The following is a 144,179-nucleotide window of genomic DNA, read 5'->3' on the forward strand; positions in this document are numbered from 1 at the left end:
AAAAATGTTCAAGAATGAGTGGATTCATGAACTTTCTGATTAAAGCCTCTCAAATCTAATAAGGAGATAAAAGCAGTACTAAGGCCATTATAATCAACGTCAACATGAATATCGAAATCACCTACATATAGTTGCCTTATCTGTTATTAGTACTAGACTTGATAAGTGTCTTTGCATGTACTTGATGTGTACATCCCATGACAAATTAGATGATATCTGAACTTGGAGGAACTGAAGGGCGAGACCCTCTCATGTTTCGTCAGGAAATGGTTGGAGACTGGTGCATCCCGGTGGCACACCTGGTAGAGCGCAAACCACAGAGGCTCAGTCCTTGTAAGCAGGCAGTCCAGGTTTGAATCCAGCTCAGAACCCTTTCCTTCATGTCTTCAACTCTGTCTACTCCTTTCATATATAGACTATCAATATAATATATATATTTTTTAAAGAGAAATGGTTGGAGACAAAGGACCTGATTACCATCTCCATGTTCCTAGCGAACCCGGGCCACCCGCTCACGAGGACTATGCCTCTGTGGTATGTGCTCTAGCAGGTGTTACCGGGACGTCGTGATGGTTATCTTGTTAATAAACAATTGTAGGTCATTCTTCCCACTGTAGTCTTTACATTTAGAACATAAGCAGATTGAACACTATGGGCAATAAGTGTAACAGCAACCTCACTAATGGTTTAACAATAATCCAGCAAAAAAATGACAATGGCCAAACCACCATGTTCTCACCAGAGGCATGGCAGTGATGCCAGTGGTGGCTGTCTATAATAGTGCTGTTTAAGCCTTGTTTTGATCCACTCAAGAAAATATAGCCTACAGACTATGTCCCCAGGATAGTGGCCATGGCTTTTACAATCATATATAAATGGAAACTGTTCAGTCCATCTCTTCTTATATTTGCAAGTGTATTAAGGTTTTTTAGGCAGAACGTTGTCCTGCCCTGCTTTTCTATTAGCTTTTAACAGCTAAACCACCAGCAATGTTAAGCTAGCTGGCCTACCTGCCTTTAATCAAGCTGTGGGTTGCCATGATGTGATGACAGATGGGTTGTATGAAGTGTGTAGATTGTGTTTCAATGATAATCTGGCAAATTGAGTGACATCAGACAAACACAAAATGTGTGGATCCATGTGTGACAGTTGTTCATAATAATGTATGAAGGCCATGCGAATTAGGGGATTTTCCTAAGAGAAACAAGAAAACAGGAGGATGCTGGGAGATGGTCTTGAAATAAAGTTGAAACCGGGGAAAAACGAGTGTTGGAAAGCTCAGTTTCTGCTATCTGTATAGCAATTATTTTCTTACTTGTTAGCAATATAAGTGATATTTTAACTTGTTGCAAAAGTCTGCCCCCAAGTGACAAAAAATACTTGATTCAACTTGTCTTAGCTTTCCAAATGTTGTTAATGTTGTTAACAAGTATTTACTTTCAGATATGAATACATTCTACTGTACTATGTGCTATGTTTACAGTATAAAGCTGTATGCCTCAGAGCACACCGTCTCTTCTCATCTGTGTGCTTTGTCTAATCATCCATTTCTGCCTCTTGTTCTCCTCTCTGGTGAGACTCCTTACCCTGGGGCTATTTTTCTCCCATCCTCTCTCTAAGAGAATAAGGAATTCCAGTGGCAAAAGCAATCAGTGGCCTCCACTTCTAACCAGCCCCCAGCTGAATTTGCTGTCAAATTAAAAGTGATTTGTTCTCTTTCTGCATCTTTCCCTTTACCCACATCCCCTTCCCTGATCTCCAGATTCCCACCTCATACTTGCTTTGCTCTGTTCAACTTGACAATAGCTCTTTCTCTACTTTTCTCTCTTGATTTTCCTCTCTTTTCTATTGTGAAGCCTGTTCTCTCTTTTTGCCTGTTTTATGTTGCTCTGAGACCCATTTCCTCAGGGCCAGCCTGCCACTGTTCATTTTGGAAAACATGCCATCTAACTTAAGCAAAACTGCTCAGCATGCTTTTTGTGTGTATCCCTTTCCACCTGGGTTTCAAACAGGAGTGTTTTTCTCTTATTTTACTCCCATATGTAGAATGACAAATCAAGGATAAAACTACTGAAAGCAATACATTATCTTTGCAGAGCAACAGGGTACAGTGTATGCAGAGGAAAGACAGGCCTTCAAAGCATAACAAATGATGCTCCTCTATTATTGAAGTACAGTATATGCACTGCAGTTATTGTGGAGCAATCTAAAGAGACCTCACTCTGACACAACAGAAATAGGATTTTGTAATTTAATTTAAATTGAATTCAAATTTTATTTGACACAAAATCAATTATGGTGTTATTTCAATGTCAAAGGAAGCTAAGTTAAAGGTACATTTTAACTTGACACAGTGAAATCTGACATGCAGTAGTGTTCAATATAATAGCAGTCCAATGTGACTAACCAGAGTATTCCAGGTTTTTAGTATTTTTTTTTTAAAGATATTTTTTGGGCATTTGTAGCTTTTTATTGACAGTACAGAGAGTGAAAGGGGGAGACAGAGGGGAAGACATGCGGGAAAGGGCTCCGAGCCGGATTCGAACACGGGCCGCCCGCTCACGAGGACTGGGCCTCTGTGGTATGCGCTCTACCAGTTGTGCCACCGGGAACGCCCTTTAGTATATTTTTTATTGCTACATGGCAAACAAGGTACCAGTAGGTGCAGTAGATTCTCAGAAAACCAACAAGACCCAGCATTCGTGATATGCACGCTCTTAAGGCTGTGCAATTGGGCAATTAGTTGAAAGGGGTGTTAAAATAGCAGTGTCTGCCGTTGACTTTACAAACACAAAACTATTTTGTACAAACCTTTTTGTTTCTAGGATTTAGCAATCCTGTGAATCACTAAACTAATATTTAGTTGTATGACCACATTTTTCATAACTGCTTCACATCTGTGTGGCCTGGAGTCAACCAACTTATGGCACCTTTCAGCTGTTATTTCACTCCAAGATTCTCAAACAACATCCCACAATTCATTTGCATTTCTTGGTTTTGCTTCAAAAACAGCAGTTTTGATGTCACCCCACAAGTTCTCAATTGGATTAAGGTCCACTCCATAACATCAATGTTGTTGGTTTGGAAGCAAGATTTTGCTGGCTTACTAGTGTGTTTGGGCTCAATGTCTTGTTGAAACACCCATTTCAAGGGCATGTCCTCTTCAGCATAAGGCAACATGACCTCTTCAAGTATTTTGACATATGCAAACTGATCCATGATCCTTGGTATGTGATAAATAGGCCCAACATCATAGTAGGAGAAACATACCCATATCATGATGCTTGCACCACCATGCTTCTCTGTCTTCACTGTGTACTGTGGCTTGAATTCAGAGTTTGGGGCTCGTCTCACAAACTGTCTTGGACCTAAAAAGAACAATTTTACTCTCATCAGTCCACAAAATGTTCCTCCATTTCTCTTTAGGCCAGTTGATGGCGCTGTAATGGCGACAAGTGGAGAGCGTCTCTTGTGCGTCCTGTCGTGCGTTTTGTTTGTTTTGTCTAAGTTTTACTCCCGTGTCTAGTTGGCTGAAGTGATCGAATGGTACATCGTAGATTACCGGTGTGATCAAAGAGTTTCCAGCGTGCCTGAACTTACAAAATTCAAGATGAGGTAGTGTCTACTGTTGCTGCTGCTACTTTGGATAGCGGCTTGTGGGAGGCTTGGAATTTAATTTTTGCAGTACTCCCGAGCTGATCTGCTGCTACTACGGAATATGGATTATTCAGCACCGAATCTGGAAAACTGGGCAGAACTGAGACGATATAGCCCCAACCACGATCGCTGGTGAGATACCTCGAGAAGGAAGCGGGGAAGGAGAGGAGGAGTTCGGCAGAGGCTGAAAAGACTCACCGGCACATCGAAATGTCCACCGCTCCCATCCATCGTACTTGCCAATGTTCGCTCATTACGGAATAAATTAGATGAACTACATGCGAACATACCTTGCCAATGGGCGTACAGTCAGGCGACCTGATTTGCCTCACTGAAACCTGGTTGGATAATACATCAAGGACTCAGAGCTGTCTATGGACGGATTCGGCATTCCACTCAGACTGGACCGGAACACTGTGAGTAGCCTGAAAAGTCACGGTGGCGGGCTGTGTGTCTATGTGAATCAGGAATGGAGCAGAACTGCTGTTGTGAAGGACTCTTGCTGTACACCTGACTTGGAGCTGCTTGCTGTGTCATTTAGATGAAAATATTTACCCCGTGAGTTTAATCAGTTGTCCCTACTGCTTGTTTACACCCAGCCCTCAGGCAACGTCACACGTGCATCTGAGATCATAGCTGCGTGTGTCCACAAAATTGAATGCGCATCCCCTGACTCACCTGTTCTTATCCTTGGGGATTTTAATGCCTGTAGACTGAATAAAATACTTCCCACCTACCAACAATATGTTAAATGCACTACCAGAGGCGATAAAACAATCTGTTATGGTAATGTAAAGAACGCATACAAGGCATGTAAAAAACCTCCTCTCACTACTGCGGACCATAACGTTGTCCATCTTATCCCCGCTTATCGCACGAAGCTGCAAAGGGAGGGTGTTCTAAAGAAGCAGGTGAAAAAGTGGGATAATGCTGCAATTGAGACTCTTCAGGCCTGCTTCTGTGCACTGAGTGGGTGTTAACGCAGGGCAACAGCCTAGAGGAGGCTGCAGATATGGTAACTGACTACATAACTTTCTGTGAGGCAATGGTTGTCCCTACTAAAACTGTTAAGGTATTTTCTAGCAACAAGCCTTGGATGACAAAAGCCCTGAAATCAACCCTGAATGAAAAGAAAATTGCATTCTACTCTGGAAATAAAATTGAGTCCAAACTCATTCAAAATAAACTGAATAAACAATTAAAAGCAGCAAAGAGGGAATATAAGGAGAGAGTTGAGAAACTCTTCCTGGAGGGTAAGCCAAGAGATGAAGGAAAAAGACTGCATTGACATGGCAGAGAACCTTAACCAGTTCTACTGCAGGTTTGAGAAATTGGACTACTCGCAGGAGAGGGAGAAACTAACGGAGGAGATCACTGCTAGGATGCCGGGCTATGTAAATCGGGAGCTGCAGCAGGCGGAGGTTGAGCTGGTGTTGAGAAGGACGAGTCCAAATAAAGCACCATGGCCAGACCAGATCTGTGGCCGCCTGCTGAAGGCCTGCAGCGAGCAGCTTGCTGGTGTTTACTGCCACCTCTTTAACCGCTCACTGGCTAAACACTCTATCCCCTCAGTCTGGAAATCTTCCATCATATGCCCTGTGCCTTAAGAGAGCAACCCCACCTGTTACAGTGACTATCGACCTGTGGTCTTAACATCCCTGGTCATGAAAGACTTTGAGAGGCTAATGCTCACGCAACTACAGGCAGAGGTCAGTTAGTACGTTGACCCGCTTCAGTTTGCGTACAAACGTCACAGAGGGGTAGACCCACATCCCAGTGGATGTCCTCGCACCACCTCAAGCTCAACCTGGGCAAGACTGAGCTACTCTACCTCCCAGGGAAGGGCTCCCCCACCATTGACGTCCACATCACTGTCCAGAACACAGTGGTTGTCTCCATAGAAACCGCCAAGAACCTTGGCGTGACTCTTGACAACCAACTGTCCCTCTCCACAAACATCACCGCCACCACCAGATCTTGCAGATTCTTGCTGCATAACATCAGGAGAATCCGTCCGTTTCTCACTCAGAAGGCAGCTCAGGTCCTGGTCCAGGCACTGGTCATCTCACGCCTGCACTACTGCAACTCCCTCATGGCAGGTCTGCCTGCCAAAGCCATCCGACCTCTGCAACTCATCCAGAATGCAGCTGCTCAATTGGTCTTCAATCTTCCCAAATTTTCACACACAACACCCCTCCTCCGCTCCCTGCACTGGCTACCTGTGGCTGCTTGGATACGCTTCAAGACTCTAGCTCTGGCGTACTCTGCTGCTAATGGTTCAGGTCCTACTTACATCCAGGACCTTGTCAAACTCTACACCCCTGCCCGTCCTCTCCGCTCTGCATCAGCCAAACAGCTGGCGACTCCCACCCTCCGTGGGTCATCTCGCCTCAAAACCACTTCCAGACTTTTCTCTGTCTTGGCTCCCAAATGGTGGAACGAGCTCCCCACCGACATCAGGACCTCAGACAGCCTGTACATCTTCCGCCGCAGGCTGAAGACCTATCTCTTCCAACAATACCTCAGTTAAGCCATGGTCACCTAACACATATATATATTTAAAAAAAAAAAAAAAAAAAATTGCTCTTCTTCTTCTTCTTTTCTATTCTATCCTTTCTTCTTTAACATATAGCACTCCTGTAGCAATGACAGTTAGTTCTTAAAGTTATGTACTTACTTGATTCCTGTGGTCTATGTCTAGTACCATCAGGTTGAATGCACTTATTGTAAGTCGCTTTGGACAAAAGCGTCTGCTAAATGACATGTAATGTAATGTAATGTAGATGACGCCACACTGACTGCTGCTGCATGGAGCCTACACCACCTTGAGAAGCCCAAGTCATTTCTACGGCTGATGTTCATAGACTTCTCAAGCGCCTTTAATACTGTGCAACCCCATCTAATGGGACAACATCTTATCCAGATGGAGCTCAATCCCCACCTCATACTCTGGGTGCTCTCATTCCTGACAGACAGACAGACACCAGAGAGTGAGAGTTAACGGCCAGCTCAGCTCATCCAGAAGGATCTCTACAGGTGCTCCACACGGGCGGCTGTGGCTCAGTTGGGAGAGTTGGTTGGCCCCCAACCAAAGGGTTGGTGGTTCGATCCCCGACCATCGCAGCCTACATGTCGAAGTATCCTTGAGCAAGATACTGAACCCCAAATTGCTCCCGATGCTGTGTTCATCGGTGTGTGAATGAATTCCAATGGTGGCAGGTGGCACCGTTTAGGGTAGCCTCTACCACCAGTATGAATGTGTGTGAAAGGGTGAATGAGCGCAGTCTGTAGTGTAAAGCGCTTTGAGTGGTCGAAAAGCGCTATATAAGTGCAGGTCCATTTACCATTTACCATTACCACAGGGCTCTGTCATCTCACCAGTTCTTTACACTCTCTACACCAACGACTGCAGAAGCACAAACCCAGACATTACATACATCAAGTACTCTGACGACACAGTCATCATGGACTCCACCAACTCATCAGATCAGTTACAGTCTGAGCTGGCCATATTTTCAGACTGGTGCAGTCGGAACTGCCTTAATCTCAATATCACCAAAACAAAAAAACTAATCATAGACTTCAGAAAGGCCCCCTCCACCTTCCCCACTCTGACTGTCAACAACCAGCCGATAGAGAGGGTTGACACATACAGATACCTTGGGACAATAATAGACCACAAACTCAACTTCAAAACAAATACTGATACCATCCACTCCAAGTGCCAGCATTGTCTCTTTTTCCTTCACAAACTCTGCAAACTCCAGGTCCACCAATCCGTTCTGACAGCATTCTACAGATGTTTCATTGAATCCATAATCACCTTCAACATCACTTCCTGGTTTGGAGCACTGTCCAACATCCATAGGAACCCACTAAACAGAATCATCAAACTGAGCAGCAAAATAATTGGACAACAGCAGGAATCACTCATCAGCATATACAACAAAAGGACTAAGCAAAAAGCAACACAAATCACTTTGGACATCACACTCTACACAGCCAGCATTGCCTCTTACCCTCAGGCCACAGATACAGAGCACCTAAACTAAGGACAAATAGAGCCCTGTCAAGCTTTGTCCCGGCATCCATAAGACTTTTGAATGGCTGAACCCCCTTTTTTGAACTGTCTCCTCTCTCTTTTAACACCTGGACTTTTCTTATTTTTATTTTCTTATTATTTCTTATTTTTTATTATTATTATTATTATTATTATTATTATTACTTTTTAACTGTTATTTATTGCCCCTCCACTATGGAGGTATAAGTAACTTATTTATTTCACTAGGCTCAGCAAAGATTTTATTATCTGCCATATGTATAGTGTGGGCTGATGGTGTGTGTGTGTGTGTGTGTGTGTATGTGTGGGTGGGTGTGTATGTGTGGGTGGGTGTGTGTGTGTGCGTGTGTATGTGTGTTTGTTTATTTTGTGTGCTTGCTTGCAAAAGCACACTAACTACTATTCACCGGGACTATTTCTTCTTTTTAATATTTTTCCGTTTCTTCCGTGTCATTTTTCGGTCGACTACTCCTCCCAGAGTTTTGCTCGCACATACACAAAAAAGGTATCAAATCGACTGGCTCGCCCATGACAAGTGTGCTATGACTTTTCTAAGGGATTCGACAAACAGTTTTCAAATTATTGGGCAAAAACACGTCAAAAAATCCCCCCAATGTAACCCTATGGAGAGTCTGGAGTGGTGATGTCATCAAGCAGAGTGTAGAGGGAGAGAACGAATTGTCAAAAAATAAATTTGAAAACTGGGCTCCAGGCCGCAAATTTCACTCTACAGAAATCATTTATACATAGAAACGTAGGAAAATTTGTCCTCTCACTCACAATCCTCTGGTAAAGCTGTCAGAGTTATAGTTTGGGCGTTAGACGCAGAGACGCAACACCAACACGCACAAACTGCCTCATTGGCTCCCATATTAAAAACGCACGATGATATCTCAAAAAAGGAGTTGTAAGAGTTTTTTTAATTCACTCTAACAAAGCTATTTTTTCATTTTTCTTAAAAAAAAAATATATGTAGATGTTGAGGAAGAACTCAGGACGCTCAAAGTGAAGTCGGATCAATGATAGGTTTTATGGTTTTGCCAAAAATGCTTTCTGTTCAAGGCCAGAATTTTCAGTTTGTCCACCTCTGTCTGTGGAACTGTCTCCAACAGCAGTTAATTTCAGTTGATTGCTCTGCTCTTATTGGTCGACTCCACCTGGCCACCTGGTTGCTTAGCTACCAAAGCCCCCCCCTCCCCCTCCTCCAACACAGACATTCTAACTGATAACTGTCAGTTTACTCTAAGTGAATGAAGACCTTATAACTTGACCATACATTGTCCAATCTTCCTCAAACTTGCCAAGCATGATGATGGTTCATCACTGACCACTTATACATAACAATGTTTCATAAATTCCCGCCCTTTTTGATTAGCCACGCCCCTTTAGTAACTAATGAACCGTTTCTCCTAGATACTTGTATGAGGTGTCTGTGAACTCAGGACAGAGTCCCTGTTTAACTGCTGATTCAAGCCACGCCCCCTTTGAGTGACCACGCCCCCTTTTACTAACGTGTGAACCGTTTGTCCTACAGACTTGTATGAGGTGTCTGTGAACTCAGGACAGAGTCCCAGTTTGACTGTTGATTTGAGCCACGAGAATGATGGTCCAGAGGCAAGCACACAATCAAAATTTCTTTAGAAATTTTCTAGTTGTATGTATTGTTGTATTGTTGCTGCTCCGCCACATGTGAAGTTCCTAACGGAAAAATAAAGTTCTTTGAATTGAATTGATGTGTTCTTTGGCAAATTGTAACCTCTTCTGCACATGCCTTTTTTTAACAGAGGGACTTTGCGGGGGATTCTTGTAAATAGATTAGCTTCACACAGACGTCTTCTAACTGTCACAGCACTTACAGGTAACTCCAGACTGTCTTTGATCATCCTGGAGCTGATCATTGGCTGAGCCTTTGCCATTCTGATTATTCTTCCATCCATTTTGATGGTTGTCTTCCGTTTTCTGCCACGTGTCTCTGGTTTTGCTCTCCATTTTAAAGCATTGGAGATCATTTTAGCTGAACATCCTATAATTGTTTGCACCTCTTTATAAGTTTTCCCATCAACTTTTTAACCAAAGTATGCTGTTCTTCTGAACAATTTCTTGAACGACCCATTTTCCTCAGGGTTTCAAAGAGAAATGCATGTTCAACAAGTGCTGGCTTCATCCTTAAATAGAGGCCACCTGATTCACACCCGTTTTTTCACAAAATTGAGGACCTCACTGATTGAATGCCACACTGCTATTTTTTTTAACACACCCCTTTCAAATAATTGGCCAATTGCATAGCCTTAAGAGCGTGCATATCAGAAATGCTGGGTCTTGGTTTTCTGAGAATCTACTGCATCTACCTTGTTTGTTTGCCATGTAGCAACAAAAAATATACTAAAACCCTGGATTAATCTGGTTAGTCACATTGGACTGCTATTATATTCAACACTACTGTATAGTATATACACATATATATATACTTCAAGGTTAGATTACTGTAATTCCTTACTGTCAGGCTGCTCCAATAAATCCCTTAAAACACTTCAGCTGGTCCAGAAGGCTGCGACTCTCCCTGAGGTTTCTTCTTCTGTTTCCCCTTTTAAAGGGGGTTTTTGAGGAGTTTTTCCCTGGCAGATGTGAGGGTCTAAGGACAGAGGGTGTTGTACCATTTACACCGAACCCTACTGTGAATAACAAAAGCTTAAGAAATTTTCATGTTTTGCTCTACAACATAACACACTTTGGTAAATACCATACTAATGGATTTTGAAGTTTTTACATGGTTTAAAAAGGCAGTTGCTAATCAGTGGCTAAATGAGACGCGTTGTCAGTGTTGTTAAATGCCTTTGTAAGATTAGTTGTCATTAGACCATGGTGTTGTGGTTTTAAGCCTAATAGCTTTTTAATCATGATGATTGCATTTACACTTCAAAATCATAAAAGTGGTAATGTCACAGCATAGTCCTACAAAAATAGTTACACTTGATAATACATTTGAGACTCACTTTCCAAACATATTTCTCTTGGGAGTTTTTAGAGATGAAATCAAAATAAATAAGTAATTGCTGGATGTGTAATTAAGCAACCGTTTGGATGCTATGTTCAAGGTCCCATTGGTCTGACAGCCCAACAGTTTCAATAACAGAACTTTCTTAGACCCTAGAGTTTTTAGTGTCTGAACCACAATACTGTCGCACCATAAAACACAATTATTTTTCAAAAAAGCACTTCAGTAATCATTGGACACCATTTGGGCTTGTACCCATATATCTATGTGTTGGACCAGTGGGATGTCAGGACAATGAGCAGTCTCCACTGTTAGTTGGCTAAGTTAGCCATATAAATTTGGAAGATGGCATGTCAATATGTCAATGTTGTGTGCACAACTTGTCTCCAACCAAGTCCCTTTGTCTGAGCAAGTGCAATATAATTACCACATTTTCAAATCAATGTTGTTTTCATTAATATCTGATGCTCAGAGTCCTCTTTATATATATACAACCTTCATACATTTGGCTACAGTAAGACTGGTGTTTTCCCTTGGAGCTCTACTCTACAGCAGTCTGAGAACATGCCAAATGTGATTTCACTTATAGCAAGCTAGTCCTACTTTCATGTGGCCTCTAGGGCCCATATATCAAAGAAGACATAACAAAGGGATTCAAAAGAAAAAAAAAGGGAGATAGTTTATTTTAAATGTACAAAAGCTATATACACACACACACTCACACAAACACACACACACACACTGAGCATAGTAAAAGTGAATGAAAGCATACACACAAACATTTTAAAGGCTACTTAAACATTATAAAACGGAGAAATTTGCAGGGCGAGTTGGCCAATCCTGTCCGAAACAGGGTTTCTTTTCAAAGTCTGTGTCCCTTCTTGGACTCTCTGCAGTTCCTTCAGAGCCCAGGGGAAGTATAGGCTGCAGTGCAGGGGGCTGGTATGAATGTGTTAATTAGGACTGGATCTCTACTGAGAACACACAGAGGTACTTGTATATTCTTTTAGAGAATGCTCCTCATCAGACATAGGGGTTTGTGTGCCCTGATAGACTAACACAGAGGCATATCCTTGTCCTTTTCAATCATTTACCCTTGTGAGATGGGACCATGGAGAATTAATGCCTCTTATCCTCAGGGCAAAGAAGGAAATCTGATTTTACCGTGCCATCCCCAAGAGTTCATACCATGATCAAAAAGCACTTAATATCTGTGGCTCATAAAGTTGTACAACCACGAGTTTAAACTAGAGCTGTCAAATGCTTGATTTTGCACATATGTGGTTGATATGTGGTTAGCTGCATGATGAATATCATGAAATGTTCAATAAACAGAATATAATGTTACAACTGCAAATGTCATGCTACTTTGGGTCCGAAAGTCACACATTTACACAAACAAACTAACAGAATGAGGTGGTGGTAAAATACTCCTGTGTTTTGTGAGGTGAAATTACAATTTTTGTCAATGGATTTTGGTTGCTTTGTAGAGAGCGTAGCTAATGGCTACAGTTCTCTGTTGTGAAGAGCTGTCGGGCTGAAAGAAAAGGCAAAACAATACTGCGCTTAATCAGTGGGCCTCATAACGTGGAAGTTAACCCAAAGGCCAGAAAACGCTTTGGGCATAGGCACCAGGAAAGCAATTCTCACTGGACTGAACAGGCACCATCTTTGGGTCCGGTATCCAGGTCTGGGTACAAGGGAAAGGGGTGAAAATATTCTAAATATACCCTACACTTCAACAGATAAAAATACTTTTGGCCCGTGTCCACAGCAGTATGTATCACTCTCTTTCTCTCCCATCAGACTCCTCAGACAAAAACAGTAGTTTTACCTTGCAGAACACAGGAGTTGTTGGTCCACCATTCAGTGAATTGGTTTGTATTATTGTATGACTTTTGGACTCCGATCTAAACTAATGTGTTGTCAACAGCAGTAAACTAGTCAGATTCTGGGCCAGTGCTCTGCTTCTCCAAAGAAGGAAAGTACCAGTTGCGATCCCTAATACGCACTGGATGTGGATAAGGATACATTGGGAATGGAGCTTTTTGACACCAAAACATATGTATTTCAACCAAAATGTGAATGTTAGGATTTTAAACTGAATGAAAGCTACTGAGAAGATACAGAATGATCAACCCTGCCCTTTAATAACGATTCATTGTGAATGAATAGTAGGTGTACATATGCCACTGTACCTTTGACAGCCCTGGGTTAAACATCAAAAGTTTATAGCATAACTTAAAGCAGGTACCAAACAGTATAATCTATACACATAAAGGTCTTCATGACAAAATATTATCTGTTATCTACATATCATGTCCATTTCCTGTGAACTCATTCATTTCATACTCAGATACTCAATGTTGATGACCTCAGCCAAGGTCTACATGTGAACTGTTCTCAGTGCACCACTTTGTAAAGGCCTATTACACCAGCAAACACTGAATGGCAATTGTTTAGAGATGCCTTTATATACCCTGGGCTAACATATATTTGTAGGTAAAATATATGGCTTTTTAATAAACAATGATAGAAATTGTCCTTAACCCTAACTATACTTACTATTATTTATTTAATGCAACGTATTATAATCTGAAGCAAATATTACATGATAAGCATATTACTATGGACAATCAAGAACAGAAATGTATGAAATAACCAGTTTTGCATTGTTCAATCAGTGCTTGTGTAGTCCATATATTTCTGATGTAGAAATGATTAAGACTGGATGGGTGATGAGGTGATGATGCTCTCAGCTTATCATATTGAGGAATTTGCTTTCTTCTGCCAAGGCTGTGAGCATAGAGTTCATGTCACCGATGGCCATGTTGCCAATTCCTGCAGGTACAGGCGCAAGGGTGACAGAATTGCGAGGGGTGGTGAGACGAGAGGAATTCTGGGAGAGGCTCTGCAGAAGGCCAGGACTCAGGGTGCCTGACATTAGGCTGGAGTGGTCCCCATCATCTAGCATGGTGTCAAAGTCTATCTGGGCATGCTCCGTGCAACTAGATCCGCCAGTAGAAGAATCCACCGTACTGCTGGAGACGTGGTTGACTCCAGGTGAGGCCATGTTAGGTGCTGCAGTGGTGTTGCAGGCAGGGGCCTGGCCGGCAGTGGGGGACATTGGGGCATCAAACGTCGGCTCAAACATTTGAATCTGACCTGTGTAAAATACAGCAGAGTTTGGATTTTCAGAGTTGCTGTTGTGGGCTGCTGAGCCACTGGGCCTCTTTGGACTCGCCTCTGAGGTGTCAGTACCATGACTGGGGCACAAATCAGATGACTTGGGTATTCGGCTCGGTTGCATCATGCTAGACCCTGTGTGTTGTCTGGGAACAGACTTGGGCACAATTGGAGGCCTGGGTTGTAGCATTCCTCTTCCACCATTGTAGTTATTGTGCTGTTGCTGCTGCTGAGAAAAAACGCTGTAATTTTGCTGCTGATCAACTTGGTTTACTTGAGAATACCCATCAATCTGTGTCCTTGCTCTGCAATTTTGCAGTTCTGGATCTGCAATATTGTTCCGGGTAGGTCTCATGCTAGTACTCCCAGATATAGAATTGGGGATTGCCTCTTGGCCAAATCCTTGCTGAGGACTCATTTGCTCACTAAAGTTCACACTGTTGCACTGCCTCTGTTGCTGATGCTGCTGGTTGGGGATGTTGATCAGTCTCTGGCTGTTGTGGTTCACATACCCCTGCAAAGACATATTCTGACTCATAGGCACTACCTGCTGGTTGCTGCCCAGGCCTTGACCTTGTCCCTGGTAGGAACCAAAATTGTGCCTCTGCTGAACAACAGCTAGGTTCCCCCTAAGAGGATGCTGCTGCTGTTTGGATAGCTTGGTTGTGGTGTCCACAGTCCCTGAGCTCACCTCATTCCACTGAACTGGCATGTTATTCTTTTTCATATTGTCTGATGGTGCTGAGAAGGGCTGATGGGAGCCACCATGACCCATCTGGCAAGACTGCATGTCCTGACCAGACTGAGTCATGGTGGCATCCACCATGGCCATCCTCCTCTGCGCATAAAATGATGCTGGTGGGGCCATGCCTGCCTGGTAGTTCTGAGCCTGATTGTTGGAATGGTAGTCCACTTGCACTGAGTTGTGACCTGAGGGGCCAGAATTCTGGGTCCTAAGGTACTGCACCACATCATCTGGAAGTACCATGTCATCCTCTCCACCCTGCTCCCCCCCAACTATCATCCCATCTACTGCCATGTTCTCCATGGCAACATTCTCAGAAATGCTCGGTGGTCTGGGTGCAAATGGGTAGCGTTGTAGGCTGCCATCAGAGCGAGTGTAGCCTTGCATAGCCAGCACTTGGTGGCGTTCAACTGATGGACCATTCATGGGGTTCATGCTGTTCATGCTGTTATATCGCTGAACCCTTGGAAAAGAGAGAGGGTCTAGTGTGGAACGACGCACTGGATCACTTGCACGACGTGGAAGGTTGGGTGGTACCTCATGGGGCATCATGCTCCGTGTGCCATATCCAATATCGCTACATCGCCGAGGCACAGTTCCAGAGGGTGGTTGATGGAATGGGTGTGATAAGCCCTCCTGGGAATCACTATAGAGTGCCATTCGGGTCCTCAGGCTCATTCGATCCATATTTGGGAGAGGAGTAGGTGGAGCTCCACCAATGGCAGCAGCATACTTTGCCTTAAGTCGATAATGCTGTGCTGGTGTCAGACTAAGTAGGCTTGGTAGACCTCCTCCGCCTCCTCCACTGACACCACCACCTCCACACTGGCTAGCTTCACTGGAGCGGCGAGACAGATCAGTGGAGATTGGGTCGTAGGAGTCAGCCGAACTAGTATTGTTGTGGCGGTTAGCACCAAACTGGGACGCCTCACTGGAGCGGCGGCTGGAATAGCAGGGTGAAATACCGGAGGAGCGCCGACTCATAGTGTAAGCTGAGCTGATGGTGCTAGTTGTGCTGTCCCGCCGCTCGTTCAGCTGGTTCAGCAGTGTTACTTCGCATGAAGACATGTCACCCACTCGTTGGCCAGGGTATGAACCACTTAAGTTACTTATCATGTTGGAGCTCTCCAGCAGGGAACCTGGCGGATACAAAGGATAATGACAACAAATTTACAATTGTACAAATTACAGTCATTTAAAATTATACACTAAGTATGACTGTATATGGTTGTTTTGGCTTTGGCTGGATTTAATCCCATATGCATGCCTCCTTTTAGCAAACACACACCTGCTCATGTACATACTTTTGCTAAATTTCAGCCTACTAGGGCAAAATTTGTGGTAGCTAAAGGGTTTTTTCAACAGGGATCGACTGACCAACCAACCAGCTGCAAACAACAGAGTGACCCATAGAGCTAAAAATGACAACAAACAGATTTCTTCAACGCTCCACACTTACCGACTGCAGGTATGGGAGGCAGCTTCATGCTGCTGCGTTGGCCCTGTGGGGGCTGTGGTGCAGAGTTGACCCATGGGCAGGAGTCCCTCACTGTCTTCAGCCTTTCCTTTTTGATGTTCTCCAGCTTGATGGTGACTGCGCCACCATGACCCACAGCTTTCCTCAACTGAAGCCCCACCCCAGCCTGATGTCCCCCTGCAGGAACAGTGGAGTCAACCATGGGGCAATCATCCTGTGCGCTGAGGTCCCCGAAGCTGCCCCCGCTGTGCAAGGCCATCTCTACTCCACTGTCGTTGTTGTTGGCACTGCTGAGAGGCGACGGCTCACTGCTACATGACGAGTGGCCGCCAGGACTGGACTGATACATCTGGTGGAGGACAGCAGGGAGGAATTTAATGTTTGTGAAATGAATTAAACTATTGAAGCTTAATTATAAATGATAGTGGTAGATTGTCCAATTTTCCACTAAATAAATAATATTCTGTAAAGCTTTGGTAACACTGATAACGACTTGTTATTTATGAAAACTGTTTTTTTTTTAAATGAAATTTAAAAATAGAAAATAAAATAGTGAAAGATATAGTCTCATGCAAAGTTCAGAGAACTCAATTATGTATTCTACAATGTTAAATAATTACCACATTTATGAAATTCTGATTGTAACACTGTTTTGTAATAACTAATGTAGGTCTATAGTTCCATAATATAATGAATTATATATGAATTTGATTTATTTACAACAAGAAAACAAGTGGATAATAGATGAGTTCTGTGAGCAACAATCCAGTGGTGACAGCAATTCAAACTGGCCGAAAATGAACTAAAGTCTTGATCACAGCTTGATGCTGGCACTATTTGTTCAGCACACATGCTAAAACAGTCCCAGCCTTTGAATATTAATGTGACAATGACTTTTATCATCAGCCGACAGCAGAGGCTACTGCCAGTGATCTTGTGGATAGAAAAATCTAGTTTAATGGTAGTGTCTCTCCATACATGCAAATTGTGCTTTCCATATACAAAAGGGCACATTTTAAATGTGTGATTATGGATAATCATGCAAAAAGGAACATTTTACATCATGCAAGAATGCAACAATGTACCGTAAAACATGAGGACACATTTACACATCACCCTATGCCGAGGTACGAGCAGACAGAGAGACAGTATGGGTGCTCACCTCAGTGAAGTCTGTCCATTAGAAAGGTTAACTTGAGAGAAGCAAGTTCAAGCGACAACCAGAGAGGTGAGTTAAAAAGTATGCAGGCAGTACCAGCAGGAAACATTTCACCTCAGAGCAATGTTAGTAAAGTGGAAAACAGTGGGAAAGTAAGTGTGTCCTTCTCTTTGTTGTGTCATAAACATACAAAGGCATGCAATTATATGATCATGTTATATTTACAGGTGACACTGATCATTTGGAGCGCTGAAAGTGGTGTATTATCTCTCTCTAAACTTTAACTAACAAAAACCTGATAACACTTTTTATGAGACCCATGTCTATAATGCATTATAATTGTAATTCATAATGCTTTATAACAAAATCAAAGCACATTCTTAAGCCTTTTATAATGACTTATAAGGTCAATTTTCATTATACGTGCTGCTTACTTACAGACATTGTTTTTGCACACCCATGTCTATGATGTATGATAAGGATAATGTGTTATAGTATTTTATTTTGTATATTCAATTACAATTTAACATTTTTATATTGTGTAGTATTATAAAGTGCTATAACATATTATAAGTGCATTTATAATGTATTCATAATGTATTATAGACATCGACGAAATAGAGGGTGTTACCAAATAACGATCAATTTCCTGCACACACAGATGTTATAAACATTAAAGGATTCAAGTGATCAAGACCCACCATTGAGTTCTCGGTCTTAATGGATTTGACTTGTAGGCAGTCTTCAACTCCTCTAGAGGTGCTGTTGGCTTCAATCTTGCCATCCATACTTCTTGCAGCAAGTTTGGAATTTGTCTCATTCTCCCCGTTGCCTTTGGGTGGCTGCAGCCTTGGAGGAGCGTCGCTCCGTTGTTTCTTGGTGACATGGGCTTCGGGTCCATGGACTGTCTTAACATGCTTCCTGAGAGAGCTGGGGTCTGTGTAGCGCTTGGTACAACCCGGGATCTTACACACATATGGTTTCTGCCAAGAGGGATTTAAAGTCCAGATGAAATGAAATTGTTACAGGATACAGTGCCTGCTCTGTAAATTGTCCTGTGTTTAGAGCCCGACATACACATTGGACGGCAGATATTGTTGGCTGACATTGTATATTATCATTTGTATGTAAAATGTATGATAATGTTTGGCCACTATATTGGTAACTGGTCAATCTTTTTTGGTCACACTCTAACTGTGTTCTGGTTTGAGAAAAAAATAATGGCGCCCCCTAGATTTGCATAATTCACACTACAATAAAAACACTGAGCTGATGGTGGCTGAAATACATGAAAGAGTATGTCAGTTGATTTATGTGTGTGCACAGACATACCTCATTAGAGTGTGTGCGGTTCTGGTGCTTGGCCCGGTCTGAGGCGTTGGAGAAGGCCTTGTTGCAGCCTTCATGTTCACACACATACGGTTTCTCCCCGGTGTGGGACCTAAGGTGGGTCTTGAGGTTCTCCAGGCGAGAGTAAGCTTTGGCACAGCCCTCAAACTGCAGAGAGATGGGGATAGACAGTGAGACTGAACGCCTGAGTGCTGTGTTGTTTTGTCTGCAGCTGTGTAGAGAAAAGAGCTTGGCAACAACAAAAAAAGCTCTGTGTTTCAGTTTTTAAATGTAATCTATTCTAGTGTGGTGCCCGCCTACTGTGGCATGCCACACAAAAGCAAAGCAGCGCTACACTTTGGTAAAAAGAGCTATTATGTGAAATATCTAAACTGAGTGTGAGGTGTGGTAGAGCTTGTGTGCTTTGATGAGACAAAGAGAAGTCTGTGTTTAGCCTTTGTGTTCACTTGCACTGTACAAGCTATAATTTGGTATTCCTTGTGAGCATTCATTGTGAACGTAATTGGCTATGAAATGAAAAGAGAATCAAATTAGACTGGTTCAGAAATTGGATATAAAAGTCAGAAGATTCTCCTTTAAAAGACTAGACTAAAGCGGAGTTAGGGTGTTATGAGAAGATGCACGTGGGATTTGTGCAGAGAATACACAGCCTGGTCTTAATAAGGACCCATGGTCCCCTGCTTGCCTTCAGATTTTAATTACACGCCCACGCTGTCAATCAGCTTTCTTCCCTCTCTCGTTCACAAGTAATCTGTTTTAATGTATTCACAAGAAGCCTGTGAGCAAGCTTTGAAGCCAAGCAAACAGGCCTTCAATTTGATCTTCACACAGCAAATGAAGCCTTCAATAAAACCCTTGTGATTTATCAACATGGAAAATATCACTGGTGCTAAGCACAAAGAAAATCACATGAATATTTTTTCAATTTTCCTTTTTTTCTTTCTCAAGGCAAAGAGAAGGGTTGTAGGATAGAGACTGTATTACTGCTGCTGGTTAACCAGTCAACCAGTCAGGTGTGAAGGAAATTTGGGTTTTCCTGCATGGTGGGACATGAAGTAGGCGGCGACCTACTTGGTATTCAAGACACAAGGCATTGTGGGAACTGACTCTGTGAACTTAACAATTCTAACACCATGACTGAGGGGAACATGTTGACCATTGGGCTCTGTCCTGATGTGATGTTTAGGGCAGGAAGATAGGGCCACATTGAGGCTTACTAAAGAATCAATGCTGGGAACTGCAACAGACATAAGTCGAGCGGTGTACGGGACTTTGTTGTATTGTGAAAGAGTCATTCGGGATTTTGCGGTGTATGGAATACGAATGTACTAATAAATTGTGCTGAACAGAGTATTGAGTGCTTTGTTCTTGGCCAGCTCACCCACTAACTTAGTGCAATTGACCAGAATTGCCACGACACAGGTAACCCATCAAATACAGTCCTGCATATCTCAGGAATTTCAACAACAGGCACTTACAAAATACAAATTAATACGAATAACTACTTTTCTTTAATAATAGTAACAATATAACAGCATGCTACAGTGGACAATAGGGGACATTTTGGGCCTAGAGGTTAGGAATCGGGCTTGTAACTGGAGAGTCGCTGGTTTGAATCCCAGTAGTAGTGACAGGAAATTTTGACCTGAGCCATGTTGTTTTTGAAAAAGCTGACTCTTCAGAATGAAACAGATCCGTTCTACTGAAGTGCCCTTGAGCAAGGGACCTCACCCCTCTGCACAGCTCCCAGGGCGCAGTAATGTGCTTCCCACTGCTCCTTGCATGGTGTGTTCACTTGTGTGTAAAAAGGATGGGTTAAATGCAGAGGTTGAATTTCCCCATTGTGGGATTAATAAAGTAATTATTCTAATCTAATCTAATCTAATCTAATGTCCCACAATGCAATGCGGCAGTGAGACAATGTTCAACAGTCAAAGTACAGATGTAAAGAAAAACCAAACACAGTTCACTGCAGTGTTTTCAAGGTTCTTACTGTGCATTTATGCGGCTTCTCCCCTGTGTGACGTCTCATGTGGACCACCAGCATGTACTGAGCCTTGAAGGGCTTCTGCTCCCTTGAACACTCCTCCCAGCGACACACAAACTCCTTTTTCTCACCGTGGATGTGGTCGTTGTTGATGTGCTGAAGAGACAATTTCACTCAAGTAAATCACCAAAATGTAGCATTACCTGTGATGAACCTGGTCTCACAGGAATCCGTGAAATAGCCACAAATAGCTTAACTCAAAATCCGTGGAATGGCCACGGAATAACTCAAATTTCCGTGAAACTGACACGGATTTTGCTACATTGCAAGTTAATGACAGTCATATCCCGTGGCTATTCCGTGGATATTTTTCCCTATTGGTTTGTTCCAAGTCACGTGACTTTCAAGGTTCTCTCATTTTTTGTGAAAAAAATCAATATTTTGACTGAGTTTCTGCATAATAATGGATTTTGATCATATTAATATAAATATATGTTTTATTTTCTAAATATTCACTCAGTGAATGTACATAATCACTATGTATGTAACTACAATTAACTTGCATTGTAGCGAAATCCGTGTCAGTTTCACGGAAATTTGAGTGATTCCGTGGCTATTCCATGGATTTTGAGTTAAGCAAATCTGTGGCTATTTCACGGATTCCTGTGAGACCATGTTGCCTGTGATACGTTGAGATACATTTCAAAATGGTGACTACACACAAAGTGTGTGTGTGAGCATGCAAAGTTGTGTGTGTATCAGTATTAGTAAAAAGGAGTGTGTTCTCACACACACATGATGGCGGTGCCATCCATTATGGCTGACAGTTATTATGCATCTGTCAACAGGAGACAAAACTATAAAAGCTTGATTTTTCAGCCTCTCTGTGTGTGTTAGTTTCCCAAGGACAAGGAACTTCCTCAGATCCCAGTCACACTCCTCCATTCTTCCTTTTGATCAGGCAGTCTGTGAGGTTAACAGAGTTTCCTGTGTGGTGCTTTGATGACAATTTTGTATCAGGTAAAATAAAAATAAAAACAAGCTCTTTGGACCAGCACACTGGTAACAATTCTCAAGCATCACCATAACACAACAGGGATCATTACTTATATGATGAACTTTTTTATTTTTAAGTTTGATTGATTATTCATGTTTTTGTATGGCATAGGGTAGTTTAGTTTTTGACTGCTAAGAGGAATTTTCAGAACTCTTCATACAGCTAGCAAAACACAAGTACAATTATGCAGCTTTCAAACAAAATGCATTCATTTAAAAAAAATAAATAAATTCAGCACTATAGATTTGCAGTACAATGCTAACACACTGTCTTCAAAAAGGTAAAACAAACAAAAAAAAGAAACCCAAAAAACAACAATCAACATAGAATGATGGCAAATTTTGTGCATTTCTGTGGTAACCATATCAAAATATATAGAAAATCTTAGCAGAATATTTGTAATGAACTAAAATACTCATTGTACAATACTTATTGTAAGTCGCTTTGGACAAAAGCGTCTGCTAAATGACATGTAATGTAATGTAATGTAAAAAATAATAATCATTCCAAACATGGGTCATTCCAGCTGAAAGCCAGAGTGTCAGAAGGGCGTAGCTTCAGAATGATTTCCTTTTATTTTTGTCTTTTTTTTAACTATAATGGCAGGCTTGGAATTTGAGAAACATTTTTTTTGCTTCAACTTTGTTTCTCTATGCAAACATAAGATAATAAAAATATATTGAAGCAAATTGCTGAATTTCTGACTAATTCTTGCTACATCTACTTTAGTTCAGTCAATAAAGTGAAAAGGTTATTTTTTATGTGAAAAAAATCATTCAAAATTCAATTATAATAGTTAATCTTGTATTTAATGTTGTATTTGTTTTATTTTAGAACATTGCCTTATGATAATCAGTACTTTCCATAGTAAAATTGTTTCCAGTCTTCTGATCCAACGATCTTATTTAGAGACATAAACTGTTTTGGTGGTTTAAATGAGTTTTGGAGGTGATATTAGTGCATGAATGCATGTTGGTAAAGCAGACTGTATGAAGTTCTGAAAAAAGTGGCTTCAGTATCAACCAATGCTTGTTAGTTAGTTAAAAGGTTTATCAAACACAAATTACTTACATTGCCAACAAAGCAACACGTTTCTGAAAATCTCTTAAAAAGGCTCATCCTGTACCACACACAAATACCCACACACCAAAAGGAACCACTTCATTTCCTAAGGACATCCAGGCCCACACGATCCACTTATATGTGGCCACTTCTCCACCAGCGAAAAAGCTCAGTGGTTGACGATTCTGCTGAGATCAATTTTGGACCAAGGAGGAGGAATGGAAATAAGCGAAGGCCTCTATTTTCAGGTTACACACTACTGTGAATTCATCATTTGGGATTACTTTAGTTAAGCCTCAGACAGAAAAACCCACAGGTGTGTTTTTTTTGCTAATATTAACCTTGTGTGAAACCCTGGGTGTGCTTAGGGAGAAGCTGTCAGGAGGTTTTTGCAGAAAAAAACCTGGCTATTACAACTCTGGTAAGATTTTGTGAAATTCATAGAAAGCAGAGGCTTTAAAAAAACTTGGCCCTGGCAGGATTGAAGAATTTGTTGGCCTCACATTGTCCATCCACGCCCTGAAAAAAACCCTGGCCCTATGCTCGCCTACTCACTAATCCTGGCCAGCTCTCACACGGTTTATGGCTATGGAGCTGGAGTTAGGGCAAAAGTTTTAAAGGTACACTGTAAACAATTGTCTTGTAAATTAACAGTAAAATACTGGCAGCAGGGTTGCCAGCATTCTACTGTTAATTTTACAGTTCCCTTATCACAGATCTACTGTGATAAAACCACATACTGAATTACAGTAAAATCCTGCATTTCATTTTTACAGTAGACTAAAACACAGTATAGCGTTGAAGCTAGTTGCAAGATTGTTGAAGTATACAATGTAGTCATTTTTGTAAATAGAACATATTACTGTCTGAAAGCCAATTACTACAAATTAAGCGCTGTCTTCACTGTAACCTCAGTAATTTTAATACACCACATACTGAATGAGTTAGTTAAGTAAAATACAGCCATTATGGGAAACGGCAAGCTACCTACAAATATTGCCCAGAATGCATTGTTTTCTACAGTATAATACCTTTTTAATGAAGAACAGTATGTTACTGTTACAATTTGGCTGTTTTCTTACAGCAATCTGTTACAGTGTAACTGGTGCAGTCTCTGGGTGCGTTGACCTGACACATGCCACTCCTATCACTGAGATGATTGACAGCCAGTCAGAAAGTGGAAAGCAAGAGGTGAGGGCGTCCTGGAAAAGGGGGGAAACATGAGGTTCCTTCACTCCAGAGCTTCTCCTTCACTCCAGAGCTTCTGGCATGACGATGGATTTATGGCCAGCCCTCTGGGCTTCGGGGGTGGGGGGTGTTTCTGGGAGTGAGAGGTTGGAGGTCAGGGGGTCATGTGGCTGAGGGCTGGGGGGTAGGACAGGGGGCACAGCTGCAGGGCTTGGGCCTGTGTTTGGCGAGAGCTGGCAGGCTCATTAACGTTACGCGTGTCAACAGGAAAGGATCAGTTACTGGACAGCTTTCTGACCGGACTCAATCAGCATGGATTTAACGAGTAGCAGAAGAGTTGTTTGAACTTTCACTCAAAACACAACAAAAGTTCGGAGTTTACATTAACCAATCACTAAAATAATATTGATGATGACATCCAAAATAGCAAGATGAAACATTTCTGTGAAGGTTTGTGGGTCCCCAGACAGAAAGTTTTGAAAACACTAGAAAAGGCTGCATGTGCTGTAATAAATCTGCTGTGGCATACACTGGTACGTTAGGCTCTCATTTCGCCTCTCCAGTTCGTTGAGATGTTTTTCATGCAATTCAACGGCGTCCTCCATTGTGGACACACATTTGCTGACAGCTTTTGAAGCCGAATTAAGGCTGGAAATGGACCCGTTTAGCTTGTCCACTGTGCTTTTCATCTTGTGTTTTGCTGCTAAAATATCTTCATTGGATCATCACCCCGGAGCCACCAGCAGTAGCATTAGCTGCAATAGCACCCGCCTGCTCGGTGGTCTCCGTGTCGTAGAAGAACTAAGTGGGGTGAGGCAGCTTTTAGTTATCATGCTCCTCACCTATGGAACAAACTACCTGTAGATCTGAGGTCTGCCCAAACGGTCAGCTCCTTTAAATTAGGACTAAAAACACGATTGTTTACTGCAGCGTACTCTTAACTTTAACACTTTATCTTAACTTTATCTGCTGCACTCTACTGCCCTTACTTTTTAACGACGCAATGTTTGACTTGTGCTTTTTATTATTTTATCTATTTTCTTATCCTGCTGTATCTTATTTTATCTCATTTGTATTTTTATTTCCATTTCCCTGTTTTAATTGATTTTTACTGTTTTCAATTGTGTCTTGCTGTTTGTAATGTTTATGTAAAGCACTTTGAATTACCTTGTGTTAAATTGTGCTATACAAATAAACTTGCCTTGCCTTGCCTTCTTTTTCGACAAAATCGTCTTCACAAGGACTTTTTTCGGCTCTGAGCCCTTGCCTCTTTTTGTCATTTTCTTACTGTTCAGTATACGACCGCTAATATTTTAAGACTGTGGTGAGGTGAGGTGTGCAAGCTAGGTCAAGGTGGAGCTCCCAACAAACACATCTACTCCACAGCGTGGTCCGCCATCTTCCCGTGCTGTGATAAGTCCGTCTATCTCACTAACATCAGGGTACATGCTCTCACTCACATGAACTAGTTGGTCCTGGGTGTCATACTCCTTGCTACAGCCCTCCCAATGGCAGTTGGTCTCATATATGGCCTCTGGCTCCTGTTTGCACTCGTCTTTATCCAGATCCTCACTCAGGTCCAAGATCCCCACACAGTGGTCCTGGAAAGGGGACAGCAGTTACAGCACAGTATGGATGTGTGTGTCCATTGACCCGTATAAATGACTAGAACACAGACTGCATCTTTTACCTGAATCTGCGGTCAATATGTGACAGAAGCATTCTGTACTGTTTTGCATCTCTCTTATCTTATCTGAAACGTAATGAGCTGCTGCTTGATCTCAATGTGTGACCAACCTCTTGTCATTGATTAAAGCTGCAGTTTTATTCACTACCTATAATCAATTAGAGACAAATTTGCAACTGCAGTTAAAAAGAATGTTCCCACTGTAGGAGCTGAAGCTGTGAAATAGATAGCTGTGCAGTTTATCAGGGTTTTCTGAAGGTCAGAAAGTAGATTCTTGTGCTTTTGATTTTGTTTTTTTGATTCTCTTACCTGAGAGGAAGGAGAGATGGGAAGTGGACCCTCTGCTTCCGTCTTAACCTTTGACCTCTTGGTGGTCAATGGGTTGACTGTGCTACTCACTGCAGGGTCTCCACTGGCATTCTGAAGGAGAGATAGGAACAGAGACGGGGTTGAAAAGGTAGTTCTAGACCATCTCAAATTAAATGAACAATTATGTCTCATAAGTTGTTGCAGCAAGTTTTGGGTTGATACCATTTACTCAACAGATTTTGTGTAAACATCCAATACAATCATCTGAATCCTCTAGTCTCAAGTTTAAGTTTTATGAGGCTGTGATTATCCTAGAGGTCACAGCAGCTCATTTTATACACTTAGGTTAGTTAAAAAAATGCTCTCACTGAAACAAATGATCTACTATGGGAACAACATCATCACACATGAATAACAAACAAACAAAAAATATCTTAGAATAGTTCAAAATCGGACATTTGTGACAATTGGCATGTCTGTAAGAGGTCAGCTCCTCTCCTGTGGAATCATCTCAGTCTCAGTTCGGGAGGCAGACACCCTCTCTTTATTTAAGAGTAAACTTAAAACTTTTCTCTTTGACAAAGCCTATAGTTAGGGCTGGCTGAGGCCTTGGACCAGCCCCTAGTTATGCCACTATAGGCCCAATGTGTCGATACACTGGGCCCCTCTTTTCTTCTCGCTCTCTGATGTCCCAATAATACATGACACAAGCTTCTATTTCCCCAGAGTACTTGCACTTTTCTCTGCTCTCTTTTCACAGGGTGTGGAGCTGTGGTCCTGCTCGGCATCACTCCTGCTGGTCTCACTGCCGTGGATCTGGTTCGGCCCCAGGTGGGAATGCTCCTCTCCTGGTCCACTCTACACTCACCATCACTACTGGCCAATGGTGGCGCTTCATCACCTGCTGCTGTCTCCTCCCAGAACTCCTGCTCCTCTCTGTCTCCCTCCCTCTCAACCCTCAACCTCTGTCTAAAATATTCTACTCTGTTGCTCTGCCCTGTACAACCACATCTATTGCACGTCTGTCTGTCCTGGGAGATGGATTCCTCCTCTGTCTCTTCCTGAGGTTTCTTCTTCTTTTTCCCTGTTAAAAGGTTATTTTTTAGTAGTTTTTCCCTGGCAACTGTGAGGCTCTAAGAATAGAGGGTGTCATACCATGTACAGTCTGTAAAGCCCTTTGAGGCAAATCTGTGATTTTGGGCTATATAAATAAAATTGACTTGAATTGAATTGTAAAGAGGAGACTAGTTCTACCCATAGAACCCATTTTCAGATGTTTATAGGTCAGAGGTCATGGGACCCTCTTGAATATGGTTATGCCAGTTTTTCCCTCACAAAATTTAGCCTAACTTTGTTACATTGTTTCCCCCCCTTGCTGATCAGATATCTTACAATGGTATAAGAGAGGCCAGTATCCCCCTGGCCCCTGAACTTCCATATACAGCCACAAGTCTTACTTACTACATGATTTTCTGAATGATATTTTGAAGCAAAAAAGGAGGGAGAATAAGGTTTTTTTTAACCATCCTCCTTTTGATATTGCATATAAATTCCATGTCATGATTCCACTGTCTGTTAAGTATTTTATTTTTCCTTCGTGTTCCATGTCTTGTGTTTCCTGATTTATTTTGTGATCCCTCACTCTTTTTCGTCTCCTCATCTGTGTGCACCTGATCCCTGATTGTGTCTCCCACACCTGTTTGACAACCAGACAAGCCACAAAGGGGGTTATATGGGGAGTGATGAAAGTTTGTTGTTCTTCCATAGTTCACGTTCCAGCATTTTCACAGTCATAGCCTTGTAGTTTTTGAAACTTTGTTCGCCTTTTTGATTCTGCCTTTTTGCCTGTCGTTTTTGGAAACCTTTGCTTGTGTGACTGCCTTCCTGTGTACCAACCTCGTTTCTGAATAAACGCCTTTTGATTTTTAGAATCCTGTTCATGTCATGCATTTGAGTCCTGCCTTCTGTGCTACGTCCTTGACATTCCAATACACCAACAAAAGATTTTAAATGTATTTAAAAGCCCACTCACTGCCCCAACAACCCACTCCTTCATAACCTTTCAGTGAGTTATTCCCTTAATCCTAACACATACTATCGTTCCATCCATCCATACACCCATTAGCCCTCCCACTCATCCTCCTATTCACTTAACCATCCATTTAATTTATTAAATCAACAGATTTCACACAGTCACCACAGAGGAATGGAGGGGAATCAGATAACAGAGTCAAGGAGATACCATGCAATAGTTTTTGGCTTGATAGTCCAGTGCAAAGAGATGTGTGGAATCCTTGTTGCACCAGGCCCACAGCCCATAAGTCAGACTAGGACCTGCCGCCAAGACTAAACAGTTTAGACTGCTATATGATCGCCAAAGCCGCAAGGAAATATGAAAGAGGAGGAGTTATGCCCTCAGTTCTGAGTGGGAAGGCGGCGTGTCGGGGGCTGTGTGTGTGTGTGTGTGTGTGGCGGGTGGGTTGGGGGGCTTTGATCTGCTAACAGATTCTTAAGATGACCGAAAGACAAAGACACAAGACGCCTGTTAGAGCTCTAATGGAGATGAAAAGAAAGGAAATATATTAAATGTAAAGCAGCTGATAAATTATTGTGTGTGTGTGAATATTGAGGTTCATTGGAGGGGATCAAATATTGGAAGGGGGTCTTCTAATCCCACCCAGACGCTACAGTGCACTTTGGCATTTCTGGGGGTCTCAATGATTCATTCAATTGGCTGGAAACCAGGAGAGAAATATGGTTCTGATCACTGCTGAAATTAAGCTGAATGTGTGTTTGTGCTTGTGTGTTAATGGGAGTGTGTGTGTGTGTGTGTTAATGGGAGTGTATGTGTGTGTGTGTGTGTGTGTGTGTATGCAAAAAGGTGGGAAAAAAATAGACTTTTGGATACATGGATACTTTGTGTGTTTGTGTGTTAGTAGACAGAGGGCTGAAACAGAGCTGGAGGCCTCTGATAGCCATGTGAGGTAGAGTGATTCACTGAGTGGGAAGTTGACATTAGATTACACTGTGGTGTACACAGTGGGCTGATAAAGAAAGACAGAGGAGACAGTAGGAAGAAAACAGATGGAACTGGGAGGTGGCCTCCTGCATATTTCTGACCAGAGACAATGTACAAAAATGATTTCATTCATGACAAATTGTAAATTTAGGCTACATGCACAATACAAATGCTCAAACAATTAGTTGATTAGTGGACCTTTGGTGTTTTTTCTGTCACAAGGCTTTTGTTTTCTCAGTTTTGGATTATGTTTAGTGTTTTCTGTTTTCATGTGTTAGGTTTTGTTTAACTTCTTGTATTTGTCTGCTTTCCCTCCTTTGTTTCCCCGCTTTGACTGTCTACGCACCAGGGGCCTCATGTATCAACGCTGCGTACGCACAAAAACATTGCGTGCACTGTTTTTCCCGCACACGCCACATGTATGAAAAGTGAACTTGCTGTGAGAATGTACGGTGGCACCGCAAACTTTTTTTTGGAGGAAACTATTGTCTTTTCTGCTCTATTTAAACCGTGTTTCATATCTAAACTCAAACTACATACGACTGGCTTTGTGTTTACAGTTTAAAGCTTTCAGACAATGAAGGAAAATGCAGTTTTCCACCCTCAATAACCCGTTCTAAATTTGAGGGGATAGATGATTTTATTGTTGATCTATCATTATATTTTAGATTTCCCTAGCGTAATGCTGCTTACTTGTGCAATGATAGTATGTTGAAGTCTGTACATTTTTAAAGACTATCTTTAGTCTATAGCCTATATTTTACTATTTCCACTATTTCCACATATATATACCGAATTTCCCTCCAGGGATCAATAAAGTATTTCTGATCTGATTAATATGGAGCGCACAAATACCACAGATATCCCGCCCTAATTACTGTGTCAAAGTCCCGATCGCCGACTGTTTCCCCTTTGGTTTAACATGGAGATGTTAACGCTGCAGTTGAACAGCGATTCATGACGCACAGATCCCTCTCCTCAGAGAGAAAACGTGTGTTGGAAAATCCTTTCAGAATAAGTCAGCTGTGGTGCATATTTGATCCCTTATGTTACGTTTAATAGGGAGAACAAGTTAAGAATGACTTATAAACTGATGCGTAAAACTGGTATTGGCACTCATTATGCACTGGCAGCTCTAAAGGCTCTGAACAACAAACAACAATGGCGGAGTTTAGAAGGGGCGTGTGTGGAGGGACCCTTCTGCCATGGTGCAGGTCTCTGATCCGGCTCCGTTAACAGCCACAGTGACACCTTGTTGCTGATCCCGGAGCTGAGGCACCAACAAGCATATTTTCCTGCCTCCGCCTTTTTCTTTTGATAATCAACGGGCATGCTGGTGATTTATAGTCATTTGCATGTCATCTGCGTATTCATTTTTCGGAAGGAGCCGGGGCGTGGTTGGTGGCTCGCGCATGTGCGCTCAGTTCTACAATGATTGGGATGTATCAAGGAAAGGTTGTGTTGAGCCTGGCGTAGGAACAGTTTGATACATGTGGAGGTGAGTTTGCATACGTACTTTTCTAGTTTTGGGAGTACGCCATGTTTCAGTATGATAGCTACACACTCTTTGATAGATGAGGCCCCTGCTCTGTATCTGATTCATCAGTGCTTCCCTGCTCCCTGACCTTCACTTGGCCAATCAGCTGCCTGCCCTTACCCCCTTACCTGAGATTCCACGGCCTTTTCTCCACCTGCACTGCATCCACTTGTTAGTTCAGTTTGCCTAAGTCCTGTTTTTTTTAGTTTAGTCTTTGTTTAATTATTGTAATTCATTTTTGTATGTTTATCAGCAACATTTATTTTTTTATTAACTTATAGCTGTTCACACACATCAGAGACCACAATACACCGACATAAATGAGAATTGAGATGGAAAGAAAAAGTGCATTTACCCTTGAATCTGTGCATACATTTTATTAGTATAGAAGTGTAACAATGCTCCCATTCCTACCTGGTTTGCTTCAGAGTTGGAGCTGTTGTGGGAGGTGGACATAGTTGAAGCAGTAAGGGGGTGTTGGCGAGCGGCGAAAGAGGTCGGTGATGGTTGGATGAGAGGAGGCGTGTGGCCAAAGGCATTGAGACTCCTCTGTTGGGACAACAGCTGCTGGTAAGCCACAGGGTTGATAGGATGGGGGAAGCTGAACGAGGGGCTGAGCAAGAGGGAAGAGGAAAGAAGTTATCTCACAGAAAATATGAATGGCTTCTGTCTAGTTGCTAATATTCAAAGACTTAACCCACATTAGAATAATTTCAATTAATTCCAATTGATTTGCACCAAAACATCCTGTTTTTGCCACATGGGCATTTAATGCCAGGTTAATGCTACTAGCATGCTAAATGGATTCTAGTAGATTTTACTGATGAAATCAATCTGAGAATTTCCCCAAAACAGCTGGGCACTGTAGTTATTGGCAATCATGACTCAAACAGGATTGAATAGTGTATTTGTTTGGAACTATTTTCACCAGCTTCAGCAGATTAAAACACATTTGGTTCACATGTGAGTATCAACAATGGAGCTCTATGACACAGAGAGGAATAGGAAAACATTTGTAAAGCCTTTAACTTCCATTGTCTTTCTACTGACAACCACACTGCTCAACGGCTAGCATTTAAGAAGAAAAAAAAGAGCAATTGGGCAACCGAAAAACAGGATTTTTGCTGGTTGACAAACTCATTATTATTCCCGTGGCTTTTAATGGCCGTAACTGGGAAATAAAGTCAATATTCATAACTCTATGCAAATGTGACCTTCCCTAAACGGCTTTGGCTTTACTGCATACAGGGTAGTACTTAAAAAAAACCTTTAATAACTAGTAATGTAAGTGGTAAATCTGCACCAATGGATTCCAGTAAAATATATCTATTGAATCTGGATATAAAGGAATTTTGCTTTGTGAAATCTGTCAGATCATGCAGTGCTTTTTTCATCCACTGTGTTACAGAAAAGTGGTAACTAGTTGTGATATTATCTCAACTAGTTTGTATGCTCTATTGTGTATATATCTGTAAATATGCATATATGTGCGAAATTGATAGATATGTATGCATATGCACTGTCTAACTACCTGATTCCTCCAACAGAAAGGTGGCCGTAGGAGCTGCTAGCAGCAGAGCTGGAGCGGGAGTTGTTGATGTAAGCCACCAGGGAGTTGGGTGAGGTGCGGATCATGGTCTGCAGGTCAATGCTGGCATCTGACAGCGGGGATATAGATAGTGCCCGCTTCCTGCTCAGTCGAGGTGTCAGACGTGGGCTAGAGAAACGTGACACTGGACAGGAGGAGAAAAGACACAATAGATACAATGTCGGTCATCACTGCATTTTAAACTTGGTCGATGACTCAAATGCTTGCTGGAAAATGTACGATGTTTTATTTGCAGCATTAAAAACCTTTCTATCATGGCAGTTACCACAGATCATGTTAGAAGAAACATTCAGCCCCAAGCATTCTAGTGGAGGTCACAGCCATGCTACACTCTATACTATCTCCTGCATCTCTTGCACACACACACACACACACACACACACACACACACACACAGCTCCCCTATTTAACATTCACATCCTCTTATGCATAATGAATCGCACCCCAATCATTCTCAGTAATTACTGCGATAGTAATCTCTTTCAGACCGCTGTACTTGGGCAAGTTAAATGGAGGCAATTTTAACAAATTGATCTCAGAATACCATTAAAAAAGAACAAGGCTGACTCACAAAGGTCCATGGGCTTCTGCTGGACCTAGTTGTTGCATTGTTTTCTTATTCTTACAGAAATGGCACAAGAAAATGACAGGGGAGACGACTTTCCCATAAAGAGAAGGCTTCCCCCCCCACATGATAGACCATTATTCTTGTGTGTTTATTTCTTTTAAAGTTATGTGACATGTAGCTCCAACTCACACAGAGGCAGAGACAGATCACTTGCTTGGGACCAACAGGTGCTGCTTAATAGTGTGAGGGGACAGAGAGCAGGACTGGCATGTGTGACTTAGTGCATGGGTGTAATTAGGTCTTACAGCAGACATCATCACAGGCGCGAAAGGAAGGAAACTCTTAATAGGCCCATCACAGCTCACCTAAGCACACATTTGCTATATGTCACTGCATACAATATGTAACCAATCCCCAACTCTTTGCTGGTGGAACTCACAACCCCTCAAGCAAAATGAATCCAGGCACCACCATAATCACCGCGCCAGACCTACAGCTATAAACCAGGATCTTACATCCAAAACTATTATGTTTGGAGGTGGCGAGTCATAAAGCAGAGGCATATGCACTTAGTTAAAGGGCCCCCGGGACATCAGACGACAGTAGTTGGAGGCCTGACAAAAAATAAAAAAAATGGCAGAGACGATAGAGATGTGTACAAAAGATTTGGCAAAAACGATTTAGGGCTAATAAATAAATGTGTCATCAACATAGAGTTGGATCATGGATCATCATGAAGGAGTTAATTCTGATAAGCTTTGCATTTCATACGGCCATTCAGCTGCAAGGATTTGCTATTTTTGCAGTGAGGCATACAGATTTAATGGGAGATAAGTGTATTAATATTCCCCTTTATAAGACAGGAAACAGGCCCCACAGCCTGGTGGCCTGGTACCTTGGCGCATGCCTCACCCTTCTGGGCACTGTGCCCAAAACACCGCCCTCTACCTCCATCGTCAATCCACCCCCTCAGTCTATATATTAACCTCAGCTCAGAAGAATTTGTAAGTCCTGCAGCAAAGCTTCTTCTGAATATAAGGTGAAAACAAGCTAGTTCAACTTAGCTCAGTGTTCTTCCAATGCATGTCAATAATTTAATCTTATATTACCTGGAACAAATTCCACACAAATGTGCGCATACTACTCTCCCCGCTTGGTTAAGGAGTGTTTTATAGGTGGTGGTTATAATTAAAAAAGGGTGAGCAGGTTCCGGCAGGGAGTGAGAAAACAGATGTTTCACAGGCCATGGAAGCGCAGCAGTATGTGGTAATATGGTGCGTGTGTGTGAGTGTGTGTATATGTGAGTGTGTGGGACTGCATCGTAAGCTGGTTGTAATTGTGGGATCTGGATTTATATAGAGAGCCATAATTACAGGCGCTCCACTGCACATCGATACAGTAAAGAAAAAAAATATATTAAAAAGGATGGGAGTGCAGAGTATGTGTGATTATTTTAAGCATTTTCCTGTGTTGTTTCGTGGAAAATGAAAACACTTTAATTGGAGGGTTGTACTAATCCCCAGAAGCAGCTAGCTCTCAGTATCATCCTGCCCTCAGCACATGGAGCACCTCCTTCAGGCTGACATCTCCATTGCAGGACGGAGAGATACAAAAGATCCTTTGGTCCTACAGCCATCAGGCTGTCTCATTCTAACAGAGTTACCAGACTAACTGAATTTACCCTCAGGGATAAATAAAGTAATTTTGATTTTGATTCGATTTGATAAGAACTTCCCTTATACAGGCAGCTGAGACTCAGTTTGAAGAGCAGTCCCCCAGTGGTCGGAAGGTCGGTGGTTCGATCCGTGACCATGTATCCCTGAGCAAGATACTGAACCCCAAATTGCCCCCTATGCTGTGTCTATCTGTGTGTGAATGAAATCCTATAATAGCGATAATGGCACCTTTTAGGGTAGCCTCTGCCACCAGTATGAATGTGTGTCTGAATGTGTGAATGAGCACTGTCTTGAGTGTAAAGCACTTTGAGTGGCCGCAAATACTAGAAAAGTGCAGTCCATTTACCATAAGGCAAATAGATCAAACATGGAGAAGCAAATCCTTTCTTACGCACATTACTTGTCAAAAAGACAAAAGCCTGCCTGAGAGTGATGATGCTGATGACCCAATGTCACAAACTACAGAGCGATGATGAGACAGATGTAATGTTTGCTGAAAGTGGAAACCTGCGGGCCTGAAAAGTGAAGCCAAGACGGAAGTGCCTTAAACCTGCATTCACTGGTTGTGAAAAGAAGTTAAATGGTCCAAAATGACAATGTAAAGGGTTCAAAACAGTATTATACAAAGTTGAGTAAAAGGGCATTTGTTTACTCTGCACCTTATGCTGGAATATGCTACTGAAAGACTGGAAACTAACTGACTTAATTTCTTTGAGCACTTTTAAATCCAAACTGAGAGTTATTGAGGCCAATTCCACAATATGCACTTGTTTCCCATAACGCGTTTAAGGTCTGTGTCTTATGTAAATATGTAACAGTGTTTTGTGTTTGCTGCCTCTGGGCCAGAGCTCCCTTGAAAAAGAGGTTCTTAATCTCATATTAATATTTCCTGGTTAAATAAAGTTTAAAAAAATTAAATAAATAAATATGTTTGCTTATTTTATACAGTCTATGATAAGATGGCATCACATTGTATCAGATAGCTGGGGGTTTTGCTGGCAAGCACAAGTTTGTGTGCAACTAGGAAGCCAAATTACAGTGAAATATCCAAGAGGCTGTGAAGGTCACATTAGCAACATTGTTAATTTTAGGGGCTAAAATGGTTTAACAGGTGATCATGTGTCATTAACTTTAATAAAAATGGAAATTACAGAGGTGTTGATTACATTAAGTAAGGCAATAGTTTCTTTAAAAACATGGCTTCCAAGACATATAAAATCACCATGTAATCCCAAACCATGCACAGTTGGTTTCAGTGGATAATGTTGTTGTTGTTCACCTTGACCTTGCTGTAGTGGGGTGGGGTGTGTGTGTGTGTACACACACACACACCACCCCACTACAGCTTGAGTTAGTGCCAGCAGGGCCCCAGGTCTCCACATTCAGCCAGCCTAGCCACCCCACGGGCCAGTCGGACTGGGAAAATGTTTATTTTCCCTGCTAAATCTCACTAATACTAACACTGTGAATTTTATTAGTCAGAGAACTTGCACTGAATCTTCTATAAGCCCCCAGTGTCCAGCCCAAAGCCGCTGATGTGTTTGCCAGTGTGTTTATGCACACACTTCCACCCATGTGCTCATGGACCAACATATAGTTAAGTGTTTGTGTATGCAGGCTGAGGGGACCAGTCCCCCCCCCCACACACACACACACTCACTTCTCACCACCGCATCAGTACACAAATCTATCTCCCGTACTCCCTCCATGTTTTCACACAGTAAAATCTTTTTCCTTGGGATGGCAGACATTTACTTTGGCTTCTGCTTTTGTCGTGGGAGCTTCAGTGTATTCCCAAAAGCCACTCTGATATTTCTGTGCCCACCCAGCCCTTACATACCTGCTCACTCATGGACAAACAGTCTTCTGAATGCCTCCCAATGTGAAATATCATAATGTGACTTTATTTATACACTGTAAACCCGAATGTTCAAAATAATTAATTGGAATAAGTAATGTAAACTTAAAATGTTCTAAAAAGTTGTACTTACTTAAAAACATTCAGTGCCAGTAACTATTTCCTTCTTTTTGAGTTTATCAAACTTGTAATTTTTGATTAATATTAACTTCTTTGCATTTTATGTAACTGAGACTTGAAGTAATTAACCCAAGGTTACTTAAAACTATGTGGATTAAACATGAATTTATATCTTATTTTGAAAGAACAAATAAATAAAATTAAGAATAAGTCAATACATTTGTATTGTTATTATACAGCTAATATACTGTGAGTTTGTATGTATGAATTATCACCCCCCCACACACGCACATATGTACAGGTTTATTTAAAAAATATATATTTTTTATGTTACAAGGTTGGCTAGTTAATATAAATTATAGCTACAAAAAAAAACCGGAAGTGCCCACATATTTTATTTTGTAGTATTTGCGTGCACTTACTGTTCAGCCAGCAGACCGGAGCCGAGGAGAAGAGCGGGAGACTAATGACCGGAGTACGTAACGGGGAGTTCTTCACCTTTCAGTTGTGAATGTAAGTAGTCAACATAAAACTTGCTTGAATGTTTGTTTCAGGAGGTTCAATGTGTTTTTAAAACGGAAAAAGTAAATCACGTTAACCATTTAAAAACGGTCGACTGTTAGGTTAGCAAGCTAACATGCAAAGTCATCCCACCTGTTAGCTGTATAAGCTACATGGCTAGGCGAATGTATTTGTAAAAAAATTGTGATGCCCAACGTGCAGTAGTGGATAGTAAGACTGCTCATAATGAAATCTCGAAGTCTGTGTTGGAGCTGTGTGAGTGTTGTGAGTGAAAGCAGAAGCTAACTCTAGCACCACTTGTTATGCTCAATGCTAGGGCTGCGTAGCATGCTAAGCGGCGCGACGGTTAATTTACCAGCTACAAGAGTCTGTCAGTGCAATGAGTTTCTGCGTGCCAGCTGTGGAGATTTTGAGGAGATTTCAAGTAGGAAATTTTGAAAATGGGCAAGTTAAAACATGTCACTTAAACTATTAGCAAAATATGCCCCCTTTTACAAGTGTGTTGTGCATTTAATCGTTTTAACTGCACATTTATTTGATTTATTTTAACATTCAAACACTAACATGATTGCAATCCTGCGTCACATGTCAGCTCTGCTACAGTAAGAGACTTGATTCACTAATTTTAAAACATATTGGACTCGTTTTCAACACAGTTTAATGTAGTTTGTACATGTTGAAGGGCAGCTCCACTGCCCGCGTGAGCCACGTGGCTCCTCAAGTTTTTGTGTGCTGGAGTATTTTTGTGGCACTTGGCGCTGCTACATGGCCCTCCAATATGTAAAAACTACATGAAACTGTGTTGAAAACGACTTCAATATGTTTTAAAATGATCAAAACAAGTCCCTCACTGTAGCAGAGCTGATACGTGACGCAGGGTTGTTGAAATAAATCAGATAAATGTGTACAGTCAAAAATATGTACATCACACATGTAGATGGGGACTTATTTTGTTAATAGTTTAAGTGACACATGCTTTAACTTGCCCATTTTTGAAATATCCTACTTGAAATCTCTAAATCGGACTTACCTAACGCCCTAACGTAAGGCTAGCTGATAGTTATTTTCTGCGAGTTATATTAGCTGGTTAAAGAAACTATTTATTTTTTGTAATTGCTGGGATAAGAATTTATGAATGCTACCACCCCAACTTTACCCAACTTTGACTTATTTGTGTAATGCTATGTAAAATGTTGCAAATTTGATAGTCTAACAGGCATCTTACATGTCTACTTTGTTTTAACCAATGTTGGTGTATTTTGTTGTTCTCTTTTAGTATGAGGAATATGAGTTCAGTTTTCGATAGTTCTGATGGAGGTTTAAATTTCATGACAGGTGTCCTGTAAAATAATACTTTTTCTGTTTGTTCGCAGGTTGTTGCAGCAAACATGGCTTGGCACTGTAAGTTGTTCAGCTTCTTTTACCACTCGAACATATTTATTTAAACACTGCAAACTGCAACACAGCCACTTTTCAAAAATTAGCCCATTCCCATGCCTCCATGATGATTGCATGTGCACATTTCAGACACTATTGTGATGTCCTGCCCACCAGTGAAGGAGCTACTGGACCTCTGGCCTGCTCTTCATATGCAATCTGAGGTAATGTGGATCACCTCTTACATCTGTTTTTATCTTGTATGTCACATTGTGTGTAGTGTTGCCTAATTTCATTCATCAGCAAATTAATAATTGCTGTTACTGTACTGTCCTTTCCTCGATGCAGGTGTATGCAGAGTTCCAACCCATAACGAACCAGAACCTTCCTAACACTTTCTACGTCCAGCTTGATCGCCACACTCCTCGTTTGATGGCTTTATCGACACAGAAAGCTTCCAAAACTGGAAAGACTGCAGATGCGTTGGCTGCCATTTTCAAAGTCCATGATACACAGGTGATTATACATTTCACAGTTAAAGTCTTTGTGTAATGTTGGGAGTTTAATGCTTCAAATAAGCTTTTGAATTCCACAATTGTAACTAGTAGTTAGTCAAGATTGTTTGGCATTGGGTTTGATTAGTGAACTTGTCACTGCATTTACACTATTATAATCTTCTTAGGAATTGCATGATGTCCACACTCTGTCACTTTTTCAGCAAACGAGAGCACAAAGCAGCAGAATAAACAGGAGTTTTTCAGACTTGTGTATTTGTTGTGACTTATATGACAATTAACTAATCAAAATTGCCGCAGCCATAGGTTCAGTAAATGTGAATAATAAATGATCTCCCTTTCATTTTTTTAAAGGATGAACTGGATGAGCCAGACCTGGGGGATGCACCAGTCGTCGTCCTTACAACCATCAGTGATGATGTCACTAGTCCTGTTCACTACCAGCCGCTGCGAATCTCTGTCATCTTAGAGGTTGAGGTGATCGTCGATCTCCCCAGGCTTGCTGATGCCTTCCTGGTAGTGTTCGGCCTAATCTACTCACTACATCTCAGCTATCCCAAGGGACTGACCAACACGTTTGAGTTCACACAGAAAATCTTACTTGGTCTTGATGACTCTAAATTGTCACCCAAGCTGCAGCCTCTCAAAAAAGTCAAGATCCAAAAAGGACTGGTGGACTCCTGGTAATGTTGTATTAACAGTTTATAAGCTATTTGTGACAAAGATATTTTTTTAATGTATTTTTAGCTGGAGTTTTAATATTTTCTATTACATGGTTCATCTTAAAGCAGTGTTTCCCAACCCTGGTCCTGGGAACATCCTGCCCTGCATGTTTTAGATATTCCCTCTTCCAACACACCTGATTTCAAATGAATGGTTTGTTCTCAGGCTGCAGAGCATGTTAACAAACGGATCATTTGAATCAGGTGTGCTTGAAGAGGAAAATATCTAAAACATGCAGGGCATAGGGTCCCCATCACTGTCTGAAATAGACTTGTTAATTGTTATTTTATTTATTTATTTGTTTTTTTTATTTCATATTTTGTATATTTTCTAAATAGAACAAATATTGACTTATAATTTGATTTTTTTTGTCTGAATTTTAAGTCAAGAGTACTTATTATTATTAAGGCAATCAGTTGCCACAAATATTTTAAGTTTGGGACAAATTATTTTGAGTTTTAACAAGTCTATGTTTTTGAGTTATGGGTAATTAAAAGATGGAAAGAAGCAACTAATAAATATTAAGTTTATTGAACATAAAATCCTGAGTTTTCATACTTGAAATGATTAAGTTCTCTTTAGTTATTGCAATGAGAAAGATGAATGAATATTCTGAGTAGCAGAAACTGAAAATGTTTGAGTTGACTTAATTGATAAATTTAATTTAATTAAAATTCAAAAGTATATTTAACATAAACTCCAAATATTTGAGCTCTGATTTACTCAAACGTTTGAGTTAATGAACTCAAAAAAATTGTGGCAACTGATTGCCTCACTTTTTTTGAGTTCTGCTTACTTATTCGGGTTTACAGTGTACTTACAGTAGTTGTGGTGTACTAATCCTAGTGCTAACCATGCACAAATGCCTTTTCACTTAGTGTTTCTTTGTCTGACTTTTATTGGGGTTAAGAGAGGAAAATATAAATATGGTATTAAATATGGCCTGGTTTATCATCTGCCCTGCCTAACTGTAGGTAGAAAGACTTGTAAAAACAAATGGTGTCTACAGAGTCATCTCTTCTCATATTTGGTCTCTAAATATAAGAAGAGATGACATCTTTAGTCTTGGTGGAATTGTGTTTTAATTTGTGAAATGAAAAGAAGTCCCACAAAGTCTGTGGCGGCCTGTAGTTGTGGCACGTCAAACAACACCATGCCATGATTTTAAAATCTTTTCTTCCTCATATAACAGAGAGAAATTATTTTTTCGTGTCCAACCTCACACTTAATCCAAAAATTCAGTAAGACCTGCAGACTTGACAACCCCTCGATGCATGTGTCCACAGCTTTTCCACCAGCATACGTCTTCACAGCAGCACTCAGTGTTTCATGGTTCACCCATAAGCCTCACAATTCACTTATCCAGAGGATAAACACAGGAGGAGGGGGAAATGGGTGAAAAGCCTTACTATGGGTTCACTGAGGGCTCCCAGCTTTTTGCGGTGGGTCTGATGAATATTAGTGCATAAATTGATTTTTAATATGGATTTTATCTACACTGCCTTCCAAAACTAACGGTAAGGGATGAAGCACATATTTGCCACCTCTGCCACTCCTCCTCCTCCCACACTCCGGCAGTAAATGAGGCCTTTTATTCAGACCAAGGCTGCCCGCGATGACCATTAGCTGGCCGCCTTGGTCAATATAGGCCCTGTGTCTGCGGGCCGCAATGGAAGAGCCTCTAGACTGGCAGAGGGGCCTAAACCTGACCACATCACTCCTAGCACGGTCGAAGACTAAATAAAAGCTGCCGGGATGGTGGCAGTGAGTGTGGATGCTGCGTTGAGAGTGAGGGGAGGAGGGGGTTGTGGCTATTTGAGCAAACAACCTCGCCAAACAAGTGTGGGCAAAGCAGCACAGCGGCAGTCACTGAGATGGTTGGAGGTAGAGAAGAAAAAGGAGGAGGAAGGAGAGGTAGTCTACAGTTTCTGTAAGGCCCCTAACTCTTCCTCACCCTTCCCTTTCAGCACCACTGTGTTTAGCTAAGTGATTGAGGTCATTTAAAAGATTAATTGCCAAGCGGTTCCATATCTGATTCCCTTTTTCTCTTCTCTCTGTTGTGGTTTCCTACCTGTGCGTGAGTATGCCTGCATTAGTGTCATGCAGTTACTTCAGTGAGCGTGACACTGCAGCAGTGGAAGTAGTTTTACTGGGTGGGTGGTAAGATGGGATGAAAAGAAGAGCGAGTACTCCTGGAGCAGGGCGGGTGTCAGTGCCAAGGGGAGTATTTGATTATCAGCCATCGAAAAGGCTGACATTCACGGACCATTTTCCACTCTATGCGCTTTCTATTCCCCATTCATAAGGGCTGAAGGTTTCTTGGATGTGTTTCGCGGCTGAAATCAAATGTCTGTTCTGGTGCCTGAACGTCATCTTGATAGAGGGCCGGAGTTCTAACTGGCATGAAAGAACAGGCTAGTCTCTGTGAGTTTGTGTGCAAACATGTGTATGAGTTTGTGAGCCTTTGCCTGCCTATTTGTCTAGCTGTTAAATGTTTTGTGCGTATGTGTGTGTGCTGCCTCATCCCTGCCATCCCCGAGGTTCCATTCTGTATCTTCCTAGTGTCCCTTATATATTCAAATCCAAGCATTCACATTTTGGTCAGAGTACACATGTTGTAGTATCAAAAACCTTTTCACAAGTGTATTTACTCAAACAAGTCCAGTGAATATTTTAAATTTGGGCTACAGACTTAGAGTTTTCACAGCTTTTTGGTTGAAGGAGGTAAACAATGTTTTAAAGTAAATTTTAATCCCAAAACAAGAGGAATTTCTCAGAGTCAGAAAGTGAAACACTGATGTCCAACAGCTGCAACACAACAAACTGGTTTTGTTTGGCTGCATAAAAAGTGAAAAGGAAGGAAATCAGTGGTGCTGTCAGCAGAGTAGTGGAGCATTCATTCATTTATTTTATGTTTTTATTATAATGGAGAGATATTATTCACTTCTTTACATTGACTAAGAATCCTGTCCCAGTCAGAGGAGCGCGTAGCAGCGCTGATTGGAAATGTTTCTATTCGGGCAGAACCGCTGGTGGAGGACATGCTCCTGTGATTGAGCCAGATAACAGTAAATAGCAGAAGACAACAACATTCTGTTTAAAGAATTTCATGGTTACAAGGTGTATAATTTTTTATGAGCCATTAAAAAACACTGCATAGTTTTATCAGCTCCAGGCATCGATACAGTAGTCTAAGATCAATTCTCCGCCTCAGACGTGTGGACTTCACGCTGACTCAGATTTGCATACACGAGCTGAGAGCAGACGCAAGATCCTATCGTAGCCTCCGCTCACCTCCCAATTAATAAATGCCGAGCCTTGCGTAGAAATGATCGTACGCCCACTTTACGCTCACTTTCTAACGCTCATTTGATAAATGAGGGCCAGTGAGAGGCCAACAACTGTTGTGTTCTGCAAGTAAAATTACTGTTTTTGTCAAAGCAAAGAAGCAATATGTACTGCTGTGGATGGGGGCTACAGGAAAATGTACCTAAAGAAAACTGATTGCAGTTTAAGTGGATGCTATGTTAAGATTTTTTTTCTTTCCCTTGCCATCACACAGTCCCATTAGCATAGCTCATTGAAGCCACTAGCTATGCTTTCTCAAAGCCACCAGACTTCAACAGTAATTTTACTTTGCAGAACACAGCAGTTGTTGGCCTCTCACTGTCTCGATCTGTTAGTTTGTTTGAGTTATTGTGTGACTTTCAGTCTCTGACCCAAACTAACATCTTGTCCACAAGCAGTACAGTGCGTAGCTTCTGTGCCAGTACTATGATGCTTCAAACTGGGAACATACCCACCGCTATTGGTAAAACACACTGGCTGTGGATAAGGATATATGTAGCAACGTCAACATTCAGAATTTTACTTTGTAGAACTTGAGAGTTGCTGGTCTAATGTTACAGCCACCTCATTCTGTTAGTTTGTTTGTGTTATTGCGTCACTTTCAGAATTGCATCCACAGCAGTATAGTCTGTGTCCTGATTTCCCTGAACTTAAAACAGCTAATGGTGACTCAGCTAATGTCAGCGTTCACAGCTTACTGTGGTAAGTACAGCATTTGCTACAGCTGAGTAGGCGTTCCCAATTCAACAACCCAGACAAGAACTCTGATGGAGTTGGCCTTTAAGTGGACAGTGTATGCAGCCCATCATGTTAATCTCATGCCTGTGGTGCCCGACACAGAGAGAGCAGACACAAAGGTCTCAGACACCCCTCTCACTAACATGGCCTATTCTCACTGCTTTTTTTTTACAGTTACCCTGGACTTTTTATGTAGGATGCTACCCATAATAACAGTAGAACCACACCTGAATCACCATTAGAATGAGAGACTCTAAGTTAACACATGTTCTTACGAGCTCCTGGCCTTGGGGCTTTTAGTGTTTATGCACCCTCAACTAGCCACTGCCCCCATGCTACATGTAAGTTTAAAAAGCTCCACTAGCTTTGATGTGGGAAGCTCTTCCATGAAAAAGCCTCATAAGGAAGAATAAGAGGATGGTATCAACATGCCTGGTGCTGAGAACAAAGAGCACCATGGCCGTTAAATGTGGCTGTTACTCTTGTACCTGGGATGAAAAGGCATGCATGTGTTTTATATTAATGGAATGGGACTTAATTAGAGATTAATCATTTTTGACATGAAAATATTACACTGACATACTATGTTGTGATTCAGTAAGCTTTTCATACAGGTTTTTCTTTGGATCTGGTTTCAGGTATGTAGAATACCAGCATTAGTTGAGCTCCAAGGCAAACAAATCTATAATTTTCTGTTCCTCCGCCCTCTATTTTATGATGTGCAAATTAGTCAGGTATAGCATGCTAGGGCTGGATGGTAGGGACTGAAATATTCCACTACCACTTACTTTTTCAGTCAAATAAGATCCTTTTTGTACCCAGATGAAGTATGCAGTTGTATCAGTATCACTCTGACTGGTATTGTAACTGGTATCATCATTTTTCAAATATTATACCAATATACTGCATGTAACTAGGGATTTGAACAGATTTCTAAGGATTTAAATTAGACAGGTGAAAGTTGCTACCAGAAAATGATTTTAAAATCCAACAGTTGTATTATCTGTTGTAATATTGATTGTAAAGAAGAATTGTAATTATCATACTATGAACAGCAAACTGTAACTGAAAATGTGCTCACCATCCACAGGGCCGATATAATCTGGGAGGTGCGCTGCTGCTGCTGATGCTGCTGCTGCCGCTGCTGCTGCTGCTGCTGCTGCACTGCTCTGCATCAGCAGGTCACCGTAGGGGCTTCGCTGGCTGGCACTCGCCATCAGGTGGTAGTACTCTGTGGGGTTGGCCCCTGGTGGTGGAGGGGGGAGACTGAAGAGGGCGCGGTCCTTCAGGTGTTCGTGGGTCACTGCAGAAAAAATAGGAGGATTAAACAGGAGCCTATAATATTATTATAGGACAAGTGGCTATCTCCACCCCCCCCAAAAAAATTAAAGGACAAGTGGCTATTTCCCTTTGATTTAAAAAAATATATATTATACATTATTATTATATAAGATTGCAGAATGAACTAATCTCTCAGAGGGGCCGAGGAAAATACATTTAGATTTTGTCATTTGATATACAACTTGACAGAATAACAAAACAAAGACAAGAACAGTAGGGCTGCAAGGACTCAACAGAAGAGACGAGTGATCTGCTTTACAGATTTGAAGATTTGTGCTTGAGTGCATGCCCCGGGGCATGATGCTTTTGATAAAAGACGTCTGATGTCTTTGAGGCTTGCTGGGTTATGGGAAAAGATCTCTAGGGAGTAAAGGAAGCAGAGGGAGGGATGGAGCAGGACAGAAAGGGGGGCTACAGAGGGAAGGAATACCACATTCCTGCACTTCTCTGGTGTTCTGTGTGCACTAAGTTTGACAGACTGAAGTCATACACAGAGTGCAGGTACATGCAGATGCATACATACAATGCTGAGGAGGCCTTAAACTCTGCATGTTCAAAGGGAATATCGATGTAAAATGTGTTAACACCTGCACCCAGTAAAGCTACATTTAAAAGTGTCAGGAACTATAAGGGTGAGAGATTGATTGGTTTTATTTTTTCTTACATCTGACTATGCCTGTGTCCACCTTTCCTTCGTTTCTTGCTCTCTCCCAGTTTCTTCCCCCAGTGGGTAGGGGTGTGTGGAGGGGATAGGGGAGTGGGCCGATGGTGGATTAATATGCATGCTGGTGGAAACAAGAGGAAGTGGGGGTTGGGATGACTGGGTGGGGGCCAAGTGGGATATTGGGGGAGCAAAACCACAGCCTCCCCCACCCTCTGTGCACAGACACATACACATAAGCGCACACATAAACCCAAAAATCTGCATCCACCAAAACCTATTAGGCCATGGCTGTGGTAACAGTGTGCAGGCAGTGTGTTTGTGCTCCAGCAGCAGCGATCCGGGCATATTCCTTTGGTTTCTCCATGGCTGCCAGATTACGTTACCACCTCTGCAGAGTAGTATTTTGTGTCTGCATGAGCACAGAGGATGAGAGATCGCAGCTACACCTCTACTGGTCCCTAGTTCAATCAGACAAAAAGTAACACAAGCAAAACACAGATGTGTTTTCCAAAATCAGCACCTAGAGAAACAATACTGAGGCTGTGACTGAATTCACTAATTCACTACCTCTGATATAAGAAACTCTAAGCAATTTACCAGGGTAAATGTTGTGCATTATATAGTATACAGTGTAATATAGAGCGTGATCTCAGACACAGCTTAAAAATATGGGCTAGGGCCCGTGCATGTATTACAGAACTGAATATGACACTGCTGCACAGCCTTGTGGCCAATTTTTCTAGTGGCCACTTGGGGAATTACAGCCCAAACAGCATTTTCCCAATAGGCCATAGGAGATGTCTGTAAAACATTTGACACAACACCTCAATTCAAGGTCAATTATGACTCTTCTTCTAATATTTCATCCATGAATGTTTAATATTTATATTTCAAGCTGGAAAAAGTGGTTTACAAACCTGTGACATCATCAGAATGTAAAGTCTAGCAACATGAACTCACTCAGATAAAAAAATTAACAACAACCCCTGCATTGTCTAGCAATGTTTGCGCTACATGGTGTGTAAAAACTCTGCAGTCTCTCCTTTGCTTTAATGTGTGTTTGTGGCTGCAGTTGGTGGAGAGTTTACATAGTTTAATTATTCAGCTCTGTATTGTTGCCATGTTCATGTTTTATTCTGCTGTTGGTTGAGTTTAACTGACCAATTTGAAAATAAAAATGTCACTTTTATGTGAGTACAATATTCTAATACCCATCCGTTAGGGTTTCAAAAAGAACCTTCAGCACATGTCTGGCACCTATAGGTATCTCTATCAGAGGTTTACACACTGAGCTCCGTGGTTCCACACAGACTTTATTTATGTTCTGCAGAGCTGCAGAGTGCCCTCCATTTGGTGCCATACTTCCCTGCCACTTTATCAGTGACAGCATCTCTTCCGCATTGCTTCTCTTGAAAGGCGGGGAGGCATTAGTTGCCAGCAGCGTGTGCTTGGTGATTTATTGATGCTGGGTGCAGGCCTGTGGCTCCTCACTTCTCCAACATGTTGTTTGAACAGGGGTGGCGAGGACAGGTCTGTCATCATGTGAACTCAATAGTTCTGGGGCACCACATGTTTTTTTTCTGTGCTAATTTCCACGGTTTCTCCTGCCCAAACATATATCCAAACGAGCAGGCATGTTGCCCGTACTGCAAAGCATACCCCTGATACACCCACAAGTCACCAGCATGCACACACATGCAAAAAACAGCATAACCTGCTTGATGAAAGGTTTGCTTTAGTACCTCATGTAGGGGAATGTTTAAGGTGCAAGACTAATTTTCACAGTTAAATAATCAACTGTGTAAACTGCAGCCAAGCAGACAGAGTTGGTTTATAGAGAACAGGATGCATAAATTCTGAACCCGCTCAACTCTAATCTCACCTCCTTAATGCTAACTGGTCAAAGCAGCTGTAAAATAGCTGCCATGTGAAAGAGTTTCCACGTTACTTACAGTTTATTCTGCATTTTGTGTACATTGTGAACATCGTAAGAACACTAAAGCTAAGTGTTTTGGTATAAGAGTGTTTATGGGAGAACATGTGTGCCTGGATATTGGAAGTTATTCACATATTAGGCCTCTATGCGAGCACAGGTGAATGACAGCATGTGACAGGTATCTACATGTCTTTCTCACATTCGGTTCCAGCACTAACCATAAGTAAAAATGCACTTTTTTTCTACAAGTTACAGCAAAGATGTGTTAGTATTTTAGTGTTGACATAAAAGGAAATGGTTGGGAACCATTAAGAAGTAAGGGCACCAATGTAACCCTAGTTGTAGTTCTCTGCTGGTGCTGGTGCCGGTCTGCAGTTGGTTCAACTTAACCTTCTATAAATTGGTTTCTTCTTCACAGGTTAGGGAGCCACGTCATTACTTCGTTGTTACCTATCTTATATGTCTCTACTTTCCCAACAATGCTAGCACCAACTTTAAGCACAACAACAATAATGGCGGACTACATTGCCTCTTTACAAGTGTTCTTTATGGTTTTGTGAGCCTACATTGGCATCCAAACCACAGGTCCGGACCCATTTTGATTCTTAATAACACTAAGATGTTAAGGCTTTTCTTGTAAGTTAGCTCTCTCTGTTGATATAGCTAACCACCTAGCATCGACTTCACTGGTATCAGTTACATTGTGTTTAAAACAAATCAAATTAATTCATCATAACCAATTTCTATGTTTGCAGGTACTTTGAGTCTGGCTGTCGAAAAGCAAGACCTTGAACTGTCTGTGTGGTAAAGGGGTACTTGTCAGTAGAGAGAATAGCTAAAATACATAAATAAAATAGGAGTAGTCAAACATACCATAAGCCCTTTTTTAAGGCTACTACATATCTTTGTGTTACTCCAGGGCTTTTTAGTGTTACAGTGGTTGTAATCCTGTGAGATACAGTGATATTAGCGACATAGAATTTGTAGATATTAGATAAATCTTATCGTCATCATAAATCTTGGTTGTGCTATAACTCCCCTATGTGACGTTAATCTTACCTTCTGCAGGGCTCAGTCCTCGGGCCGCTGAGATCATGGAGAGGGTGGGGCTGCCGTGTACTGATCGTAGGTAGTGCTCCATGTGAGGGCTTACGTAAGGATGTGGAGGGCTGAACGGTGACTCACTCGTCCCGGGCGCCACGTGGGGTGATAGACGGATTAGGGAAATATCTGAGATGACTGGACTGCCCGTCAGTCCTGGAGGTCTGTAAAGAAGGAGGAAAAAATGAAACCAATTATAAATAAATGATATGGAGAAAGAAGGAGGATGACAGTCATAGATAAATAGAAAGACAAAAAAAAAACATATTGGGAGATGGAAAGAGTGGAGACATCCTGTGCTAATTTGATTACTTCCTCAGATATCATCATGAGTGATCTCCATTGGTATGTTCATAGACAAGCCTTAACTTCTGTTATTCCACAAAAGTGTCTGCAGTCTCAATCCATTTACACACTTTACCTTCCCCAGTGCCACAGCTAATACATAATAATCCCCTTTTGTTCACTTTCTCTTATTAAGCCCTGGAGCAACAGACAAGTCGAGACCAAGGGCTTTCCACTGCGAGACTACCAAGAAGCACATTCTCTATCTGTTTGGGTGGGCAAAACTACTATACATGGTGTGTGATAAGAGAGTGCAACCGGATGCTCAAATCCTTAAGTAGCTGCCTGTAGCCACTTTTGGTAAGAAAAGTCAGAAGTTCTTCAACAGCCTGCTGGTCACATCAGACTATACAGTATATTTGTCATCTCCAACAGATAATTGGCAGCTTTACTCCTAGAAATGCAGACAAGTAGGTGTTGTAATTCTCAATAGCCCCATGGGGCTGAACTCTAGATAAAAATGTCTGCTGGCCGCTGGCAGTGGCACAACCTTTTGAAGGCACTCGTACTTTTGTCGACCTAGTGTGCTTTAGTTCTGATAAGAGGCCTGCCGCTCCCTCAGTGTGTGGTAAGAACACCTGGTAGAAATCCAGCCCTTAAAAAGACTCTTTAAGTGGGAGGAACAATAAATTATAATAGTTTTGGATTTTTCATTAGTTTTAGTTTAAATTGCGTTGTGATTTGTGGTTTTTAGAGTGAGTTTGCTAGTGATAATTAGTTTTTACTTTTTTGAAAATGCTTAGTTTTAGTTTTTTTGCAATGGGGAATTTGTTGGGTGCCAGATTCAAAAAGGTCATAATAAATGTTGCCTTTATTTTCTTTGTCTGATCCATCTCAGCCCCAATATGTTTATTAAGTCATAAAACCAAATAGATGAAATGGATTTTATATCAACTAAAAAGGTTAACGTATGAAAAGACAAAAACAAAGGACATTTTCACTATAATTTTAGTTAGTTTTGTAACCACAAAATACAGTTTCAGTTATTTATCGTTTTTTTAAAAACTCTCGTTTTTATTTTATTTCAGTTCACGGAAATGTTTTTTCAATTCTAGTTTTCGTTATTTCGTTAGTTTTTGTTAACTATAGTAACCTTGGTAATAGAAGACAGGCTGACTGAGTGTGGTTATATTGCTGTTTTAACGGTAACTAATAAAGTGTCAATTTACAATTGGCATTCAAATTTAAGTGGGCTTTAAGATGAAACTGCTCTGAAAACTGTTTGAACAATACAGGTGGCTGACAAGATAACTCCATCTAGGAAAAAGAGAGCATACCCAGATACAATGATACAAGTAAGGAGAGGTTCAGTAATTTCATTAAACAATAATGTAGAATTGTTTGTTTTACATTATTTTAATATTGATGAAAATACCAGAAACTTATCACATTTGATAATTCAAACTAAAGAACGAGTAAAGGATGTTGAAAGCACAAGAAACATAGGACCCCATGAGCCACGGCTGTAATGAAAACTGTATGTGGCAATAAGACATTCAAACAAATATTTGGTAACTACAAGTCATCACTTGGAATGGTAAATGGACCTGCACTTATATACACACTACACTACAGACTGTGCTCATTCACCCTTTCACACACTCATTCACCCTTTCACACACACATTCATACTGGTGGCAGAGGCTACCCTAAACGGTCCCACCTGCCACCATTGGGAATTCATTCACACACTGATGAACACAGCATCGGGAGCAGTATCTTGCTCAAGGATATGCAGGCATCTAGGCTGCGACGGTCAGGGATCGAACCACCAACCCTTCGGTTGGGGGCCAACCGACTCTACCGACTCTACCGACTGAGCCACAGCCGCCCCACTTAATCTCTCTTTAAAAAAAGGAGTAGGATAAGAGAGATTTGAGGAGATTGGGCAGACTAATGACTCACTGTGAGGCTGCCAGTGGGTTTAAAGAGGGCCTTAAAGAATGAAACTGAGTAATAGATGAGTAAAATGTTAGGCATTGCGGCCTCATTTCAAAATGAAATTCAGGCAGCTCAGTGACTGTGGTGAATACATGAGTGTTTATATAAGTGGTTTTGATACGTGGCCGCATCAAGTGCATGAGTGAGAAAAGGGTGTAGGCTAAGAAATGGTTCAACTAAAAGGAGGCAGTGACATGATTCATTAATGTTATTCAATCTAATGCTAGGTCTATGAAATTGCCACTTTAAAAGTTTTGTATCTGTGGCCAATACAAAAAAAAATAGACGTTTTCTCCTTGACATCACCAATTGGCTTGTTGGCTCACTCATTTGCTACTTCTATCATCAGCTCCAGAAAAATAATGTTTTTAATTTGGAATGTTATTAGGATTTTTGGTTTTCTGGATGCAGTCTGATGAGGCATGTGATTTGAACACCAACTCAATAGCTAAGTTAGCTGGTTAGCGGATAACTTATGCAGCCAGTAAAAAGTCACAGGTGAAGAATTAGCGGTAACACTTTACAATAATTCATCATTTATAGATGGTAAATAGATAGTTTATTAAGGTTTAATCATCATTTAGAAACCGCAAATAGGCCATTTAGAATGGTAAATAGAGAATGTATTAATGTTGAACTATAGTTAATGAACAGAAAGAATTGGGTTTCTGGTACAGATTAGATAGTGATGGGCATTTTGGTTGTTGCCATCATGTTTTTATTGCAACTAGCGCATAGGCAAAACAGAAGCAAGCTAGTTTGGTTAGCAAAGGAGAAACTTTTTTTGTTTTTTATTGGTCCGACCAAACAAAATGTTACAATTAAGTTTGATGAACTGAATATGCACTGGGAAAAGGTAAAGTTTGAAGTCTGTGGTATTAACCTGTCAATCATAAGGAAGCCCCGCTATAGCATATCCTGCTTTATCATCTATTTTTCCTAAAAATGGGACTATCATTTGGGGCGGCTGTGGCTCAGTTGGTAGAGTGGTTGCCCAGTGATCGGATGGTTGTTGTTCGATCCCTGACCATGGCAGTCTACATGTTGAAGTATCCTTGAGCAAGATACTGAACCCCAAATTGCTCCTGATGCTGCGTTCATCTGTGTGTGAATGAATTCCAAATGGTGGCAGGTGGCACCGTTTAGCCTCTGCCACCAGTATGAATGTGTGTGTGAATGAGCGTAGTGTGTAGTGTAAAGTGCTTTGAGTGGTCACAAAATGACTAGAAAAGCGTCCATTTATTTAAGTGCAGGTCCATTTAAAAATGAACTTTTAATAATAATTAATAACATTTAGAACCAGCGATTCAGATAATAACTCATTATGAGAATGTTTACAGAGATAATAAATCAAGTGAGAAGTAGACTAATTTTCCTATTGACTCTGCCCCCTGCTGGCCATTAGAAAGAATGCAGATTCAAGGCACTTTGGTATAGGCTTTACTTTTCAGGTCCGGAGGTTGCGGCTTGCACAAGGATAAATATAAAACATTGCATTCAATATTTTAGTATTTATCTGTAGAAAAAAACACAGGGATGCCAAATCTTTGACTGTGATGAAATGAGTGTGACTGGTCCATTTTGTATTTACTGGCTGTGGTAGAGTTTCCCTGCTCCTTCTCTCATTCACTGTCTCTGTGTGGACGCCAACCTGCACCCAGCCTAGCCCTGCCCAACTCAGGCCCAGCCAACCAACCCAAAACCTCTGCCCTTGCTCCATTTCCAGTAAGTGCCTGCAGACTGCTGGCCTTGTCTGAGAGCCAACTTTCTGCCGTCAGGCCCAGTCTTCCTCTACAAACAACCATAAAGAGCCCTCTGTTCTGGGCGGGAGGGGAGAAGTGAGAAGAAACAGACGCTCCATACACAAAAACACGCTTCCCTCAGTCCGCCGTGAAGCAGCATACAGAGAGCTTGGCAGTGCAGCCTCAGATTAGTGCTGTTTTACTCCACTGAACATCTACCTGGTGGACTGGCACTAGTGCAGGTCTTATCAGACTGCAAAGCTCATCAATGTAATCCCACATAGCCTAAAGCTATGATACAATAATGCTATGAAACATTGTAATGTTTCCAGAATGGACAGAATATAAGCAATGCCTTTCTACATATCTGATTCCCTAACTCTATATAACACCTTTACAGTTAGTTACTGTCATTAGCACAGCATTATGGGTAAAGTGCAAATGTTACATATCATTTACAGAAATTTAGTAGTACTACTGTATTTCTAGGACATATAAATTGATTTAATTCGGACTGTTCATCACAGATTATTTATGTATATATAATGTAAATGTAAATGTTTATACACACACACACGCACACACACACACACACACACACACACACACACACACATACATACTTTAAGTAATATATATATATACTTTAATTAATTAAAAATATGTATTTCTTTTTAAATAGCATGTAATCCTAAATTCTAGTATCAATATAATTATGTGTTTTAAAGGTCTTTTAACATATTTCTTCCCCAATATGTGGCAAACTAATTAATATTTGAAGTCAGTTTTTTTAAAAGAAAGAAAGAAATTGGTGTTGTGCGAGATGACTTCTACAGGAGACTTCCATGCTGAAGCTAGATTAGGATGTGACTCCAGCAGTTGATGGTAAGTAGCTTAAATGTGTTTGTTTCATCTATCATAACACTGCAAATTCGACAAATTCAGATGGCAGTCCTGTTTTAAATTATGTGTAGGTTAATCTTTGATAATACTATTTGTCAACAAGCTGTTGATAATGAGGAAAGTGTTCTGTAGTAAACTGATCTGTAGCTGGCTTTCAGAGTAAACGTCTACCGCTGACGTCAGCGCCAAACTGTCAGGCTTTAAAGCGAGAATTACACTCACCAAACAAACTGGAGCCTGGGTTTCTTGTGCAGCAGTGGTACAGCTCACCACATAGAAAGTGGTGTCATTTGTCTGATACTTCCATGTAAAACTCTACGACAGCCAATAGGTAAAGTTTGCCGTGAATTATCCACGGTGCTAGCAGCTAGAGACAGCTAGCAGCTAGTGACGGACAGCTACGTCACCTGTCACTCAAAGCGGAGCGCCCTCAATTATGCAGCATCAAAACTTAAACGAGTGAGATATAAAATAATTCACCCCCCTCAGAGTTGTCATGGAAGGGGAAATCAGCTTTTGAGGGTAGAGGCATCATTTGAACCAGGCTGTAAACACGTTTACTTCTACTATGAAATTGGACATTTTAACATGAGAGCCAATCTAACTTGCTCCCTTCTGCAGCCAGCCTCAAGTGGAGAGTCGAGGAATTGCAGTTTTTGGTAATTCCGCATATATAGGCTTCACAGCTCAGGACCAGAGGTTGCCGTTTGCTCAGAAACTATGAGACCTCCTCATGATATACGTTAGGTTAAGTTTAAGATACTATCTCGCCGTGTTCAGGACAACTGTAATGAACAGACCAGGAGAAGGATTAACAGTTATGACAGTTTGAACTTTGACACGCACGTTAAGTGACGTAATTCGTGCCTTATCAGGACACCGGACACCCAGTGGACTCCTGATCAGACGGAAAGGTTAATGGTTATACCTGCTGTTTTACTGTAAAGCAGATTAACAGTAGAGCTGTTTTACTGTAAAGCAGATTTACGGTAGTGCTGTTTTACTGTAAAGCAGATTAACAGTAGAGCTGTTTTACTGTTAATCAGATTAACAGTAGAGCTGTTTTACTGTAAAGCAGATTAACAGTAGAGCTGTTTTACTGTTAATCAGATTAACAGTAGAGCTGTTTTAGTGTAAAGCAGATTTACAGTAGTGCTGTTTTACTGTAAAGCAGATTAACAGCAGAGCTGTTTTACTGTAAAGCAGATTAACAGTAGAGTTGTGTGACGGTCCTTTCTAGACATCCTTTGTGTCCTGTTCCGTATTTGTCATAGCCTAGGGGCCGGGTTATGACAGCTGTTTTACTGTAAAGCAGACGTACAGTAAAGGTACTGTAACGGTAATGCACTGGCGACAGTGCTGCCTGTAAATTACAGTAAAATACAATAAATGTAAAACAGTTGACCAGATTTCATGTTAACTTTCATTAGAGAATAGTTTAACCAGTTTGTGCCTCGAACTGATATAAAATATTTCACCCATGTATGTCCATTTAGTATGATAAGATAAGATAATATCTTCATAGAGCTGCTTCACCAGGATGTGGCTGACATTACTACATAATTCCCTTGCTGTCAACAATTCTCACTAACAGACCCAAACCCAATATAATATGGTCTCATGGTATTTGTTCACATAATGAAAAAAATCCCAGCCTTATCTTTTAAAGCAAGTTAAAACACCATGATAATGGAGATATGAGCCACCCTATATTGTGATATGGACATGAATTATTCAGGTGGTTGCAGAAATTAAAACATAATCAAAACTTCAAGTGGGAACTTGCTTTGAAAAGAAATTAATTTAATTTCCATTCTAATCAACATGTCCCCTCTCCATGCTCCACCTACCACAGTCATTTTGCAAACCTTTATCTGTCAACAATAGTTATTTGTTTTTGGCTAAAAGCAAACCAGCGTGTCGACACACATCACTGTAGCTGCAGTAAATCACTCCAGCGAAATTTACTGCTGTTGCCTATCAGGAGGCTGCAAATAACAGTCCTGTCTGGCAGGTACCATTATTGAAACCTTGTCGATCCACCCCTTTTCTGACAAGATGTTACTTAAAGTCGGTGTGTTTTCCAGAGGCTTCAGTCACAGGGGTTGAATAGGAAGTTCTTTGAGAGCCTCAGAGCCCTGTCTCTTAATTAGTGGCTGCCATTTAAAGAAAGTTCCATCATACCTGAACAATATGGGTGGCAGGCCTGTAGGAAACACACTAAGAAATGGTGCTTGAATGTGGTTGAAAAATCTAAATTCTTAATTTACAAATAAAAGTGTCAGGAGTATGTCCTTTTAAAGATGATACTTGAGGAGGAGTGGGGATATATAGAAGGATAGGAAGCCAATGTGACTCAGTGGATGACATTGCTTTCAACTAAGTAATTGCTATTTGTCTCTGTGTTCTGTACTGTGTGATTACATGCTCTCTGTTTTTCCATTGTTAAAGCTCTTCTGTGGGAAAAAGTGATTTGAACATGGTGCAGCTTGTTGAGCATATGAGTAACTGTATGAGTAAGTACATACCAGGGGTATCCGTAAAGTGTAGTGTGGCCATCGGAAACAGGTATAAACTCTTGCCTATGGACAGGGTCGAAAGACTAAAAGTATTTTGCATTAATAAACCCAAATCTAGGCTACATTTACATGATGACGGTCTGAACAGAAGACGCAAAAGTGGCGTGGTGTCTTCACTTTCACGAAAAGTGTGTGGAATTCAATTGGGTATGCATGCCAGGCGGCATCACTTAAAGTGATAAGAGCATCTTTGGGCATGTGGAAGTCCATCTGTAATAGTAATACTATCTGTACATATCCTACGACACACTACGGCGGAGCGGATTGCACTCTGGAGGGTGGTTTCAGATTTTTGCGTTTTTAAGCCCCAAAAACGCCGTCCCAATCTGAACAAAAGGCACTTCTGATAAAATATTTTTGTCGTTTTTACCCGCAAGCGTCCTCGTGTAAACAGAGCCCTAGTTTCACCATGGTGTGAATTCACAAAATTCAAATGGGTCTTCTGCAAGTGATCACTTTGAAAATCATCCATCTTCACTGCGACCAGATGCTGCCCGGGTAACCTGTTCTCAAGGTGTGGTGTTAAAGCCACACTCCATCTTCAAGTTCCCTTTCTGCCTGTCTGCCTCCCTGCCCTCCTGGCTGACCAACAAGTCAGCATTTGCCTCTCTGGCATATTCCCTACTGGCTCAGGGTGGGATGAATTATGATGTGACACACTCCCTTCTGTACTTCTGGGCAGCCAAGGCGATCAAGATAAATCACCACGCTGCCCCACAGGGGACATGCTAAGATCCTGCCTTAGTTGATTTTGGGGCCCTGATCAGGATGCTGAGGATTTGGACACAACTTGATACTGTACTCCCTAAGAAGCGAGGACTGTGTACAAAGGAGGGGACCAGCAGAATGATGTCAGACGATGGGATAATATCCTTAAATGAGATGGGATTATACAGAGGGTAATTATCCATCAGTCGGCTCCACTGCTGTCACATACCATTTAGTCTTTTGTCATTGCAAGAAAATTACATTGTGATAAACCGTGAAAACTTCAAGCTATTTATTTGCAACTTCCCAGTCTTTTGATTGACGGCTCCCTTGTCTTTTTAGCTGCACATTCCTGGCTGTAACTCAGGGGAGCATCCAAATTTAAGCATTAGCCATAATGTTGAGCTAGGGCTGGAGCAGCCTGTCCTCCTCTAAAAAACCTCAGTATAGGTCATGTGTACAGGCAGCGAAAAACAAGCTACATTTACGAATTTCACCGTCCGCTGTAATGTGGCCGCCGGCATCTTGCTGACGTAATAGTGATTGACAGCCAAGCGGAGTTTAAAAGGGTTGATTCCCGCAGTCGGCTGGAGGCGGTGAATGTTTCTTGTTTTTTGTGTAAATTGCGGCAGTCATGTGACCCTTGTAACTACTTAATTTCCGGCATTTCCGTACATTAATTTACTGTTTAAACTGTCTTTAATAGCGCTTACCAGAAGTTTTTAGCCCTAAACCTAAAGTCAGTGGTTTACAACATAAATCCACAGAAATTGCAGCCTTTTTTTACAACTGCGGACCGTACGTGTTTGCTATTTTTAGAACACACCATTGTACCCGGGAACCGCGCCGCGATAGTTTAATATGTGCAATGAAACGCAAGCTGCGATACGATATGTGCCATAATTTGTGGTACTGACACACAACCTCTTCTACCGTTTATGTTGGAGAACTTGTTAGCTGGAGCCAACAAGCAACAACATAAGATAACAACATGTCCGTCAAAACCACTAACAGCCAATCCTTAGAATCCCCCCACCACCCCGTCCTCCACTCATCTCCCCACTTTCCATGTTAACCAAACCAAAACAATGCAGGGAAAAAACAACATCAAGCCGAATGCTGATCTGTAAACTGTATTTAATCAACACATTCCGTGCTGTGGGGCCGTGGGCCTTAAACAGGCTGATTGCCTGGTGAGTGGGACCACATCTGTTTGCGTACAGGGGCGGTGTTGGCCGCAGCTCTGCCACACAAAAACCTTGGGCATATTTCAACTTTTCAGTGCTGCAATTTGCCCCCCGACTGCTTCCCAAAAAGCATAAATACGGGCTGCGGAATGAGCGGGGGATCTGTTTTTCTCATCCGTTACGTTGTCATTGAGGTTCTGGGAACGGAAGGCTGGATTTCGAATGCTAATTACCCGGTCAAACATGCTGGCATGGTGGCTGGCTTTCCTGGCTTGTGGGTTTGTACAGAAGATGCCCGACTCCACAATATGCAGCAAACAGCGCATGAGTGCTGTCTCTGTGTCCAAGTTCTACTGTCAGCTCACGAGAGGCTTGCTAAAGTGTTCCAGAGACACTTCAGATATGCATTTTTTTTTTTACTTAACACTACTTAGACATGTGCTAAAATATGAAAAAAGGACTTTATGGCGTGACACTGTAACCCTGGACAATATGTATATATTTGATCATGCTGCCCAACCACCTGTGTGTGTCACAGCTTTTGAACAGAAGAGAAGAGGGCCTTAGAAAATCCAAAAAGCACCTAAATAACCCTCTGAACCCCAGATCATTTTTTGCTCCAATCACGTTTCTCTCACTGTGGCCTAGTTTTTCACTGCAATATATTACAGCACAATAATGGCTAGAAATAGGGAGAAATTTATTTTATGTAGTATATTGCAGTTATAATGCCAAAAAGTGCAAGTTGACTTTCATTGATAATTTCTTTTCCAAAATGGCTCTACATCTTATACATATTGAATGATCATTTCAACAACCTCTCTTGTCCTCTCCTCTCTGCTCTGCGTAAACATCCTGTAATTCAGCCCACATTTCACTGATATTTTGTCATGTGATGTGATTGTTGGTCTGAGAAAATTGTTCATGGCATTCGAGAAGTCCAGAATTTGACATTTATTTTTGGTGCAAACACTTTATTGTACATGTCCCATATAATATTTCACCAAAAATAAAGTTATTGTGATGAAATATCACTATTTTAAACTTTGATTTGGTTACATTTCCTGATGGAAATGTTCGTCACACATGATCTATTTAAGGACAGTAGGACATTTCTGGTTTGAGAATTTGGCTGAACAGTTGGCTATAACAAACGGTGTATTTTGGTGATTTTTTAAAAGGAAAAATGTTTTTTCAGGTTGTGGATTTCAGAGGATTAATGCATACTAACAAAAGCAGCTGAAGGAAGACAATATCTCTGGTTCTGCTGCATCAATTTTAATAATTTTATTTAAATTGTCCGTACTCAGATATAGTGCAACACTAAATTGGTGAAGTACTCTTAAAATACCACTAAAGCCAAACAAAATTAACCTTTTTGTATTTCAAGTTAATTACACGGCATACAGAAATATAAGAAATATAAAAGCTAGTCAGGAAATGTAACAAAGGTTGCACTTGGGCTCAACGCCACTGTACACATGGGGTGTATGGGTATTAATGTAACTCAGTAGGCCAATGCACAGTCTATTCCCCTGCACTGTCAGCCAGGGAGCAAAGCAGGTAACAAAGCAGTGAGCGCTGCAGGATCTGCATTATGACAGCTGTGACATTGTGACCTGCAGCCCTCATTATGTTACATGCAAAAAGTGATGAAGGGTGCTCTATATGGAGTGAGCACGATCCCTCAGACAGGAAGTAAACCCTGACACACAGCAACCAGCCACTGACAGAATGCTGCCACCAAGCGCCCTCCACCGACACCCTGCTCCATTTTGCCGGGACAACACGCGGTAATTAGGTGATTTTGGCGCATGCTGGAGAAAAGACAGCTAGATCAAGGTCTTGATGAATTAGTGGGAGCACTCTGTCAGAGTCACATCACATTAATCAAAGCAAAAGCGGGTGCACAGCCACGCTGTTTCCCCCTCCTTTCCCTCGCTTTGCAGGTGATGAATAGCTCTGCCTACACTGTGTATCACCTGATCTTGCTGAATTTAAATGTAACAGCGCAGTTCTCACAAAACCACTATTGATCTTCCTCCTGGGTTCCCTTCTTTCTTTCAAATATTTTAGATAAGCAGAAGAAGGCCTGGTAATGTTAGGAAGGCCAGACTTTTATGGTAATGCCACATTAATAGAGTCAGAAAATAAATCAGTGTTTGTTTGTAGGTCAGGTCAGGATACAAGTTTACTGGAACTGGACTGCCAGCCTATTTATTCTAAACAGTATACTGTGAGTTCATATTTTAAAATGAAATATAAATAGATATATGAAGTGCTGCCAGTTGTAGTGAACAGAAGCATCTATGTACTTCTGCCAACATTGTCTTTACCTGGACTTCCTCTCATTAAAGCTGTGCTAGAGACTACTGGAAGTTTGGCAACATGAAATTTTCCAAGAAGAAGGAAAAGAGTAAATGTCAACAGTCTGTTGTATTGTTTTAATATGACTTGTCTCATGACTTGATGTATTTGAACTTGGCTCTGCAAATGAAGCTGGGTAGTCTTTCAAGCCTCGCCCCTTTTCATAACTAATAACCTGTTTCCTGTGGAGCACTTTTCATTCTCAATCATAAGCCGATACAGTTTTCGCCCTAGCAGGCTGAAATTTGACATAGAAGCCAAATGTGAGGTTGTGTTTGTGTGAATGCACCAACACATGGATGCATGAACATACGTGGCTGCTTGTAGTATTATTAACAAGTAAGGAGGAACAGGTAAAGTCAGAACGGTTGGAAAATCATTGTTAGCCATCGTTTTACAGTATCATGTGTAAAAACTTGTCTCAAGTCTTCACTGAAGCCGTTTTATTTTTTTAAAATTTTCATTTCCCTAAAAGTCAGCTCTGTAGAATCTGATAATGTAATAAATTCCCGATAATATAATAACCCCGATAATGTAATAAAAATCTGCACTTGAGTCCATTGAAAATGTAATAAAACCTGATAATGTAATAACTTCCCGATAATGTAATAAAGTGCATTTCCCAATAATGTAATACACTTTTTTTTAACCAATAATGTAATAAAGTATAACATTAACAGGTTAGCCTTCATTTAGCAAGTCCTGATAATGTTATAATTCCCCAATATTGTAATAATTTAACAGCAGACCACCCATTACTTGAGTTCAAGTGGTGATACTGTGTAGGCAACACTAGCTCAAGAGCTCTAGCGCCACCAACAGGTCAAAGTTGAATGTTTATTAACTTTTGACCCATTCATCCGTTTTTCACAAACGAGGTATCCATGACACACGAATGCAATCAACAGCTTCTTGAAATCTAAAGGTGCTTGGTGTTATACTTTATTACATTATTGGTAAAAAGTGTATTACATTATTGGGAAATGCACTTTATTACATTATCGGGAATTTATTACATTATCAGGTTTTATTACATTTTCAATGGACTCAAGTGCAGATTTTTATTACATTATCGGGGTTATTACATTATCAGGAATTTAATACATTATCAGGTTCTATAAGCCCTAACATACTTCACATATCTGGAAGCTTCTCACTACAGTTTAAAACAAAGTGTGGATGGTTTGAATAATGTTTTGTGATGTTCAGTGATGTCTTATGATACTTACCCATGCATGGCGTGGAGTGGGTGTGGCTCATAATGGTATCGCCCTTCATGGTGTCTCATGTCGATGGGGATGGGTGTGTGAAACGTGGGGAAGAGGTGGTGGGCACCTGTGAGCGCAAAGAGAGAAAAGGTCACAAATAGACAACAATAATAATAATAATAACTAGGACTGCGCGCAGTACTGAACGGGCCCTCGCAGTACACGCGTGTCGGGGCATGCTGCCGTCGGGGTTTGTGCGTTACAGGGGACAGTCTATACCACCCCTATGAATTTCATTGCCTTAAGTGTTATGATTTGGGCACAGTGGCACTTATTAAATTAAACTTCCACCAGAGCGCCACCTAGGGGCCGATCAATAAAACCTTCAAGGGTTATCCTCGGGAGGGCATTGACAATAAGTATACCAAGTTTGGTGTTAATCCGACCAACTGATTTGGAGATATAAAATACTTCAATTTAAAGAGCGCCACCTTGTGGTAATCGGCCAAAATTTTGCAGAGAGCCTCAGGGGTTCATGGGGAAGTAGTAACCTGAGTTTCATGTCATTCAGACACACCAATGTGGAGATATGCAACACTTTGTGTTTTGTGTTGAAAATAGCGCCACCTGCAGGAAGCTGTTATTTAATAACTTGAGTATTCTTTGGGTAATCAAAATTCTTTTAATAACTTTTTGTCATGAGGGTCCATAGATGCTCTGTGCAAAGTTTGGTGCAAAACGATGAAATTGCCTAGGAGGAGTTCGAAAAAGTAGGTTTGCGACATTTTGCGAATTTGTGAAAAAAAACGGTAGGCGAAAATGGGAGTGGCCTATATCACGAGATTCAGCACAACTCAGTGAACGCGTGGATATGAGTTTTTTGAATGTGCGATAAAGTATGTGGGAGTTATTAGCCAAAACACACTTTCCTTTATTATAGCGCCACCTAGTGGTGGAAATTCAGGATGACAATAGATTATAAAATTTTTCACCAGGTGTGACTTATATTTAAAGTTTCATGAGTTTTGGGGTATGTTCAGGCAGTGAAATATGCGATCATTTGGGAAGAAGAATAATAACTAGGACTGCGCGCAGTACTGAACGGGCCCTCGCAGAGTGGAGCCGTCGGGGGAGGCGCCGTCAGGGGAGGGCACATCGGACGCGGTGCTGTTGGCTCAGTCCCTATGCGTACCAAATTGCGTGTCTCCTACCACTGTGCTTGTGGTAGGTGTAAAACATGTTACTTCCTGTAGCCAGCAGGGGGCGCTATGACTGTGTGTCAATATAGACACGTGGGTGTGTCCCGGGGTGGACCCTAATGACGTTTGTGAAATTTGGGACAGATTGGACAATGTATGGTCAAGTTATCCAGTCTTGTGTGTTATGGCGAGACGCCATATTTTGCCGCCAAGCCACGCCCACATAGTGTGACAGGCGGTAAAGATTAATACAACTTTTGATCCCAAAGGCTTTGTGATGGTGCTGACCAAGTTTGAAGAGAATTGGATGAAATCTGTAGGAGGAGTTCGTTAAAGTATGTGACCTGGAAATGGCCAAAAACGATGACAAGTGCGATATTCAAACCAAGATGGCGGGCTTCCTGTTGAGTTTGAGGTATGGGTCCAAGAGGCTTTTTGGTGCGTCTCCACATGAAACACGTGTGTACCAAATTTCGTGTCTCTACGTGAAACCTACTGCTGGGGCTAGGCGTAAAAGATGTTACTTGCTGTTGCCAGCAGGGGGCGCTATGACTGTGTGTCAATATTGACACGTGGGTGTGTTCCGGGCTGGACCCTAATCACGTGTGTGAAATTTGGGACAGATTGGAAAATGTATGGTCAAGTTATACTGTCTCCAGTGTTATGGCGAGACGCCATATTTTGCCGCCATGCCACGCCCACATAGTGTGACCATCAGTAAAGCTTTATACAACTTTTGATCCCAAAGGCCTTGTGATGCTACTGACCAAGTTTGAAGTCAATGGGATGAAATCTGTTGGAGGAGTTATGTAAAGTGTGCAAGGTGGTCATGTGATGAAAGGGGGCGTGGATAAAAAATAAGGGGTGGGGCTTTATGAATTATTGTTATATAGAAGTGTTAAGGGCTGGACTCTGATGAAGCATGAGAAGTTTGAAACAGATGGGACAAAGAATGGGAAAGTTATAACAATCTCGTGTTTTATGGCGAGTCACCATATTTTGCCGCCATGCCACGCCCACATAGTGTGACCGTCTGTAAAGATTTATACAACTTTTGATCCCAAAGGCCTTGTGATGGTACTGACCAAGTTTGAAGTCAATTGGATAAAATCTGTAGGAGGAGTTCGTAAAAGTATGCGACCTGGAAATGGCGAAAAACGATGACAAGTGCAATATTCAATCCAAGATGGCCGACTTCCTGTACGTTTTCGGGTATGGGTTCTTGAGGCTTTTTGGTGCGTCTTCCCATGATACACATATGTACCAACTTTTGTGTGTCTACGTGAAAAAAACCTATATTGTGAGGATGTTTTGAAAATTTTGAGGGGGCGCTAGTGAGTCATTTTGCAAGGTCCATTCCCGCGAATACCAGAATACGTAAATTTCAAATCTGATTTATGTATATTCCAAATATGGGGAGTTTTTGAATATGATAAAGGCCTCAAATAAGCGATTTATTCCCCCTAAAAATAATAATAATAAACGGACCAATTTCAATAGGGTCCTCGCACCGTTAGTGCTCGGTCCCTAACTAGGACTGCGCGCAGTACTGAACGGGCCCTCGCAGTACACGCGTGTAGGGGCATGCTGCCGTCGGGGTTTGTGCGTTACAGGGGCCAGTCTATACCACCCCTATGAATTTCATTGCCTTAAGTCTTATGGTCTGGGCACAGTGGCAGTTATTAAAATAAACTGCCGCTAGAGCGCCACCTAGGGGCCGATCAATAACACCTTCAAGGGTTATCCTCAGGAAGGCATTGACAATAAGTATACCAAGTTTGGTGTTAATCCGACCAACCGATGTAGAGATATAAAATACTTCAATTGAAAGAGCGCCACCTAGTGGTAATCGGCCAAAATTTTGCAGAGAGCCTCAGTGGCTCATGGGGAAGCAGCAACCTGAGTTTCATGTCATTCAGACACACCAATGTGGAGATATGCAACACTTTGTGTTTTGTGTTGATAATAGCGCCACCTGCAGGAAGTTGTTCTTTAATAACTTGAATATTCTTTGGGTAATCAAAATTCTTTTAATAACTTTTTGTCATGAGGGTCCAGGGATGCTGTGTGCAAAGTTTGGTGCAAAACGATGAAATTGCCTAGGAGGAGTTCGAAAAAGTAGGTTTGCGACATTTTGCGAATTTGCGAAAAAAAACGGTAGGCGAAAATGGGCGTGGCCTATATCACGAGATTCAGCACAACTCAGTGAACGCGTGGATATACGTTTTTTGAATGTGCGATAAAGTATGTGGGAGTTATTAGCCAAAACGCGCTTTCCTTTATTATAGCGCCACCTAGTGGTGGAAATTCAGGATGACAATAGATTATAAAATTTTTCGCCAGGTGTGACTTATATTCAAAGTTTCATGAGTTTTGGGGTATGTTCAGGCAGTGAAATATGCGATCATTTGGGTACGAGAATAATAAAAAAAAAAATAAATAATCATTCGAAATACAATAGGGACCTCGCAGGTCGTTGCCTGCTCGGGCCCTAATAACTAGGCCTGCAAGCAGGACTGAACAGGACCGAGCAGAGTGGAGCCGTCGGAGGAGGACTCAGTCCCTATGCGTCCCAAATGGTGTGTCTGTGTAAAACATGTTACTTCCTGTAGCCAGCGGGGGGCGCTATGACTGTGTCTCAATAATGACATGTGGGTGTGGTCAGGGCTAGACCCTCATCAGGTGTGGGAAATTTGGGACAGATTGGACAATGTATGGTCAAGTTATAGAGTCTGGTGTATTATAGCAAGATGCCATATTTTGCCGGCATGCCACGCCCACATATTCGAAGGTCAGTAAAGTTGTTGATAAGGTTTGTTCCCCAAGGCCTTGTGATGGTAATGACCAACTTTCAAGTCAATGGGATGAAATCTGTAGGAGGAGTTGGTTAAAGTATGCAACGTGGTCATTTTGTAAAAGGGGGGGTGGATAAAGCAAAAGGGGCGGGGCTTTATGAAATATTGTTATGTAGAAGTGTTAAGGGCTGGACTCTGATGAAGCAGGAGAAGTTTGGGCCAGATGGGACAAAGTATGGAAAAGTTATAAGGATAAGGTACTGAGTTATAATAATAACTCTCTATTTTAAAGCTGGCTGAATAGGAAGAGTTCTGAACAAGACAAACATGTCTGAAATACAGCTCCTGACTAATCCCTGCAACACAGCATGAGCAACATAGCATTTTACAGTTCCTGTAATCCAGCAGTAATTGAAACCTTCTCCACTGTCTGTGGCTTTTGCCCCGAGAACTGTATGTTCATTAATAGCCCTCTCTGCCGATTGAGACCAAAGCAGGGTTTACACAACAATGAATGTGATTTTACGTTTCAGACAAAGAATGCACAAATTCACTATTTCCTGTCATAAATGGTCTGATGGCCTGAGGGAAGTCTCATTAGGAACACAGCCGATCTTCATTAATTACTGTGATTACAACGGCTGAGTAGGAGACATTATTAAAGGAGGAGGAGAGCTCTAATTATAGACTAAACCATATGTTAAAGTTTCACATGTTTGATGGGGAAAAAATAAACTAGAAACAGCAGCTCTGAAAAAAAGTGTGTGTGCGTGTCTGTGTGTGGAGCACAGTGCAGCGCATCTCTCTTGGGTTGATCTCTGGTCGCTATTAGTATTCTTTGGCTGTACGGCCCAGTAAACCTGGGATGACCTGGGAGCACAGACCACTGAGGTCAAAGGTCAAAGGTCAGTGAGAGCAAATCATTATCTCTATCTGAGGGGAGCACTGGGACTGGGTGACAAAGGGGGGAATGGGTGCACCTTTTCACTCCAATGTAATGCCAAATTACCCAAACATATCGAGGACATTTATGTCCAAAGAATTTTTCTAATTCACTCACCATGACAGTCAGGTGATTATCACTCTTTTTAACAATAAATAATAAATAGCACTCTGGTGCTAGTAGTGGTTCTTACAGAGTAAAAAAAACAACTTAGATTTAGAAGTGTTAGATAATTTCTCTTGTTGTAAGAGCTCATTTCTTAAAGCGTTCAACATGCTCATTTCTATATTTACATTTCCCTCAGATTAAGTGATTTTATCTTGTTTTTCAGAAACACCTTTTTGCAGTGTAGTTTCAATTAATTTGAATCAAGTCTATTTGCAAGTTTTTTCTTGATCACTGTTAAGTTAGTGTGAAGTCTGTCAGGAAAGGGATTAATTGAAATGTCCACTGGAGAGCTTTTAATGTGAAAGATTAATGCAGGACATATTGTACTTCATTGATGCTATTGTAACAGATTGGGGTAAAATAAAAAAAGTAAGAAAAGAAAAGCAGAAGCAAATGCAAATAGTTAGTGAAAAAAAAGTTCAGAGCAACAGAAACTATTTAGTAGAGTGTAGAGTGTACATTATGACTTTACTGAGACAACAATAAATATGTATGAGTTGTTACTATCATTATAATACTAGAATAATAATACTAGAAGAAAAATGGGGAAATAGATATAATTACCTCTATATGTCTGGTTCTATGACATTGATTTTTCTGCCTACTGGGGCTGCCTACTGTTTTAATGGATGAATTCATTTTTGGATGCTTGGAACTTCAAGTGTTAGTCACTGTAATCACAGTGATTATAATATCCTATGGACTGTCTCTTCAAAGTCTGCAATTTTTTAAAACACCTCCCTATTTGAGCTGTGCCTAAGGAGGTCCTAACACGCTACACACAGAACAAAACAAGGTGTAACAGGATTCTGTGCCTTTAGGCTGTGGCTCAACGCTTCAAGTTGTTTTTAGATGATGCCAGCCACAAAGACAGACATTATTGCTACTTAACCCTGATTGAGCCTTTTGTTGTTGTGATTAGGTAATTTTCATGACGTTGTACCATCATGTTCTTAGTTAATTCTGATGGGATTACACACAAGTCAGAGAGGAGTTTCCCTGAGGGCAGCTCTTGACTGTGAACCATTTGACTGGTGTGAAATTTAAGTACAAGCACTACCCAACAATGATTGTTTTCCCTGTGGAAACACTGGCATTAAGACTTTTGCTGGAATCAGTCAGGCCAAAGATTCAGTTGATTATGATTTTTATAAGGATCATTCCATACAATTGGTACATTTCTGAAGGCATGAAGTTGTGTGGCCATTTTCCAAGTGTCTGTCTAGACAAGTAAAAAAGCCTGATTTGAGAAGTTCAGCTTTGAACATGATTACATGTAGTATTGCCAGAAGACATACATCTTTAACACATGCTAGGATGAAATTAAAGGCATGGCAGATTTGCACGGCAGTAAAATTAATGAGTAACTTGAACATTTTTACAAATCAGTGAATGTCCTCAGGTAAAATAGGTCTCAAACTCCCACAGAATTGCCTGTGGAGCCAAGTGAGTTGTAAAAATCCGTCTGGTGCCCCACGCTCCTTGTCTCCTCTTGTCTTTGAGCTCAAGAAGGCCAAGGGCTCTGTGATTCTATCAAGATCTATGCCGCTGGATCTCAGCCAGTGACCCTCCCTTGCTTTTGTGTGTGAGACAGGCGGCCAATTCCGAGTCAACTTGTGTGTTACAAAGCCAAAAGAGGCACCCAGTAAATGAGTGAGAGGGAGTGAGAGCTGGGAAAAGGAGTTTAAGCTTTGTTTCACAAGTGGAGCCAGAAGTTGGGGCTTTGTCTGAGAGGTGCCCCCTGCTTCTGCTGCCTGGCACATCTCTGGTGGAGAGGGGCGGGAGGGCATGGGACAAGGAGACTAGACTGAGACAAACACAGCAATGTTGTGCTGAAAGATGTATTAGAAAGATGATTGCTTAAACTGTAAAACTGCAGAGCACTACTCTAATTTTCTTTTAATAATTTTGCACATTACTTTGCATTGCATTTGTCCCCCACCCGTCCCCCCCCGTCCCCCACCCCAAGGGTTTCCAAGAAGTAATATTGTTTATGCCAATTTGACAAAAAAAAAATTGCAACTGGATGCTTTCTGTTGACCTCAGTGCCTACAGCCTAGCAACTACTAACAACACAGGAGACACATGATTCCAAATGCCCAAAAGAAACATAGGTGTTAGTGTCTCTCAGTCTGCTGGGACAAGGAGGTTTTAAAAAGGATGGGGGTGCTGGCGAGGAATGTATTGTGCATGAACCGCATCCGGTCAAGCGGGCAACAGGACCGGGTTCATCTCAGAAGACCAGTATTTTAAAAGGAGGCTCAAGACTCAACTTTTTGGTCTAGCTTTTCACTAATTACTTTACTATTTATTTATTGATTTATTTATTCACCTATTTATTGATCTACCTATTTATTTAGTTGTTCATCATATTGTTTGTATTGTCTTTCCCGTTGTATTTTAGTTTTTATCTGAACCTGTTGTGTTTTAGTCTTTTAGTTTCTATCCTGTCCTGTTGTCTTTTAATCTTTTAGTTTTTATCCTGTCGTGTTGTCTTTTAATCTTTTAGTTTTTATCCTGTCCTGTTGTCTTTTAGTTTCTATCCTGTCCTGTTGTCTTTAAGTCTTTTAGTTTTTATACTGTCCTGTTGTCTTTTAATCTTTTAGTTTTTATCCTGTCGTGTTGTCTTTAGTTTCTATCCTGCCCTGTTGTCTTTTAGTCTTTTAGTTTTTATCTGAACCTGTTGTCTTTTAGTCTTTTAGTTTCTATCCTGTCCTGTTGTCTTTTAGTCTTTTAGTTTTTATCTGAACCTGTTGTCTTTTAGTCATTTAGTTTCTATCCTGTCCTGTTGTCTTTTAGTCTTTTAGTTTTTATCCTGTCCTGTTGTCTTTTAATCTTTTAGTTTTTATCCTGTCCTGTTGTCTTTTAGTCTTTCGGTTTTTAGCTCCAGCGTTCCCTCACGGGGGGCTCCGCACTGGGGTGTGTGTTCGGTCTGGGGATGTCGTCTTGGAGATGACATGGCTCTGCACCATGTGTGGAGTCCGCCCGGGTCTACCCGGGTCGTGGTGGTCTCTGTGACGGCGTCCTCTATGGCTGTGGGCTCTGGCACCTCTCAATGTGGATGCTCCCACAGGTTGCTTTTTCATCATCTGGATCCTCGGTGCCTTGCCATGTCTCTACACTGTCAATCAATATGTGCTATGTGTGAATCTGAGTGTGTGTTAGGGCTGCAACGATTCGTCGACGTTGTCGACAAAAATCGATAATATAAATAGTCGACAATGAATTCCATTGTCGACTATTGTCGCCAGACGTGTTTTTCCAACAGAGTGAGGCATCTCACGTGTATCTAACGCGTATCTAACGTACGCGCTTGCGGCGTCCAACACAGCTACACGTACCAAAACTTAGAAAGTTTGGGAGCATTTTAGCCTGGATACGGCCAATAAAAAAATGACTTGCAAGGTTTGCAAAGCAGACCTGCGTATCACGGCAGCACCTCGGCGATGCACAAGCATTTAAATAGAAAGCACGTCGGGCAGTTGAACCAAACGGAGTCTGACTCGCCTCGGTAAGATTCAAGCCGATACGTTTTGTTTATAAGCGCTTTTTTTCGCTTTAAAAGAGAGCTTTAACGTTATGTCTGACGAACGTATTTTAAATTAAATGCATGCAGTCTGAAGCAGAGAGCCAGCATGGAGCCTTTCTGCAGAAGAAGCAGATGTGCAGCAGCAACAGGCTCCTCACTAAGTCAGTACTGGTGCTGGTCTGTGATATGAGGTTCCAACAGGTGAGCCCAGTTCAACCCAGACTACATCCAGAACCCAGAACCAGTTCCACCCACTTGATGGAGCAGAAATACAGTTTTATAAAACACATTTTCCTGTCCAAAAAAAATGGACAGAGGTTTATTTATTTTTTGTATGAATCAGCAGCTGAATTGTTGAACAAAAGATGCATTTTTCATTTAAGTACCCATCTTTCTTGTGTATATTATCATTTGCCACATATTTAAAGCAACTTCATGCTAAATTTAAGAAAAAATTAATAATTATCCGATTAGTCGACTAATCGTTTCAATAGTTGGTGACTAGTCGACTATTAAAATAGTCGTTAGTTGCAGCCCTAGTGTGTGTTTGTGTGCGTACGTGTCTATGTGCCTGTGTGTACATGCAGATGTGTATGTGGGGATGGGAGGGGTGGGTTTTGTAATGTTTATTGTCTGTTTTTATTATGAAAAGCGATATCAATAAAGTTTGATTGATTGATTGATTGAAGACAAATGGAGCAGCTGAGTGACCGAGCAAGAGGCCACCAGACAAGAGTATATCAGACTGTTTATTATAGAGCTTTGACCGATCTCAAGCTGGACACCTTGCTGGGCACCTTGCTGATTGTTAAGAAAGAATAGCTAGTCCTGGCTTTGTTATTGCTCATGGCTCATTTTTTTTAATGTAAGCAACATGGCTATCGCTAGAAGTCTGGCTACTGTCTAAAGCAAGAAAAAACTCTAAAGCTGTATGCTGGTTTTCATGACTTTTTCTTTAGAGTAGCAGATTTTATAGAATTTATGAACTGAACTGATCACTGTTATCAATGAAAACTGCTGATTAATACATGCACAAACACTTTAAAACAACCAGCACCCAGCAGAAGCCCCAGCGAGCCGTTTCCTCCCCTGCCCAGCTCCTGGCTTGAGGCAGCTGAATGTGGGGGCGATCAGGGCTGAACAGGGCCTTCCATCACCCAGACAGCTGCATTGTTCCCTGGACTGTAGGGAAAGCTACCGACAAGTACATGGCTAGGACCATTCACACGCCTTAGTTTCTTGATTTACCGCCCGTCTCCCCTTTGGATGTGTTGGCATGTAGTCTTACTCCACCCTCAAACTGTATGTTCAAAACAGTGCTGAGGACTGTTCAGACCAGCACAACTTGACATTGCATTGACTCTGTATTAGGGGAGAGTCAAGTCTGTTTATTGTCTGGTTCAAATGATTCAGACATTTCATTCTCACAATACAGCTCCTCCTGGTCAGGGTTGCAGTGCATGTGTGAAAGGGGCTTTATAGTACTGGGGACCAGATCTACAACTCAGTAGTGCAATTCATCATCTTACAGGTACCTGAAACCACACATGGAACTGCTGAGGAAAAGCTTTACATTGTAACCATGATCAATTATTATTAAAAGGCCATTGGTGTTTTGTCCTTTTCAGCTTTGCTGTGACATGCTTATTTTGTAAATCACAAGAAGCACCGTGACCGGTGCACTGAGGGGCCTTTGTGCTGAAGTAATCTTATAGCATAAATCAATCCTGCCAACTGGAACCTTTAGCTGGTGGTCATTTTCAGGCTCTATATCTGCTCCCATCTCTAAACATGTCTTTGCCCCCTTAGCCCCCATAATGAGGCTCCAGATGTGCCAAACATCCTGCCACATCTCCTCCTTTTTAGTTTGCATCTTAAAGCTCCGGTTTGATCTCTCACTAAAGACAATACCAGGTGCTCAATGATAACAAAGGCCCCTTCGAGTCTCATGACTCAGAGACAGAAGACGGAAAAGCACTCTCTCATTATGTCCAAATGAAGCCCAAGATCAGGACCATGCTGAAGTGGAGAGTGGAGTGGGCTCATGTCTTTGAGGAAGTACTCAACAATAATAATAATGCCCTGAGAGGCCAGGCTAGGCCAGGAATAGTTTTTTGAGGAAAAAAAGTCTTTGTCGTTTTTGAGAAAAAGCGGCAGTGAGAGGTAGAGAGGGGGAGAGAGAGAGAGGGAGAGGGAAGCACAGAGAAAGAGAGAAGTGAAGAGCAGGAAAGTAGGAGAGGTGGGGGTGCTCAATTCATACAGGAAATTCCAGCAGAAAAAGTTGGCCTGGATCCTAACTACACAGCACCGTGCCAGCAGCTATACACAAATGCTCATGAGCATGCATAGACACTCACACACTCAAAATTACACACACAGATACTGATTTGTTCTGCAGTTCACTTTCAGTAAGCAACCATCAAGAGGGACTGAGACAAACACTAATGTGTTACTTTGAGGTTCAACAGAAATGCCTTTCTTAAACACACACACACACACACACACACATGCGAAACACACACAGCTAGTGTTATGACCAAGGTTAATAAAAAGTGTATGTTTAGCCTAATCCGGGAATTCTGCACTACACACACAACATGAAACCTACAGGTTTAGTTTGCAAGACGTCGTTTCCTCTAGGGCAGTACATGGGCGAGTGATGGCGACAGAGGGATTAGAGGCTTACAGGAGAGCACGGAACTACTGCCATCTATGAAAGGAAGTCTTAATAGAGTGGCTCTTTACTTTTAACAGCCCTCAGGGAGGGTAAAATTATACCTTTTTTTATTGATAGGGGGATTTTGGGCAGAAGGTTAGTGGATTAGGCCAATGGTCTCTGCACTGACACAAGATGGTTCGAGCGGAAATTCATTAGTCCCTGTGAACTTGTGCTAAGTCTGTATATGTTATGACACACACATCAAACACAGTTGTTTTCCAGAGGTTTTGAATCAGCACTGTAAAGAAGCCATAGAAGCACATTATGAGATCAAATGTTTATATTTTAAATAAAACAATGTCCATTAGTCAGTAGTTGTAGCTATGGATGGGTATTGGAACTTAAAGTACAGAAATACATGTGTCCATAGTAGATCAAAGCCTCAAAACAGACTTTACTCCCTTACCTATGCACTGCAACCCTGGACTTTACTAGACATTACCTGTGAGTATGGACATCAAACTGACTCTATAAAGTCTGTGTATTGTCCGATGTGTGAATAAAACAGTGTGTTATTATGAGGGTCTTGTGTTTGTTTTTATATCTTGTTGCCATGACGCCCTCATCCCTCCTCCCCAGATGTGTTGTATCACCTCACAGGGGCTGTTGTGTAGCTACCCGGGCCTCTGCTGCCTCCATTCCTGTCCCGGCCTGTTTACAGATCCCACTCAGACCCAGCTGGCCTCTCTCCTCTGTAATCAGTCTCTGTCAAATCTGCACGCCGGATTCAGCCAATCACTCCTGACTCTCACTGTCAACCCCTCGAACCCACCACCACTATGATCCATCACCTGTGCTACAAGGTGCTGCACCACCTCCACTAATTGTTCAAAAGACTGAGTTCTACCAAGACCTTATCTCACCTAGGTTGCCATTAGCTGATGGTAACGTTTGTTCAGTGTAAAAAAGGTACCAAGGGAAGTGACATGACTTTTGTGTTTGTTAGACACTTGCACCTTCAAAATATCAATGTTTCTTTAAGAAAAAGACAGATTTTTTTAAAAGCATGTCAAATGTTATGATCTCACCTGCATTAGACCCATAGTTGACAAAAAACATAAACATCAGAGCTTTCATCTTGGAAATGGTGGTATAATGAGCAAAACACCTGGGGATCATTGCTCACGACAGCCATGCATCATCCGGCCAGAGTGCAAGGCATTTACTGAGGCTGGGTGTACCATTTCAACCCATTCAACAGAATATATGTTGGCATTGTATGTTTCTGCAAACCACAGATAAGTTAAATAATAAATAAGCCGAATATGTATGTGTCTAAGCCGTTGCAACCCGTTCTTTTGTGACATGACAAACACTGCACGCTGCAAATGCATGACGACAGCAACATATTGTAAACATGTCAGAACCGCTGTTTTTAAGGCACCAAAATCACATAGTTAGGGGTCGGTAAAAAGATTAAAATTCTGGACAAAACTGGATGCCAACCCCAGTCTCTTGTTTTAAAGTCCTTGGTTGGTCCCAACCTAATCACCTCCCATCCACCAGACAGACAACCTATGCAGCTTTTAACATTATATTGCTTCATCACTGGACAAATAAAAATGTTGTAGATTAACGTATCAGAGTTTGACCGAACCATCCCTTCATATGCAAGTGATGTTAGGATACAGGTAGCTGGGCTTTGTAAGCCTATCCTTGCAGTGGGCCTCTCTGCACCAGAAGCTGATTATCCTGACACCTCATGGGTCTTCACAGACTCCTGATTTATCGCCTGGTCCCTTTAGAGTGCAGGTGTAGGGCTGATCAAGTAATTAATGCACTGTGTTTGTTATTGTCGCGGTGCGGCCGTGGTAATTTCTGTTCAGTAGGATGCAAGGAAAAAACAGATAAAACCATGGTCCTGTTTGGAGAGTGTAGTATGTACACTGGCCCTCATTGATCAAATTAACGTAGAAACGAGCACATATCTGCGTGTATATTTCGTCTTACGACAGGGTTCAGGTGTTATTCATCAAACGGTTGTATCCCGCCAATCACAGCGTAAGACTAATCGGACGTTGATAAATGTGGACGAAATACGGCCAAAAAGAGGATTTTTTTTCCTTTTCTTTTTTTAACTCACCTTTATTAGCAAAGTGCACCGTGAGAAATAACAACAGGAGTGAAATAGACATTTTACAGAAATACGCAGCGACGGATATCTATGAAATAAAAAGTATTTATAGTTATATACTCAAACAAGTTCAGTGTATATTTTAAATTTGAAGCACAGCCTTCAACAGCTTTTTGGTTGCAGCCAGGAGGTAAACAATGTTTTAAAGTAAGTTTAAATCCAAAAGAAGAGAAATTTCAAAGAGGCAGAAAGTGAAACGCTGAAGTCCAACAGCTGCAACACAACAAACTGGTTTTGTTTGGCAGCATAAAAAGTGAAAAGGAAGGAAATCAGTGGTGCTGTCAGCAGAATAGCAGTGGAGCATTCAACTCCTGGTGAGGTTGGAATATTTAATTTATACATTTTGATATATAAAGCCTAATAGCCTATATAATATCCAAATATTGTTATTATTATGATGGAGAAATATTATTCACTTCTTTACATGTAGTAATAATTCTGTCCCAGTCAGAGGAGCGTGTGGCTGATTGGAAATGCTTCTATTCGGGCAGAATCGCTGGTGGAGAAGACGCTGATGCTCCGGTGTCCAGCAGGATAACGCTAAATAGCAGAAGACAACAACATTTAATAGCCTCGGCTAGTAGCCTGTTTAAAGAATTTCACGGTTGTAGGTGTATTTATTTTTAATGAGGTTTTAGTGATAAATTATATATACAGCAGAGTTTCATCAGCTCCAGGCATTGATGCAATAGTCTAAGTCAGATTCTCCGATTCAGACGTGTGGACTTCACGCTGACCTGAGATCTGATCATACCCTCCACTCATGTCTAAATTGATAAATGCTGAGCCTTGCGTAGGAATGATCGGACGACCACTTTACGCTCACTTTCTGTCACACACTTGTTTGATAAATGAGGGCCACTGAGTGTTGTGATACTTATACTGGGTTGTCACTATTTCCATTCATCAAAACTCATACAAAATCAGCTTATGTGTGACTTCATCAATCTGTTACTCATTGCCTCAGGTCCGAACAGCATTTTCTGGCCTGTTTCTGGCAAGTGTATATGTACCAATCAAGCCAAGTCACTTCAAACGGAGCTTTTTTCCTCTGTCTTCCGTGAGCCCTTTAACCTCTGAGACACAGCTGACGGAGAAGCTGCCAGTTCACACAAAGAGCGTCCTCACCGCCCTATGACGGCATCCTCAGTACAAGCTCAGCACTCCCCCCCTCCGTGACTTGTAAACAGGGCTTTTTTCATTAAAGGAAAGGCAGAGGAAATACCCCAAAACAGCACACAATGTGTGGGAGAGGGAGGCAGTACACATCAATCTAAAAGCCGTCTCAGCTGGGGTTCACCATGAGGTGAGATGAGGTGCCCACCCCCCCTCAGGGAGACTGCTCTCCAGGCCTGAGCGGGAGGCTGGGGAGCATCTCCTGGATGGACCTGGCCTGGTCTCCATCAAACTGCCACGCTGAGCCTGTTAGATGTGTCTGTGGTGTTACCGAATGATACACAACATTTTAAACATTGAATTCACTAATGTTATTTAAGACACAGATGGATATAGGTTTAAAAGGCCTTCCTAAGGGAAAATAATTAATGTTCCTTAAAATGTTTATACCCATCAGCATGGAGGTTTTTATTAAATAAACGACTGATATCTATTAGTTTCATGGTGACATTAATAGCAGCAGAGTTTACAACAACTCTAAAAACATGTGGTCCATTTCAGACATAACTGTAGGGGATGGTGAACATCCCTCTATTTTCCCTTCATGTGTGTTTGCATTAATAATTGTTAGTATTTTAAGTCTGGTGACAAGTGAGAATAAACTTTCAGAAACATTTGGTACCATCTATTCATACCATAAGATAAGGCTTCTTATATTTGTTTATATTCGTCAACGGTTGAATTAAAGGTCAACTCTCACTAAAAAACTGTAAACATCCGCTGAGTGTTACTGAAGCTCAGTAAATGGTTTTAAAGCTGGAAATAGATTTGAAAGAAATCAAGACGGAGCCAGCTGACTGATGGTGGCGTTTATAACACAGGGCAGAGCATCTTCAGTGCAGGGCCCTACACTCTCAGGTCATCTATCCCGATAAGATAAAACGATAAGACCGAACTGTTTATACACACACTAAGCTATGCACACGCACACACAGCAACGGGGTCTCATAAACCCCCGTCTCGTCTGGCCTCTTTCTCCAGGGCAGGATTGAGCGTGGAACCATCTCACTCTGGGAATTTGTTTTAAAGCACTAACAAGAAACAGCTGTGAAGCAGGTCAGGGGGCCTTCAACCAACTGGATTGGTTCAAAGGTGACCCCCCCCCCGCGCTTTGGTCTGATAGTGCTGCTCTGCTCTTTCTCTTTTTGTGAAGTTACCCTCATACTTGATAGTATGCAATGCAATATTTCATATTTTAGAAAGGCCTCTTAATCAAAACGACCATCCTAAAGACAAAAACCTACAGATTCTGTCTACAGAGACATTTCCCATTCAGCATCCCTTTCTCCCTCTAGCTCTTTGATATGAGGCTCTTGATTGAAGCATACTGGTTGTTTTACAGAATCAGTAAAGGGAGTTAGTCCCATGGCTCAGCACAAAAAGCCCAGTGGTCTGAAAAGGTGCATACATGGGGGACAAAAAGCTGAATTGTTTAATCGCTGGGTGATGTGGATTCAGAGCTGTGTAGCTTTAGTGACATACAGAGCACACAGAGAGCGCTACTGGTTATTGGTGAATTTAAACAGCATTCTTGTATCATCTTGGATAGAAAAATAATAAACAAGACTGCTTTTCTTCAGGCCAGAGTGGTGAGGGTCAGTTGATACAGGGATAATTATAAAGAGGAAGAGGAAGAGAAAGAGGGCATGAACTTGAACTTTATAATGCTTGTTTTCTGAGTGATGTTCAGATCGATCAGAGCTATGATATGCAGTAGATTGCAAACATCTGGCGCTGATCTGCACTCTACTGAGTTACCTTTTCCACTTATTCTGTAAAATGCACAAACCTGCCACGTTCTCAATGACATTATTAAGAGGTTCACTCATTGCCAGGATCTCAGTTAGGGCTGCACAATTAATTTAATTTTAATCATGATCACGATTTTGGCCGCCACGATTAAATTAACCTGATCGTCATCGATATTTCCATTTTAGAATGCAGCTCTCCTGCATATCTAATCAAGCACTTTCTACACCAGTAGTCCACCAACCACCAGGGGGCAGGGTCGTTTTTCTCCCCTAAAAAAGCCTGGTTGCTGATTGGATAGAACGCTAAGCAAGATCTGACATAGTACTCGACACCACAACAACACGCGCCATTTGTAAAAGCCGGGGAAGCAGTGTTGCCAACTTAGCGACTTTGTTGCTATATTTAGCGAATTTTCAGACCTTACCAAATTTTTTTCCAAAAAAGTGACTGGCGACAATCTAGCGAATTTTTTTGCTGTTATTGGAGACTTTTGGAGACTTACTCCGAATCGGCACAGTCCTCCTGCAGCAGTCTCTCCCAGCTGCAGAGCCGGAGGGGATGTTAACCCCTTAGCATCCAGTCTGCAAATTGCTAATAGGCTAACAGTTAGCTCTGTAGCAGTACAGTGTGTATGTGCTGCTGCTGCAGGAGGTGTTAGCTTAGCGATCTCTGTTTGTTTACAACAAGCACCAGACACTCATAAAATTATGATTACAATATTGATCAAAAGAATCTTGATTATCATTTTGGCCATAATCGTGCAGCTCTAATCTCAGTCTCCTCTCTGCAGCTACCTCTGGTGGCACTATGGAAGTGATCCGAATGGCGTAGCTGCCCTGCACCCTGGAGGGCTGTTGATGTGTTTACTTGGCCTTAATGCAAGTATGGAAGTCAAATAAACAAGGGACCCGATGAGTAACACATGTCGCTTTCATCAGTCCCTCGCTGGCAATCGGGTCGAGGGTTTATAAAGGAGAGGGATTTGTGACATTGAAAGAAAAGGAGCTTGCTCTGTGTTAGTCTACATGTCTACCCCCAAGTTGTGGAATGAGCTGCCTTTAGCCTCCTCACTGTCCATTTTTAAAACTCATCTTAAAACCTATTTTTATTCCTTGGCTTTCAACCACGCATGAGACTCTGCTCTTGTTTTAGTGTTTTATGGTTTCTTTTTATTTATTTTTTAATTCTTTTTAAAAAGCAATGAAACTATTTATTTTAGTGTTTATTTCCTCTTTAATTTATTTTATTGTTTTTGTTTGCTTGTTTATGTACAGCACTTTGTTGCGGCTGTGGTTGTTTTTAAAGCGCTTTACAAATAAAGTTGAGTTGAGTTGTGTCCATTAGAGTTTGCAGGCAATAGAAAGGCCATCAAGCTGAGTAGTGGAAAGCTTAAGTCAGAGAAGAAATGGCCAGAGTTTGTGTACAAATCAAAGAAAGTTTGTTTTTCTGGAAAGCTGTACTTGAAATCCAGTGTATACTGGATTGTGCGTACCCAGGTGTGTACACGTGCACATATGACTGTAATGTGAATGTGGTTCCGGACAGTTGACAGCGGAGCAGCTGAAGGCCTTGAAGGCTCCAGAGACGAGCGCAAGTGGCCAGGACATTACTCAGCAACAACAAACAACAGCCCTCAAGATAAGGAATCATTTGTCACTGGAGGCACACTGACAAACAGCGTGCATTGTGTGATAAAATTAGCCAACAAGTCGCTTCCCTGGTGTGACACTGAGAGAGCCAAGTCACCTCGGAGTAAGCCTGTGGGGGAATTTCCTTTATCTGACAAAGTCTATGGTGGATATGGTGGTGAACGGCTCTCAATCATTAGGAAGTTGCTCTGCAGTTTTATAATGTAACTTCTATTCCTAAAGGGTTTGCTTGGTGCTTGTGCATGTTTCACTGCATAAATGAGAAATGGGAAAAAGAGAATAATTAATGGTTTGTTAGTTAAGTTTAGGCATGATGAGTGAAATTGGCTAAGGTTAGGGTAAGAATATCAATGTAAGCCAGTCAAAGGTAGAGAAGAGGGTAGGAGCCATGGTTTCAACATCATAGGAAATACAAGTTAACAGACTATGAATAAACATTTTAATTTAGTGATCGAACAATCAATGACAGGTAAAGTTGCTCTTTCAAAGATTTCAACTTTCAAGGGTTGTGTCCACCTCCACAGCTTCCACTGAGCACACTGTAGGAAATAATGTGCTGAATTTGTACCTTTAGGGGTACAACAGCTTATCCTTGGGGCAGTACCCTCTAAAGTCCAGCTGTTGTACCCTTGACATTGGTTGGAAACATGTCCTCAAGCTATGTACCCTTTTGGACCACAAAAAGGTACATGACTTGAGGTCTAATAATGAACCCTATCAGAAATAGGGCTACAGGAGTCCATTTCTTTCCTGCGAGGTACAGTCAACATTAATGTATCCCTGAGGGTTAATTATTGGACCACAACCAACTATGTGCACTTTTTGAAGGCCAAAAAGGTACATACAGTAAATGTTCCCAAGCCAATGTCAAGGGTACAACAGCTGTCCCTTAGAGGGTACTGCCCCAGTGACAAGCTGCTGAACCCCTAAAGGTACAAATTCAGCACATTATTTCTGACAGTGCATATGCTATACTTCCCTCTGCATCTGGACTGCATTGTGTGTTCATTTGCTTTAAACTCCTCAGATATACACTTACAATGTTTCAGCAAACATGTCAAAACATGCAAATGTCAAAATAAAAGAATCCTATTCCACATTGAGGCATGTGATCAAAAAGTTAAAGGCTGCTTCGGGGGCTTAAGGCAAATGGAAAAGCGAATAGAAATGGCGATGACAGCGATACAATCAAGTAGTTGAAAACGTAGCTAAAGCATGCAGGTTCTGATTAAAGCCTGAACTCACTTTGCCTGGTCCCCATGCAACCTGAGACTAACAGAGAAGTCAGTCACTGTGATTATAGAGACCAGGCCTCATTTGTAGAAGAGTTGAAATTACAATTTCTGTGCATGTAAAAAAAGTTGTACTTTTATAAAGATTGAGCTCAATGTCAGTGAGTGGCAGATGTCTCATTTTTACTATGAAGCACTACAATCTCAACTTAAATTGATTTAATACTATAATATAACTAATTTGGTACTATTTGTTTTTCTTAAAGGGGAAGTCCACTGCTGTTAAATATGAGGGCAAGTTTCCTAGTTGTGGTGAAAGCTACTCACACAACAGTTGTATATTGTCTTTTGTGGCTCTGTAGTTGCTTTGACAAGAAGCGCGTCACTTGCTGAAAAGCTCGTTGGAGTAACTTTGAGATTTTTTGAGTTACAAAACAAACACATTGCATAACTTACAACAAAAAGTAATCTGAGTACTCAACCACATCACTGTGCAACAAGCTACCCCCAATAGTGTTGACAAGATTAAAAAAATGAACCTTGATGAAGTCATAGTGAAGCAAAAACATGCTTTTGAGTAGCATTGTGGAAATTGTAGGATCCAGTCTTATTTGTTTTTTGTTTGTTAATATAATTTTCTCTTGTGCGTATTTCAACTTTAAGAAAGTACTAATATCACCTATAAGCCTGTTCTGCAACTGCATTATTATTTTGTTTGGTGACCCATATTTTAGAATTTTGACTACAGACCATAGTGGTCTGGTCTGTAGTCTGTCATTGAGCTCATTTCTAGTCTGAAACAGTGCCAGAGAGCTTTTATCAACATACACAGTGACACATTATGGGAACAAATTGAAGACAGTCTCAGTTGATTTTTTCTTACTTTGGCTACAACAGTGATGATAACAGTGGGATTTCATCAACACTTAACATTTTGGAGGGCTAAAATGTGACACAAGAATGAGAGAGAGTTCCATATGCTTTCTCAGTCTTAGTGACGGCGCAGTTGAGCGACAACATGGTGAAGCAATTACAGTGTGGACTCACGCCAAACTCCAGGCTCCAGAGCAAATCCAGGGTAAAGACTTGTACGCTTATCTTGATTCAATTCTTGGTAAACTCTCTTTACAGTCTGTTTCCAGTGGTGAATTCCATTCATTAAAGCTAGAAAATGTTGTTGTTTTATACATCTTAAAAAATCCCCAAAGGGAATCGTTGTTCAGCTTTTATGCACTAAACAAACAAATTACCACAGACTGACTTATCATATAAATGTTTCACTATTTCATTTGGTTTTCCCTTCAATAGAAACAAACAAACAAAACCATCTGGCTCCATAAGGCTGGAGATGGTCGTCTTAGTTTAGGCATTGTGGCTTTTGTTTTTGCAAGGCCTTGATTAGAATGCATTTTCCCTTTGCCCTGCTTCAAAGCCCCAATCTAAGAGCACATTGAAGTTTTAACTGTTCCTGCCTGGCTCTTGATAATGATCCACATGTGGCACAGTTGTGATCTTCATCAACCAACTCTTGTTCTTTCTGTGGGGAAAGGGTGCCACATGCCGCCACTGTATTATTCTTAATCTTCTCTTTAAATGAACCACATTAAGCGCTTACAGCAAACGAGAAGTTGCACTGTACGCTGTGGTTTCAGAGAGGGGGAATGGATCATGGCTCCAGCAAAGCTGATATATACAGTTGTGATTTTGGTGGCTTCGGCTATCACCAGTAGGGCTGGGCAATATATCGATATAAAAGATATATCAATGTTTTTTTAAATGTGATATGGAATTAGACCATATCGCATATATCGATATAGTTCAAATTTGCACTGTAATCCTTGCTCCAGGCAAACTGCGGCTTTTATTTAAGATATTTTTTTATCTAAATGTGCACTTTAAGGAGCTTTAATTTAAAAAAAAAAAGGTACTCCTGTTGTTATACAGTACACTGTAATTAATTTCACTGTAAAATAACAGTAAAATACTGGCAGCAGGGACGCCAGAATTTCACTGTTATTTTACAGTCCATGTACTATAATTTATTTTAACAGTATATTATCGTATTTTGGATTACAGTATATGACCGAAGGACCGAAGGTTGTGGTTATATTACAGGGCATTTATCGTAATTTATCAAACAGTATTATACCGTTTAATGCTGTTAATTACAGTTACCTATTGTGAATTGACCAATTTAACTGTTAATTTACATGTGAGGGATGAATATTTAACAGTATTTTACAATTATTATAAAATACAGTAGGATACTGTTGTAAATCCACCGTAAATATACAGCAATTTGTTACAGTGTAATTATGTTCACTTAAATAAGCAGTTTCAATAAAACTACTTGTTATATGTTATATTTGGCTTTGACTGAACATTTGCTCTCACTTTGCATTTAAAATATCGGGATAAATATCGTATATCAATATTCAGCCTAAATATATCGAGATGCGACTTTGGGTCCATATCGCCCAGCTCTAATCACCAGCATAGATTTTCATATGAGAATACACCCACTAGTTTACACCGTTTCTCCTATCTACCACGAAACTATAGTAACAAAAAGTTTGTGGTTCTTAGGGTGGATCACATCAGCTGTGTGCGTCTTACTCTTCGTATATACTGTTTTCAAAATAAGCCCACACACCAGCAGTGTCCTATTTTTCCAGCATCAATACAAGTTGACACTCAAGAAAAGGTGTGATTCTTTCACATTCCCCCATGGACAGTCCCAGCAACATGACACAACCACACATTTGTTGGTAAGGAATAGAAATGTTGGTAAAAAGAGATCACAGTATTCGGGAACAACTGACAAGATAAGGAAAGCCACAGCCTATGTCAATATCTTCAAATGTTTGTTTACATGACAGATATTTGCCTATGAATGCAGAATCTGCAGACAAAGGGACAAGATTTTGGTAACAAAAAGCATTGACCAATCATGTTTGAGTTGGTTTGGGTTGCATGCAGGTAAGCAGTCCATGTAGAGATCCAGAGAAAAATTGTTATGTCATTTACTGGTTTAAATGATATTAAGGCTTAATTTAAATTGAATGAAGCACTGCCAACATGGCGACAGCCTGAGCCACCATGCTGAGCTTCACAATAGCTCTTCATATATCTATGGATGACCTCAAAGAGACCATATTTAGCCAACAAGCCGCGTCCATATTACATACAGTCTATTGTTGAATGCATTTTCTTCCTCATGAAACATTTACAAAGCTGAGTTTTTATTATTATTTAAAAAACAGTGTTGTTTACATCATGTTAACTAGCTTCCAGTCTTCTTCTCTGACTTTTTTGATGCATTGCAGGATATCTTTGCATGCTACGGCCACCTGTAGATCATTGGAATAGTCTGAAACAATTTGTTGTGTATCGTGTAACCTGCATGCACATGCATCCTTATGCACAGACAGAACATTAACAAAACGAGACCCACTTGTAGAAAAAACAGCCCCGTAGTGTTAACAGAGGTCCAAAAGGCCACAGTCCCCTTTAATTAAAGGGACTAGTTAAAGGCATATGGATATATCCAGTAAATGTGTCTACCAGGCTAGTGTAGAATGATGGAGGGACCAAGCATGATTAAGTGTTTCTTCTGTACAAAGACTCTATTTAAAGCAAACCACTCTGCCATTGGGCCTATAGACACAGAGCTCTGTTTCTATAGCAATAGGCCAGCCCAAGCCATCTGATCTCCCCCTGTCAGACCGCAACTTGTCAGCTCCTATTAGGGCCAGCGGTTGCCTCTTACATGTGGTACCCATCACCCCAGACCATGAGGTAGCAATCCTGTTTGGCTGCGGCAGTGCATTGCCCTCGGGGACGCTCGCTTCACTCAGTCCTGGGATCACCTCAGGTTATATGTGCCGTGTTATGACAGCCTAATGGTGCTAGTAACTGTGTGGCAGTAGAGTGCGAGAAGGGAGGAGGAGGGAGAGAGAAAGTTAGAGAGTGGAAGCTCTGTCAAAGATCTGAGCTGTAGCAATGTCTATTTTAAACATAGTGTTACATTAACAGCTTTTAAAGAAGCAATGATTTATAAGCATTAAATGCTTTGGAAAATTTGATCTAAAACAAGGCTTCTAAAACCTAAAATGGCTAAATAAGAAAACAACCTGTAGCTCTAAATAGTAAAATTCAGCAATAATTTCTCAGGCAATCTTTGCACAACATCATCTTACAGAAGCCCACTGGACAGACTAGCGTCACGTAGGCGTATGCACGTGTGTGTTATTGTCCTAAAGCCAACGCTTCAGACGCCTTAACGTGTGCAGGTGTAGACTGAAACAGCCGAAACTGTCTCATCGGTCTCTCTTGGTAATACATAGACTGCTTGAATTGTGAAGGGAAGCAGCTGTTAATCTCAAAATTTGTCATCATAAAGTAAAACATTATTTGTACATTGAGACGAGCGTTCGTCAGGTGTCCGCTATGTTGGCTCGTAGCACGGCATGAATAACCCCTCACTATTCGATTTCCACAAACACTACACAGTGTGTGCCTGTACACTCATGTAGAATTGTACTTAACAGTCACCATGGTCTTCATGTCACGTATTTGAGGCGTAGTTCACCCGTCACGTAGGCGTATGAGCAACAATGCGTTTGCAGCATCTGTCATCGCATAGGCGCTGTACACACATTTTAGTATAGTTCGCTGGCAAAAATTGCCCCTCATATGCTCCCCATACCGCACACACACACACACACGCACGCACGCACGCACACACACACACACACACACACACACACACACACACAAGGCTAATTTCACAAAATCACTAGCTGTCTAGTACTGACTTAACTTAGTGCACACCTGCAAAAACAGCTCTATTGCAGCTTCCTTTCATCAGTTAGATCATATAATCCAATAACGCAATTACATGCTTTACAAGTAAAGTAAATAAAGCTTTCATAAAAAACTTTGTTCTTTGCAAACAAAAACATACATTTTCCTTGATGGCTTCATGTTTTGAGTGACTTGATTCTATCTTCTTGACCATCAAGGTCTCTTCGGTGTAATGTCTTCCTGTTTTATTTTGTAGTTTTGGTTCTGGCATGTTGTGTCCAGTTTTACTTTCTGTTTTTCCCCACACACCAGTGTCTCATTTGTATTGAGGCCTCCCCTTGTTATACCCTGTGTTTCCTCCTAGTCCTTGTCACATTGTCTTTGTATCTCCTGAGAGCACATGCCTGATTTTTGCCTGCCTGTTCTTGGATTATTCTGTGGATTACTGTTTTGTTGATTTTGGATTGTTTGTTGGGATCTTCATTAAAGGTTGGATTTTTGTACACCAGTCCTGGTTTCATCCAGTTCTTTTCTGCGCCAGAGTCCCTGTGAATCATTTCATTAGGATACTCAGAACTTGCGTAAACAATATGCTCAGTGTTCAAGTCATGAGAACACCTCTGCTACGTCATGTTGTAAATCACAAGTTCATGATGCAATGTTATATTGATTCTTTGTGATTTCAGCAAATATTGTGTCCTTGTCCAAAGTCTGCCATGATATGATTTGAATTGACTTTGCATATGTATCGAAATGATGCATTAGCATATGCCCATTAAACACAATCATTCACATTCATATCAACTCATGAAAAGTTACTAAAATACAATTTGACAATTTTATTAAAAAAAAAAAAAAAAAAAAAAAAAAATATATATATATATATATATATATATATATATATATTAAAATCAGGATAGAGCTCCTGATGTTCAGTATAAAGTGGAAAATTCACAATAAAAACATACCTTAAAGATGAAATGTATTGATGTTTTCACTTTTTGCAAAGGCATAATGACAGAGGATAAAAATGAGACCGTTGGGAATTTCAACATTTTCCTCAGACATATGACAGAATTATGAAAAAAAATCAACAACAAAGATAATAATATTTCCACCGAAATACAAACTTTCATGGCCTCCGCCATCTCTATGTGTTCTCTTTCAACTATCATGTCACAACTCATGAGCTCAAAGCTTCAGTAAATGTCTACTTGGTGAATACCATGACAGGATTAAGCTCATATGGACACAACCTCATTTAAACAGTCCAAAAACCAAACCAGATTTGGTTTATGGTCACATAAGACAGAGAAAAGCTGCAAATACTCATAATTAAGAAGTAGGAACTAGAAAATGTTTGGCCTTTCGGCTTAAAAATTGAATAAAATGATCAAAGGATTTTGACTCACCATGCTCCCAGAGTTTTCCTAAATCATAAACTTCCATTATGATTTTTGCCACTAGCCACTTTAAGTTAAACTTCATTTAAAATAAGTGGAAAAACCCAAACCATTTTTCACACTGAACATACAACTTAATAGCCTGTTGATGGATAGTTTTGCAGTGTCCATATTTCTGACCTTTGAACATTTATAACTTGGGTGAGTATTTGCTCATGTCTGTTATTACGGCTCACTGTGCAAAATCCCAATCCGGAAGTTAATTATCTAATTTGTTATAAGGTGCCTTTTGCATTAAATGTTGCAAAAGTTGTGATGATTTTATGAAGTGATTTCTAGTCTGTAAAGGGTCCCTTGGGTTTTGGCAGCTTGTGCTAACCCCCCCTACCCCTCATCCTTCAGGACCAGACGCCTTTAAGTTTCCACAAGTGGAGCTGGTCTGACCTCACCGAAGGAAATATTACTTGGAGCGACAAACTAATTGGCGAGTGCCCAGACAACCGATGAGTGCTAATGAACAGGCAAAATGGCCACAGCAAAGAGGGAGTGAGAACTCCAGATCGAGGCTGGAGAAGAGGGGGCTCTCTGTGAGCCCTGGCCCTCTGTCTGGGGCTTAGGGATACTTCCTCCTCTATAATTAAGGGGTTATCCCCCTGCACAATGGAGAAATTAAACTGTAAAACCTTGCTAGGTAAAATACTGCTTTTCCTGGGAGTTAGAGGAAGTGTCTTAATATGTAAACAAGACCCCCTCTTCAGCTGAGTACTCTCTCCCTCTCTCCCTCTCGCCCCCCTGCCTCCCCCTGCCTCCTTCTTTGTTCCGTGGGAATTTCAGATGGGCCAGATTCTCTCTAAGACTACAACTCTGCTGAATAAAGAGGATTTACAGTACCTTTATCGCTTAAGCATCTCAAACCTGTTTTGCCAAAGCTAGCACTCAGAGAATGTGCACTCATGGAAAAAGCATAACACACACACTCCCAGTACTAGCTCTGGCTGAGCTATCCATGCTACTACACTTTGCATTTATTAAGTCAAGATTGCCAATATGAATGCAAAACGTACAAATTACCAGGCTTAAGGCAATTATATTGCTTGAGTGTGCTTGTTGAAGAAGCACCTTGCCACAACATGCCAGAGTTTCCTTCGCCATGAAAGCTGATGCCAAATTTATAATCTGTGATAAGACAAGGATCTGGAGACAGCCTACTTTAAGCTGCAGGGTCAAGAGGTGATTGTAGGACTATATATCCACACTAAGCTGACTAAATTTGAAAATGCCTTCCAGTCGAGGATTTTTAGGTTGTTTTGGTTAAGCTCTCAGTCCACATTGAACGACCTGAGCAACAGAAAGACAATTAAATATCTCAAGTTGGTCAACAAGAAACAAAAATGTGTACTGTCTACTGTTAAATCGGTAGAGAAAAATGTCAGCCAAGGGTGGATGGAAGGCCAAAATCTGTAGAGAAATGTTTTCAAATTTAAATGTTAATAGATCATTTTCTGGTGCTAGGTCTCTCTCATTTAAAGCAATGTCAAAAGACAGAGCTATGCTTTCATTACAGTCAGCGTCTCCAGGATAGAATCCCTTCAGTGTTCACAAATGTCACACATTACACTGCAACACACTTAGGCTGGATTTACATGTTGACGATGTAATTATGACAGCTACACAAAATAGTCTTCTATTCAGTAACCCACTATTGCTTTGTCATAGAGTAAATGAGTGAAGAATGTAAAGACAGTTGCTGTGGGGAGTATAATTAAAGCCCAATATAGCTGGATCACATACAATACATCCATTTAGTTCTGAGGCGGTGCTCTTAACTCACTGATTATAAATCTAAACCAACATGTAGGTATCTGAGGCATGACCAGTTAACCCCTTGCATTAAACCTAAATACAGCTTTAGTGTGGAAGTAGTCTGCAGGGTATTACTTTACACACTGTGAATGTGTGTGGATGTAAGTATAGGACTGACACTAATGATAGTTTTCTTTATTGAGTGACCTGTTCTGAAAAATGGCCATCTGAAAATCTAATCTGAAAATTACCAACACAATATCCCAGAGCCAAATCATCCTCATATTGCCTGTTTTGTTTTGTGTTAAGTCCAAAAACTAAAAAAGTTCCCATTTCTAAATATGTGAAAGTGTAGGAGAGTAGGAATTTAGTTAGGGCCTATTGTCAGCCTAAAAGGCTAACTAGCTTACTTGATGTTACAATAATGTTATAATTAGAGTTATTAGCTGCTGCTACTTCCAAAGTGATGCAACAAACTGTAGTCTGAGTAGGCTACATATCTGTGTGTGTGTGTGTGTGTGTGTGTGTGTGTGCTGCAGCTCTACAGTAGCTAGCTTAATCAAACTATTTTAAAAAAAATCAACAATAATCAATCATTTCTGTATGTGCTACGTTATGTAACATTTATAAAAAATAAAATTAAGGTTAATTTTATCGATAAATACCATTGTTAGAACAAGACTTGTGAGGCAAGATGTTCACAAGGGACATCTTCTCCCACTACAAAATTTTACATTTTTATGATAACAAAGTTGGTATTGTATTTGTATTATTATTTGAATACCCTAAAATTTTGTTCACTTCGCAAAATTCACACTCACATATTAGGCAATACTGAGGCTACGTTTACATGATGACGGTCTGAACAGAAGATGCAAAAGTGGCGTCACGTCTTCACTTATATTCCGCGTTTAGACGAGCGTTTTCAGGAGGAAATCTGCGTGCATACGGTGATGCAAAAGTGTGTGGAATTGGATTGGGTATGCATGCCAGGCGGCATCACTTAAAGCGATAAGAGCATCTTTGGGCATGTGGAAGTTTTCACGCCACGCATTTTCATCAGCTACTCCTTCCACAAAGTTCTCCACCATCCACTAGATCTCCCAGGTCTCCTCCAAAGCCGTCTGGCTCGCCTCCGACCAATTGGTGCATCCAAAATGTGATAGAGGTAATTACAGATCCTTCTCTGTTCACTAATACTATCTGTACATATCCTGTACATTTGGTGGAAAGACTCCTGTAAGTTTATTAGAGCTGCCAGGGCAGCTTGAAGGTCCGACGCATGGAAATAATCCCACGTTTGTTTATTTCCCTGTACTGGAGCATGTATGTGACGTAAATGCGTACATGATGTGAGCAGATCTGAGCAGAGTTTTGTGTCTTGGAAGTGTAGATGGACACACTACAGATTACAGTTTTACACTCTGGAGGGTGGTTTCAGATTTTTGCGTTTTCAAGCCCCCGAAAATGCCGTCACCGTCTAAACGAATGGCACTTCCCATAAAATATTTTGTCGTTTTACCCACAAGCGTCTTCGTGTAAACGGGGCCTGATATTGCAATTATATATATTTAGAAGAAAATAGACATTGTCCTCAAAAGGGGACATCTTTGTTGCTTTGGACTATGTGACATGTTAACTGCACAGCAGGGATGATGTTTTTCGTAAAACATGGGAACCCTTTTTGTCATATATTGATTGAATATCTCTACCATTCTTGCAAGAGGGTTTGTATCGTAGCTGAGAATGCTCTGCCTTGTAAGTGACACCCTACCGCTTAATTGATATGTTTTTGTTTCTGGTTACCTTTCTTTGATCATGTGAATGTATCATGCATGGCAGTGCACTCTTGGTTTGTTTTACTTGCTTATCCTATTTGTGTAGGATGACTCCTGAATCTCTCGCCTAAATCTGAATCTAAATATGTATGTGAACCAAATGTATGTTTGTTCGTTTTTGTCATATGTGATCCTGTTTTGTCTTTTGAAAATTTAATAAACACATAGTTAAAAAAAAAAAAAAGAAGGACATCTTACCCTGGTTTACCCTTAGATTGGAATAATGGATTTCTCTATGAATACTACTCTGCTGAGACAATTTTACAGTCTCTGTCTACTAAAACTACAAATCATTAAACCAACAAACGATGGTGGTCAAGCTGACAAACTGTGTGCTTGCAGCAGTGCTCTGTCAGATCCATGTCTGCCGTGAACATGTCTGTATTCGCCGCTGCCAGAGGATGACCCTGCTGCTCTTTGAAGCCGGCGCCAAGAATTCTCAGGCTTAGCTAACACTGTTGGGGAAATCACCTGGCAAACAAAACACAACAGGCTTACACGCTATACTAACACACACAGGCTTTCATTCAACAAACCCTTTTCATTCGTAGACTGTTTATTAGACAGCCACCTCCTTCCACTTACGTAATGGAGCTAAAGCAAAGCGATAAACCCTGTCACTGTAATCACAAAATGAGCAGTGTGATTATATCTTCTTCTTTTTTCCACCAACTTTGTTGATTGAATTTTCATCACATAAATGACAGTTATAAGAAAGCAAGTATCAAGTTTTTCATTATTATTATTATTATTATCACAAAACTCAAATAAAGTCAAACAATGTACAAGACACTTGTATATCAATATATAAACAAGCAAACAAAATGAAGAATTAGACAGTTACATAGATGGCAGTTATCAAATTCACATTGATGTGTTAAATCACATACATCTATTGGTCTTTGGTCAGTTTGGGATGTTAGGAAAAGTCAACTTATTTGCATACTTAAAAAAATGACCCCCATGTTTTCCTGAAAGTAGCAGATGATCCCCTCAGTGTGCAACGGATTTCTTGATGTTAACCCTTTATCAGGCAAAGAACCATATTTAGTAACTTGAGCGGACATCTCTAACAGGTCTCCTCACTCTCTGTGAGCTCATAGAACCACATGAATACATCACAGATAGTGACACTGTGGCATCTGACCAATCAGTAAATCATACAAGATTCAAGCTTTCCTTTATTGTCACTGTATTAAAAATGTATACAATTAAATTTACGTGTGCTTGTCATATATAAGGTGCTTTAAAAAAGACATTCAGACATTACACATATGTAATAAGTAGTCTAAAAAGATAATAAATAGTTTAAAGGTAAAAGATAAAGTGGTGATGGATGCAAATGATGTGTTATTGTCTATTTAGGGTTGCTGTGGGAAAGAGACTATAATAATAATGACTCAATTGACCTCGATTTGCAATATGAAAATGAAACATTTTGCAAAAAGTCTTGTAATATCCTCCAATAACACTTCAGGGTTGACATTTTCAATTTCCAGGAGTGCCCTATAAAGGGTTAATAAAGTAAAAAATATCCTTTATCCATTCATAGCAGGTTGGTGGAGTCTGGGATTTCCATTTCATAAGAATGAGACGTCTAGCTAAAAGGGTTACAAAAGCTACGAGGTTCTTCTTATAATTTGGTATATCATGTATGAAGGTGACTCCAAACAGGGCAGTGACCACAGATGATGTGAAAATCTCCAACCAAAAGGTATTCAGGGAAGTGCATGCCCAAAGCATATGAAAATAGGTAGCTGGGACAAATACGGTCACAATCAGCATATTTTCTATAAAATTCTATTGGAAATCCATCTGGACCTGGACATTCCTTGCATGGAAAAAACTGCTTGTTTAAATTCAGCAATAGTGATCGGTTCTTCCAAAGTCTTAACAGACAGGATCTACTGTAGGAATATTAAGAGAGCTAAAAAAGTGGTCAAGGGCAGAAGAGTCAGTCGCATGTTCAGAAGAATATAAAGACATATAGAATAGCCTCCTCGTGATGATTCTGTCTTGGGGCGAGTAGAAGTCATAGTCGACTCAGGAGTGCAAAAGGTGTTCCAAATAACAAATAGACAAATAACTTATCAACAAGTATCTATTAATAAAAAAAATTCTCAACATTTCAAAAATAGTCACAAACTCCAGGAGCAACAGAGAAACACGTCTCACATGGCGACCCTTAATTACATCATTCGTAAAACAAAACTTAAATTCTGCAGCCATGGATGTTTGTGGGTGTGAGGATATTTTCATTGTTGGTGACTGACTTTAAACACCACCTGTGTTATATATGACTAATGAGTTTCAGGTTGCCCTTTAAACAAAAAAGTCACTTTATTCAACTGCGTATATTTCATTAGATCTACTTTGCTGTACTTGTTCATGGATTTGAATTGCACTGAGGACATCAAAACTAAAAATGGCACTGTGAAGCGCTTTAGGGAAAAAGTACCGACCAAAGGGCAAATGTAATGTTTGGGTCAGAATTCAAGATTTAAATCTCATACATCCTGTTTCTGGAGACGTAGCGGCATCTTTCATACCAAAAAAACCCAACCCTGCCAACCCCAGCCAGGGTTAGCACTCCATCATGTGTTGCTACCCAGCTGTTACAGAACGACTGTCTTTATTCTGTTTCCTGCAGCTGTATGATGGATGACATTACAAATCAGTTTTCCATATGGCAGCATTTTGTTTGCCTTTTTTTCCAGGGACCATGACAACCATACAATGGCTTTATGACAGGCTTTGCTGTGATTACAGAGCAGTGTAACTAATAGAAGCATAGTCCCAAAGCACTTTATCACAAAGAATATGACACTGTAGCAAATTGTTGCGTATGGTTGGCAGAAAGTCCTTTTTTTCCGCAGTAAAGAAGAGTAAAAGAGGTGCAACTGTGCAGGAAAACCAGTCTCCAATTTGAGTTCCTTCTCTATTCTATGTGTGAATGCTGAATAAATTCATTCTTGTGATATATCTGTCACGTGATAACAAGTGCACGCCAAAGACCATGACACCTGAGCTCCATTCACTGAAGAATGACAGCAAACATAATATATGTATTTTTTTAAGGAAGCATTTCAGTTTATCCCCTCTGAGCCTGTTTTAGGACATGTTCCAGGAGCCAGTGAAATGTGGGCAACTACTGTTTGTTATACCTGCGTCCACTGTATTTACTGAGGCAACCTCGTGCTTATTTTACTGGTCACACGGTTTACTGCGACTCGTCTGCATCCTGTCCTTGGAATGGGGCCACCGAGGACGGCCATACACTCCATCTGCAGAAAGATTCCCCCTCCTGGGGATGTGACCATGAAAATATATTGTAAAAGTTTATTTTTTCATAAATGTTTATGGAATTCCTCCGCCTTCGCTGCAACCCTCTCTGCTGACTGGACAGGATGGTCTGGCATTGTTTCTGGCCATGACCATTTTATTTAAAAGTTGGAGCCCAGTTCCTTTCACTTAGTTCACCCAGGGGGATGTGTGTATGAACAAGTCTGGCTCTATGTCACTGCCCCAGAGCTCTCAGTGATTTGGCTAATTGCTAAATGCTAACAGAGGCTGGAGAAAAGCACCAGCGAAACCTTAGATCTGTAATTACAAGAAGCAGTGTTTCCCTGAGGAGGAATTTCACTGATGGCAAAAAAATCAATTTTCTCCTCTTGTTTTCTGGGGAAGATACAATACAATTACACCAGGCATTAATTGTGAGACAATTGTCTGAGACACTACTGTGTCTGTTGGAGGTCTAAACGCTGCATTGCATGGTGTTGCCACACAAAAAAAAGGCATTAATATAAAATTCTAGTATAAATTCCATTTTTATATGACAAATAAGCACCTGATCAGGAAATTCTGAGGGCTTCCAAAGATGACTAATTATTCTATTTATAGGCAAAAAAAATCATCACTAATGTAACATACATTTGTTTTTAAAACAATGATCTTGAATTAATATTGTTCAGGTAAATTAATTTGGAAGATTTTGATTGCATGAGACTATTTAGTTGTAAACATATTTCCATTATTTAAGACATAATTGTTGGAGAAAGCTGAAATGCTGTGAAAAACATAATAACGAAATTATGAGCAAAAACTTACACTACACAGACAAGATACCTCATGCTCGAGTTTTTTGAAAAAATATACTTTTTATTTAGGTTTTACACAGCACCCCAACTTTCTTGGAATTGGACGTCATGCAAAAGAGTAGAAGTTTTTCCCTGGAGAGATACATGTCAATGCAAACTTTTGAGGTGTTTATTGTTTTATATATTCTCGACTGATGCCTCAGGGGGGGTGGGGGGTGGGCTGACCACAAACTGTCTCTAGATCGCCTCTAGACCAACTCAGCCGTAGGAATCCAGCCTGTTTACATAAGCGCCTCCTGCCCGTGTTTACAACTAGCACACATTTTTGTTTTACCACGTCTAAACTCCTCAGACGTTTATTTTACTTCACTTGAACTGTGAGTGTTGGGGCTACATTAGCGGATGAAAGTAGCCAACGCTGGCAGACTGGTGGCTCAAGTCTGACGGATACAGAGGGTTAGACTGGGTTAGACTGGGTTAGACTGGGTCAGGGAGATTGAAAGTTGACAGCAGAGAAATGCACTGCATGGTCTTTCAACGACTTCTTTAATAACGTGCTGCTGTTTCCCCTCAAAAGAAAGCGGTTGCCTGAGGCGACACCTTAGAGAAGAGGAGAGAGCTAGGCACCTTATTGGGCTGATTCCCATCAGCCCAACAAACAAAACAGGCAGGAAGTGTCTTAGAGGCAGGGGCATGGATTACACTCTGCATGCTGGGAAAGAGCTTTCTGTTTAAGAGAGGATGAAGCGCAAAAAGAAAAAGGAAAGTACAAGCGAGGGAGAAGGGAGAGACTCGAGGGATAGAGAGAGAAAGCTGGCGGATGGGGTGTTGCTTAATCCCCTAAAGCATCCATATATTGCCTCCACCTCCTCTCCCACTGCTTGTAAACGGCAAGGAATGTAACATGTTGTCTTTGGGCCCTCTGTCTGTGTAGACGCCTCTGCTACAGAGAGATTTATATTCGCAGACATTGCCCAAAGCATACCACGTTGCTTTTTTAACTCTGGGTGCTTTGAAGCAGAGGCAGAGCGTTCCAAAGAAACAACCAATATCAGAAATGTCCTCTCATTTGAGCCTGATTTATGTTTCATAACCACATTAGAGACTTTCCAAAGGCTGTCAGTGCTCCGCTCAGTCAGCTTTCTATAGGCATTGGTATGGAAAATACAATCCGAAGACAAGCTGCTTAATATTTGCCTTTATGACTGTCTTCTAAGCATTCACTAAAATAAACATTTGTCTTGAGATATTCCTTTTCAAAACGAGGAAGACAAGTCTCTATAGGGCTTTCAACTGGTTAAGAATTCCTCTGAACTGCAGGGTTGTCGTTTCTTTGCTTACTTATTTCAAGTAAACATAAAAAAGAATCCAGGAAGTAATGTATAATTTAGTTTTGAATTAAATGTAAAAAATGGGTGCTGATACATGTATATACTGTATATTAGGCTTCAAACCCCTGGTGAACAATTGCTACAAATGGCTGAAGGACAGCCACAGCTCCCTTGTCTTACTATGTAGGCCGGCTTTTCTCTGATGAGAACTTTTGTAATAAGTGAGGATAAAGGCTGCAGCTTCAGTGAGTAGTCAGGGCTCAAAAACCTGTGTTTTGGGCTTTTATACAGCAGTCAGCAAGGCCAAAAAAAATAATGAAAAGACAAGACGTCCCCCTTCTGCTTTCACTTAGCATATCTAATCTTTAAATCCAGTCTTGGCCAGCCAGCGAACAAAATGAAACGCTAGATAAGACAGAGATGCGAGGATGGAAGCTGGGAGGGGAGTGACTTGAAATGTGACCAAGTTAACTGTTTATGAGAGCCACATGAGGAAATGCAACACTGATCTCTGTAACCCAGATAGCCGATCAGCCATTCAAGGACTTCAGCAGGGTTCCTTTTTTTTTTTTTTTTCAAACAAGCCTGTTGGGAATGTGTGAATGAAAAAAAAAAAAAATTTTGCATTGCATGTAGGGCTGGGCGATATGACAAAAATCTTATACACTGCAAAAAAGGTGTGTCTAAAAACAAGATAAAAACATTAAATCTGAGGGAAATGATCTTGCTGCATGGACAGATCATTTCACTTGACAAGATTTCTTAAATTAAGTTTGTTAAATCTAGAAATAAGCATGTTGAACTCTTAAAAAAGAAATGAACTCTTCAAACAAGATAAATTATCCAACACTTCTAAATCTAAGTTTTTGTTTTTTTAAATCTTGGTAAGAACCAAATAATTTGCTGTGTAGATATGAAATGTGACATATGATGGGCGCTGTTTTCAACACATGCTGACATGTGACTGAATCGCAATGTTGATACGTGATGAGCGCTGTCATCCACTACACCATGATCGCTGTTTTAAACACTTTGTTCATGCTGTAGAACAGTTAAGCTATCTAAACCACTTGGCTATTCAAAGGGTTAGGAAAAAAGACCATGGGTAGACTTAAAAAACACCTGACACGAACACCTCCTGTTCAAAAGAAAAGGTGTTTGACCAATCCCTCCCACACACAGCAAAATGCATTAGTGCATTACTTTTTTGTAGAAAATCATAAAAACCACTCAACAACCAGTTCCAAGTAAGGCACACACTGAACATATCAGGCACAAACACGTGTAAACTGACTCTGCAGATGATGAAGCTATACATTTGCAAATAGAAGGCCATGAATTGAAAGTCATTCCGGGACAGAAACAATATCGGTCTCTCTTGAAGTGAGTTCCTGATAGTGTGCGGCTATAGACCCTGACAGGAAAATAAACAACATTGGGACTTGGTCAATAGGCCTTCCTGTAAGCTTGTTGCTTGCAGGTCTTCTCATGTATCAGGAAAGGCATTATTGATATGCTGTTACAAAATGTTACTGTAGATGACACCTGATAGAGCTCAACAGTGGGGATATGTATTTTGGGCTGTTAAAAATGAAATCCATGACATGTTTGGAGGCTTTGGGAGCCAGGGGAGGTGGTTCTTGTATGTAGCCTCGTAACTCAATCTTGATCTCTTTCTTTTATTAGAAACGATAAAAAAGTGGCATTGTGCTGCACACTTATTTGTCTTGGTCATAAGATAATGAACTCGTCCGGATGTTACAGCGTATCATGGCCATTGTGAAGAACTGCATTTTTCTGCCTTTTTTTTCGTAAGTAGAATACTTCAGGCATCAGGAAATGAATTCTTTGATTCTTTCAATTGAGGTGGAGGGCCAAGGACTAAAACCAAAAGGGGGCATAGGGGTCTGGCATGAATGCGGTCATCCCTGCATAAAACTGTGGTCACTGAGCCCCCCCCCCCCCTTCACCTCTCACCCAATCAGTGGAACCAAAGCAGCGTAAGAGCCTCATTTAGGAGCATAGAAAGAAAGGCAGAAATCTCTTTCTCAGGAAGATTAGTGTCCCTTTGGAGTAGGCCTGTGGACGGGAGGGAGCTGGGGGAGAAGGGGGTCTATTTTCCTCAGGGACATTTTTCTCTGCCAGGGGGGGCCATGACCCACTCCCACTCTGGAGCAGCCTCCAGAGAAAGGCCTTGTGGCTAGTGCGGAGACCCTGTGGAGACCCTTCAGACTCTAGCTCCATCTTACTCAGATTTACTCATGATAGCCATGATTAACACACGGCTCCTTATCACAACGCCACACTCTACTCTCTGCAAGACAAATTATACCACACTTCTCTTCTTCATCCATCTGTGCTCCAGTGAGCACTCCGAGACAGACCATTGGCGACCTCAGCCATGGTTCACCCGTTTCAGTTGTAACGGGCTCCGCCCTCCGAAGGGCCCCCGACTGACATGCAAGAATTGAATAATTCAAAAGATTTTCAGTGGCTGTCCTGCCCTTTCTGCCTTTTACTGGCCCTCTCTCTGTACTTTTCATGCATGACAGTGTGTGTATCTACATGTGTACATTCTTTTTCATTGTTACTTACTGAAAATTTATGGGAAGGTGTCCTTAAATAAAAACTGAACATTTCCTACATGAAGCAATGCATTTTCAAATCGTACCATATTTGAGGGAAGGGCCCAACCCTTACGTGCTTAAGGCCCCTGACTCACACTTGCAGCTGATCCATTTTAACTGGGAAAAACTCAAGGTGGGGTGATTTAATGCTGTAATCTTGTTTGAGTTGACAAAGGTGAGAACATTTTTTTTGTGTTTCGTGGCATCCTCCTTAGATACCTCAAAAGCTGTGAATAATTATCCATGGACAATGTGTTTTTTATGCTGAAGAACATCAATCTATGTCCGGAGTTCGCAAGCTACGGACGCTCGCTAACACACTGCTTAGGCAGAGTGTTAGCGAGCTTGTCTGCTCCACTGGCCTCGTACAGTCAACACCAAAGTGAGGGATGATGGAAAAATTCTCTTTGGCAAACTTTCTCAGAATATAATAAGGGCCGTAAAACAACAAGTTGGCAGATCTGTGTTTGAAAGTGTCGCTCTTCCTCAGGACATCTGAGCGAACACATGCTATTCTGTGGTGTGAAGTAGGGAGGAGGGGCTGCATCAATCACAGGTATTCCTTTGAAACCGTGAGATGTTTTACAGTCCTGGTACCTAATCTGGACACATGTTACTCTGACATGGTAAAGCACAAGCCAGCACAGACTCGTAAATCCTGCAGCCTAGGAGTCAGGTTGCGAGGGCCGTGCCTTTGGATGCACGCCACGTTGCTGCCAGACAGATGCAGGCTGTCAAATAAAATGTGGGTGCCCATTTAAAACCATTAACAAGGCCCTGAGAAAGAAGCTGGATTCCTTTCATATGGAATCAACCTGATTTGCATCCCTAACCTCTATCTTCTTCCCTTTACTTCCCCTTGGACCCCGACATACACTCTACATTAGTGACACACACACTTCCATTATGTCTTTACACTCAGTGACAGGTTTAAGTTCAACAGGGCAAGGCATGTCTCTATGAAACACAAGGAAAGTGAGCTCTCATGAAACAAGTTATGAGATTCGTGGCCAGCTGACACAACGGATTAGGGTAAACAAGATATTCTCAGGATGTTTCTGCTTAAGTTACACTATTGTGCGGTTTCATTTTCATCATTAAAGGAGAGGTCCGTTTTTTTTTCTTTTTTTGTTTCTTTGTTTTTTGGACTATACAGCCGCCCTGTACAGGAAGGGCCAATGTCGACTCAACCTACTGAGGAGACTGAGGTCCTTTGGATTGTGCAGGACTCTGCCCACTTATACTATACTGTGTATGTCTCTGCATATATTTAAACATATTTAGGGCCCGAGCAGGCAACGACCTGCGAGGTCCCTATTGTATTTCGAATGATTATTTATTATTTTTATTCTCGTGACGAAATGATTGCATTTTTCACTGCCTGAACATACCCCAAAACTCATGAAACTTTAAATATAAGTCACACATGGTGAAAAATTTTATAATCTATTGTCATCCTGAATTTCCACCACTAGGTGGCGCTATAATAAAGGAAAGTGCGTTTTGGCTAATAACTCCCACATACTTTATCGCACATTCAAAAAACTTATATCCACGCGTTCACTGAGTTGTGCTGAATCTCGTGATATAGGCCACTCCCATTTTCGCCTAACGATTTTTTTCACAAATTCGCAAAATGTCCGAAACCTACTTTTTCGAACTCCTCCTAGGCAATTTCATCGTTTTGCACCAAACTTTGCACACAGCATCTATGGACCCTCATGACAAAAAGTTATTAAAAGAATTTTGATTACCCAAATAATACTCAAGTTATTAAATAACAACTTCCTGCAGGTGGTGCTATTATCAAGACAAAACAGGAAGTGTTGCATATCTCCACATTGGTGTGTCTGAATGACATGAAACTCAGGTTCCTACTTCCCCATGAGCCCCTGAGGCTCGCTGAAAAATTTTGGGCGATGACCACTAGGTGGCGCTCTTTAAATTGAAGTATTTTATATCTCCAAATCGGTTGGTAGGATTAACACCAAACTTGATATACTTATTGTCAATGCCCTCCTGAGGATAACCCTTGAAGGTTTTATTGATCGGCCCCTAGGTGGTGCTCTGGCGGCAGTTTAATTTAATGAGTCCCACTGTGCCCAGACCATAAGACTTAAGGCAATGAAATTCATAGGGGTGGTATAGACTGGCCACTGTAACGCACAAACCCCGACGGCAGCATGCCCCGACACGCGTGTACTGCGAGGGCCCGTTCAGTACTGCGCGCAGTCCTAGTTCTTTTTATTTTTATTATTTTTATTTTTCTTCCCCCCAAATGATCGCATTTTTCACTGCCTGAACATACCCCAAAACTCACGAAACTTTAAATATAAGTCATACCTGGCGAAAAATTTTATAATCTATTGTCATCCTGAATTTTCACCACTAGGTGGCGCTACAATAAAGGAAAGTGCGTTTTGGCTAATAACTCCCACATACTTTATCGCACATTCAAAAAACTTATATCCACGCGTTCACTGAGTTGTGCTGAATCTCGTGATATAGGCCACTCCCATTTTCGCCTACCGTTTTTTTTCGCAAATTCGCGAAATGTCGCAAACCTACTTTTTTGAACTCCTCCTAGGCAATTTCATCATTTTGCACCAAACTTTACACACAGCATCTATGGACCCTCATGACAAAAAGTTATTAAAAGAATTTTGATTACCCAAAGAATACTCAAGTTATTAAATAACAACTTCCTGCAGGTGGCGCTATTTTCAACACAAAACACAAAGTGTTGCATATCTCCACATTGGTGTGTCTGAATGACATGAAACTCAGGTTACTACTTCCGCATGAGCCCCTGAGGCTCGCTGCAAAATTTTGGGCGATTACCACTAGGTGGCGCTCTTTAAATAACAACTTCCTGCAGGTGGCGCTATTTTCAACACAAAACACGAAGTGTTGCATATCTCCACATTGGTGTGTCTGAATGACATGAAACTCAGGTTACTACTTCCGCATGAGCCCCTGAGGCTCGCTGCAAAATTTTGGGCGATTACCACTAGGTGGCGCTCTTTAAATTGAAGTATTTTATATCTCCACATCGGTTCGTCGGATTAACACCAAACTTGGTATACTTATTGTCAATGCCCTCCTGAGGATAACCCTTGAACATTTTATTGATCGGCCCCTAGGTGGCGCTCTGGCGGCAGTTTAATTTAAGAAGTTCCACTGTGCCCAGACCACAAGACTTAAGGCAATGAAATTCATAGGGGTGGTGTAGACTGGCCCCTGTAACGCACAAACCCCGACGGCAGCATGCCCCGACACGCGTGTACTTCTTTTTATTATTTTTCTCGTACCCAAATGATCGCATATTTCACTGCCTGAACATACCCCAAAACTCATGAAACTTTAAATATAAGTCACACCTGGCGAAAAATTTTATAATCTATTGTCATCCTGAATTTTCACCACTAGGTGGCGCTATAATAAAGGAAAGTGCGTTTTGGCTAATAACTCCCACATACTTCATCGCACATTCAAAAAACTTATATCCACGCGTTCACTGAGTTGTGCTGAATCTCGTGATATAGGCCACTCCCATTTTCGCCTACCGTTTTTTTTCGCAAATTCGACAAATGTCGCAAACCTACTTTTTCGAACTCCTCCTAGGCAATTTCATCGTTTTGCACCAAACTTTGCACACAGCATCTATGGACCCTCATGACAAAAAGTTATTAAAAGAATTTTGATTACCCAAAGAATACTCAAGTTATTAAATAACAACTTCCTGCAGGTGGCGCTATTTTCAGCACAAAACACGAAGTGTTGCATATCTCCACATTGGTGTGTCTGGATGACATGAAACTCAGGTTACTACTTCCCCATGAGCCCCTGAGGCTCGCTGCAAAATTTTGGCCGATGACCACTAGGTGGCGCTCTTTAAATTGAAGTATTTTATATCTCCAAATCGGTTGGTCGGATTAACACCAAACTTGGTATACTTATTGTCAATGCCCTCCTGAGGATAACCTTTGAAGGTTTTATTGATCGGCCCCTAGGTGGCGCTCTGGCGGCAGTTTAATTTAATGAGTGCCACTGTGCCCAGACCATAAGACTTAAGGCAATGAAATTCATAGGGGTGGTATAGACTGTCCCCTGTAACGCACACACCCCGACAGCAGCATGCCCCAACACGCGTGTACTGCGAGGGCCCGTTCAGTACTGCGCGCAGTCCTAGTTATTAATTGATGTTCATACTACTTCATGCAACAACTTATTTAACCTATTTAACATAACGTAAATATATATTTTCTCCAATGTGCAATATCTGTAAAATGCAAAGTACTTTCAGGAAAACAAACACAAAAAATATATTAATAATAAATGCAAACTAGGACTGCGCGCAGTACTGAACGGGCCCTCGCAGTACACGCGTGTCGGGGCATGCTGCCGTCGGGGTTTGTGCGTTACAGGGGACAGTCTATACCACCCCTATGAATTTCATTGCCTTAAGTGTTATGATTTGGGCACAGTGGCACTTATTAAATTAAACTTCCACCAGAGCGCCACCTAGGGGCCGATCAATAAAACCTTCAAGGGTTATCCTCGGGAGGGCATTGACAATAAGTATACCAAGTTTGGTGTTAATCCGACCAACTGATTTGGAGATATAAAATACTTCAATTTAAAGAGCGCCACCTTGTGGTAATCGGCCAAAATTTTGCAGAGAGCCTCAGGGGTTCATGGGGAAGTAGTAACCTGAGTTTCATGTCATTCAGACACACCAATGTGGAGATATGCAACACTTTGTGTTTTGTGTTGAAAATAGCGCCACCTGCAGGAAGCTGTTATTTAATAACTTGAGTATTCTTTGGGTAATCAAAATTCTTTTAATAACTTTTTGTCATGAGGGTCCATAGATGCTCTGTGCAAAGTTTGGTGCAAAACGATGAAATTGCCTAGGAGGAGTTCGAAAAAGTAGGTTTGCGACATTTTGCGAATTTGTGAAAAAAAACGGTAGGCGAAAATGGGAGTGGCCTATATCACGAGATTCAGCACAACTCAGTGAACGCGTGGATATGAGTTTTTTGAATGTGCGATAAAGTATGTGGGAGTTATTAGCCAAAACACACTTTCCTTTATTATAGCGCCACCTAGTGGTGGAAATTCAGGATGACAATAGATTATAAAATTTTTCACCAGGTGTGACTTATATTTAAAGTTTCATGAGTTTTGGGGTATGTTCAGGCAGTGAAATATGCGATCATTTGGGAAGAAGAATAATAACTAGGACTGCGCGCAGTACTGAACGGGCCCTCGCAGAGTGGAGCCGTCGGGGGAGGCGCCGTCAGGGGAGGGCACATCGGACGCGGTGCTGTTGGCTCAGTCCCTATGCGTACCAAATTGCGTGTCTCCTACCACTGTGCTTGTGGTAGGTGTAAAACATGTTACTTCCTGTAGCCAGCAGGGGGCGCTATGACTGTGTGTCAATATAGACACGTGGGTGTGTCCCGGGGTGGACCCTAATGACGTTTGTGAGATTTGGGACAGATTGGACAATGTATGGTCAAGTTATCCAGTCTTGTGTGTTATGGCGAGACGCCATATTTTGCCGCCAAGCCACGCCCACATAGTGTGACAGGCGGTAAAGATTAATACAACTTTTGATCCCAAAGGCTTTGTGATGGTGCTGACCAAGTTTGAAGAGAATTGGATGAAATCTGTAGGAGGAGTTCGTTAAAGTATGTGACCTGGAAATGGCCAAAAACGATGACAAGTGCGATATTCAAACCAAGATGGCGGGCTTCCTGTTGAGTTTGAGGTATGGGTCCAAGAGGCTTTTTGGTGCGTCTCCACATGAAACACGTGTGTACCAAATTTCGTGTCTCTACGTGAAACCTACTGCTGGGGCTAGGCGTAAAAGATGTTACTTGCTGTTGCCAGCAGGGGGCGCTATGACTGTGTGTCAATATTGACACGTGGGTGTGTTCCGGGCTGGACCCTAATCACGTGTGTGAAATTTGGGACAGATTGGAAAATGTATGGTCAAGTTATACTGTCTCCAGTGTTATGGCGAGACGCCATATTTTGCCGCCATGCCACGCCCACATAGTGTGACCATCAGTAAAGCTTTATACAACTTTTGATCCCAAAGGCCTTGTGATGCTACTGACCAAGTTTGAAGTCAATGGGATGAAATCTGTTGGAGGAGTTATGTAAAGTGTGCAAGGTGGTCATGTGATGAAAGGGGGCGTGGATAAAAAATAAGGGGTGGGGCTTTATGAATTATTGTTATATAGAAGTGTTAAGGGCTGGACTCTGATGAAGCATGAGAAGTTTGAAACAGATGGGACAAAGAATGGGAAAGTTATAACAATCTCGTGTTTTATGGCGAGTCACCATATTTTGCCGCCATGCCACGCCCACATAGTGTGACCGTCTGTAAAGATTTATACAACTTTTGATCCCAAAGGCCTTGTGATGGTACTGACCAAGTTTGAAGTCAATTGGATAAAATCTGTAGGAGGAGTTCGTAAAAGTATGCGACCTGGAAATGGCGAAAAACGATGACAAGTGCAATATTCAATCCAAGATGGCCGACTTCCTGTACGTTTTCGGGTATGGGTTCTTGAGGCTTTTTGGTGCGTCTTCCCATGATACACATATGTACCAACTTTTGTGTGTCTACGTGAAAAAAACCTATATTGTGAGGATGTTTTGAAAATTTTGAGGGGGCGCTAGTGAGTCATTTTGCAAGGTCCATTCCCGCGAATACCAGAATACGTAAATTTCAAATCTGATTTATGTATATTCCAAATATGGGGAGTTTTTGAATATGATAAAGGCCTCAAATAAGCGATTTATTCCCCCTAAAAATAATAATAATAAACGGACCAATTTCAATAGGGTCCTCGCACCGTTAGTGCTCGGTCCCTAACTAGGACTGCGCGCAGTACTGAACGGGCCCTCGCAGTACACGCGTGTAGGGGCATGCTGCCGTCGGGGTTTGTGCGTTACAGGGGCCAGTCTATACCACCCCTATGAATTTCATTGCCTTAAGTCTTATGGTCTGGGCACAGTGGCAGTTATTAAAATAAACTGCCGCTAGAGCGCCACCTAGGGGCCGATCAATAACACCTTCAAGGGTTATCCTCAGGAAGGCATTGACAATAAGTATACCAAGTTTGGTGTTAATCCGACCAACCGATGTAGAGATATAAAATACTTCAATTGAAAGAGCGCCACCTAGTGGTAATCGGCCAAAATTTTGCAGAGAGCCTCAGTGGCTCATGGGGAAGCAGCAACCTGAGTTTCATGTCATTCAGACACACCAATGTGGAGATATGCAACACTTTGTGTTTTGTGTTGATAATAGCGCCACCTGCAGGAAGTTGTTCTTTAATAACTTGAATATTCTTTGGGTAATCAAAATTCTTTTAATAACTTTTTGTCATGAGGGTCCAGGGATGCTGTGTGCAAAGTTTGGTGCAAAACGATGAAATTGCCTAGGAGGAGTTCGAAAAAGTAGGTTTGCGACATTTTGCGAATTTGCGAAAAAAAACGGTAGGCGAAAATGGGCGTGGCCTATATCACGAGATTCAGCACAACTCAGTGAACGCGTGGATATACGTTTTTTGAATGTGCGATAAAGTATGTGGGAGTTATTAGCCAAAACGCGCTTTCCTTTATTATAGCGCCACCTAGTGGTGGAAATTCAGGATGACAATAGATTATAAAATTTTTCGCCAGGTGTGACTTATATTCAAAGTTTCATGAGTTTTGGGGTATGTTCAGGCAGTGAAATATGCGATCATTTGGGTACGAGAATAATAAAAAAAAAAATAAATAATCATTCGAAATACAATAGGGACCTCGCAGGTCGTTGCCTGCTCGGGCCCTAATAACTAGGACTGCGCGCAGTACTGAACGGGCCCTCGCAGTACACGCGTGTCGGGGCATGCAGCCGTTGGGGTGTGTGCGTTACAGGGGCCAGTCTATACCACCCCTATGAATTTCATTGCCTTAAGTCTTATGGTCTGGGCACAGTGGCATTTATTAAATTAAACTGCCGCCAGAGCGCCACCTAGGGGCCGATCAATAAAACCTTCAAGGGTTGTCCTCAAGAGGGCATTGACAATAAGTACACCAAATTTGGTGTTAATCCAACCAACCGATTTGAAGATATAAAATACTTCAATTTAAAGAGCGCCACCTAGTGGTAATCGTCCAAAATTTTGCAGCGAGCCTCAGGGGCTCATGGGGAAGTAGTAACCTGAGTTTCATGTCATTCAGACACACCAATGAGGAGATATGCAACATTTCGTGTTTTGTGTTGAAAATAGCGCCACCTGCAGGAAGTTGTTATTTAATAACTTGAGTATTCTTTGGGTAATCAAAATTCTTTTAATAACTTTTTGTCATGAGGGTCCATAGATGCTGTGTGCAAAGTTTGGTGCAAAACGATGAAATTGCCTAGGAGGAGTTCGAAAAAGTAGGTTTGCGACATTTCGCGAATTTGCGGAAAAAAACTCTAGGCGAAAATGGGAGTGGCCTATATCACGAGATTCAGCACAACTCAGTGAACGCGTGGATATAAGTTTTTTGAATGTGCGATAAAGTATGTGGGAGTTATTAGCCAAAACGCACTTTCCTTTATTATAGCGCCACCTAGTGGTGGAAATTCAGGATGACAATAGATTATAAAATTTTTCACCAGGTGTGACTTATATTTAAAGTTTCATGAGTTTTGGGGTATGTTCAGGCAGTGAAATATGCAATCATTTGGGAAGAAGAATAAAAATAATAAAAATAATAATAAATAAACATTCGAAATACAATAGGGACCTCGCAGGTCGTTGCCTGCTCGGGCCCTAACTAGGACTGCGCGCAGTACTGAACGGGCCCTCGCAGTACACGCGTGTCGGGGCATGCAGCCGTCGGGGTTTGTGCGTTACAGGGGCCAGTCTATACCACCCCTATGAATTTCATTGCCTTAAGTCTTATGGTCTGGGCACAGTGGCATTTATTAAATTAAACTGCCGCCAGAGCGCCACCTAGGGGCCGATCAATAAAACCTTCAAGGGTTGTCCTCAAGAGGGCATTGACAATAAGTACACCAAATTTGGTGTTAATCCAACCAACCGATTTGAAGATATAAAATACTTCAATTTAAAGAGCGCCACCTAGTGGTAATCGTCCAAAATTTTGCAGCGAGCCTCAGGGGCTCATGGGGAAGTAGTAACCTGAGTTTCATGTCATTCAGACACACCAATGAGGAGATATGCAACATTTCGTGTTTTGTGTTGAAAATAGCGCCACCTGCAGGAAGTTGTTATTTAATAACTTGAGTATTCTTTGGGTAATCAAAATTCTTTTAATAACTTTTTGTCATGAGGGTCGATAGATGCTGTGTGCAAAGTTTGGTGCAAAACGATGAAATTGCCTAGGAGGAGTTCGAAAAAGTAGGTTTGCGACATTTCGCGAATTTGCGGAAAAAAACTCTAGGCGAAAATGGGAGTGGCCTATATCACGAGATTCAGCACAACTCAGTGAACGCGTGGATATAAGTTTTTTGAATGTGCGATAAAGTATGTGGGAGTTATTAGCCAAAACGCACTTTCCTTTATTATAGCGCCACCTAGTGGTGGAAATTCAGGATGACAATAGATTATAAAATTTTTCACCAGGTGTGACTTATATTTAAAGTTTCATGAGTTTTGGGGTATGTTCAGGCAGTGAAATATGCAATCATTTGGGAAGAAGAATAAAAATAATAAAAATAATAATAATAAATAAACATTCGAAATACAATAGGGACCTCGCAGGTCGTTGCCTGCTCGGGCCCTAAATAGCAGAAATGTATGTACAGTTGCAAGAAAAAATTATGCGAACCCTTTGAAATGACCTCACAGTAATTTTAAAGGGTTCACATACTTTTTCTTGCAGCTGTATATAATGTATATAATGTGTATAGATTGTATGTATATTTCTTATTTTTTTTATATTCTTATTCTGTCTTCTATATCTATGTGTCTGTCTTGAGCTTCTGTGACAACTAAATTTCCCCACTGCGGGATAAATAAAGCCATATCTTATCTTATCTTATCTTATCTTGAGGTTTTACTAGCATTCTATAGCTCACAGTAGTGTCCCTTATGTATTTAAATCCACAGTCACATTTATCTTCTAAAAACTTTTTCCCACAGGACCTGATGTAGGTATTACCAAGGCTGGTCGGTACACAGCATTGTACTGATGTAGATGCCACATTAGTATCGATCCAAGACTGAAAGTGACACAATAACACATACAAATCAACAGACCAACAACTCCTGTGTTATGCGAGGTAAAAAAATGTCTGTTTTTGTGTCTGGTGTCTTAGAATGAATATGTACTGCTGTGTGCGGGAAGTGCAACAAAACATATATTTAGTCACTTAAAAAGGACCACCTTAAAAAAAATCAACATAATTTTAAGTGTATGCTTTATTAAAAATATTTACTTTTCTTCTGCCTTTACCGGAGGCAGCCATTCTCTATGCTGTTTAAATGGCCAGACTCCATTGACAAAAACAGTTATTTAACCTCCCAAAACACAGGAGGTGCTGGTCTAACATTACCGCCACCTCATTTGGTTAATTTCTCTGTGTGATCATGTGACTTTCGGGTTCAGAACTAACGTAGCACCTACAGCAGTATATTACAAACTTAGCACAGCTAACATTGCACTAGAGTTCACAGCTTGTTGTGGCAACCTACGTCACTGCTATTTGCGTTTCCATTTCAAAACCCGGAAAGGAATGCGAATAAAGTTGTCCTTTAAAAAACTATAATGTAGTCGCCATGGTTTGGAGTACTTTGCAATTCCATTATAAGAACAAGTAAACTGAATAAAAAAGGACATTTAAATGAGCCAGTTTGCAACATCTTACAAAGAATGTTTCCAAGCTACTTGATTTATTCACATTCGCCCCACATTTTTGTTTCATCATGCATACTAATTTGAGGACGAGTTCAAATAAAAAGAAGGAATAATCAAATTGAAAACAAAAGCATTGAATTAAAAGTATCTAACGTTCTACTTTTACTGCCCTCCCGTGTGACAAAGTGAGCTTTGTGATGGCAGGCCACCAGGCCCTTCATTAAACAGTAAACCAGCTTGAATGATATGTTCCTGCAGTGGCCCCTCAGATGATGCCAGAGTGTCTTCCTGAGGGGGTTCAGTGTCCACCAGCAGGCGTTAGTAATTTATAACACTGGTACCTCAGAGGTCCTCAAACCTCGTTATGAGGAGTTTTCATCACACATTCACTAATGAAAACATGAGCTCTCATCTTTTAATTATGACCCCTGTACAGTGGGAATCTTGCACACCCTGCAACCTCTGTGGTAGCTCACAAGCACAAATAAGCTCTGATGGGTGCACCACCACAGCCTACATAACACACAATGGTCTGTGTAAATGACTAAATAATTGATGTCATAGCAATATTTTTTCTTTGCTGGTTTGAAAAACTTGTGGCCTCTTTGTGGAGGTGCCAGGGAGGGCGCACTGAAACGTCCTAGTTTCTCACCCCACATCCCTAAACAATTAATGCTCATGGCTCTTCTTGTGGCAGGCCACCAAGCCCATCATTAAGCAGAACTATCGCTAGAGCCACAATGTCATACAATATCTTCTTAGCATTTCAAAGGTGCTTCCCTCCACTCGGCCTTTATCCGAGGACTCTGATATACCATGTCGTCCACTGCTATGCCAGCCTTCTTTAGTAATTCATGAAATTTACACTCGGGAGGTGAGAACAAGGTCTTTCGACCTCATTATAACATTCTTTCATCAACCATTCTCTGACATCTCTGAAACATGCACACCCCATCTTTTGGTCTAACTATTTTTCTGTGAAACCCAGCTATTCATGTGACTAGCCATAATGTTTCACTTCACCGTACCACGGAGTACATGATGCTACAGAAAAACAAAACGGATACAAGAGTGCTATATTATAACAGTGTTTAAAATGAACAGAGCTGTAGCTGCTGCTGCTTTTCCCCAAATTACCAAATTAGCTTTCTAGGTTTCACTCTGCAGCTATTATGTGTAATACCTACTGTGTGTCCACCTGATGTTAAATATCTAAAGGGTAAATGAGACAATAGTTGTACCTCTGGTCAGCGTGGTGGGCGAGGGCTTCTTTGGGATTTCCGAGAAGCTGCTTCCATCCAGACCTGAACCCTTACACTCCTTCTTCTCAGTGGCTGTTGGAGCTGAAGTCTCCATGCTGCTCTTCAATTTCTGTCACAACCTGGATAAGTAAGAGAAACACTAATTAGGTAGGTAAATATTTGATCTTGGCTATGAAAAAATATAAAGAAAGAGTTCATTTGCAAGAAACATATGTCTATTTCAATTTATTTTTCTCAATTGTTCCTTTTTTTTTGGTGCTGTTCAGGGAATATTAATCTGCCGGTGGGTTGTTTAGATAAATAATGTATTTTTTATTGTGCACACAGAGAAAATTCAATCGAAATAGTGTTGGTTTATTCATTTTAAGAATTACTTTGATCAGTTTTTGCCAATGAACTCTAAAGTTGTGAGCTGTAGTTTGTGTTGTATGAAAAACAAATCAATTATTTAATCATGTAAATTTCATGAAGGTTTTATCTAAGAATAAGGATAGTGAACCCCCCAAACACTTAAAAAAAAAAATTAAATCTTTTTTATTGACAGATGGCAGAAACCAGTCAGGATTTTGGCTAATGATACAAACTTTCTCAGAACCTGACTGTGATTTTAATGTCAGGAATGCTGCAGATAAACACTTTTCTTTCAACTATCACAAGTTAACATTATCTTACAACCTTAGCTAGCTAGCCAAACTGTTGGTCACTGATACGCCATGATTCTGTCTGTGATTCTCTTATCACAGAAACTATTAGGCCGGGCCCATGAAAAGGTTCTTGCCACTGGGCCTAAACACTTTTCTAAAGGGGAAAACCCAAAGTTACGACATTAACTGCTCACAACAAGTTTGCTGGGTTATCCTGATTAACTGGGTCATGATTTCTGGAAAGATATATTGCTGTCGAGTTTTTAAACTATTATATTTGGTAGGGGTGGGTAAAAATATTGATTCATCAATGCATTACAATGTATTTTTTTCCCAATTCAATATCGATTCATTAAATCCTTTGAATCGATTCAACCTCCTGGCCAGTGGGGGCGCTGTGAACTTTTGTAGTCTAACTGTGCACAACGTCAGCAGCTGAAAGCAGCATGGCTAATTACAAACAGAGTCTCCGGAGACCATAAGCATAGTGATTGTGAATTAACAACATCGCTAACTGTGTCCGGTGCTTGTTGTAAACAAACAGAAATCGCTAAGTGAACACCTCCTGCAGCAGCAGCACATACACACTGTACTGCTTCAGAGCTAACTGTAGCTAACTGCCGCTAGCGGCGGTTCTTCTTAACGAGCCGACCTCCGGCTCGTTAGCGGCTCGTTAAGAAGAGTGAGGAGGAGTCGCTGGATTTGTCTCCAGTCGCTTTCTTGAAAAATACTCGCTAAATTTAGCAACAAAGTCGCTAAGTCGGGAACACTGCTTTGCCGGCTTTTACAAATGGCGTGTGTTGTTGTCGTGTAGAGTACTACGTCACATCCTGTTTAGCGATCTATCCAATCAGTACCCAGGCTATTTTCAGGGGAGAAAAAAGACCCTGCTCTTCTAATCTTCTTGTGCTAATGCTTTATTTTCAGTTGTTTTATTGCCCAAAAATGTTATGTGCATTAGATCACAATTGCCAAGAGAAAATAAATATAATTTAAGTTGACATGCACTTTACTTGAATGTTAATACAGTACTGTATTTTTTTTTTTTTTTTACTTTCGTAGTCCGTTTTCAGTATTATTGTGCTAAAGCTTTATTTTCAGATGTGTTATTGCTCAACAATGCTATGAATTATACCATGGCTGTTCATATGGGCATGAAAATAAATAATGATTTTAAAATGATCAACAGGTACTCTGATTAATTATTTGTGTAATTCTACTTATTATTGAATCGATATCAAAGCATTTAAATCAACATCGAATCGATATCGAATCGAATTGTGACCTAAAGAATCGAAATCAAATTGAATCGAAAGGTTCTTAACGATACCCAGCCCTAATATTTGGTGCTTTCAGTACCACGAGTAAAGTGCTATATAGTTCCATTATATTGGAGAGGAGGCAGTTATCTCTTCAGCCGAGATCTCCAACACTCACCAACACACATTAATAAACAGCTCTACAGGTCAGAGCAGGAAAAGAGTCATTTTGATTTGGGGGAGAACAGTTTCTAAATATAGAAATAAATAAAAAATACATTCATAAATATTGTCAAATACTACACCACCTAGGAAGCAAGAAGGTGAACTGATGTCTTTTTTTCAACCTGGTCTCACAGAAATCCGTGAAATAGCCACGGATTTTCTTAACTCAAAATCCGTGGAATAGCCAAGGAATCACTCAAATTTCCGTGAAATTGACACGGATTTCGCTACAATGCAAGTTAATGACGGCCATATCCCGATCTGGTATTTTTTCCTATTGGTTTGTGTCCAAGTCACGTGACTTTCAAGGTTCCGGCGGTCGGAACGAAAAACATGGCGTCCACTTATAATCAAAATCCATTTTTATGCAGAAACAAAGTCAAAATATTGATTTTTTCACTAAAAATGAGATAAGTGGACGCCATGTTTTTCGTTTCGACCGCCGGAACCTTGAAAGTCACGTGACTTGGACACAAACCAATAGGAAAAAATACCAGGTTGGGATATGACTGTCATTAACTTGCATTGTAGCGAAATCCGTGTCAATTTCACGGAAATTTGAGTGATTCCGTGGCTATTCCACGGATTTTGAGTTAAGAAAATCCGTGGCTATTTCACGGATTTCTGTGAGACCAGGTTGCTTTTTTTCATTGTAGTAACAAAAAGTGAAGTGTATCACAATGTTTACACTGTGATTTGTGCATGTATTTATTCCGTCAATGTAACTTATGTCAGGTCAGACCCTGAACACACAGACAGGTTTCTCAGTTTGATGTAACAAGTCCTCACAGACTCTTCTGTTCATTGCAAATGTGAGTGGCCCTCAGTGCCTCACTGCTGAGGTTTTAGCCGCACACACTGTGTCAATACCTCCTCATGTCTGTGTGAATGGCTCGATGACTTGGCAATGTGCCACTTGTTTGACTTGGTGGGACCTACAAGATCATCCTCTGCTAAGAACAAACAAGAGCCAGTCCCAGCCTGGGGGGAGAAGTCATCCCACACTCTCCAGCAAGCCTGTGCTCAACGCTTTTCCACCTGCTTTCACACACCGGCGACAAAATGTCAGTGTACTTTGACAGAATGCCGAGATGACATTATGGCAAGAGCGAGCAACATGGGTGTAATCAGATGGGATGACTTCATGTTTCACAGGTGCAAGGAAAAGGACTTCTTTCCATGTTTGGAAAGTAAAAAACAGATTAGCATGCGTCTGAACACTTTGGGGCATCCAAAAAAAGTTTGCTCGTCACACCTGTTGACAGCGATGTGAAGTCAGTTGATTAAAACTTTACACAAACGTACCAATAAAATCATTTTGCAGTCTTGTAAAACTAGAGTGTTTACGACTTTACCTGTGGCCAAAGCACACAAACAACACCCTGAAACTGCAATCTGGAAATTATATTTCACTCAAGTTAGGGAAACAAATGCGATGTGGGAAAGACCATAAAAATTCTAACTGATCAAAGGACATAAAAAACACACTCTCTGCAATACTAGAGGATGTGGAAACTAGACCTTGTTATCTGTATCTGTTCAACCAACAAAATGATCTGTCTCTGTATCTGTATTTGGATAGAAGCCATGGGTTATATATATATCGGACATCACCCTAAATCGGGAAATTGTTGTATATTTGAACCTAATATTGACTGGTAATGCAAATAATGTGCCTCAAAAGAATTTGATTTAAAATTTGCATATAATTAATTATAAAATATATATCCACACACTCTCTTTCTATATATATTATTTTTAGAAAAACGTTTTTTGAATTATTTGTCTCAATAACTTATCCGGATTGGGGTACATCCCTAATGATAAATACATAATTATCAGTGCTGAGAATGATACTGTCATTGAGAGGAAAAATTAATTGTTCAGTGATCTGGTTTCCGCTAGCCGAATGTGTGAAGTGCTGTTTTTGGTTTCATGTGGATATCCAACATGTCATCCTTTATTGTGACGTGTGTGTATTAGCAGTCATGTCTGTGACCCTTTGGAGGTGCCAGTCGCCTGTCACCGAGCCAATGTAAGCCGATTAGAGGTGGGTGACTAACAGGTTTAGGCGGCATCTGCTTCTTTTTTCCTGGTGCCAAGACGTCCTCGAGTCTCGTCTTGGAGAACTCCGTCACTCTGACATCACCTTTGTGATAGAATTTAATGTGCTCTTTCATGGGCTTTTATCTTATTCAGAGTTGGCCAGAAAACAGGCTCCTTTTGGTAGTGAACACTCTTGGCAAAGATAAGATGTACCCATGAACACAGCAGTGCTCACAGCAACACAGTTTGTCTTTCAAGCAGCCTGCCCCTTAAAAATAACTGAGAATGCTCCCCTTAACATCAGCGTCTGACGAACATCTGGCATCGCATTAATAGCTGTTTCCATGCTTTTACAGCATGCCAACTATTTGCTTTCCAATTGCCTCTGAACCTCAAGCCAATATTGTGATGAGGAGAGGTTTGGGGTACAAGCACCTGTAAAGGTAATTTACCTAAAAATTAAAAGAAAAAAAAATCAGCATGCGCAGTTTAGGGAACTAAAATCTGAGTTCATTTCCCAAAAAGTGCCCCGAAATTCACCCTGACACCCCCCTACCAGTCTCCCTCCCACCTCTTTCCTTAATTCTGTGGAGCTGTTACATTACCCCCCATCGAACCCACCCCGGTATCTCCCTACAGGCCAAACTTGTGTTGCCCCCAATGACAGGGAAGCCCAGCTCTGACAGGCTGGTACAGGTGTCAGGAACCAAGCGGACAGATGGCAGGGGCCAAAGGCAAACAAACAACAAGGGTGCACTTCTTTTCTCATCTTCTGGTTGGCTGGGCAACATGAACAGGATAAGCACCCCCCACACCTTCTCCTTTACCCTCCCTCTCCTGCCATGTGACCACAGGCCAGGGACTTCAGATAGCAGTGCAGGATTAACCCCCAATTTACAACTATTATCAACCAATATTGGTCTTTCAAAAGCATATTGGTATCTTCATGGTAGTGGCATATATGTTGTCCCATATAGTGCTTTAGTCAACCTAAGAAAATATTGGTCGACTGATTTACACCCACTTGGACAAACGAATCGACCAACAAAATGACCTCCGATAGTCTGATGTGCGCCACTATAAAACTTTTTTTTATACAATATATATTGTTGAAAACCTAGCTTTGGATGATTGAAAAATGTTGTTAGCATTTTTATTTTTATTTATTCTTTATATAAATAGTCAGCAATTAAATGACATCTGGCTTATTTCTTTTACTTTATCCGTTTTAATTTCTAGAATTGTTTGACAATGTAATACATTTTCATGTATAAAGTATAGTCCAAATAGAGAAGGTTCTTTGTGTATAATCATTTTATTTGCCACCATATTGATAATTGGTGAATTAAAATCAGTATTGGATGCAAAAATCCCACAACATTCTTGCTCTACCTACAACACAGACAAGCTACCAAAGACGTCGTATGATGATTCTTTACTTTTACAATAAATGTTGCATATATCTTTCATTTTATGTTTTATGTCTGATATCTATTTTACCTCTTGCTACATAATAAAAGCTGTTACATCTATTGTTTTGAAGACCTGTCACAGGAAGCTTTAAAACTGAGGGAAAAGACGCCATGGGATCCAATCTACTGTCTGATTATCAAATGATTTCTGGGAAGTGCCAAGCAAAAACACCATAGCAATGTTTGTCTCACAGCAAATTCCCAAAACAAGAATCCTCCAGATTACTGCTTTAAATGATTTATTTCGTTCATTTCAATGCAAAGCTGCTTTTTTTTTTCCAAGGCTAGACTAACCATATCCGAAACCTTAACCCTAACTTTTACAGTGAGGCTGCTTTGTTCTTGTTCCTTCCTGCCACACAGCCACAAAACTGGATGTTTTTTTCCATTGAGAAATGTCTTTGCCTTTACTGAATTATCTTACAAACATTCAAAGTGAGGTCTGGTGAGGAATCTGTGTTTTTCTCTTCTTCTTTTTTTAAGTGCAAGGCGTGACAAGGTTAAGGAAGTGACCACAGAGCCCACAAAATATGTCTTGTATTTAATAAATTCAACACATTTTTCGATGCTGTTTTCAGTCCGCCCACACAGTGAAGATCATGAATATGTTCTGGCTTGTGTTTAATGATTCATAAGTAAAAGAGGTAGTAGTTTCTGAGCAGGGTTAGTGCTCAGGACAGCAAACATTAACAGAGAAGAGTACAGTTTAGAGCATTGGTTGTACATGTTGATTTTCCTCCACCAGCCCTCGCTCTGATGGACCATCCAGACATGCCACTTAACAACATGAGGCCCAGGAAAAAGACTGAGGTAATGGGGAAAGTCACTGTTATGTTTTCTCCTGCCAAGGTCAGTCTTAAAATCATGAGGGCTTCACATAATTTCACTTGTTTCACAAGTGAAGAATCTCTTGTATGTGCAGTTTATTTCTGAGAAAATGCTCACATCTTAAAGCAAGAAAGCCAGAATAATCATTCTGACTTATGGATTTCCAGTTCAAGTCTTTCTCCGTTTGCGGATTTTCTCTGATTGTAAAAATAAAAAGTATCCATGCCTGATCTCCTCCTCTCTCTGAACTCCTCTTCCTCTGTCTGTTCATTTACCTTCAGCCCCCTCGACTTTTGTTATGAGACCTGGTGTGTGTTTTTCTTAGCGCCTCGGCCAGTTTCAAGTGTTTGTCTCCTCCACTACCGTTCAACAGCTCCCCTTTCACCAACACTGAAAGGAATGCAAACACACATCAAAAGAGGCCCTCTCATTTTGAAGATTTCCAGGCTTTGCTCGTCTTACTTTCTTCCTTCCTATCTTTCAGTCAATGTGATCCGTATGCTGGTAGGCTCTCTTTCCTGGCAGCACACACACACACACACACACACACACACACACACACACACACACACGCAGTGAATTCACACAATGACAGGCTCACCAACTGCTGTCCCACACTCTGCTCACTTGGCAAACATGAGAGAGAAAGGTGAGGTCTTATATCCCTTATTCCACCTGCACACCTTTCTGCTCAGGTTTCTGATGGTGACACTCATGCAGGTTAACATAACAACCAGCAAAAGCCAAAATATGGTTTTGTTTTACATATTTTTGTATCTTCATCCCTAACTTGAAGTTGACATGTTATTTTTGAAAATGTTTAATAGTATTGTGAGCAGGTTTTTCACTCATGTACTTCAGGAGTGCCGGGGATTATTCTGCTTTGTTGCGGGACAATAACTTGGTTTGTAACACTGCGGGAACGTATCTCATCTACTGCACAGATAGTTGTACCTTACTTGAGTATTTATATTATAATTCTACTTTGTTGAATCTATCTGACATCTTTAATTCTCTCTTGCATGAAGTTGCCATGGCAATAATGATTCTATTAATTTACAAACTACCTCTGTTTAAAACATTTTTACACTTACGGTATTTTTTAACATAAGAAGTATTTGTATAATACTTTTAAAAATATATACACTACTGCTCAGAAGTTTGAAATGTCCTTATTTTTGAGAGACAAGCACAGTTTTTTAAAAATTAAAATACCATTAAATTGATCTGACATACAGTCTAGACATTGTTAATGTCTATAAAAAACTATTAAAGCTGGAAATGGCTTATTTTCTTATTAAATATCTATTATATATTGTCAGCAATCATCAGTCATGTGTTCCAGTGGCACATTGTGTTAATCCACGTTTATATTGTTGAAAGGCTCATTGATCATAAAACACCTGAGCATTATGTTAGCACAGCTGAAACTATTTTGTGCTGATTTGGGAAGCAATAAAATTATTCTTCCTTAAGCTAGTTGAATATCTAGAGGTAAAGTTGGAGATTTGTACAGGTTAAAATGATTATTTCTACCCTTGTCAATGTCCTTACTATATTTTTGATATATTTTACAACTTAAACAAAATGTTTAAAACAGCGACCGTTACAGTTAGTGATGAGGACATTTGAATGTGGGAACAAACAACTAGGGCCGGGACTTTAACGCGTTAATTAAGATTAATTAATTACAAAAAAAATTAACGAGTTAAAAAAAATTGACACATTTTAATCGCACTTATTTTTGCACCGCAGAACGTTTCTCACTGGATGAGTTTCAGGCGGACCGATTATACTGGAGCACAAACTAGCGTTCATGAGTTCAGACAACAACAAACCACAGTGAACATGAAGGAAGAAGCTGATGAGACCGCTTTGGTTGGCCCCGTGGATGATGGGACATTTTGTTACAAAAAACCAACGGATGGAAGCGTCGATAAGAGCATGGTTGTGTGCAAGCTATGTAACAAGGAATTCACATATCACAGCAGCACATCCAGCCTCAAGTATCACCTCAATGCAAAACATATAGCAGCTGGCGGCTAGTGTGGTAGCTAGCGTGGATTGTGTTTTACTTAAAAAACCAAAGTATTATAATTTACAGAAGGTCTACCTACCTATAGGCTACCTGAATTTCTGAAATGTACTATATTTCTAAATATGCTATTGCTACACTTAATGGCAAAAATTGCACTGGTCTGTTGGTATGGAACAAAAATAAACAATATTTTTGTTGCTTAAGCTTATGTATTCAGTCATTATTCAATGGTATACTAAAAATCCATGTGAAAAAAATTACTTCTCACTGTTCTCAGGTCAAATATTTATATGCGATTAAAATGCGATTAATTTCGATTAATTAATTACAAAGCCTCTTATTTATTAGATTAATTTCTTTCATCGAGTCCCGGCCCTACAAACAACATATGGTTTCGAGGACTTGCTAACATATCAACTTTAAATGATGCTGCTTTGACAACATCAATGTATTTACAACTTGTTTCTGTTGTCCTAAAGACTGTGGTCATGATTCAAAGACACCAGTGTTGACTCTTTATATGCAACAAGATGCTAACAGTTGTCTCTAGTGTCAAGAGTGATCCAGTAACTTTAACTTTAAGACAGACTTTAGAAAACTCCTAACCTGCTTTTTAAGCTGTGATAGATACCAAAAGTTTTCAGTCGGTGCACTGCTGATACTCTTCACCTTTCCTTCATTCACACCCTTAGTGGGCAAAAGGCTAAAAACAATGACACACTCAGGAGGAATGCTGGAAGCATCAGATTTAATTTACAGGTGGACAGGTGTAGGAGTCCATACAGTCTTCTTGTTTCACTGTGCTTCAGCTGTACCTTCACTATATCCAGATCCACAGAGCTCCTTGCATAATTAATACACAATACAGCTGTTTTTCCTCTCACATGGCCAGCCCTAACCGCCTTGGCTGGACTTTCTCTGGTACTCTGTTTCATGAGCAACCTTTAATTTAACTTACCAAATGTTCTCTTCATAAGAGCTTACTTCCTTCCTTAGACAACATTGCTCATTTTATTCCTGGCTGCTACAGTACCTAACAGTCAAATAGTAATCATTGGTCAGACTGGAGCAACAAACCAATTTTTTCTTCACGGTTTTTCTTCCTCTATCTCACAGCAGCTTCAAGTTGGCACAATTCTTGTGTCATTTACAAACTTTTCTATAGTTCATGTTCACATTCGCTAGTTCTTAAAGCACTTTATAAAACTTTAAGTTTTGGTTTGTAAGATTTGGTTATATCTTACACTGTATCCTGCCAAGTGTTCTTTTGACTGCTTAATAGCTTGTGCCTTTTCCTATACTCCACTACAGCTTATAGAGTAGAGTTTCTATTCAGAATCATGAGCTGTATTTAACGTTATGGCACACTGGGATTATTCCCAGAACTTTGTAAAACCATTGGGTTTTCCTGACAAAATACAGTTTTAGACTAACTAAAAAACCTTTGAAGCAGCTAAATTTAAAATTTGTATGATTTTGATCATAAATCATTAAATTATTATGTTAATAATTATCATCCAACTGTGTAATTCCCTAAAGATCTGTGCAACATTTTAGCATCTGTTACCTACATTTTAGTGTACATTTGCCTATTTACACATCCAGTAGATATGCAGCAACATTAGTATTGATTTTGAGTCGTGTTTCTGACCATCTGGCAATTCAAGTCTTCTCTTTGTTCCCTGTTTAGCTTTGTTTTTGTATTTAATGATCACTAACTATGGCTCTGAAGCTGCTAAATGCTCCATTATGATCACCAGTTTGTCGCTTATTGTTCTAACATTTGGTGCTGGGCAGGTCGTGTACACATTTGAATGATAGCATTGCAATGCAATTCACATGAGACAGAGATTTTTTTTGTTGACAGGTGATACACCTCACTGGACGGCAAATTTTAGAGACGTTTGAGAAGACAAGTTTAGACTGGGACAAGGCACATTCTCCACAAGTGAATCACTCTTGTGAGAAACGTCTCTCTGTAAGGATTTGAAGCTTAGGTCTAAAAGGTCATGCAGTATATTGTGAGATGTCTGACAGAAACACATTAGCCATTAGTCTGATTCAGAGGTTGAAACAACATCAGTGCAGGCTGTCACACATGTATAGATACAGGTCACTCAAAGGGAAGGAGAGTGTTGCCACAGTGTTTTTTTTAACCAGTGTGCAGGTTTTCTATAAGTAGGCCTTTTAGGTGTTTCACATGCCTCAGAAAAAATGAAAATGAAAAGTAAGGGAAATGAAACCTGTTTCAAATTCAATTTCAAATGCAGAAGTATTTATCATACCAACCTAGAGCAAGATTGTTACCTCCGCCACTGTTTGTCTGTTTGTCAGCAGGATTATGGAAAAACTACAGGCCCGATTTTCATGAAACTTGGTGGAAGGGTGAAGCATGGGCCAGACAAGAACCCATTACATTTTGGAGCAGGTCTAAATCATGGGATGGATACACAAAATATATTTATTTGCCCTAACGTTAAGAGTTAGGGCATGGCCTTGGCACAGGACTGTGCTCTTCAAGTACCCTTCTGGCTCATAAAAGTCAATCCTGTTTTTAATCATATAGTCATCTAAATTACAGCTTTTTAAAAAGAAAAAAATCCTCTGTCCATTCCAAAGTATTACAGTCTGCCAACTGCACATGGGGACTGAAATCCCTTACCAAAAGCCAATCATCCAGCGGATTGCGGAAGATAGAGAGTAATGAGCAGCTAACAACTGATATAATATAAAAGGCATCTCAAACAGCAGAGAAAAGCCCTGTGGATGAGTTCTTACCCCTCACCTGAACCTGACCTTTCCTGCTAGTAAAGGCAATATCCTGTGGTTGATCTCTTCGTCTCCCTCAACCAACAAAAAACAGATGTCGAGCTCATGGCCTACACAGTCCCAGGCAAAGAGGAATCTACATGGATGCAATTTTTGTCTTTAGAGATTCAAAACGCTGCAGTGAAGGAAAAGCAAGGGTGCACAATTAACTTAATGCACAAACAGGCTGCTATGATTACAGGAGGATGTGTGAAGTGCTGGACTTTGGTTGATTAATCAATCGACAGAAAATGAATGGACAACAATTTTGATAATCAGTTAATATAAAAAAGTTTGAAGCCATGGAAGATCTGGCTGTTAGTTTGCAGGTATTTAATCATAAGTATTGGACAGACTGAAATGTTGAAAGGAAAGGTCAGGGGATCATCAAACGTATCACATCAACTCTTTCACTCAAGTTCCAAGTCAAACCGACAAGTCCAAAGTCAAATCCCAGTTAAGTCAGGACTGGTGACAGGTTAAGTGCCAAGTCAAGTCCCATTCCCAAACTTTGAGTTTCCAATCCTAAACAAGTCATATTGTGCTGTGAGCTCACCAAACTAAGAAATACTTAATTGACTTATGAAAAATCATCTTTAAAAAAAAAGTGTATGTAGTTGTTAAAAGAATTTGTTAAGTGTCACTGAACTTAATCATAAAACAAGTGACTTTTACAGTAAAAACACTTTTACAGTACATAGCATGGCTTTGTTAAAGTCTATGTCAATTGTCAAGTCTTTTCTGATTTTGTCATGTCAAGTATAGTCATCAAAGTTATATGACTTGAATCCACACCTCTGCTCCACATTTTAAAGCAATCATCAAAAAGATTTTGGAGAATTCACTAAGAAAAACACAGATGCTATTTTTTTTAGCATTTGGGAGAATTGAAAAATGCAGAGGATCACCAAAGTCACTTGGCTTCATCCTCTGGGAACCATGCATGTCTGGACAGAATGACATGGCAATCCATCCAAAGGTTGATGAGATATTTTAGTCTGGCCAACCAACTGACATTACCATTCCTTGAGTCATAATGTTAACTTGACTAAAATTCTAAATGTGAACATTTGCTTGTTTTCCAGTTTCTGAGATGAGCAGCAATTTCAATATGTCTGCTTTGGCTCAGGAGTGCAACCATTACATACACTACACCAGTGGTTCTCAACCTTTTTCCACTGATGTACCCCCTGTGAAATATTTTTTTCAGCCAAGTACCCCCTAACCAGGGAAAAGCAATTTTGGTTGAAAAAAAAAAAAGACTTAAAAACAGAGCGCTGTGCCATCAGTGTCTGATTTATTAAACTTTGGAACTGATAAACACATACAAAATTCAAACATTTGAAAAAAAACTTATTTCAAACATTTTAAATGTTAAAAACCAATGACTAAATTTATTACAAATATTTCTCATCACTAAAATGTAGTGATTGAAACTAATGTAGTAAAAACAGTGACCATATAACCATTTAAAACTATAACTGCTACGCTTCAACCACGACTCCATCTTAGAGTTTTCAAGTGATTGACAGATAATGCCAGGTGGCATATGACAGGTTGGGTCGAACCATCCTGGTATGGGGAAGACTCTGGGTTTTTAGGATAATAAAATTGAATAGCCTACTGAAAATAAAATTAATTTTATGAACTTATACTTATATTTTCTAAAAATATTTATTAAATAATTATTTTTAAAGGATTTTTGCATGGATGCTACTTTTTAAATGTATGTTTTAAAATATCACATACCCCCTGGAGTGTCTTCACGTATCCCCAGGGGTACGCGTACCCCCATTTGAGAACCACTGCTCTACACAATGTATCACAGGCAGATTCATTGATAATGAAAAAAAAAACAATCTTTCATTAACACTGATTTTTATTGCTGACATAGCACAGCTGAATGAACACAAATCTGACCCTGTAACCATGTAATGGAGGTGTGTGTGTCTGTGTGTAAAAGTCCCAGCTGTCACTGGTGCCACATTGCACACTGCTGACTCGAGCCAGCTTCCTCTCTGAAGCATTTGGACGGGGTCATTCATTCTAAATGTGTTGTTAGCACTCACTCTCGACTGCTTCAGCTGTCAATAACCTCACAACTACTTAAGCAACGCTGGCTTTGTGTGTGTGTGTGTGTGTGTGTGTGTGTGTGTGTGTGTGTGTGTGTTCCTCTGCAGAACCACAGCGGATATGCCTACAAGCCAGTGAGTAAAGATCTTGCCAAATCAAAGTTGGCATTTGCTACACTCAGGTTTCACTGTGGTGCAACTTCCACATTGTTGTGGTGAATTCAGCACTGCAGTAGAAGTGCTTGTGATGGTTGATTGTGGTTCTGTATTGCTGGCCCAAAGGAACCAGCTGCTGCTACGACCATGTCAGATCTCAGGCCTTGGAGACGGGAGGGGAATTCCCTTGAAGTTGGGGGGATATCGGAGTGTGTGTGTGTGTGTGTGTGTGTGTGTGGGTGAGTGTGCTTTTGTTTTGCCCCAACCTGTCTGTAGCAGCTGCCACACCATGTCACCAGGTGAGATCTTGTGGTTATTGTAACATACAAATTTGGAGGATCTTTTTATCACCATTTCACACTTCTGCCCTGCTGCTTTTCAAATACAATATTATGCTTGTTATGCATATCTTAATCTAAAAAAGTTTGGCTTTATTAAAACAGCTAATCATGATCAAGCAGCACTGTGTGTGTGGTACTGCCCTTGACGAATAAACTGACCTTTATGTGTAAAATCAGTGGAATGCCTCTTTAATTGAATCATATGGTTTAATGTGGCAGTCTGAGGTAAATCAGACTCTAAAAGTAAAAAAAACATGTGGCTCAAGGAACATTTAGGTTTGTTTTTTTTTAAACTAAAAAAAATTTTTTAAGAGGCTATATCGCCTCTTTGTTAACCCATTAGAAAATATAATATGATTCTAGTTACATGATGTCTTGTTGGGAAGGGTGCTAAATAATGCTCTAAAGTTGGGCTAATATAAATGAGGGAAAAAACTGACATGGCCATTTTCAACAATGCCCTTTTACCTCTGACCTCAAGATATCTGAATGAAAATGGAGTCAATTGGTACCCACAAGTCTCTTCTTTACACCCACTTTATGTGAATCCCATGCAATTTCTGCATACAGGGGTCCTTAAAAAAAAAATTGGGACACCATAAAAGCTGAGACAGCTTGGATTCCTCAAGGTCTTAGTGTCTAAACCTTTTGTAGTGTCTGACCTTTGTATCAATTCTACGGTAGTCCATAATGGTCAAGTTTAGCTCCAAATCTGTGTAACAAATAGTATCAACCAAAAATTGTTGCCACAACTTATAAGAAGTCATGGAGCGGGTGGCCTTCATATATTTCATATAGCTGAGCTGCATCTGAAATGAATGTACTTCTATGCGGCTTCAAGTGTTGACCTGCTATCTCCCCCTAAACAAAAAAAAGTTGACAGAATGTGAAAATGTAAATGAATCCAATCAAGAGCAACATTACAAGATGAGTGCTAATATAACCATTTTAATTCTGTTTCCATCTTTAACATGCAACTTTCTTTTTGAACAGTGTACTTTACTGCAAAAGAAAAATGCAACGCCTTCAGCACTGAGAATAGGAATGACATGTATGTAGGTTTTCTGCTGTCTTCACCACTTTTTTCTTCCAGGAATGCTTTGCCGTGCTTTGACCACCTGTTGACACCGCTGAGTTCAGCATGAGAGCAGCCCGAGTCTTACATTTGAAATAACCGAGTGCAAATATGGGCCTGCACGTAACCATCCCACTTTCTCTCTAATGAGCTGATTACAAAACATGAGCAAACCTCCTTTTGGCCCAGAACCAGAGCAACGGGCCGAGAGAAAAGAGAGGAGATGAAGGCAGCAACAGACATATTGTGAGGGAGGAGGGGGACGTTGAGTTTGTTGCTAAAGACAACCACATGTCTCTATATCCAAGCTCAACTCCAACTCTCTGTCTCTCCGTCTCTTGTCTCCGGCTTCTATCTGAGAGGAGACTGTGGCCTGGCACTGAGTCAGCATGCTTGAGAATCTAATATCTCCCATCATATGGAAACATAAGAAAAGGAGCCCAACCGCCCTGCCCTTGAGGCTACGTTGACTTTGTAGCTACGGGAGGGCCTAGTGTAAATCAAAACTTCTTACCCTCTCCCCTCCCAACACAAACCCCAGAGTTAGGAGCACAAACACATCCCACCTCCCTCCCCTCTTTCTTTCTCTGTATGTTAGCTGCATTTTGTTGTCAGTGGCCTCAGCGCAGACCCCAATCTCTGCCTCTGCATCAGATTAAGGCCTGCGGCAAACAGCGCGGACAATACTCCATTGTCTGCATGTCTGTGTCAGTTTATCTCAATAGTTCACAGCCACATAGCAAAGCCTGTTGGCTGTTTGATGAGAAGGTGTTTATGATACAGTGAAGAGTAATCATGATCCTTCTAGTGAAATGCCTGATGGCACGATGGAGGTAATTCAGTGAGGAAAACATCCATGACCTCATGTAATCCCATATCACTCTTTGTTAGAGACCAAAATAATGTTTTAAAATGTCCTATTTGTCAACCAACACCCGCTTATTGTTCCAATACCCCATTGGTCCAATGCATATCCATAAAAATGGAATTTAAAATTTTTTTTTACCTCTTTCCATGAAATTATTGAGACAATGTGTTTTATTTGTGACAGATAAAATGTATATCTTCTCAAAACTTTATTAATCAATCTCTTCCAAATATATCACAATGAATACACACACACACACACACACACACACACACACACACACACATATATATATATATATTGGTGATTCTTCAATTAAGGGAGTTTTTCTGTCCCCAAATTTTGAAAAAATAATGTTCTTTAATCTCTGTTTTTTCTATTTCAAAAAGTTTATCAATTGGTCTGGAACAAAGATCTTAGCATAACTTTGATTGTATTTCATATTGATTTTGATATTTTTATATTTTTTTCAAAGTTGTCAGAGCAAAATGTCATTACCATCACAAAAACAAAACACTGATTTTAATACAAAATGATTTGAAAAGCAAAGTTTTCACAATCATTCCAGTAAGTACAAAACATGCTCTTTAAGAATCATATTCTAAATATTTGTACGTACAATTGAAATACATTTTGGTCACTGTTCAATTATGTATAGTAAAGTAGTATAGTACTAGTAATACTAGTAGTAATAGTAAATTAAGCTAATATATTCTAGTTATAAGGTAATAAACAGATAAATTGTCATTACCATCACAGTCACTTGCCATCACGCGATGGTAATGACACGTGATGGTAATGACAATTTTCACTTGCCGCACAAAATGTTGGCTAGGTTTTCGCTAAGCTAAGCTAACTGGTTAACTAGCATACAATTTACACTAAATATACGTAAATAAAGTGAAATGTCCTATTAATTAATTAAAATGCTCAAATAGTAACTTGTTTGGTAATGACGCCTAATAAACATACTCTCAGATCAGGATGTATAAAACATCAAATTACTTACATATGTGGGTATCAAAAAATCAGGCTACTGCCTCATGTCTGGGATTGATCCTCTGGAGCATCTAATTTGCATGCAACAATGTAAGTAACTTTTTGCAAAAACTTTATTGCTCTCTAAAATGTTGAGTGTGATGGTAATGACAGATGTATGAGGGACAGTGATATTTAACTATAAATGAATTGTAAATTGAATAAATATAAATTATATGAATTTAAAAAATGTCTTTTTAAGTTGTTATGAGGAAATCCAAAGTAAAGTTTTAATGAATTTAGCACTTTTTATTGCTTTATTGAAGAGGCGATGTCAAAAAGTCTGGGTTGGGGACAAGCCCAAAACAGTGAAATTCTTGCCCATTTCAATTTTCAACACACTGAAAAAGTATTAAAATGTCATCATTGAGACCGTTATTTTTTTCATAGCTACTACAATCTAACCTTAACAAATACAATAATTGTTTTTCCTAAAAAACATTTTTTTCTTGAAAATCTACCCTGGGGACAGAAAAACTCCCTTAATTGAAGAATCACCCATATATATATATATATATATATATATGTGTATATATATATGTATATATGTATATATATATATATATATATATATATATATATATATATATATATATATGGTATATATATATGTATATATATGTATATATATGTATATTGGTCCATATACTGTGCAAATGCACACTGGATTCCAGTGGATGCCTATGTTCTTCTTAAATAATAATATTATTTTATTGTGTGACCTGTGGTTATAGAATGGTTAGGTTTAGGCACAAAAACCACTTAGTTAGGGTTAGAGAAAGATCACTTCCTCTGACTATTGGGGACTGCACCACTTATAGTAGAAGAAATAACGACCTGAAGGGCCAGGTGGACATAATTTGCAATTTTATGTTACTTTACATCGGAAAATTATTTGTTTTTCGCTACTTTAAAGTCTTTAAGGAAATTGTCTACCATTCTGTGAGACTGTCATTTTTATAGGAGAAGTTATATGTACCTCTGAAAGAAATGTCCAGGTTCTGGCAGGGTTGCCATCTAATAATTATCTTATGTTTGCCACCAACAACAGTCACAAACAGAAGCAAAAGCAAACACATTCAAATTACAGATTTTACTTGATTTAGAATCTATTGCCCTCTTATTTAATCTTTGTCCCTCCCTTTCTCCATCAACTACGGGATTTTATTTCATTTATAAGCAAAGGAGTCAACTGTATAGGGCTGCAACAACAATTATCTTCATTACTGACAAATAGGGATGGGTACCTTTCACATTTGAATCGATACGGTACCGATACCCGGTACCTGGGAATCGGTACCGGTACTCAACGGTACCAATTTTCGGTACTTTTGCGTAACATATTTATTTCTCAAAATATAAACTTTAAAAAATATATCAAAACAATATAAAATCCAGGATGAGCAGTGCTTTATTGTTGAGTGAACGTACATTTTGTAACATGAAGGTTGCAGTGTTATCAAAGAATGCAGAGGAGCGCTCTCAGGTGGCAAAGCACGGAGGAGAAAAAAAAAGTTGCAAGTGCACGTGTGATTTGTTGTGATGACGTCGTAGCTGTGCGGCGCAGCACCGGCCAGACAGTATTGTGGGCATAGCATGATGGAATAAACAAAGTTGAGTCGGGCTGCTCTGTGCACATATCGAGGATGACGCAGGAGTCCGAGGGATTTAATTTCAGCGAGGCAGTTTGGAGTTAAGTGGCAAGTAATATTCCTGAGTTGAAGAGCGGAGTATTAGCGGAGGACCAGAGATGCAGCAGCTAGCTTCTAGCTGCTAATGAAAAGTCTACGGATGATTGGAGAGAGCAAACGGAGTAAGGAAGGTCTAATCTGGAGGCAGACGAAGGCCAAGCCCGGGTAGAGACATTGGAGAGATAGTAGCTGGCGGCTAGAAGACCTAGAGCCGGCTGTTGGTCTCTGTTCCGCGGTGGAAGAGGGCAGCAGTTAGCGGCCGCGGTGAGCAGACAGGACCAGACGAGGAGGTAAATACATTTTAAAAAATAGTGCGATCGTCAGCACGCTTGTTAATCAAAGACGTCAAATGAAAACGGGTTGAAATCAATGATCAGTTTAAAGTTAACGCCGTTTAGGTACCGAAACATGGTACCGTTTGATTTTACATGAATCGGTACTCGGTAGTACCGACGGAATTCGGTCGGTACCTATAAAAGTACCGCATTCGGTACCCATCCCTACTGACAAATCTCTTAATTAGTTTCACGAGTAGTAGTTAATCGATTATAAAAATTCTTGTAAAATTAATGGAAGCCTTAAGCATTACAGCTGTAAAAAGAAAAATAGGATAAATAAAAGATTCAAAGTGTAAGGATATAACAACAACCTGTCACTCTACATTGTCTGTGGAGTTTATCTTGTGTTGAGATAATGAAATTAGCCTCACCATCCCCCCTCCTACAAATGAAGTGACCTCCCGTGACCTGGGAAGGGTTTTCCCTGTAGACCCCTGCACTACCACCACCATTGTTCCTTTGTAAGCCGATGGACAATGATGAGGTTACTGCTAAAATGCTTTTGGGAAACTGGGTTTCCGATGAGTCACTGTATGAGTTGAGGAGTGTGTGAAGAGTTTGGCTGCATGTGATGGGAAGATCTTTGTACTGTTGATGGTGATGACACATCATGCATCACACAGAGTACACTGTATACAAGAGTGAATCTGTTTAACTTTTCCTCCCTTTTGGAGATATTGGAGCTGGCGGGGGTCTTGTGCTCCCTCTTCTTCTGCAGTTTTAGGAATTACAGAGGCTCCAGCATTAGAAAGGGGTTGTTAGAGCTTGTTGCATGACTTGGAAATACAGTTTTACTAAACAGATGCCAGCGCCTCAAGTGATTGATGAGGTCAATCAGCCTATAATGAGCTTGTCAGTTATTTCACCATACAGCCCTTAAAATGGCTTGTTAAATGAACAGAGGCTCTGATGTTTTTAGAGACTGTGTTCTTTTGACGGCAGCGATACAATCCAGCATGACCTCCATTTCTGTTCTGGGATTCTAGTGGCCACTCATAGCTGTTCTAGTGTAAAGACGGGGAGCAGGAGGAGGGGAAATGTGCAGTTATGATGTGAGTCTATTTAACCTGACACACTTGAGGGAGAATGAACAGGATGCCTCGAGGGGAGTGAAACAACAGGTGTTAAAACAAGCAGGGATTGTCCAGTGGCGTCCTCATGCCAAAAGCAAAGGAGATGGGATTCAGTGAAGGGCTCTACAGACGATTGTAGCAGCCATCTCTCTCTCACACACACACACTTTTCCCTCCATCTGAAGTGCAGGCTGACTGTGAAAGATCGCTTTGGTATCACTCAACACATAGCAGCCTTTTACAGCCCCCTAAATGGCCATTAAAGTCTCATCAATTCATCCCAGGACCTGAGTATGTTTCAGTCCACATTACCAGCTTCCTCTGTGCACACACACTCACATCACTGATGCTAGAATAATATTCATTACCATGAATTATTGTTTGTTTTAGTGAATTATTAAGTCAAAGTACTAAACATTTTCTGCTTTCAAATAGTATCGTGGAGGAAATGTTTTCTTGTTTCCTTGGCCTTAAAATTAAAAAGAGCTCAAAAATGCATGATGTCCTCGATAGACCTGAAGGATGAATCCACTATTTTATTTTTATCTATCCACTATCTGAATATCAGAGACTGACTCTACTGAGACGAGATTTTCGTCTCACTATATAACTATATATAATATATAAAAACAGATATATAATTATAGTTATAGTTATAATTATATAGTGAGATGAAAATCTCTTCTCAGGGAAGTCAGCCTGTTATTCAGATAGTGGATATATCTATGTGTTTTATTTATTCTTTATTTAAATGGCCAGCAATTGACTAATACTGAACAGACAGTACTGGTGTTTATTTTGCTATTTATTTCAATTTTGTTTGTATTTATTCTTGATTTTTATTTCTTAAATTGGTTGACAGTGTAATGCATTGTATGTATAATGTATAGCAATGTATAATAACAATGTCCAATATTTTTTAATAAAGTTTTTTTTTTTACGGAATGCAATATTCTGAGTACATTTGCAGGCTCATATCAAGGCAAAATGAATGCACAATCCACAAAGACAATGTCATTTTCATTGCAACTCAAAAATGTACTATATCTGTAATCAGCCAATTTCACCCTTCCACCAAGTTTCATAAAAAATCAGGGTAGTATTTTTTTCATGAACCTGCTTACAAACAGACAAACAAACCGAGTCCATTTTGGCGGAGGTAACTATGCTACTCCTCCACCTACAGCCACCCAAGCATCCATTCTCTGTGCTTTGTAGTCATTCCTTTATGGCATATGTAGACAACTCATTTAATGAATTGTTACACTGAAACAACAGATGATTACAAAATAAGCCAATAAATAAATGAAAGAACACTAATGACTCCTAACTACGCTATGTTTAGCAGCAGTTCAGAGGTGTACACAGTGATTAAAGGAAAAAGCAGCAATCCTTCATTCACAGCCACTAAATTCCACTGCAAACATTTTTCAGCCAAACCACAGAGGCCTCAGAAGCACCCCCACACAGGCTGCTGCGTTTTCTTACGGCTGCCATCGCCAAGTGACAGGCTGCTGAATGGCTTCATCGCTACAGTACAGTGTGTTAGATCAGTGAGGTGAGGGGCCGGTGGGATGGGCTGGGGTTGAAGGCATTCTCTTTTTCTTCCTTCAAATTTTGAGTTTACTCAGCAGGAGTGGGTGGTTGTGGTGGTGGAGGTGGAGGAGGTGGTAGTGGTGGTGGTGATTGTGCTCCTCCCCCTCCTCAGAGTCACTCAGACTTCACCCTCTTCACCCTCTCCTCCCTCCCTCCCTCCTCTCTGTCCCTGTACGCTAGACTTCATCGGTATTTGCTTTCAAAAAAAGCCGTACCCCCCAACCACCACCACCACCACCAACTCCTCCTTCTTGGCCTATACCCCTCCAACACACCCACACCCACACACACACACACACACAACCCAGTCACTCCTTTTCCAGTATTTGGTTCATTAAATTTTCTGCGGACTTCCAGAAAAGAGGCAGAAAAAAAAGGAACCAGATCAATAAAATGGGGCCTGTGCACAGAGGCGATGTGTGAAAACGGGGGATAAAGCAGCACACATACAACAGCACACAGGGGCTGGGCTGTGGAGATGAAAGTGACATGGCCACTATGGCTCTCCCCCGAAACTGAGGCTGAATGAGCTGAATAGGCTCATCCATTCTTTACTCCTTTCACTCTCCGTAGGCCCTAACTGTTGGAACTCTTCATTCCTCACAATGGCCAAATGCACTAAAACTTTTTCTTTTTTTTCTCATGCAAATCACCTCAGTCCTGACTGGGGTTGTCATCATGTGAAGCGGAAAACACACATGCACTATTTTTTTAACCAATATTGTTATTATTTGAACACATTTATTTTTTTATTTTTTAATGATTCCTTCAGTATTTTTTTTTATTATTATTATTCCTCCTCTTTGCCTTAAACTTCAATAATTTCCAAACTTTTCTGGGTCTGTTTTTCATCAGCATGTGAAAAAAAAGCCATCCAAGAAGCGGAACTGTTTGATTTTCAAATGTGAATTATCAGGAAAAAGCTCATGAAAACAGTTTCCTTTTCATTTATATGTAGGCCAAAAACAACTGAGAAGAAAGTGGGACTCATAAGTCCACACATGAGTTTGGAGATCATTAGCAGCGCCTGTTGGATAGGAGTAAAAGCCAACAGCAAATATAGCTGCTTAAGGGCCCCACAAAGGCGTCAAGTGTTTGTTGACTGCTCAGGCTGGAGAGCAAACAGTAAACTTTGAATCTTTCAACAATAAGTACACATCTCCCACAGTTCTGTCACAGACACTGATGTGTCCATGCTGCTACTGCATTCCTCACTTTCTGCCTCATGTTTGTTCCTTTACTTTGTAGCATTAAGTGATTAAAAAAGTAAAGTGCTCAACAAAGTGTGTGTGTGTGTGTGTGTGTGTGTGTGTGTGTGTGTGTGTCTGACTGAAGCAGTGTGTGACATTGTGATTGTTTTAATAGATTTTTAGTCAAAGGTGAAATATTCAGATAAACAGCACAAAGTCGTTTGCTTGACGTTTCAAACAACTCTTACATATAAAAATTACATTTCCAGGCTTTTTACACTCGATTTTTGTCACATTTTTAAATGTGAAAGCAGCTTCTCTGTTTGGAGACTTCACTATAATACTTTGTGATGACTAACTATTAAAAGCTATGCAGGATTGGCGCCGACCTTTCTGATCACATCTCTTCCCATATGGATCAAGTTGCAGGACAAAACATTTTTTGGATTCCAGTGTCAGATAAGTTCAAAGTGCAAATGAGATGTGAAGCTGCCTTAAGCCTCATCTGCCGCTGACACGCAAGGCAGCAGGAGTAAAAGAGAGGAAAGGAGGAGAAAGCCACGGGTCACTTGAAACTATAGTCCGAAGTGTGAGGCAAAGAGCAGAAAATACACACAACTACAAGCCACAAAGCCGCTGCTGTCAGCATCACCACAGAGGTGTCTTACCTTCGCTGCCGTCTCTTTTCACTTCCAACCCGAAGCTCTTCACTCACTCTTTTTGTCCGAGGAAAACTTTGCCTGGATTCCCGTAAACTAGGACTGAGCTGACACCACCATTGAACTCAAAACGCGCAACGAGAAACTCCATGAACCGAGTTCGGAAAAGTTTTAGAGACACTCAAAGTTTGCACGGCATTACCGCCTCCTCTATCCCGGAGTGTGGTTCAGTGCGGAGCAGAAGTCGAGTCGAACTTTTTCTTACAATCCATCTTCTCCAAGAGGTGCGCTCTTGCTCTTGCGTGCTTTGCGCGCTTTTCAGCAAACTAACATGATGCGTAAAAGCTTTGTTTTGTTGCGAGTGCGCGTAAAAGTTTGAAAGTAGAAAGCGGTTTGGCTTCGGTCGACAGTTGTTGCAGAGACATGCGGTGGTGTTGAGATGTTCAGGCTGCTGATCTGTTTTCAATCCGACCTGCCCCCCTTCTCTCTCCTCCCCCCCCCCCTTTACCATCTCCCCCTCTCTCACTCCCCATGCTCCCTGGTGAGTTGGGCCATTTGCTGCACCAGATGGGCCGGGCTAACTCTATCCAGCAGTTGCAGACGGGGGGAAAAAGTTAGATAAAGTTTCATTTATTGTTCGATTTTGCACGGATGTTACAGTTAAAATGTCTAGTGGAGACAGTTTTGGTTTACAAGCCAAAGGAATGTTCGCAGCAGTTGCAATAGTTAGTCCAGAAATGTTTTGTTGACATCAAGTTTGTGCAGTTTTTAAAAAAAAAAAAAAAAAAAAAAAACTTTTAAAGCTCTAATTGTATTGTTGTTCAGGAGCTGTGATTCTGTGGACACATCATCAAGCACTATCAGAACTTGAACAAACCAAACGCACATTTCCCAACAAACACATCCAGAGCCTATAGTTACACAGCAAACAGTCTTCATAATTCATGCTTTGTTTATTCACGTCCTTTTTATCTTAGTTCAACCTTTTATTCAGCAGTGCAGCGTAGGCAGCCATGCACTGATATGTTGCAGACAAACAGCATTAATTATGCGATTCATGTTACTGAAAGTAACCCTCTCCCTAACAGTGCATATAAATACTTGTTTAGTGTTGTTGTTTTAATTCATGGTAATTTTAAAGGAAAGTAGCGCAGTAATTGTGAGTATTTTTTAAAAATTACCCCCACTCTCTCAGAATGTGCTCTAGGCTGGAATACAAGGTCACAGATTTATTGTTATTCTACTACTAAAAACGTTCATTTAGGAATATGAAGCCTGTCAGCACAAAGCAAAATGATGAATGTCTTAAACACAGTGCAGGTTACCAAACATTTGAATACCATCATGTAACAGCCAGTGCTGGAATGTAACTAGTGAGTGTGTCTAGTGAATACTAGGGCTGAATAATATTACAAAATAACTGTCATTGCATTCTTTTTCTACAATATATAATGCAGAATGAAAAAATAGCCTACATGAGTTTTCAGCTCAGAGGGAGTATTCTCTCCCTGAAAGACATTTTGTACATTTTAAAGTTAAATGCATCAATCTGGTGCAAATACCGAGCGGAATTAAGAGAACTCTGAAGAACGTTGTGCTCCTGTGAAAAATGTCATCACAAACACACTGGATGCACATGTAAAGGTTTCAGTTCCTTTAGAAGTGTGCTGACTTAGACTTCAGGTCATTAATGTAAAACAATAAAAATGGAATTAAAATGAGATTGTATGAGCATGATGTGTTTGACTTCAGTTGCAGTCCTTGACATTTTTCCCTTCCAGCGATGTATTTGAACAAAATAGTGCCAATGCTGAAACAATATATTGTGCAGCACAACTAAATGAATTTATATTTATAATTTAATACTTTATACATTCAACTAATAAATGATGACGTATTATTATGGATTCTTCAATCCATAATAATACATAATATTTATTATAACATTTATTAGTTGGTTTAGTTGATTTGTAAATGTGTGTGTGTGTGTGTGTGTGTGTGTGTGCAATTCTGCATAATGTGTACTTTTACTTGTGCTATTTTAAGTACATTTTGATGCTAATACCTTTATAATTTTATTTATTTATTTGTGTATTTGTTTCAATGCTAAATCATTACAATAGGTGTATTGCATAAATATACTGCAAAGTAAAATGTTTCACTCCTGTCCCTGTTTTTCTGATTAAAAGACATATAAAACACATCATGGTTACCAGACATGTGTTCATTAAATTAGTTTTGTTTCAGCCAGTGCTTCACCTTTTCATTAAACATTTCCAGATCACCTTGTTTTTCTTTTTGACTTGTGTCAGATTTCAAACGCAGGAACTTGTAACAGTATTTTTACATTGTCTTATTGCTCATCAGAGTATTTCTTCTATCAGTGGTAAAATGCTCCATCACAGGTGAAATTCTTGCATATCACTTAAGTAAATGTATGTATGAATGGATGTAGGATTATTGTTTCATATCCTTGTCATACCACTGAGCATTTACAAATATATAATAATACACACTATACAAATGAAGACTGACAACAGTTGACATTCATGTTGCAAAGAAAGACGAGCACTGCTGCATAAAACATATAAAACATACTATAGTAACACAAGTTGCACATTTAAACACAATGCATAAACTACCTACAGTACACAACACATTTTCACTTACAGACTATGCAAAATATCAAGATATTTTGACAATGTCTACAGTATATGCATTATCCTAGCCCCTACCTTAACCCAATAGTCACCTTATAGTGTATTATTACACACTGCATTACAAAGAGATTATAATGTATTACAACTATGGGAATAATACACTATGATTTTTGAAAAAAAAAATCGTCAGTGAGTGTCCAGAAGTTATTGTCTTATGACACTTGACCTTACAAGTCATTATAAAATGCCTTATAGTGTTACAATTGTTATTATTATTATGAGGAATTATGGATATTAACTATAATTACACAGTTCTATAAGAATATTATGCGTATGTATATTATGCGTATGTCTATAACGCATTATACACAGGCATCATAGAAAGTGACAACTGACAACCTGACAACTGACAAACTCATTACTTTATAAAGTTTCAGTGCAAAAATCAAAAGAATTGTCTCTCTTAGGTGTGTTACATTCATTCATTAACACATTCATTGACAATAACATTTTAAAACCATAAAGCTTTACGTTCTTTATACAGTTTTCAATCGAATATTTGTCACAAAGGACTGGCAAATGATCACATTCTTTTATAGCCTATTTATGTTTCAGACAACAACACAACTTCTCTCGAATCAGGGTTGTACCTTACAATGTATTTAGTCGCTCTGTAGTATGATGCTGCATCCCTTCATGGCCTCAGTGCTCCATTCCCTGCACATCACTTATATCACTTATATCACTATATATATATATATATATATATATATATATATATATATATATATATATATATATATATATATATATATATAGGTAGGTAGGTAGGTAGGTAGGTAGGTAGATAGATAGATAGATAGATAGATAGATAGATAGATAGATAGATAGATAGATAGATCTCCTTTTAACCAGGTAAAAAGTCTCATTGAGATTTAAAAAATCTCTTTTCCAACAGAGACCTGGCCAAGAAAGCAGCATAAAAAGTGACAAGTTACAACATTTAAACACAGTTAACATAAACAATTAAATACAAACATACAGTCATCACAGCCATCACAGCAACACTGAAGGCTCTCATGTTGTTTTTGCACACACGTCCAACAAAAAAAAAACACACACAGTCAAATATGCAGTTCGGCATCTTTCAGTGATGTGTAAATTTCACACAATCATGGTATCACATGTTAAACTCCACACAGACTGGTCCCATGTCCTTGTCAGATAGCAGCTGAACCAGTGATGTGCTGTTGGGCTCAGCAGCAGAGTGAAAGTAGATAAAAAGAGACAGAAGGACTGTCAGGCCTGGTTGGTCTCAGCACTGGAGGTGCTGCCCCCTATTGTCTCTGTGTGCCTGCACCATGCCTGAGTGCCAACTCTCTAAACAAGGCCGAGCACATGAGCGACCTCTGCAGCTCCCTGTGCCTCTGTGCTGCTGCACATCCTCAAAAGAGGGAGAATGACAGTGTCAGGCTCGCTGGCCTCACTTCGGTGCTGGTATGCTCTTACAAACAGGAATTTTAATGAGACTGATTGTGATTGGATGAGAGAACGTGACTGCAAAGCACTGTGAGCGAAGATCACAGAGGGAAGAGGAGGAGAAGGAAGAAAGGTGAAGAGAGGAGGTGCCAAGGGCTTGAACTTTGATAGGAGATCATAAGTTTGATCATATGACCTCATGCATTCCTTTGTGATTACAGCTGCACACTGCAAAAACCAACTGACAAAAAATAAGAAATAAATGTGAAGAATTAAGCAAATACATGCTTGAAACAAGTAAAAATTATCTGCCAGTGCAGTAAGTAAATGTTTCTTTGTAAGAACTATTTAAGTAAGTAAAAAATATCTCGGCACTGGAAAAACAATGATAGCTTGAAATAAATCCAATTATACTTATTTTGAGCAATTGTGGCTTGAAAAACCCAACTGTAGTAACATTAAAATAAGCCAGCAAGACTCGAAACTAGCATGTTTTGGTGATAGAAAATGCTTTTGAAATAGCATTCAACCTACATGCAACTAAAACTCAGAACCAGTATTTTAGGGTAAACGTCTTATGACACTTGACCTTACTAGTCATTTTAAATGCCTCATAGAGTGTTACAACTGTTATTATTATGAGGCATCATGGATATTAACTATAATTATACAGTTCTATAAGCATATTATGCATATGTAGATTATGTGTATGTCTGCATCATAGAAAGTGTTACATGACAACTGACAAACTCATTACTTTATAAAGTTTCATTGCAAAAATCAAAAGTAATCATCTCACAGAATTGTCTCTCTTAGGTGTGTTACATTCATTCATTAACATATATATCATATTATTGGTGTATAATAATTTATAATATTCTACATGGGTTAGCAACATTTTAGTGTTGTAGCTGCTCAATGTGGAGCTTTATATACTATTGGGTAGTTCATAAGAACGTGTCATATTTTAAAAACTGATCATATATTTTGTTTGATGAATGTGAAGGTGCAAAAAGTAGAGCTTCTATTAAAGAATACAATGGAAAATCATAAGTAGAGTACAACCCTGAATCCAAAGAGTTGGGACGCAGTGTAAATTACATATTAAAACCATAAAGCTTTACGTTCTTTGTACAGTTTTCAATTGAACATATGTCACAATGGACTGGCAAATTATCACATTCTTTTATATTTTTTTCTATTTATGTTTCAGACAACAACACAACTGCTCTTAGCAAGACTCGAAACAAGCATGTTGTGGTGGTAGAAAATTCTTTTGAAATAGCATTCAACCTACATGCAACTAAAACTCTCAATTGGAACCAATATTTTAGGAAAAAACTCACCATATTCAACAGTTAAATAGCTTGAAAAGCATGAAAAAGCTAAAATTATCCATCCTAAAAACAATAGGATCATTACATAAGCACATAATAATCATACTAATAATTAAATAAGCACAAAAAGCCATGCTCAGTAGTTAAATTCTACTCAAAACAATATAATGAATATATTACTGCTACTGCAAGAAAATACTTGGTAAGCTTCATGTTTTTTGCAGTGCAGCCTGTGATGATGCAACTCATTATTAACCAAATGTTTATTGGTTCATATCGTTTAAATGAACTCACCGTCCGATGTAGTGGATAATAAATGAGAAAATAATGTAAATATGATGTTGTGGTCGGGTACGCACACTCCACTCTCTTTATAATTACGTGTATTTGAAAACTTCTCTCAGTTAGCGTAGACAACCTTTTTTTTTTCTTTGTTATCCCACTTTATTACACATGACTTTAAAAAAAAAAATGTTGTTCGTGCTGTACTCTATTGCAGATTATACTGTGTTTCATTCAAGTTCAATGCAAGCAACATGTTTGTGTTTTCCAGCAAACAAAAACACACACAAAGGAGGAAAACAGTTGCTTCAGAGTTCAATATGAAAAATTTGACTGATGTGACGGTGTATTTTATTAAGTTAATACCAATGTCTGGTCTACATTTCATTTAAATAGCTAAATTGGAAACATATTGAATGGAAAAAACGTGTTGAATACTTTATATTGGGAAGTTAGTTGAGACATTTTTTGGGTCAATATTTGAATATCATTGTTTGACAATGTTCCAAATGCTTCTCCTGAGTTTTTCCAGCATAAATGCAAAAAAGAAAAATTCCTTATGAAAGTCAACGAACGAAATGTTTCTTTAAAACAATTATTGATGTGCCCAGATGTGGGGATGCATTTTCCCTGCATAATAAGAATAAGAAAAAGAATAAGAATAAATGGGTGGGGGAAATGTCCACACAAAAAGATAGTCAGATATAAAGAAAGTAGCTTCAAACCACTTAGTCACTTCAGCTTTTATATACAGCAAGAAGGCCTAGAAGAAGTGATGCTGGTTTGAAGGCAAAGGGTGGTCACAGCCAACATGATTTATATTTTTTGTTCTGTTCAATAACTTTACATTTTGTCAATTCATAAAAATAAACTATTAACATTTCCATTTTTGAAAGCATTCTTATTTCGCAGCATTATTTCACACCTGCCTAAAACCTTTGCACAATATTGTATATATGTATACATATATTTATATTTATATTTATATATACAGATGCTAATGATTTTCCTATCAGGTGTGATTCACACACCTGTAGAACAAAGAGTTGTTTAGGCTTTTCAATGCAGCACCAAATAAAAGTCGACAAAGTTTTATTCATACAAATCACAACTCTGCCTCAGAGGCTTTTCCATTCGGCACAATCAACATTAAACACTCTTTATCTTAAGAATCCATAAATAAGGTTAACTTCACTCTCATCTCTGTAGAGTGTTTGGATGTGGAAGCTCTCTGCTGGAGTACAGTAGTGACCTTGTCCTCTTATCTGTCCCATCACTGAGCTCCTGAAACACTGTCTGTGCCCTTCAATGCACTGCAGTGTTGCCTCAGGTCAGAAAGTTTTTTGGCAAGGCAAGTTTATTTGTATAGCACAATTCAACACAAGGTAATTCAAAGTGCTTTACAGAAACATTAAAAGCAGCAAGACACAATTGAAAACAGTAAAAACAGTCAATTAAAAAATAGAAATAGGAAATAGAAATAAAAATACAATTAAGATAAAATAAGATACAGCAGGATAAGAAAAGAGATAAAAATAATAAAAAGCACAAGTCAAACATTGCATAGTTAAAAAGTAAGGGCAGTAGAGTAGAGCAGATAAAGGGTTCAAGTTAAGAGTACGCTGCAGTAAACAATAGTGTTTTTAGTCCTGATTTAAAGGAGCTGACCGTTTGGGCAGACCTCAGATCTACAGGGAGTTTGTTCCGCAGGTGAGGAATATAATAACTAAAAGCTGCCTCACCCCGCTTAGTTCTTGTTCTTGGGACATGCAATAAGCCAGTTCCAGATGACCTAAGGGGTCTGGATGCTTCATAGAGAGGTAGCAGATCAAGCATGTAATTTGGTCCGAGACCATTCAGTGCTTTGTAGATCAGCATCTGTATCTGCCAGGTAGGAAGGTTCAGGTTGTTCATCCCCACCGATGAGCTTTCACACAGGAGCTTATGGTATATTAAACATTTTACTAGACATGCGCCAAATATTTAAAGAAACTAAAACTAACTATGATAATTTTGACAATGGGACATTTTTTCAAGAATTTCTTAGGAAATGCTGCCCTCTAATGGAGTTTTGAAGTATTGCAGTGTGTTTGTCACTGAAAGTTCAGTCACATTATTGACCATGAATGACATATATACTCAGAAATTATAAGTTTATTTGAAAGAGGAATTATTATCTAGATAGTGATGAAGTAAAAAAAAAAAAGTGAGATAAAATTATATTAAAACTAAAATATAACTTTTCTTTATAATTTTAAGTCTAAAATACACACATCTTTGAATAGAGTTGTTAAACACTTAAACACACTTCTAACAAAATCAATTTGAAAATGTTTAATTCACTGAAAACTAAATATAAAAGCTAAAAGAAGACAACAACATTGTAGTTACTGCACTCTGTTTTTACATTACTATTAGAACCTTTTACAGTGATGCAGTAACTACGTTTTTGGGGTCAAAGGTCAAATAAATCATCATGACTTTTGAGCATAAAAATGACATCATCAGTACATGTAGAAATAAGTGTCATATCACTTAGCTACCTATAACCAATTTGGCTGACCAGTTAAAACATGTTAAAAAAAACGTTAAAGCAGTTTTTCTCAGTTTTACCTTTTGCGTAGTTGCTGCAGTTAGACTTTGTAGGGTGGTATAGGTGTTTTCACTTATTTTTCCTAATTACACTCCGTGTCAGGAATGCACATGTAAACACAGTGTTAGATAGGAAGCCACTGTGTGGCTGTGCAGGACCATAAATACTCATAGTGGCACAGGTTCAAATCCTGCAGAGGTGACCCTTCGCTTTACATTTGGATTGGATGTCAGAAACAATTCCTGTGAAATAACCCATATTCAAAAAAAGTTGTGATGTGATTAGAATTCAATGATCTGCATGCTTTTTGATCATTCAGTTGAAGACACTACAAAGACAAGTTATCTAATGCTCAAAATGATTGAGGTTTTTTTTTTTTTGTAAATATATACATCTATTTGGAATTCAATGTGAACTTTAAGTGTGAAATGCCAGTTTTATAGTTTCACAGATCATAACATTTTATATAATATATCTAGTATTTCTTAATGATTACCAAATGATTTGTAAACCATCTTGAAACATTTTTTACTTTATATATTTGGTGCACAAAAAAACATTCTTTTATCAATCACCAATATAAGATTTAATACTTAACTTGATATTTTATAATCATTAAGTCATTATTATTAACATAATAGCAATTATTATCAATTACTATCACTAACAAATAATTAATATAGTTTATATTTATAAATATAATAAATATTACAATGTGTGCAACAACAAACTGGAAAAAAGGTGACATAAAGTATAACATTACTTATAATTAGTAAAAAAAATGTAATTATCATTTCATTGTTTGTTAATCAATATAGCAAAACCACAATTAAAAAAATACAAAGCAGGACAACAGCACTATGATATGATATGATATGATATTGTATTGTATTGTATTGTATTATATTATATTATATTATATTATATTATGTTAATTATTGGTGATAACATGGTTGACAGGGGCCGTTTGTAGCAGTTTTTTGTACTATTAGTACGGTAGGTAGTTCATAGTTAACAACATATAATATATCATATTTTTTTATTATGTTTGGAAATTGATCATATGTTTTGTACATAAAATAAGTTACTATAGCTGTCAAATAATTGTAGTGGAGTGTGACACTTTCCTCTGAAATGTAACAGCATAGTGATAGTGTAATTTAACATCCTCCTAAATTAAACTGTAAATATATTATATTCTGTATATTCTGTATAAACACAACAGTTCATAGTATATACCTCAAAAAACATCATATCTAATTACTTTTTTCGACAAAAGGTTTCTAATCCATGAGATCAGAATAAAACTTGCACCCTTCACTCAGATTGACTGAATCAATCAGTTCCAACTGTACGTGACTCAAAATATGTCCAATAACCAACAAACTAATCTGACAGTTTACTGTTAATAGGACTCCAGTGTCCAGGTTGGATCACACAGGAAGTGTGACTCCTGAATCTGAAAGAGGACCTCCTAAACTGTGAATGAAGTAACATTTGCCCACATCAGTGAGAGTGT

At 40.2% G+C, this 144,179-nt stretch overlaps 1 protein-coding gene across 1 annotated transcript; it reads right to left on the reverse strand.

Moving 5' to 3' along the window:
* Nucleotides 1-11,374: 11,374 nt before the first annotated feature.
* gli2a (GLI family zinc finger 2a) lies at nt 11,375-110,986 on the reverse strand. The gene is made up of 13 exons (XM_059342816.1): nt 110,872-110,986; nt 61,573-61,678; nt 48,530-48,735; nt 44,611-44,832; nt 32,007-32,208; nt 30,890-31,088; nt 25,920-26,030; nt 25,384-25,524; nt 20,623-20,772; nt 18,612-18,776; nt 17,981-18,262; nt 16,103-16,469; nt 11,375-15,782 (listed from the first exon to the last, which is right to left on the reverse strand). The coding sequence occupies exons 1-13, from the start codon at nt 110,984-110,986 to the stop codon at nt 13,468-13,470; spliced, it is 4,581 nt and encodes a 1,526-aa protein (XP_059198799.1). The 3' UTR covers nt 11,375-13,467.
* Nucleotides 110,987-144,179: the final 33,193 nt, after the last annotated feature.

The sequence above is a fragment of the Centropristis striata genome, chromosome 10 (assembly GCF_030273125.1).
Source record: "Centropristis striata isolate RG_2023a ecotype Rhode Island chromosome 10, C.striata_1.0, whole genome shotgun sequence".
In the NCBI taxonomy this organism is placed as follows: Eukaryota; Metazoa; Chordata; class Actinopteri; order Perciformes; family Serranidae; genus Centropristis; species Centropristis striata.

What these genes read in the sequence shown, in the direction of transcription:
- gli2a (XM_059342816.1), bottom strand. Translation starts at nt 110,986, where the DNA reads ATGGAGACTTCAGCTCCAACAGCCACTGAGAAGAAGGAGTGTAAGGGT. An exon ending in CTTTCTGTTGGAGGAATCAG is followed by an intron (nt 31,089 to 32,006) that starts GTAGTTAGACAG and finishes CCTCTTGCTCAG; the next exon opens with CCCCTCGTTCAGCTTCCCCC. An exon ending in CCCAGGACCAACTAGTTCAT is followed by an intron (nt 20,773 to 25,383) that starts GTGAGTGAGAGC and finishes TTGTCTCTTCAG; the next exon opens with CACATCAACAACGACCACAT.